The sequence below is a fragment of the Leuresthes tenuis genome, unplaced genomic scaffold (assembly GCF_036924035.1).
Source record: "Leuresthes tenuis unplaced genomic scaffold, fLeuTen1.0.hap1 SCAF_17, whole genome shotgun sequence".
In the NCBI taxonomy this organism is placed as follows: Eukaryota; Metazoa; Chordata; class Actinopteri; order Atheriniformes; family Atherinopsidae; genus Leuresthes; species Leuresthes tenuis.
In genome coordinates, this window is record NW_027325371.1 from 18,060,645 (window position 1) to 18,163,859 (window position 103,215).

At 40.5% G+C, this 103,215-nt stretch overlaps 4 protein-coding genes across 5 annotated transcripts; 1 reads left to right on the forward strand and 3 right to left on the reverse strand.

The window, feature by feature from the left end:
• Positions 1–13,017: 13,017 nt before the first annotated feature.
• On the reverse strand, positions 13,018–32,768 carry nptxra (neuronal pentraxin receptor a). The gene is made up of 5 exons (XM_072369254.1): positions 31,724–32,768; positions 19,298–19,580; positions 18,609–18,841; positions 17,218–17,397; positions 13,018–16,846 (listed from the first exon to the last, which is right to left on the reverse strand). The coding sequence occupies exons 1-5, from the start codon at positions 32,432–32,434 to the stop codon at positions 16,616–16,618; spliced, it is 1,638 nt and encodes a 545-aa protein (XP_072225355.1). The 5' UTR covers positions 32,435–32,768; the 3' UTR covers positions 13,018–16,615.
• Positions 26,912–28,252, reverse strand: LOC140273099 (uncharacterized). The gene has a single exon (XM_072368620.1). It carries the CDS (start codon positions 28,157–28,159, stop codon positions 26,912–26,914), a length of 1,248 nt encoding a protein of 415 aa, XP_072224721.1. The 5' UTR covers positions 28,160–28,252.
• Positions 32,769–36,028: 3,260 nt separating the features above from the next.
• On the forward strand, positions 36,029–51,703 carry baiap2l2a (BAR/IMD domain containing adaptor protein 2 like 2a). Its single transcript, XM_072369585.1, has 14 exons — positions 36,029–36,212; positions 36,599–36,674; positions 38,574–38,660; positions 40,853–40,914; positions 41,030–41,101; positions 41,394–41,474; positions 41,607–41,738; positions 43,840–43,938; positions 45,660–45,729; positions 46,447–46,654; positions 47,295–47,366; positions 48,141–48,342; positions 50,996–51,180; positions 51,603–51,703. The coding sequence occupies exons 1-14, from the start codon at positions 36,159–36,161 to the stop codon at positions 51,679–51,681; spliced, it is 1,479 nt and encodes a 492-aa protein (XP_072225686.1). The 5' UTR covers positions 36,029–36,158; the 3' UTR covers positions 51,682–51,703.
• Positions 51,704–53,005: 1,302 nt separating this feature from the next.
• On the reverse strand, positions 53,006–97,154 carry pvalb6 (parvalbumin 6). Of its 2 annotated transcripts, none has more exons than XM_072369400.1 (5): positions 96,910–97,154; positions 55,831–55,896; positions 54,484–54,616; positions 53,965–54,074; positions 53,006–53,728 (listed from the first exon to the last, which is right to left on the reverse strand). In XM_072369400.1, the coding sequence occupies exons 2-5, from the start codon at positions 55,889–55,891 to the stop codon at positions 53,703–53,705; spliced, it is 330 nt and encodes a 109-aa protein (XP_072225501.1). In that variant the 5' UTR covers positions 55,892–55,896; positions 96,910–97,154; the 3' UTR covers positions 53,006–53,702. The 2 variants fall into 2 exon arrangements, with proteins under 2 accessions (XP_072225501.1, XP_072225502.1); XM_072369401.1 differs by lacking the exon at positions 96,910–97,154 and adding an exon at positions 64,387–64,468.
• Positions 97,155–103,215: the final 6,061 nt, after the last annotated feature.

Sequence of the window (103,215 nt, forward strand, 5' to 3'; positions counted from 1 at the left end):
CTCTTGAACTGCCAGTACCCTGTTGTTACTCAACTGTACGGTTATCTAATCACCTCTCCCAGTTTATACGCCTTGGTTTTCAACGTTTTCTGCCAGTTTTCTTGTTATAGCTTTCCCGTGTTTGTTAGGCTAGCATTTTGTTTTCTCCTGCATAGTTTCTTGTTTATCTTGTGATTAATCCCTTGTATTTCCTGCCTTAAAAATAATTTTTATTTGTTTCCAATGCTTGCCTGCCTTCCTCCTGTTTAGTCCTGTGTTTGGGTCCTCCTTTAGGCAATATGGACCGTGACAGTTTGCAATTCACTTGATTTTTAACCCTTGAGAGGATATAAGAGCCCAGTGAACTTTATTTTTGAAGGCAACGTTCACGCCAAGGTTAGCAAAAACTTGCTTGTGTGTGCCAACCATTTCTCTTCATATCTAAATCCCAGTGTAATGCAGGAGACAGACATAATCAGTGTTCATGGAGAAAGTCACGCACAGGTCAGCTGCTTTACAACAGCCACAAAATTCGCTCCGATCAGTGAAAGCACAGTCCTACACTGAGTAGATTTGCTCTGACAGTGCACTTATCTCAAAACAGGTTGTCAGCAAATCCCATTTAAAAGCCTATTGTGAATTTGTGTTGCGCAGTCAATTTTGTTGTATTCTCTCCCTTTCGTTTTTATTGCCTTCATCACCCTTCATACACCCAAACAATCCCAAACACTTCAAACAGCAAAAACATCCGTCAAAGTTTTTGATTGAGTTTTGTTCCCTTCACAGCGGTTGCGGCTTAATGTAGGTTGCCTGGAAACAACTCGGAAATTGGAAGCTGATTGGAGTGTGCATGTGCTCCATCCAGCAGGCTGGCGACTCTGTAGTGCAAACTCAGGATAATTAGACAAAGTGAATTCAAGATGGCATCTGGCACACTGGAGGGAGAACGAGCAGCAGAGGGCCATTTGGATGATATGGAGAGCTGACTGATAAAAGCTGCGGGGATCTAATCTGGGGATTTGTGTGTTTGTCTGAATACTTGTGGTTATACTTGCCGATGTGCTTGTTCATGTCGTAGAAGTTGTGTGTGTAATAGTGTTTGGTCTGTTGCGCTAGTCACATTTAGTTGGTTTGGATGCACACGTGTTTGGGAATAAAAAGAAAGAGAAAACTAGTTGAGTGGGCTTATGAGCTGCAAAAGATTTTTTAGTGGTGTGTGGAACCCAATTAGAGTGAAGCATTTAATCATGTGTCAGTGGATGTTTTAAGAGCAGAAAGCCTTACAAACAGTACTGTGCAGAAGTTTTTAACCTCCCTTTTCTCTCCTTACATATTAACAGGAGGCTAAAACAAAGTTTTTATATTTCAACTAAATTGAAAGAGAATAATTGGTCTGAGCTCCTTTATTCTCCAGCACAGCCTGATCCCTCTTGGACAAGCTTTGCATCATTTCTTTCAGTAGTCTTCAGGAATAGTTCTCCAGGCTTCTTGAAGGACATCCCAAAGCTCTTATTTGGATGTCGGCTGCCTTTTGTTCCCTTCTCAGTCTGGATGATCCCACACTGCTTCATTAATATTGAGGTCCGGGCTCTGGGGAGGATTCTTCCCTCCATAAGACATGCTGCCACTGATTTTCAGTCCACTTCTTGTGTAATTTGGCATAGCTCAGCCTTTTCTCCCGGTTTCCCTTCCTTAATAATCGCTTCTTGACAGGCACCCTTCATGGAGACAATTTATGATGAGGCTTCAGTGAACAGTAGATGGATCAGCTGAAGGATCAGATGTATCTCTCACTGGTTCTTTACTGGTTCAGTCCAGATAAGAATTTGAATGGTTTATTTGCTAAATTGTCTGTTATGTGTAGACACAACAGTGGTTCATCTTTCTGGTTTCCTCTGGAAATGATCAGGCTCAAGGACTGAAAATTAATATAAAGAGCAAACAGTGTTGTACTCCACCATCTTCCATAGCTCTATCAGGATTAAAGCTTGATTTTATGGGTTTACAGGATTAGAATTAAGTTAGGGTTACAGACATATAACCCAGTGGTTGTCCCCACAAAGATACTAAAGTGTGTGTGTCTGAGTGTGTAAGTCATTTGCGAAAGGATCGATGCCTCGTGTGTTTCTGGGCGTTTGATGTGGTGGAAGGGCTCATCTTCCACCAACTCTCTTCCTTTCTCCCGCCTTCAAAGCTCCTCTCAATATTTCTTCCTCTCACGTGCTCTTTTCGACCTCCAAGTTTTCTCTCTTTTCTGCCCTCTCCCACTCTTTCTCAGCACCATCTCTCCTTCTTTCTTTCTCCTCCTCTCACTGTAAGCTCCGAAGCCCTGCTTCTCTTTGAAAGCACTGACTCCTGTGGCTTTGGCTGCTGCCGCTACACCCCAAGTATGGACAGGCATGAATATTTCATCTTGTGAGCTAAAGAGCGAGGGAGAGGATGTAAAAAAAAAAGGTGGGAGACAAAAGAAAAGGAATGACAGAGGAAGTGATAGAGTGAAACAGGTGATTGCATAATGCACAAATACAGACAAAGAGGATCAAATGAGAAAAAAAATGGGAAACGATGGAAAGAAGACAAAAACAGGGAGGAGGGAGAGGGGATGAGATGGATGTTGGAGGAGAGTGAGACCACAGACAGGAAACTCATGTAGAATACCAACTAGAGATCAAGAAACAGTTTGTTTGATATGTACTCTTTTTCTTGAGACATATTCATTCCACAAAAACCACTTCAATATTACTTCAACTGTAAAAAATCTGGCTCTCTGTGTTCGTACAGAGCAATTCTGATCTGTCTCCTTGTCAGCACTCTCTCTTTCTGCCTCTCTGTTTCTCTTGTCATCCATTTCAAGGTGACAGCTTGCGAGATAATCTAATCTTGCATCTCTCCACATGGGACAATCTGTCTTCAGCTGCAGCTGAACAGCGTGGATCTGTGTTGTCTAAGAATGTTCCTGTTACTGCTTTAAAGAGGGGTTAATGAACGCACAAAATCAATGGAAATCCTTTTCTAAGTCCATTACGGTGAAACAAAACGTTACCTGTTTAATGCAAAAGCGTCCACTTGTGAACATTTGCAGTATGTTCAAATGGTTTCACGAGGCTTGAAAACTGGCAGGTAAAGGTTGTAGCAAGCAGTTTTTATTCCCTTAACACTGCAAAACTTGTCATATTGTGTGTGAATCTTGACTTTGCACAGTGTTATTTGATCGCCTCATGAGAGAGGCTGTTCCTATGGAAAATCCATGTGAAAATATCCTCCGTCTGAGCAAGTTGCTACAGTGACTCTGCTTCCAAGTGTACAGGTTACAGATGGTAGAAAAAAAAAACAACAACTAATGGGCCTATAGTGGTGAAAGCAGCATAAACTACCTGTGACAATGAGATCACCATATCGTGATCAATATTTTTGTAATACATATACAAACTCAAATGTTATATAACGGCTCAGTTTCATGGAAACCTCACATAGAGGCTGAGGCCTTTGATTACTTCAACAGCTTAAGGTACCAGTCTTCTGTTAGAGTCATGCCTTTATTTCAAAATCTAATTGTTGCTGGTTAAACTTGATATATACTTCCGCTATGTTTTATATAAATGCCTTAAATGCCTGCACCTTGTTTCCACGTACCTGTGTGATCGTACCTGAGTCAACCAGAAATCCATTCATTCCTACGGGGATCTCTGTAATTAGGACAAGTCTTTAAAATACAGCTGTTGGGTTTTTTTCCCTCTCTCTTTCTCCAGAATTTGCCTCAAGTGTATTGAAAAATGAATGACTTTTGCTGTGGATTGTATTCAGAGAACTGTGAGCCACAATACCTCCTGCACCCTATCAAATTACAGCCCCGTTTGAATTTAATTGGAAAAAGAAAATTTAGTTTCATGATTCATTTTGTTTGATAGATTTTGTGCATTTATCCACAAGAGCATGGCTTGGCATCCTGCTATTGTTACTGCGGTGTCTCTTTTTTTTTAATGCAAATTATGTTTTTCCAACCTTAACTTTGCAGTTTTTAATAACTAATTCTGCTCAATTAGGCTGCATTGCCTAGCCCTAATGAAGCAAGGAATAAAATAGTTTGTAATTGTTTCCTAATTTAAAAACTAGATTGAATCCCTAAAATATCATTTCAAGTTAAAGTCACTTTGATACGTCAGTGGTTGTATTACAAGTTGAACTTAGCTGTCAGTCTCTTAAGTGTGATGCAGTGACAGTAGGCTTCCCTGTGGAGTGAAAGTCAGTGGACACAAATCAATAGTGACTTTGAAAAAAATCACCATTTCCATACTTTGATGAGCCACCAAATGAACAGCCCTTCGAGGTAAAGTCGGTGACTCTGCTCATCTGATTACAATGAACATTCTTCTGGGAAAAGTTGGTTCCTGGCAATCGTGTGGATGTGACTTTTACGAGTACCACCCGTCACGACATTTTTGCACATCAAACACCCCAGCCATGGCAACAGCCCTTCTCCCTCCATAAGGTGGTCCCTTCTGCTGACAAAAAATCGTGTCTGGCAGTATTCTCCCATTTCTCTTGTCTCTCCTGTTTGTCCCTTCTGCTTGTGTGTTTTTCCTAGTCATGGCTGGCAGGGCTGCTTGTTGCTCTCATTCCACATATCTGCTTCATCAAACCCCAGTTTATCAGTTATGGTCTACTCTCCCAATAGGGTGTTGTCTCCAGATGGTCAGCAGCACCATGCCCTACACCATTGGCCTCCGTCTTTAATTCTTATCACTGCCCCCGCAGCTACACCTGAGAAAGCCTACGAATATCGGATCTGTCGCCACCAGTCAGTTCATACCTGGAAAGACACAATGACACCATGATATGTTTTATGGGGGGAAAAATTAACAACTTACCTGTCATTCACCTACAGCGATCATCTCTCAGTTCTGTCCGTATTCCTGCAGTCTCACAACAAACTTTGAGGCAAAACAATCTGAACTTAATCTTTCTTTTTTAAATGAATCCATTAAAACTAACCTGAGCCTCTGCCAACTACACAACAGCAGGTGGCTTTAATGTTACGGCTGTGCACGGTCCTCTGTCTCCTAACCTGTTGGGGGACTGCTGAGTGGTTATGAAACATTTAACTGAGCTAAATTGAGCCGAACATTGGTTTATGTTTCTATAAGTTTATAATTGACCAGTGCCTGCTGTGTAAATCTTGTTACCACGCAGATCATGAAAGGCCCAAAACAAAGAGAAGCCTGTCTCCAGTCCATCTTTCCTTCCATGGAAACAAAGCAACAGAAAGTTAAAAAGTTGCTCGCTGTTGTCAGCGCTGCATTAATAATTTAGTCTCTATTGATCTGGGGGCGTAGAGGAACAGATGAATATAAGAATGGTCAAACTGAGTTCAGTCTTTGAAACTTCAAAACACTGGATCCACTTGATATTTAGTAATTCATTTATTTCATTCATTTTTTAACTGATTCTTTTGCTGTTATTGCTTTATGGCACCCCGTGTTGATTGCTTTTTAACTCGGGATCCGATAAGTACAACAAAAAAAACCCACAAAGAAAATCATTCAGATAACTGAGTTGTGCTGCAGGTGCAGGACTTTTCTTTAACGCTGCTGCACTGTTCTGTAACAGACCAACCAGCATTAACCCGACGTAATCAGAAACTAACAGTTAACACAGTTTCGATGTCTCAGATTCTTGCAGCTTTATTTTTGCAGGTGCAACATTGCTGCTGTACGGTTTTTCATTTTCTTCCTTGTATAGGGTTTGTTTGTCTGCAGAGCCCTGCAGGTGGAACTGAGAGTATGGCTGTTTCCACAGAGACACAGGAGAGGTTGCCTCTTACAAAGAGAGCCTCAGATGGTCTTTGATAAAGCAATAACTCTTCCTTTGAGGTGGATTGCTTATAGTGAGCGACGTGGGACAGTCACTGCGAGGCACTTTGTGATGGCCTTCAACAGCGGTGCTTGTTTTATTCTTTTTTCTTTTGCTAACGTCTCCAAACCTACCACAATTCATTAAGCCGTCTTTGAAGTTTTGAAAGCAAAAAATGAAAACAAATTAGATTGCATTTTGAATTAAATTGTTGCTGACTTCAGGTATGACCTCACTCAAGTTAAGGTGATTCGAAAATTCTGTTTATATGGCAGCATCTTAATAAAATGACAAATGGTCAGTTTTTGTATCTGTAAAAAGCTAAATCTCATATCTACATCTAACAACCCCACTCAGTGAAGGCAATTAGCATTAGCCAAGGACAGACAGAAACAGTTAGGTCATGTCTTTGCCTTCTTCGGCAAAAATGGGTATACACAATCCTACCCTGCACAACACCACTGGGGAAAGTCCATCTAAAGCCAGGTGAGTTGAAACAAGATGCCGAATGATTAGCTTTAGCATGCTCTGACAGGCAGACCTACATAATCATATTTTACACTTGATTTGATTTATATTACTCGGATGAAAATAACGCCGTAACAACCAAAGTTACGTGGACACATATATGGCAGCTGAGTGAGTTTTTGTTTATTTATGGGCAGCGGGGGATGAAGTACTGGAGGAAGCTCTTTTAGCAAAGTGACAGCAGCGTACAAATACCCACTTCTATGTGTGTATTCACAGAGCTCTTAAATGCCGTTTTATTATTCAGTTGTCTGTCTGAATGTTCAGCTGTGATTTAACAGTCTACCACTTCCTCACTCATCATCTGACACTCATTCACCTTCTTACATTTTTATTATTTGCTCATTTTGACATTTATTGGGAATAAAGTGCTGTGTGCAGAAATTGGGGTGGGTGGGGGGTTATCTAATGGACAAGTAAAGCATCCAGCACTAAGAGCTTCCACTTAAAGATGTCAGATTAAAAGCAAAATAACTTCTCCTTGGAAACACACACTTTGGTCACAGACAAACATTATGTCTGGGTTTCCTTTCGAAAGTGAAGCAAATCTGAAGCAACCTTCTGAAAAGCTGCAGTTTCTGTTCGCTGGATTGAAAGCAGTATATCAAACCAGTCGAAGTGGGCAGTAGTGAAGGCTACTGTGCAAGCGGTTGTAATTCAGCAGGAGAAGTAATTGTCCTAATCAACCTCGACAAGGAAAAAACAACAACTCTGTTGGACTTCCACAAAAGGAAAATGTCAGACACAGTTTCCATATTTCTTCCTTTCCCCCTATTATTCCCTTATTATTCCCCCTAGGCAAAAATCACAGCAAGCGACCATATATAAATGAATAAATGAATACACATAGTGTATATACGGTATATATGTATGTACAAAATAAATAAAAAACTAAATATTTTAATAGCTGAGAAAAAGAACAAAAGCCTCGCAGGGCAGAAAGTCCAATAATTCAAATGGAAGTGCAAACAGAACATGACAAAAAGCTGCAGCAGAGAAACCAGAGGAGCTGGCAACCCACACACACAAAACAAGGACAACGACAAAACAGGTGAGAAGCTATCAAGCAGACACAAGTGTGAAGCAGCAAATACAGAAGACAAACTGCTGAGATACACAAAGAAACAGGCGGTTCTGAGATACATCGAGAAGCAAAGCTCGCTAAGAGACAGAGTTCCGATTAAAAAATAATAGAATCAACCTGCATGTGATTTCTCTTGGCACCAGAGAAAAATAGTGCAGCAGAAAACTGGTGTATTACACAATCACGTGAGTCAGAACTGCTTATTTTTAGCAACCTGGCGTTAACCTGGCTGCATGTCGAAATAAAATGTGAGTCTTGGGGGAAAAAATGACAAAATAATACAAAAAAGAAAAATAAAAAAGAATAAATAACATGTTTTGATTGGCAAACGTAGCTATTTAGGATACATTGTTGTGCAAACCATCTGACACAACAGTATAAATTTTTTACGAGTGGCCTTAGAGGAAACAAAACCAGCAACGAGGGCTGCATCACAGCTGCTTATAAAAAGCCTTCTGCTCGTATATGGAGAAGCGCAGCGATGATAAAGCTGTAGAGAGTGAGTGAGAGAGGGATGGGGGGAGGATATGAATTGGAAAGTGGGCGGCAAAGAACGGAGGAAGAGCTTGTTCCGGTCCAGATGGAGCCTCCATGGGAATCTGGACCGTGTGTGTTTGTGTGTGCGAGAACTAATGATTTTTGTATGCTACCATATGGGGACTGAGTAGGTGGATTTAAGTCTTTCAAGGATTTTGATAGAAAATAGTCGCCGTAATGATTGCAAAATGCAAAAAGGCTTCTGCTTTGTATGAATTCTGTTCACAAATGTTCATAAAATTGTTTTATGACTGCTGGTTTTGGCATTTGAGTATGTTTTATTTCCATTTTAGGCAGTTAAAAACCACAAGGCTTGTTCACAGTATCAAACTTGAAGTGTATGGGCATCATGGTCAATGTGATTCATGATTTTATCACATTATGTATAAAATAAACTGAATTAATTCAGATAAATTCATCTTTACCTGTCTTTAATGTATACTTTGTCTCTCTTTTGGCTAAGTAATTAAATAACATACATTTATGGGGATGCAGAGATGCTGTGTACTGTACTTATGTACTTGAAAAAATTCAACTTGACCTGGACAAAGAAATTATTCATAAGGCCGAACAACTTTCATGAATATGAAAATGTCTGAGATAAAAATCATTTAATTTTTTATGTCATTCTGGTGTTTCCAACTAAACTACAACAGAAAAAAAAAGTACAGTCCCTCAATAAGGAGACAAGAGAAATACAGTTGCGACCCTCTTTTTCCATAAACATTGAATGATGTGTAAAGTTAAATATGAATAGATTTTCATTTGTTAAGCTCCAAATTAAGACAGCGTATGTTTGTTTGAAAATTCTGCGAATGAAATGTGGTTCTCAGAACATTCAAGAACATCGTTCATTTTGGTTACAGGAATGTTCCAGAAAAAAAAAGCTTTTTTAGATGCCAAACGGTTCACCTGGAAAGTTTTCTCATGTAAATGGAGCCTTAGATTTTAGTTGCATGTTTAGGTTCCACATGACGTTTTACAAATGTTGTCCTTGTGTACCTTGCAATCAATCTTTGGAAAACCATGTTACAGTCCAGTTCTGTAAATGTTAGGAATTATCATGTTTCTGTCACAGTCTGCATAATCAGTACTCACTTTAGAGTATTTGATGAATATATTAGCACATTTAGTTAATTCATTAATCTGTGTGTGTGTGTGTGATCTTGTTTAAAAGTGTTTGTGGGGTCCACAAATTGGAAGTCCGCTGTACTTGTGGGGTCCCAAAGGTTTATGAGACCCAGATGGTGGGTTCCACGTGTCACCACAGGATATTTGATGATCAAAACTTGGTTTTATGATCGGGGTTTGATATAGGTTATGGTTAGGTTTGGTGTAAAGATTAGCTTCATGCATTTACCTATGACAGTCAGGGTGAGGGGCTTGGGAATGCATTACATTAACAGTGAATCACAATATAGACAAAAAAAAAAACAAGTGTGTGTGTGTCTGTGTGTGTGATAGCAGTTTCGAGACTTCCGCTCCTTATTGTCCACATTAAGGCCCCTTTATGGCTCAATTCTTTACTGACTGATGTTAAAATACTAACAGAAATTAATTTATGCTACAATTCAACTGTGATAACGAGTACCCAGGCAAATTACCTGTATGCTTAAAAGTGGTTTGAGTAGATCTAATTGAAAATTTGAGGTAATTTGCCAGCCCTCTTGACTTGGGCGTTAAAAAATCTCATGGAACAGCTCAATAAAGAGCATCTATAGAGGCTGAGACTTCTAGAAGTAAGGACAGGAATTACATCAGGCATAGAATACACAGAAGCATTTGTTCCTTGATTTAAAAGCTTTATTGAGCTGTTTTTAACATTTTTTGATTTTTTTTGGACCATAAGAATTATGGTTACAGGTCACATTCAAAGAATTTGTCCAACTGATCAAACAAGAGTTTGCTTTTATTCTTATAATCGTCCAGAACTCTAAGACTTGATTAGGTTGTCACCATATCCATCAGGGCTGGCATCCATCAGAAATCTAATCTAGCACAGCATCACATGATTTTGTGATAAACAGCCACTTCTCAAAGCTCAGTCTTTCTGAACCTAAAATAATGCCTTTATACAGCTGGGAAACAGTAAGAAGAACACACTAACCCTCTAAATTACTGTTAAAGAAGCTTAAACCCACCTTAAATAAAAAAGGGAAGACAAGCATTAACCATGCAGTGATATTGTAACATGGACAAATGGACTTTTTCATTTTTAGCATGAATTAGGTTGCACTGTCTGCTGGCCTGAGTAAGTACAAGACAAACCGTTCGATGGATTAGATTGGATTGTAATCTGTCCAGTCCTTTGGAGCATTTATGGATTAGATAGGAGTTGGTAATCCTCAGGGAATGTGGATGAAATGTGTTGAACACCAAAGATGGTCAGGCTGAAAGTCAGAAAGATTTAAAAGTAGCCGAAGGGTCACAGGTTAAAACCTTGCTGCAGCGTGCACATCAATCCCTGTCAGAGTGCCATGTGCTGCGGGCTCTTAACTTTATGTGCTGCACGGAAATGCCAAGGTGCACGTTTGTAAGTTGGTTGGCCTTGTTTAAGGGATTCAAACAGAAAATAATTACTTGCGAGGAAGAAAAGAACCGCTGTGGGAATTTGTGTTTCCTCCCACATCTGTTCCGTTCGCTGCCTCTGAGAACTGTAGAATGCAGCAGGTAAGAAGTGAACACCAAACAGCTGGCAGAAAGCGGCTAGGGACTGGCTATGACAGACAATTTATTAAAGCTACAATACAGCAGGTGTATGACAACAACAAGGAGGGAATAAGTCTTGCATATTGCATGGTTCAGAGTGTCTGTTTAAAAGCCTATATTAGACTGAGCACCCAGGACACAAACAAGCCTCATCAGACCTAGTGATAGATTCATCCTTTTAATGAAAGCAGCTTTATTGGGAATTCATCTGTGCTGACATACACTTATACGTTACTATTTTTACAAAACGATGCAAAACGATGGTACTTTGGAGCATGTGCAAAGCCCACAAGGCCAAGGTCATTTCAGTTGTCCAGTATGGTGCAATTAGCTCTATGATTCCATGTTTACTTTTGTGTTTGATCATAGGTTGCCCTTATTCAACAGGTTATCTTGTAGGTTGTGTTGATGTCCCACATTTTAAAGTTTTGCTCCACATGAACCTTTTTAACTTTGACCATCAGCCCTTCTAAAAGGTATCTGCATGGTCCTGCTCAGCTGTGTCCAATCCACTAGAATAGTTACCCAGATTAACAGAGTAAAGAGAAGGGAAAAAAAAAAGGCAGATTTGTTCTTATCTATTAGTTGCTCCATCTACAGGTGTGTGATTTGTTGCCTTTTCGGTATCAGTGAAGTGTGAGCTTGTCAAACCCCAACCATGGTTAGTTAATACAGACACAGCAGAGGGGCTCGTTGCGCGACTCGTGCCTTTAAGCAAAAAGGGCAGAAATAAAGACATTTGTTTTTCTTTTCTCTGTTGTTTACCAGTATCTTGACTGCTTACTGCCTGCAGTGTTTGACTTGAGTTCCTCAGCAAATCTGTAAAAATAACAGCAGGCTTAAAAAAGGCTGCATGCTCTGCATGCCTCTCCCTTTTTTTTTCTCCCTTTTGTCATGAAACATGGTGAGTGTGTCTTGGCAGAAGAACATTACTAACTATTAATGAAAGCGCCGGTGACTAACACCATGATGGGCTCTGAACACGATATGACTCGGGTAAGAGGAGATGGGGGAATGAGAGGAGGGTGAGAATGCAGGATGGCAGAGAGGTGGGAGGATGAATGAGAGTTATATGCTAATCGGAGACAATAGCCAATACTGAAAGATTCCATTCAATATGATCCAATAAATGGCATCTACAGATGTATTGTTACATCTGTAACAATACAGCTGTAGATGTACTATGTACGATACTATCTTTACACTCCTTTTACTCACTTTTTGGTCATAAGGATGTATATAGGATGGCAGGATGAGCCATTCCACTAAAAGCCAATACCTCTGCCATGAAGGGATGTATGATGTGTTCAATGTGTATGTATGTGCGATGTGTCGTAGTAACATCCACTTGGTGGCTTGTGTTGCTTCTCCAGGTGAGCGACCACGTAGGGATTGTGCTCACGCACTTTGGATGAGTTTGGTGCGAAGACTGAAAGTGCATTTCAAACAACGGTAGCCAGAACTGAAACATCACAGGGCTTTTTTTTTAAGGTGATAAAAGGTTTTTCATTCCTGGGTCTTTGCGTTTCCTTTTAGTTGTGATGTACAGGCGAGATCAGGCAGATTAAGTCGGTGACACATCTCTCTTTGCTGGAGTTTCAGGGCTGTGGTACCGGGGAGTGCAGTTCAGCTGCACTCACTTAAACTCTGTTTGTTACGCATTTGTTCAAGGCCGTGGGTGTTTTCATTAACTTCTTCTTTTTGTCATGACTGATGCTACTCCATCTTTCCTGAGTTTACCGCAGCTTGATTTAAGAGGGCATGACTGGCTGCAGTTGAATGTTGAGGACCTCCCATGATGCACCTGCCCTCACTCTACTCTTTACTTTCCTTTACATATGACATTATTGTTGTTATCAACAATGTTTCTCTTTCTCAGCAAGTGTCCCTGCCCTGGTTTTACTGATGCTTGTTGTCCCCTTTCCTGTCTTCTCGATCCCGAGCCAGTCGAGGCAGATCCTTCCTGGTTCTAGTTCTACTGGGAGTTTTGTCTTTCTTTTGTTTCCTTTGCAAGGCAACTTTTGTTTTTAATTGGCTTTGTATGAATTGAACTAATTTGCAATTTAATGTTTGGTTTGATTGGATTATGATTGGATTATCTATCTATCTATCTATCTATCTATCTATCTATCTATCTATCTATCTATCTATCTATCTATCTATCTATCTATCTATCTATCTATCTATCTATCTATCTATCTATCTATCTATATAGTTATATCTATATCTAAAATAATTGACGTTAATCTGGCCCACTGAATCATCACCAGACTTCATTTTTAGGACTCACTTGTGAAATTGTAACACACGCCAAGAAAATGATTGCAGTATTTCCTTCTGAAAATTAGAACTTTAATAAAGATCGGACATTTTTACACAGCACATGTGCAGAACGATACAACACCATACAAGACGTGGACATATAATAATTGAACTACCAGCTGCATGAAAACAGACAGATACCAATGCATTCGGTGAAAAAAAAAGGTGTTCAGTAGTTTTCCGTTCCTGTACCCACAAACATAATAATGACACGCTATTATCAAAGAGCCCATAAAAGGTTGAGCTGACACCAAGCATGACGCACAATAACAACGCTGTAGACTCAGTGGCATCATCGAAGACACTATTAGGCTCGACAAGAGGATTTTTGACCTGATTTAGCATCAGTTTTGCAGCACTATGCAGAAGTTTCAAGTAATGTGTCCGCGAACTCAAATTTGTTATTTAACCTTTGTTATTTAAAATCTTAAAACCTTACTATGGAATTCACGGATGCTTAATTAGTTCAAAATGTCTTGCAGTGACAATTTCCCATCGGCAGAATAAAGTGGATGATTTGTTTACATGGGTACAAACACCCCGACAGGCACTTTCCGCCAAGGATAATTTTATGCAACAGAGACACAGCCTTTTAGAAATGAATCATTTGTTTACCAGCAAGTCTGATACAACGGTTAGGAATAATTATGAAAGAGTGGGTTCTGTAGAAGATCAGCAAGGTGTGTTATAACTCAGTCCAACTCCTGCATGAAGTGCATAAAGGTTGAATGAGCTGTCACACCGCTTTTGGGCGTGGTCACATAGTTGTCCTAATGCATGTTTCATACATTTAACACTAAGCTTGAAGATAAACTTTAAAACTAAGCCAAATGTTTGGATTCTTTGAGTAGACATATTTTGAACTTGACATAAATGTGGCAAAAGCTGGTAAAGTTACGAGTTAATGCATCAGAGCAGAGTAATATTCTGCAAGTGGGAGGAGTTTTCTCAGGAGATGGGACTTTTCCACTCATTTTTCATTTGTTCAGTAGTTTCAGACAAAGGAATGAAAGAGACTCTCAGAGACAAACACAAAGACAGCCACCTTGCATGAGGGACTCACCTCTTTTGTGACACAAGACATTAAACGTGTAAGATTACATCATGCAGGGTGAAAACGATGTAACTTTACTCATAGCAAGTGATGCTATCTTTTTTCGCCTTTCCTTTGTCTTTCATCATCTACTCCTGGCTTGCCATCGACTGCTTAATATTCTCACCGCTTTCTGCAGCTGTTTTCATCACCTTACCTTGACTCCAAACTCTAAAGCTGTCACAGCCCTTAATTAATTCCACTCCGACCCTCCTGCATACATGGAGGGATTTCAGTTCAACTCTCTGCCTTTCACATTTCGCCTTCAGCTTTCTGAAGCTGAAAAAGCCGAGAACAACAGATTGAATTCAGTCCAACTTGGCTGTCTCAAGAAAAGAAGCAAACAATGTTATTGTGTGTTTAAAGGGAAAAAAAAAGGAATTGTCTCCTCTGATCCCAACAGTTTAAATGAAAAATTCAACATTTCGGAAATTACTTTACAGAAACCATCATAATCCAATAGCTGCTGTGCTGGTAACTGTGTGACTGTGCTTCTACTGGCTGGCTAAACTTGGATTAAACAAATTTAAAGTACTACTGAACTCATGAAAAACAGTACTGAATAATCTGATGGGCACTGAGATGCATTTCAAATGTTAATTTTGTTGCAATTCAGATTAGCAAAGCAACTCTTCTCCTGCTTTGTCTTAGCCTAGCAACAACTTACTAAGCTAGGTAGTTGTTGTCAGCTACTGATGCGTTCATTTCTATTAAACATGCATTGGAAATGCAAGAAAGAGTTCCCGATATTGTTTTAATAATTTCCTTAAGGATTAGATAATGGCCTGTTAGCTATCTGTACATTATATCTTGTTCGCTAAATAGAGCTACGTCATTGCTAGCATATAGCAATGACGTAGCATATCTTTAGTCTGTAGCTAGCAGAAGATTCAGTTTATGGTGTGTAGTCTCAAGTCTACATTTGATGCTGTCATTTATAATTTTTTACAGCTAATCACTTGTTTCACTCAAAACTTAGAACAAGAATTATCCATTTTACAGGGGCAATCGTTCAACAGCTAGTCAGAACGGGTCAACAGAAGAGCAAATTATTTCCATCTGAACTAGCTTAAGACTCACAAACTCATCAAGGTCCGAGTGATGCTATATAGTGTATTCTGTACGTTCTACTTTTGCAGTAAAAAGGAGGTTTTACTATGCATCATTGCACCCATTTTGGCTGTCTAACATATCCTGCTGCTGATCAGCTGTGTCTTGAAACTGGTCTAACCTCAAAATGCCTACAACGAGACAGTAAAAATGAATGGAAAGCCTAGAGGACCATAAGCACTTAATGTCTTTTAGATCTTTGCAAAAGTAATGCTCAGCAGTACTTGAACCACTGTGAAATCTTTGAGGTTTGCGTATGGCTTCTATGGACCTCCTCTGAGTACCCCATGGCTTAGCTCCCCCGTCACAGCTTCTCCGAGCTGAGTAGTCTTAGTGTTGTCTGCTGCAGGTAAGACACTGGCTGCTCATAAGCCTACCTCACACAGCCCCATTTGAAAAAGATTTAAAAAATCCCTTTTAAGGATTAAATAATGACCTATTAGCTGTACATCACTGTCATTAGCTAACCACCACTTTAGCCCTTTTCACACAGTGGTCATGCCTTACTCATGCAAATAAGAAGCCCTTGTTAGGCTGCCTTTGTTTCTCAAATTTACACAGAAGAAACAGAAGTGGCTCAACACCACCTCATCTAAGTGAGAACATTGTTGTTGATCAGAGCAAAGTGTTCTGCAGTGCAGGCTTGACATTAAACATAGGCCATTTTGTTCTGCCTATGTTGCTGGCTCGGAGATGTGTCAATGGCTGATTAACTTCTGAACCCCCATTTTACCTCAAAATGTGCAATTACACAGGACACGATGCTTAGTGAAGGAGCGTCCGTACTTCCTTGAAATTAACTGTGTGAAAAGGGGTTAAGTCGTTGTTAGCATATTGTTAGCTTTCAGTCTGTGGCTAGCAGACAGAAGTTTACACGTTTGGCTCGTCTTCTAAAATGTACACTTGATGTGTTCTTTAAGTCTTCGAACTGGTTTGGTTGGAGAAAAGAGAAGAAAAATCACACTGTAATCTGGTGCAACTTGAATCTTACAACACTTAATCATAAGGCTCTTTTACTTTGAAGGACACCAAATGCAACTTTTTAATAGGATGCTTTAATCATACTTATGAGTAAATTTAATCTTATCTTTAATCTTCTGTTGCCAGTAAAATGATTTACTCTCCGCTGCATTGGATTCCTGATGTAACGGCGAGTAAATGATTCCGATGGAGACTGCATTGCAAAATTTTCCAGGAGACGTCCTCATTTGCATCAGCTGGATTGTTAGCGGTGTGGTGAAATAATTGCAAAGCCTCTCGGCACATCAAATAAATACATCAACCATTACTCTTTCTGCTTTTACACACCTGTCACCTCATACCTCAGTCATTTGTTTTAAACGTGGTAAATCAGTGTTAAAACTGGGAAGATGGAATCTTCTTTCAGATCTGTCCTCTATCAGTCACTGAGAGCTCCTATTGTGCTTACTACAAGGCTCCCCCGGGTCTTTTGTTGCTCCACCGTATGCTTCAATCCCGTTCTCGGACCAGGGGACCACACTTCCCTGGGTTACTCTGCCGCATCGAGCCGAGGTGGCCACCTGGCTAGATGACAGGACTCTGTCCCAAAGACCCACCTGGGACAGTTCTCCAACCAGTGCCTGGGATGAGTCAAAACCTCCACCCAGGGAGTCCTGGAGAGGAATGAGACAACTGTTAGATGATTGAATTATTCAAAAATAGGCATGTTAACTTCATATGTACACACTCTGCTTTAACTGCTTTTCTGCCAAAGGCAAGATGAATTTTGGTAAGATGTGAGAGTCAGTGAAAGGGGAGCAGGTTGCGAGTGAGCCAACAAAGCAGAGCAACCATATGGAAAGGGTTCTTCTGGCTCTGGATGATGGTTCCCTTGGCAGTCATCCTTGCTGCTTATGACCAACATATACACATTGCACTTTTATTTTAAGGTTTTTTGTGGAGTACACTGCTTGCCTTAATTATCTCTAATCAGTCAAAAAGTTCTTCTTCAGTCATTCTTCTTAAAAGCATGTCTTTTACTCACCTGCTCTTGCCCCAGGACAAGCACACCTCCAGGTCTGATGTGATGTCCGGCAGCCAGTCCTTGGCCCTCCCCCCTTAGCTTTCCCCCTTGGTAGGCCTGCCATGCTCCTCCCTTTTGGGTCCAGCTCACACAAATGTGTTGCCAGCTGCCTCGGGAAAGGTTCAGAGGCAGCTGTGCCACCTAGGAATTTGAGAGCAAAAGCGAAATTAGTCTGAAGCAGTTGTGCGGTTGTCCTGATTTCCACACATTTACAGAAGAAACGTGTCATCAGGGAAACGAGGGGTGAAATTGCATAAGCATGATACAAATGAGATGTAGCTGCATCGCAATATATTTGGGCTGTCTTTGATATCTTCATTTCTCTGAGTCTTCAAGGCCCAAATATCCTCTTCCCTAAAGACATTCTGCTACCTCCAAGTCGTCTATTAACATAATGATTTCACTGAAAGATACCAAAAGCCATAGCACGGCTCGACGTAATCCTGCAATGCCGTCAAGGTGGCACTTTAATCTTTAATTTAAACACATGAACAAGGCTATTTAGCTTGTCTGATAAATTGGTCTTTCCATTTGATGTTTTCTGCTCAATTTCATGCAAATGCGGAGCACTTTTTCCTCTTAGAAATGAGAAGTTCTAAATGAGGTTATAACCTAACACCCTTTCTAACGTACCCTACATAAGAAAGAATGGTGACCATATGATAGAAATAGATGGACATTTACAGTGGGTTTTAAACAGGGTATCACTGCAATTCATAATGATTGTGAATTACTGTTCAGTTTACATACTCTGCAGAAACATTGAGCTGTAATGCCATCAGTGAACAAGTAACAGTAGATTACTGTAATTTATCAGCATAAAACTGTCATCCATCAGATGCTAAAGCGTAATATGAAAATAATAAAGTTTGGTCATATTAATGATGATTTGAAAACCTAAGATTTAGAATCCTCATCACTAGACAAAGCAGTGGGATTCTGATGACTATGTTTCACCATCTGTTATTCTTCAGTTAAATACAGTAATGTAGTGTTGTTGACTGAATTACAATAAAGTGAGCTGTGAAATAGCGTGAAATTCCTGGCATATATCGGCCGCCTGTTATTTTACGCGGACATTCTTTCCAGTTCATATGAAATTAGCACCACAGATTGGGTGAGAACGTGTTTTAGGAAAGTTGAACACAAACACCTGTTTAAGGTTTTCCGTAACAAACCTAAACGTGACATTTTTGACAGGACTTTTCTCAAAAGTTCTGTGAAACAAGCACTCTTTATGATGTGCCTATTGAGAAATATACATTTCAAGTCTACGATTAGGGAGTAATTCAAAGAATGGGACGGTACAGACGATGCAGTGGATGTCCCGCAGCTGCAGGTTCATGCAGTACCTTGTCATTGATGAGCAGCTCAGCGGGAGTGTGCAGACCTTGCAGGAGCACCAGTTCGTTCGGCTGTTCAGGAACGGCGTAGGACAGAGGAGTGCCGATGCCGACCCCCGCGGGCCGCAGCCACAGACAGGCGGTGAAGGCCCGCAGCTTTGGGACAGAGTGTTTCACCAGAGCGAACATGTAGTTTGTCCGTGCTGGGAAGGACAGTCTGTAGCCCTCTGGGAAAGAATGCCCTGCAATACCGTTTGTATGTTTGCATGAATGAGGAGAAAAGTGAGACAAAATGCAAAGTTATGTTAGTTAAGTCATTTACAGTTATTTGGCAAAAGGAGAAAAAAGATCAAATAGATGTTCTGCTTGCATATTTTCATCCTCCTCACAGAAAATCTCGTCTGTTATCTTATATCAAGAAGAGCATGAATCTCACAGTCTTTCTGATGTGTTTTTTTTTTTTTTTCCTTTCAAGCATTATTTATTCATTATACGGAAACCTTGTGGCTTGATTTGATTAAAGGCAAATGAAAATTTAATCTCCAAGGTCATTTTCATGCCAGATTAATTCTCATCATTAGCGACTTACACCATTGTATTATAATCAGCTCCTCAAATCAGCACTTCAACCCTCATTTTGCTCTTCTTTATCTTTACAGCTTGATATACGCATTCAAAAATGTCCACACATACGTTACCTTCCTCCAGGCCCGATATTCGGTGATGTAGTTTACTGATGCCCTGATCGATTTCCTGTCTGTGTTTCTCTGTTTCCAGCCTCAGGGCTTTTCTCTCTTTCTCCAGCAGCTCCACCTTCCTCCCAAGCTCCCCCTCCAAGTCCTCAATCCTCCAGGGTGTGTCAGCATCAGCTCTGTGCCCAGGACCAGCTGACCTTTCTGGGCCCCCAGACAAGTCGCCTTCCCTCGGCACCTCTGAGATGTTGGTGTCTGTCCGGTTGTGGGGAAATGGGCCGATGTCTGACTGCAGAGGAGCGAGACAGTGGACGAAAACTGGATCAGAATTTGGCCGAGACTCTTCAGTCAGCGGCTTTAGGAGTTTTTTTTCCATGTTAACAGCAGAAACTGAGCATGGTATGACACATCATCAATTATCAGCCATAGATTTTGAGAGATTCTGAGTTGAATGTATATGTACAGCAAGGTTCTAGGAGCCTAATAACATGACATTACGCCTCAGGTTAGACAAATAAATGGATTGATTTATGGTTTGACTTTATGGTTTAGTTAATGTCTTTTCGTTAAAGTAATATGTTTTGGGAACTGTATGTTTACCTCCACAGTTAACTGGAGCTACGGTTATTGCTCGACTTGGCCATTTGATTGAACTAATGTACTTTTTCCAGTAAGCAAGCATGGGAGGGTAATAGATTTATTGACTGAAGTGTGTCCAACTCTGCTATGACAAGAAGCGATTTGCCCCCTCTCAGCTTGTCTTTTTCCAATTGACCTACATGCCACAGACCAAAACTCTTGACAAACCCTTTTGCCAAAGGGAAATTTGGACATGAAGCCATGTTGTCATGTTGTCAATGCTGTTGGCTGACGGCTTTGCTTTGCGGTAAGACGTATTGCATCACTTCCTGTTGCTTTGTGTGTGTGCACTGTGACAGTTCTCGCTCCTCTTGAACTACTAATAATCACCTTATTTCTCCCTATAATTTACACATCTTGCATAGTTAACTCTATCCCATACTTGTTATATTCTAACGCTCACTCTTACAGATCTTTAGTTTTTATTTTTCACTTTTTAGCGGTGTGTCTGGTTCTCTAGCTTAGCATGGCTACCAGTTCTCTTCCTCTATCTCCTGCTTTCACCTGCTCCGTGTGTCAGATGTTTAGTTACTCCTCTGCCTCCTTTAGTGGTAATGGTACATGTAACAAATGTAGTCTTTTTGTAGTTTTGGAGGCAAGGTTATCTGAATTGGAAGCTCGGCTCTGCACTGTTGAAAACCACCCGCTAGCGAGCCAGGCCCCTTTAGTCAGTGCGGAGCCACCTAGCGTAGCTAACTCTGTTAGTCGTCCCCGAGCAGATCCCGAGCAGCCGGGACTTAAGAGTGGCTGGGTTGACTGTCAGGAAGAGGAGTCATAGTCCTAAAGTCAAGCCCGTGGTTCACCATCAACCTGTCCACGTTTATAATAGATTTTCTCCACTCAGCGACACACCCGCTGAGGACAAAACCCTGGTACTTGGCAGCTCTATAGTCAGAAACGTGGCATTAGCGACACCAGCGACCATAGTCAAATGCATTCCAGGGGCCAGAGCGGGCGACATAGAATCCTATTTAAAACTGCTGGGTAAGGATAAGCGTAAATACGGTAAAATAGTTATTCACGTCGGCGGTAAGGACACCCGGTTACGCCAATCGGAGGTCACTAAAATTAATGTTGCATCGGTGTGTAATTTTGCCAAAACAATGTCGGACTCCGTAGTTTTCTCTGGACCCCTGCCAAATCTGACCAGTGATGACATGTTTAGCCGCATGTCCTCATTCAATCGCTGGTTGTCTAGATGGTGTCCAGCAAACAACGTGGGCTACATAGATAATTGGCAATCTTTCTGGAGTAAACCTGGTCTGATGAGGAGAGACGGCATCCATCAAACTTTGGAAGGAGCTCTTCTAATTTCTAGAAATATGGACGAATTTATTAGTCATCCAAAAACATGACATCCCAGGGTTGAGACCAGGATGCAGAGTTGTAGTCTTACACACTTCTCTGCGGCTTCCCACCTGATGCTGCCCCCCCCCCCAATCAAAAAACACAAAAGGAGCAAATCCTCTTGTGCAAAAAAAATTTAAAACAAAAACTTTAACTGAACAAAAACATCAAACTATTAAATGTGGTTTGCTGAATATTAGATCTCTCCCTTCGAAGTCTCTGCTAGTGAATGATTTGATCTGTGATCATCATATTGATATATTTTGTCTTACAGAAACCTGGCTGCAGCAGGAGGATCATGTTAGCATTAATGAATCAACTCCCTCTGACTATTTAAATGTTCATGTTCCTAGAACCACAGGCAGAGGAGGAGGAGTGGCAGCTATCTTCAGATCAGGGTTACTAATCAGTCCTAGACCCAAGATTAGTTTTAGCTCTTTTGAATCTCTGATTCTCAGTTTTTCCCACCCAAAGTGGAAATCACAAAAACCTCTTGTGTTTGTTGTTGTGTATCGTCCACCTGGCCCTTATTCTGAGTTTCTGTCTGAGTTTTTATCCCAGTTAGTGCTGAGTACAGATAAAGTCATTGTAGTGGGTGACTTTAATATTCATGTAGATGTTGAAAATGACAGCCTAAATATTAACTTTAATTCTATATTAGACTCTATTGGATTTTCTCAAAGTGTTCACAGACCTACTCACTGCCTTAATCATACCCTTGACCTTGTGCTGACTTATGGCATTGAGAGTGAACAGTTAACAGTGTTCCCTCATAACCCTGTCTTGTCTGACCATTTTTTAATAACTTTTGAATTTACATTACTTGACTACACGGTTTCTGAGAAGAATTCTACATATAGAAGGTGTCTGTCAGAGAATGCTGTAACCAGATTTAAAGAGTTGATTTCATCATCCTTTTCTTCACTGCCATGTGCTGATATGACAGAGGATGGCTACCTAAATTTTACTCCAGTAGAACTTGACTCTCTTGTTGACAGCACTATAGCTTCAATGCGTACAACACTGGACAATGTTGCCCCTCTGAAAAGGAAGGTAATCAGTCAGAAGAGGTTGGCTCCTTGGTATAATTCACAGCTGCGTGCGTTAAAGCAGACTGCAAGAAAGCTGGAGAGACAGTGGCGTTCCTCTAATTTAGAAGAGTCTCAATTAGTCTGGAAAGATAGTTTAATAACGTATAAGAAAGCACTTCGTAAAGCTAGAACTGCTTATTATTCATTATTGATAGAAGAGAATAAGAATAATCCCAGGTTTCTTTTCAGCACTGTTGCCAGGCTGACAAAGAGTCCGAGCTCTGTTGAGCCATGTATTCCTTTAACTCTCAGCAGTGATGATTTCATGAGATTCTTCATCAATAAAATTGTTTCTATCAGAGAGAAGATTAATGGAATCCTTCCCATTATTATCACTGATTTATCATCAAGTAGAGCAGCTTTAGAAGTATCTTTCGAACCTGAATTGTATTTAGACAGCTTCTGTCCAGTTGATCTTTCTGAGCTAACAACAGCAATAGTCTCTTGAATTGAATTGAAATTGGGACCATGTTGATTTAAATCTTTCACCTGACACAGCACGAATAAAGTCTCTTCATTTATCCAAAAATGAATGCATCCTGCCATCCTGTTGTCAGGAATTCTCTGTTGTTACTGTCTTCTTCTTCTTATGAATACTGGCTTATTTCTGCTATTTCTGGGTCAGAGCCTGGAAAGGAACTGGGGAGCACACACTGAGAGCCTTGGAGTTAGTCCAGCCTTAAGGTTTAGTAGGACTTCAGTTGGAGAAAGATATTTACTAGTATTTCAAAAGTCTAGTGTTAGTTGACAATAGTTTGATTCCTTTCTAACATCATGTAAATGTACTGACTGTAAAAGCAAGAAACATTCTATGCAGTTTTCATGTGAAGCTGAGCAAACTAGGAGTCAGCCTCACAACGAACAGACAGATGAGGGAGTCTGATCATCTCAGTGCGTCTCTGTAAATGTTTTCCTCTCAAATTCCACGTTTTTTTTAATCCGTAATATTGCACCTCACAGTTTACCACAGCTTGATTTCTCTGTTGAGCACTGCACTAGCACACCTCTGCCTGAGCACTGCCTGAAAATGGCTCCATATGTACTATTTAGAGTTTTATGTCTGTGTAAGAGAAGAAAACAGAACATTGACAAGGCATGACTTTAAGAGGCTGTGCACTTTAACTCATTTGCTGTTATGGAGAATTGAATGTCTATATCCAGTTCCTAATTACAACAAACTCCCTCCAAATCTAAAGGGATTTCTTTTCTCAATAAGTATAAATCATAACAAAGGCTGCCAAGAGAATTAACCTATTCAGTCAGCAACAAATCGTTAAGTTCCGGTACATAATGATGTACCTGCAAACCACGAGGGAGAGAACATGGGAAATTGATTTCCCACAGATTCTGCAATTCTTCTAAAACCCACCGGTTTCAGTGTATTAACCAAGCTAATTGTTTTTACTGTACACAGTCGAGATATAGAGAAAACACAAAGGAATACTGAAAATAATTACACACACTTTACTCAATGCATATGAGCCACCCAGTGTACACCTTTCTACTTGGGCAGGGATAGAAATCAACCATGGTTAGAGCTAAAAACACTGACACAGTCTTAACATGTAGTTGCTCTCATGACCACCACAGGTCACACTTTAAAATATCATTAAAGGTCTATCTGCCCTCGTGAACAGATAACTCAAGGAAAGACAATCTCCGAAAAACTGCCTATTAAATGCCTTTTTTCAGCATGTTTTTCACCCATCACTCTCTTTTCTCTTATCAGAAAGTCGGGATATATAGTGATCTTAAAATATAACATTTAGGATTAGTGTATTGTCATGTAGTCATTGTCACACGAAATCCACGAAATTACTCGTCCGTATTTGACCCATCCAGGTTTGCACCTGTTGAACACACACATGCACAGGGTCACACAGCCATGGAGACAGAAGCCATATAAGCATATTTGCTTTATAAAAAATTACTTCAAAATAACACATAAGCATCCCCTAAATGTGGATTATACTCCAGCATTACGACTGTTTTGTGTTAAGAAAGAAAGATATTTTGTTGAAAACAGTGATGCATGATGTTCATCAATTGTTTTTATTTCTAAATAGCATCTTAAGCAAATATTGACAATGCCTCAGTTGGACATTTGGAGTGAGAATGTGTCTAAAGGCTATTATTCTCGCTTATGAAAATCTGTATTCTGCACAAGCTCTCTGTTAGATTCCTGTGTGTGAAACACAGTCTCAGACCAGAGTGTGTAATAGATACATTTGTTCACGGCACTAAACGTGGCAGTTTCACCATTAGGGCTCAGAAATAGCATAATTAAAAAAATGGTCACATACCTCTGTCTGTAACAGAGCTACATCTCGCTTTGTGTGACACACGTTCGAAAAATTATTGGAAAATTGCTGCATTTTTGAGGCTCTAAGATGCTACATGCCTGTGTTTTTTCCAATTTTTTAACATGCTTATGTTTCATCTGAACAAGCCTTTGTACAGTCCACAAAGGGCTTTTCTAGTATAACTGACCACTCAAAGCGCTTCAACACTACATGCCACATTCACCCATTCACTCACACTCATTCAACACATCTTAAGTCAATAACTATGTGCGTTATACTCATTCACACACATTCGTACTCTGACGGATGCATTGGTAGGTGTCTTATCATTGTCTTGCACAAGGATGCTTCAACATGTGGCCCGGGGAAGCCAGAGTTGATCCACTGACCTTCCAAATTGGGGGGCGACTGCTCTTCCTCCTGAGCTACAGCTGCCTCAAACCCACAAAGCCTTTGTAAGGGTTTACAAAGGGTCACGTAAAGGGTCACACGGTCACGTAAATTACCTATTGCTGATTAGCTGTGAGATCACCTGTAAATGTACCCTTTGTAAAGGTTTATGGGGTTTTTCTTTGAGTTATGGGAGTTTTTATGTTTCACTGAGCCATTTTCTGGTTATTATATTGTGGTGTTGAGCTGGGACCTTATTCTTTCTGCAGTATGTGTGAGCTGTCAGTCCTGTGTTAGATTCTGGTTTATGTTGTGGTCATTTGTATGATTTGCTGTCATATTTGGTCGCATGCTTCAGTTATGTCTTTAAATGTAGTTTGCTCTCATGGTATTGCATCACGTGAGTTTGTATTTTTTGTGTTTTAGTTTCAAGTGTTTTTATTCTTGGCTCAGTTTAGTTTTTCACCAGGTTTCTGTTGCTAATTAACACAATGAGAGATCATGGATGTTCAGCTCAGGCTTGTGCCCCTTGTCCTCTACACATGAAGAAAAAATAATTGTTTCTTTTTTTTTAAAGACATTTAAATTATATTGACAAAAGGCAGTAAATTTGAAGATTTTGTGCCCATTTTTGCAACTCAGTAACTCAGCCTTTCAATGTTACTTTTGGAACAAAACTCTAAATCTACAATCACATGTTGAAATCACCTTTTTGAAACAATGTTTTTTTTTATTTAATTATTCGTTTTTCTTTCTATCTTTTCCCATCTGAACCTTTTTGTTGTGTATGGTGAAGGCCTGACATGCAGAATGATTGAGAATTGACAAATTCAACAAAACAGATTTATTGTCATGTAAATACACGAAAATACTCCGCTGAATTTAACCCATCCAGGTTGGCACCTGTTGAACACACACATGCCGTGGGTCACAGATGCCATATACACTGGAGCATGGATGCTCAAGGGCACCTCGGCCATGGCAAGGAGGTGGACTGCCACCCCTCGAGCTGTCAGTTCACCAATCTTTTAAGTGGTGAGAATGGGAATCATCTCCACAAACCTTCCGGTTATCGGACAACCCACTCTAACCACTAAGCCACCGCCGCCGTGATACTTGTCGAGCATGTTTTAAACAGATAACGGCCACACTGCTGCAAACCCACATCACAGCTCAGTGTTCAGTTTCTTGTTGAAACGTGGTCGTATTTTCCTCAAGTCCTCAAAAACATCTTCCACATTGTTCCTTAACGTTTTCCATCAAGATCAAGTGAAAATGTTTCGGAGAAAACTACGGGAGATCATTTTCTTCCAACTATTTGAGCAAATGCCACCTCTCTGGGATGGTCTATTAAAGTCATTGGTCATTTTTTGCCTGTGTCTGGAACATATATATCTATATTTTTTAGTTGTTACTGGCTTAAAATGTATATATTCCACATAAAGTGGAATATCGATACAGTGCCCCATTACAACAACATTCGGCAACCAGAGTGAAGCAGTCGACATTTTGATATCGGACAAAGAGACATAAGCAGAAATATGATTCTTAATATTTATTTATGTTTAGAATCATGATTTTTACATTTTTGTATGAAAAATAATTCATAAACAAATATATTAACAAATAGTAATAATATATTACAAAATAATTATATTATTAGAAATATGATTCTTATCATTTGTATACGGTTTAGAATAATTTTGTTTTAAAATATTTATATTTAAATAATTTATATAAAAATACAATAATAAATAAAAATATAAATATTATAAAAATAATTCAATTACTAGTATAAAAATAATGATAATATCAATAAATAATAGAAATAGAAAGTTGTGTATAGTAATCTATACATAATACGGTGTATAAATGGGTGGATTCATATATAACAAAAATGGTGAAGGTTCCTCAGATGAATAAAAGGGAGAATAGGTCCCATGTACATAAAAATCTGAGGAATAATCAACTGCTGGTGAAGTATAGATTCCCAAAGTTAAGGGATCTTCAGGCAGTTGGAGGGACGGTACTGAATATCCGAGGGGTTCAGGGTCATAGAAGGTAGGGTCAGAGGACAGTTGCAGGGATGAATAAGCATCATGTTCACTGTAATCAGGATAGTAAAATGGCTGAGACCATTGAAAATATGTGCATGAAGTGTCGGTGGAGAGATGGAGGGATGTTTGATCTTCATATGCTGCAAATTGGTCTTCTTGAAAAGTGCACATTGGTGGATGAAGAACATCCTCCATTTCCTTTGTCTTTTCCTCAAACTCTCTTTTGTCCTCGTCCAGCTGCTTTATCTCCAGCTCCAGAGCTTTTCTGTCTTTCCGCAGTTGTGTCTTCTCCAGTTCAAAGCTCCTCTTCTCTTCCTCTACTTCTCTTTTTTCCTCCTCCACTTTTGCTCTCTCCTCCTCTAAATCCCTCTTTTCTGCATCCAGATTTTGCTTTTGACATCTCATCTCTCTCTTTAGCTCTTCCAGGGTTTCACTCTCTTTCTTCAACTTTAAGGTGGCCTCTTCTAGTCTTTGCAAAGCCTGCCCGTGTTGTCTTTTATCCTCCTCCATCTTTTTCTTCTCGTCTTTTACTTCCCTCCACACCTCTTCTAAATCTTTCTTCAGTGATGCCAGATCTGCTCTTTCTTTTTCCAGCTCAGCGACGGTCTCTTGCACTCTTCTGGTTTCGTCCAGCATCTCTTTTCTTGCCTTCTGAAACTCAAGCTTAATTTTCATCTGTTCGTCGTCCAGTCTTTTCTGTGTGTCCCACACCTTCCTCTTTTTCACGTCCATCTTGGTCTTTTCTTCCTGGAGGTACTTTCTTTCCTCTTCCACGGTTTTCATGCCATCCCTGAGCATGGAGACTTCCAATACGAGTTGTTTTTCAGTATGGACTTTGTATTCGATGATCTGACTGAGCTGTTTCTTGTCAGCCTTCAGATCCACGATGTGACGCCTCAAACCACCGATGAATTCTCTGAGGTTTTGATTTTGCACCTCTAAGGCTTCATTGGCTCTTTGGGTGTCATTGAGCTTCTTAACAATGTTTTGAACACCCTGGGTAGGGATGTTCACACGTTCCCAGCTGTTTTGCAGTGACATTGCAATAAACAGTTGAGTAAGCTTTGTTAGATTTAAGCTTTTGGTGGAAACCTTTTGCTGCTTGTATTAAAGCAGTTTCCTTTAAGATTTTGTTGAGTGTCTTTTAAGACTTGTTGTTTACTGTCATAGACTGTATTTCTCTGGCTGTAATTCTCCAGTTGATCGTACTTGTCTGCACTTGGCTGAAGTCGATAAATTCTGGTCCTGCTTGGAATTGTAATACCCTGCAATTCTGGAGTGACATCATCAAAGGAACATTCCGTCATCAAGCTCCACCCACAAAGAAGTGCTTTTAAAGTGCCCCGCCCCCCACCTACATGCCCCTCCCACATACAAGACACCAATAATAAACAAATAGTAGTAATAAAAAAATAATAATTGTAATGAACATATATATTAATAGTATAAAGTTATATATAGTAATATTATAATTACTGTTATACCAGTTAGATGGCAGAGGCTGGCCAGAAAGAGGACGGGTCAGAGAGTTATTCATGGCTGACTCCTTACATTAGAGTCATGAACACAGAGCTACTTTTTAATGTTCTTTTACTGTGCGACCCAGTAATCTGCAACTTTGGGATAGCGCAGACTTGTTCCTTTTTATTACTGATTTGCCAGTTGAGTTGTTTCCAGAGCACTAAATCTGATATGGCATGGAGCAGAAACAGCCTGCATGCCACGGTTTCAGTTTTATTTGATCTTCAAAGAGTTCTCTCTCATTTCAAATAGATTTTCATCCCCTTTTTTGCATAGACTCGAAACAACTAGATGTCTTTCTTCTCGTTTCTTTTGCTCCTCGTGCTTGTTCCTCACCTGATTTGTGTTTTCTGTTCTATTAATGCAATCCACACCTGGTTGTGTTCAGTCATTACTCACTTTGCATACACACTCATTGGTTTCTGTTGTTCTCAGCCAGTTCTTTCTTATCTTTCCAGCCCATTATCCTTTGCTTAAACTAAATTCTTTGTTTGTGCCTTCTGCCTTGGACTTACCTGTCGCTCAGTCTTGGATTTTTTTTACACTCACTCTGTTTTTGAATGCTGTATTTTGCCTGTTTCCTGTCTGAGTTTTCCTTCATGATCTGTGATTGACTTTTGCCCCGTTTAAAATGGCTCATGGTGAATAAATGAGGTGTGTATGCATGTGTGTGTTAGCTGTGCATGGACATATGAGTGAACTACTGGTGTGTGACACTATTTCTCCCCATGCACCATTCCCATTTTTCATGTGCAGCTGCAAAGCAAACCACCAGAGCATAGCAATACGCCACTCTCATCAGGTAGATGGGCCGAGGGAAGAAAGTGGGCAGACAGAGCTGGCGGGCGAGGTGAAAGGATGAGATAAACAGAGAATGAGAAAGATGAGGGATGTGTGTGGAGACGGAAACAGAGAGGATTGACGGCATCGGCCACAGACAAATTACTGGGGGAGAGAAGGGAGGCAGACAGAATGACACTTGAATCTGTGCGGAGAGACTCGTGGTACCATGACAGGGTTAAAATAGATGGAGATTTAGAGAAATGTGAAGAAGAGGAGGAAGGGAAAAATTAGCTGAGCTGGTGGCAGACAGAGCAGTGGCAACAGTGTTAGAAAAATGAAATAACAGTGTAAAAAATCATATGAAAGCATGAATACTCTGAGTAATGTTTGATAATAACAATAATTAAGTATTATTTGTAGAGCACTTTTATTTACAATTTTACAAAGTGCCTTATAAGAAGGGATGAGGTGAGTCACAGTCCAATGGATTTTCACAAAAATACAATAATAAAATATGTGATGAATGTATCAAACATTAGCTAAAGGGTTCCTGTAAGAGGAAAACTACAGACTTGGTGTGTCTGACGGTGGGAAAAGAGTTCCATATCTCAAAAAAGTTAGAAGGGCAGTATCTGTGGATGTCGGTGGTAAAGAGGACACATGCCAGGCCCATTAGTCTGAGATGTATTTTGAGACAAGGCCATTTAAGGCTTTGAAGGTGTGCTGTAAGATTTTAGAACAAATATGAAATCTAAGAGCGAACCAGCTGAAGGATGTGATGTGTTTTTGCCTTTTTATCTCAAAGGGGAAGCTGAGCTGACAATAAAGTTGACTTTAACATATAAGGCAGAAAAAGACTGTTGTTCATTTGTTGATTATGCTCAGTGAATATAGCTCCTGGTTTTCAGTTGTGCTTTGTCAGATCCTTTCGACTCCTTCTCTCTCTGCCAAGTATTCAGTCCTAGTTATCCGATCTTTTGTTTGTTAGCTTATGGCTTTCCAGCTTATATTTACATCTCGGACCTCAAAATGCTGACCTTCATGCCCATTAAATACGAACAGTCGAAATGCGACCGCTTCAAGAAATGCTGTGACACAGTGTTTTTCTATGAAGCTATTTCCATGTTCAGTAGCACAAAAAATGAACTTATGTGGACACGAATCAATTAATTAATTGACGTGACTATTTCTGACCACATCCGAGAAGAAAACTGGGAATGTTTGACCCGATCATCACACAACGTGCTGCTGAAGTAGGCCAAGTAGCTCCTGTTCATGGAAACATGGCTGACAGCTGACTTGGATTGCAAAAGGAACAAAACAATGTACGTGAATGAGGTAAAAAAAAAACAACAACATCCTGCTGACTGCTTAGCTTTGATGTTGTGAGATCAGTGAAAACCTTTCGTGTGTAAGCCATCACAGGGGAGTTAACTAATTCCTAAAAAGTGCAAAACTCTGATATCACTTTCCTGTTTGTGGCAGTGGCGATACAGAAAATGGATCAAACAAAAGAAATGACCCCCCAACACACTCATGTCCCACATAAAAGTGAGTGAGGACTACAACGCTGCAGAGGAGCACATTCACTCTGTGCTCTCAACAACAAATATAGGCTCCTCATACATTATGCATGATATTTCTTTAGCCAAAAATGGGGTTGTACATCATCTGATTCTGGTCAAGCAGAGCATGTTTCATACTCTGCTGTACCCCATCCCCCCTCTCTCCTCGCCTCTCTCTCTCTCTCCTCCCCTGTCTCCCTGCCTCATTCCTCAACTTCACTGCATCTCTCTTTGAATTTGACATTTCATTCTCTTTTCCTGGCACCAGGGAACTGGCAACCTTTCCAACGCAATGAGTTCACATATAAACAGAGACATCATCACTGATTGACATTTTAAAATGTGACTTGAATATAGGTGGCGATGACCTTAATCTGAATCACATCAGCCATAAATTGATTGGGAATTGTAAGTAGCCCAAAGAGAGAAGTGAAGATTTTCATTTCTCATTCAGAAATGAAAATCTTTGGCGCTCATAAACTACTCATGTCAAGAAAACCAAACGGTTTTAGGGGAAGGGGACAAATTCACGGATGTTAATTCTAATAAGGTTTTACTACAGCAAAGAAAAAGACCCACTCCTGATGAATCTAATGTTATTTAGGACTCCAAGCTCCTGTTATGTTATAATGGACTAATGAGAATGCTTGAGATTAATAAAACCTGTAATTGTTGCACAGTTGTTTGCAGAGATTAGATTATGTGGTTATTTTCTTTCTTTTTTTCACTCTCTTACCTCCAGTCTCTCGATGCGGTCTTTCAGCTGAGTGATAGCCTGCTCCAGTTCATCCACAACTCTAACGGTGAGCAGATGGACACCTTCGGGCGCCGAATCCGGGCTGTCCCGCACCATGATCCGCTCCAGATTCGTGTCCTCCGCACTTTTGCCTCCTCTCAGCCCTGCAGCGTCCCCGCGTCTGTCCGCGCCGCTGCTTCTGCCGCCCAGTCCTTTCTCACACTCCGATAGTTTCCCCGTCAGCTCTCTGATGGTCCGCTGGTCGGTTAATATTTGATCCTTTTGCTGCAGAACCGTCTGCCGGAGCTCCTCCGCGGTGGTGCGGAGGTAACCCCAATCTTCCCCCGCGTAGAGCGACGGGTCATCCGCTTGCTGTTGAAAGTTTCTCGGGTTGCACTCTCCGGCGGGGATCGGGGTGCAGATGAGTCGACTGACCGTCGGGTCGTGTCCAGTGAGTCCAGTGACCCCATCCAGCCCACTGAGCCCGACGTTGAAAGTAGGCGCCTCTGAATCTGGCGTTTCAGAACCATGGAAAGCGCCCAGAGATCCGACCCGGGCCACAGAGCCCCCCGCAGCGGGGGTCTGCGCCGCCGCGTCCGGATACAGCGAGTGGTTGTCGGTTGAGGGCTGCTGTTGTGCCGCCGCAGCCTTGGAGGATCCGGTGTGGACAGCCGCGATGATGCAGATAACCGCTCCGATGAAGGCCACCATCCCGGCGGCCAAGATAATAACAATGAACTTCAGGGTGGCGGCGGGGGCGATCGATTATTAGAAAAATCTAATAACAGTCTAACACTCTTGATCTAGAAGAAACTAAAAAGCTCCCCAAAGTATCAAATTATTGATCAAAATATTGATCAGCATCTAAATTTGGAGGGGGAGTGGGGGTAGCTCCTCACTTTTCTTGCTCCATGCGCGAGCAATCGATGAAAAAATGAGAGTTCCGCAACATAATTGAGTGATCATTGAGACAACACAAAACATCAGGAGCAGAGGGAAGGCGCCACACGTCCTCCCGCTGTTCAGCGCGCATGTCCGCGTATTCAGGCAAAATCCATCTTATTAATACTGAGTCGGAGTGGGAGGGGTGAGGGCGTAAAAAAAACGCTGTTCAGGACTGCTCCTTCCAGTGTGACATCCAACACATTTTATCCCCCTTCTACTCCACAGGAGCTAACTTGTTTTTATGGAACCTTTGCGCTGTCTTCCGGCACAGCAAAACGCATCAGATTTTATGTTGCTGCAGGTGCTGAGAAGGCATTTTGAAGTAAAACAGGAAGATATTCGTCTTTTTTTTAGACGTTTCTTGTTACTCCTGCTCTCACTGAAAATGCAACTCTGAATCAGACATGTCCTGCATGCATTAAACCCACAGTGCATCAGGAAACGAGCTTCTCCTCCCCTTGATTTAATATTTTCAAGCTGAGCTGCACATAATGAGGTGGTGTAATGTGATGTGTAGATAGCCATAAGTCAGCGTCAAGGCTCCCTGTGGAACAGCTGCAGCAGCAGAAATGAGAACGATAACTCTAAGGTGTGAAAGTGTGTGTGTATACGTGTGTGTCATAAACACCTGGTACTAGACAGAGTAGATATTCCTTTCAGTGGGATGATAGAAAAGAAGGGGATATACCTAATATTTCTATAAAACTGAGACTAAGTGATCTGCCTCTTGTACACGTAACAAGTGGGCTTTGGGCAAAGACCTTTTATAGTTGCAGGGGCCGAAAGCTCTCATTCAGGATGAAAGCGGGAGGAAGGAGGGGACTTCAGACGTGTGCAGCAGAAATAGCTCAAGCTCTCTGGTTGCAAGATGGGAGCAGGACAGTGGCAGCTATACTATGACATAAGAGACTGTTGAAGTCTGATTTTCACTCATTTGTATTTAAATGAAGCCAACAACATATTGCATTTTTTTTTGTTGTTGGCTTCTTGAATTAAATCAAGACTCGGCATTATAAAATGCTCAAATTTTCAGCCAACTGAGTTGTAAAAGCAGGCCTGTGGAGGTAAACCACTATGGAATCTGTTAGTTTACTAGAAGTCTTAAAGCACTCTTCGAATCTAAATTATTTGGTTGTTTTACATCTTTTGTGGCTAAGTCTCTTTTCAGTGACACAATGGTGCTTGTTCTACAATAAACAAAAAACTTTTCAGAATCTTCATTTCATATATCGCTGTTTAAATGATGCGTTCACTGTGTATCCTCTCAAGTGTCTGCTGTTTGATCATTCTTGCAGTTGACCAGAATTGCCGAATAACATCAATTTGTGCTATTATTCATTTAGTAAAAAACTAAGCCAAACAAGCAGTGTGTGAGGGACCTTATAAAAGCAGACATTTTTTGTCAGTTTGCTGTTTGTCCGGAGCACTCAGGTGTGTGTTACCACAATGTCAAGGAGGAAAGACATCAACAGCGATTTAAGAGCGATTAACTGTTGCTGCACATCAGCCTGGGAAGGGTTATGGGTCATAAGGATCCCAAATATATCAGCAAATCTACAGCAGAATAACTGAAAAAGAAAAGAGTCAAGGTGTTGTAATGGTCCAGACCTCAACCTGATATAGTCCTAATATTCCTTCCAGCACTGATCATCTATAATCAGTCTATATCTGATATGAGGAGACAGAAGAATGTACAAAAGTAGAGACAAAACTAATGTGACTCATGTTGTTTTATTCCAGTAATGCCTTCCATTATATTATGATGACATCGGCATGTGCAGATTTCTCTTTTACCAGCAGGGTGTACACTCTGATAAACTGTAAACAATTAACCCAGGAACCGAAGGTTTCTCAGTGCGCTGCTTCCACTTCCTGCCTTAGACTGTCTAAATGAAATAGAAGACAATCAACTCTCACCAATACTCTACAAGGAGTTCATGGGGAGTTCACTTATTCTGATGTGTTAATAAAAGCCAACAGTCTGGCAATAACAAATCAGTCAGAGCTGTAGGATCAGGGCAGCACACAGCAGTGTGTTTTTCTGCCTGGCAACAGGAGGGTTGAGAACACGGTGTTATGCTGGAATATAAAGGCTGAAGGACAGACAGGACTGGATATCTCCTCTGCCTCTCTTCTCAAGTTTTGCTCAAAAGGGCCAAGCAACACTCTTCCTTTGTGTGTGTGAAACAGATGCAAACATTTCCCCTACCTTTTGGGGTTATTCGTTGAAACTGTGCATGTTTAGTTTGTATTTCTCGTGCTTTAGGGCCCATGTGTTGTTGATGGTAACAAAGAGGCATTCGACCCTGCTTATTTTTTGTAGTTCAAACTCGTATTTGGCTAAACCACTCCTTCAGTTTGCTTGTTAGACTTTATGCAAGGTAGATTTTGACATCTAAAAACATGCCACAGAGTTATATTAGACCAGAATCCCTTTAACGTATATATATGTTTCTAGGATCGTCTTTGGAATTTTGCCAAACTGAACAAAACACAACTGTTGGACAACTGCAATTTGTCATTGTCTAGCTGTCCCAAAAAAACATTTTAAAAGCCTCCAGTTGATCCAAAATGCTATATAGATAGTTCTGATGAGAACTAGCAGGAGAGATCATATTTAACTATAATTCCGTCCTTCTTCATTGGCTCTACGTTAAATCCAGAATAGAATTTAAAACCCCTGCTCATATATAAAGCTCTTAAATTGCCAAGTGCCGTTATGTACTCGTTATAAAAGCACGAGTACTTTGCTGACTTGTGGTTCCCAGAGTTTCTAAAAGTAAAATGGGAGGCAGAACCTTCCCTGCCTTTCAACATTAAGACTTTTAAGATAATTTTGGTTTTGGTAAATCCATGAGTAAAGATGATGTTGCATGCTCTCTGACCCACTGTCGTCGTGGAATATCAGGGAAAAAAATCGACCAGAAAACCAGGTCATTCACTATATTCAGGTAGTCAGCTGACCTCATTTTTTTAGGCACATAACAGTGCTAACATTAGACCTGACCAGCTGAAGAACGCTCAAATCATTTGCTTAATTAATTCCAGGAGGTGAGCTTTTCTTTGTTTTTTTTTTTGTTTTTTTAATTACCAGCATTAATATGAGGGTTAGGGTTATATATGCGTGTGTGTGTGTGTGTGTGTGTTGTTTGTTGATTTCTTTTCCCTGCCTGACAACAGATCTCAGTTATAGTCTTGAATAAAACATACATTGCAGGGCGTACACTCTCAAGCACACACTAATATACACACACAGTATGTGTGAGTGTGTTTTATGGTTGAGGTGCGTTTAATTATTTACTCCTGTCTTTCTCAGGCAATAGTGGTGTCGATTACCGCCACACTAGGCTGCTTCCTCGCCTTAACTCCACATCCAGTCCATTATAGTTCCCGCTCATTTCTTTCAGAGGCTGTACGACATTTGCTGGATGGTTTAAGGCCTGTGGACATTCAAGGTTTCGGCGACTGTTGCAGTATTCTACGTGTAAACATGTCGAGAAATGATAGTGATCACCTTCACCGCTCCACCTTGGGGATTTACTCGGTAAGTCGCAAATAGAGTCCGCGGCTGTTCGTGTGAGCCAGAGATTCGAATTAAAGAAACCTGATTTCCTTTCAAGTTGAATTTGAGGAACTGGTGGCAGCTTCTGTAGAACATGAAAATGTTTCGTGTTTACTGAGAAGGCAGCTGAGTTCAACTCTTGTTTAACTTCTACCAAGCCAAACACAAGCTGAATCCACAAAGTCATTTTGAGATTCTGGGTGTGTTTCCTTATCTCAATAACAGCAGAGATTTAAGTCTAAGATCTGTGGAGAAAGTAGATTACACACTACAGACTGGTTTAAAGATGATTCTTGTTGGGTCTGACTACTTTCTAAAGTTCAACAGAATCTTTGAGTAATGTGTTTGTGCTTTTTTTTTTAAAACAGAATTTGACTGATGAGTTCAACCCAAGTCTACAGAAACTGATTTTAATGGGAAACAGCTACGCCCAAGCTTTCAGGGGTAAGTGTGTTTGTATGAAAGAAAGAAACATCTGTTATTTTTAACAGTAGTGGGAAGTTACAACAAGTTATTTCCTCACAACCTCTTAACTATTTTTGAAGTTACAAACAAATAGGTATCTATTTCTATAAACCTGACTCCAAAGTTCACATGCTTTGGGAATATCCTGGTGCCATAATAACCTTTGATTATGGGGCTGTAAACAAGAGGTGGCTATGACTACGCTGCCAGTGGAAAAACAAGGCCCCACAACAATCCTATGTTTGAATTTCATATAGGGATTGAAAACCATCAGTATATTTTTAGCCCCATGGTTTTGAGATTTTATCCACAATCTGTTTGTTAAATTCAGAGCTAGAATTAACCTCCTAATATATAATCATTTTATACGGTAATAATTCACAATTACCACCAATTCCTCTGTAATGTGTTAATGTGACAGACTTCAAAATGCAAAGAAATATATAAATATAAATATATCATACACCAAGACTTTGTTTAATACATGGAACACAGATCAGTAAATGGCACCAACAATGGCCCAGAAGAAAAATATAGATTAGGATGTGTTTATTTGCCACCTGTAGAGGGGCAATAATTTTACCGATGCGTGTGCAGGGTTGAGCCATAACCTTCTTCGTCTTGATGAGCTTATGCCAAAACCCAGAAATGATACACTGGGAGCTTGTTTATTGATTAAGTAAGTTACATACACAGGTGGGAGTGGGAGACAAACAGCTGCTAATGCATTTCAGACACAACTTGTATACAGCGGTGGTTCACAATTAAGCACCAGAAATGCAGTTACGTGTAGCATAAACAAACTGAAGCAGCATAGGTAGCTACACGCCAAATCTGTGGTGATCGCGTTTGGCTGACAAAAGCTTGTAATTAACATATTTCTCCGCATCACTGACACTAACATGAAACTTCATACAAATAATACCTATATGATACAAATCATTATGCACTCATCATTTTTTTTTAATTTGCCTTAGCTACAAGTCCTGACTGCAGCATTCACTCTATAGCCCAATTATCATTAATATTTTTCAAATTAATTCATTTTACCTGAAATTCAATCAAATATGTCAAAACAGAACGACAGTTGGTAAACAACTGTTTATAGGACCACAGTGTTGGAGCTCATATGCTGATATTTCAAGAGTGAGCTACTTTACAAACATATTTACCTACTGTTCAACCTGAACAAGCTCAGTTTCAAATATGGTTTCGAAACATAAATTACTAATAATTTCTCAAGTTACGCATCTCAGACCGAAAAGGAGACCAGCCACTTTACGGTTGAGAAGTCAGAACATGTTATTTGCTCAGCAGGTATTCTCAGCTAGTAAGACCATTTTAATAACAAGCTGCAAACATTAGCGCTAGCTAGCAATAGCACACTCCCTCAGCCCCTGGCTCCAGGCCTCAATGCATGATGGGCTATTGTATTGTACATTACTTTTGCTGTACCACGCAGCAAGTTTGTTATTAGTGAATTATTATTAGTGAATGAAAAGTATCAGGCGATATTTCAAACAACACTGCAAAATGGATGACTCCCTTTTTAGCGCACAACATAGTGAACAGGTTCATAATTCAAACAAAGCTCAGTCAAATCAAAAAGTTTTACTTTAAGACCAAATCCTGTGCTCAGGATACTGAGACAGTACCTGCGAGAACATTTAGCAAAGTGTGACTTGACATGTAGAAATAAAGCAGTGGCAAGTGATAAAAATGAGAACATATTCTGGCTTTATGGTTATTGTTAGTCAAGATGAAGCAAAGATATGGCATGCACACTTCTTCTTTAAAAATAATACGTCAATGCAGAAAAATATCTAAGTCTGTAAAAATTGAAATTTGAATATGAAGATTAATGTCTGTCTGTTTCAGCTCTTGCTGTCACGAGTGGGGATTACTTCAATGCACTTTCAAAGATTGGAGAGAAAGCTTTCTACACCATGTCCTCACAGTCCCTTGGTATGTGTGCACAGCTGGCTTGTGATCATCAAATAGAAATGCATATTGTATTGTTGCGCCTCACCTATTCTATGAGCAGTTTGTCTTTATGGTAATTTATTAAACACCATGTCCTCCCGTATGATTAACACTAAACTTTACCCTTGGGCATCATTTTATTACTCTTTTCACAATTACAGAGAATGTGTAGTAGGTGTGTGTGTCTGTGTGTGTGTGTTTGTCTTTGGGATTAGCATACTCTTTGATGTCAATGTGTGAGGCTGTTGGAGACATATATTCAATAGTAGCTAACAGCCAGCACCTTTAAAAACAATATGCAATAAATATTGAGCTCAGGTCAAGTCAGTCTGATTGGGCGAAACTGTTTCCGACATATGACAACAGTATGGTTCCAAACTCAGCTGTTTGAGTGAGCTTTTACCTGAAGTGAAGATGTTGGCAGATGGGCCTGATGTCAACTGTAAACATGAATAATAGATGGTAACAGGTAGTTGGGCTGCCCTCTGCTCACTTAACCCAACTTCCTTATGACAGAGGTTTGCCAGGTTAAACAGCTGAACTTAAAGGAAATGTAGTGTACAATTATTTGGTTATCACCGAGGATTAAAGGACAAGATTAAACAATATTAAAATTTCCAGATCAGCCTGCACTGATTCAGTATGGGAAAAAAAAAACGACACGTTTATAGCTGTTGTTGTGTTTAAATAAGCACCTTTCCAAAGAGGACTGACATCAGAATTTCTTATGGTTTCATTAGAGGCAATTATGACACTATCCAAACAAACACTACAGGGCAGCCACAGATCAGAAAAACAATATTCATTGGCAAGGAGTTGGATCAAAGGTGTCATAAAGAGGCTTCAATGCAGTAATAAGGAAGGACGAATCATAAAAGAGTAGATTAGCTGTCATGTTAAAAACATTCCTCCCTGTTTGGAGGAAAGAAAGTAGCATCACTAACGATCAACAGTGAGTCACATTGATCAATGGAATCCATCCATCCATTTTCTATACCCGCTTAATCCATCGGTCGGGTGGGGGGGCTGCAGCCTATCCCAGCGGTCATCGGACGAGAGGCAGGGTACACCCTGGACAGGTCGCCACTCCATCACAGGGCCACACAAACGAGACAAACAACCACATACCCGCTCACACTAACTCCTAAGGACAATGTTAGAGACACCAATTAACCTAACATGCATGTTTTTGGACAGAGGGAGGAAGCCAGAGAACCCGGAGAGAAGGATCAATGTAATAAAATATCTAATTTAGCAAACACACAGAGGGTGAAATTAATTAAGGTACAACTGTAAACAGCAAATTATTTAATACAAAATTGTGGCAGTTGAATTTACTGTAAACTGAGTAGTTAACAAACATTTTTTTTTAAATTATGTATGAAAATGAACATGTATGAAGAGATTGTAAAATGTTTCATTCATGCTGTAAAGCCACTGAATAATTTTAACACCACAACATTAGCTTAATTGCTTAAAGCTAGCCATAGCTTGATTAACTTAAAACATACCCTGAAAAGTTCTGGTACAGTCACATGGTCTTTTCACATCTGCAGTATTAGGGTAATCAGTTATCATTTCTGCAGCAAAAACCTTTTAGATAGAAGGAACATTTTGAAGAAGTAATAACTACAAATTAAGTTATGAATAGCTAGCTTGTTGCTAGCTAGATACTGGTATGTTGATTAATAAGGACAAAAGAGTTGCAGAGCTTGTGGCAACTAAACACATCACAGAAATTATACCATTATATACCATTAGTCTTGACACATCTTTATAAAGTTGTCAACAAGCAGTTCAAACAGTTTATTGATTCAAATGTAATGCTAATAAAAGCCTAAACTGGTGTGACTTCAGATCATTCTCCAACAAGGGCCTTTGAGCAGGAAATACAAGAGATATAAAGCTAAGTGTATTAAAGCAATATACAAGAGTCCACAATAATCAGCTGTTATTAATGGAAGAGTCCTGCCTCCATATCTGTGTGCACAAAAGCTAGCAACACAAAAATCTACTTTACAATCATATTAGTCCTACGTGTGCTTGGCAGATTATTACATTGCGTTGAATTTTACTGTGTGGGTGTGTCGAGGTTAGATTGTGCGTTAATCTTGACAACATGGAATAATGAAAACAGGAGTCTGATCATATCAAATTGTGCATTTGTCCTCAAGGTGATGTCCTGATTCAGCTTTCAGAGAGCCAACAAAGACTCACCTTGGAGATGGAGGAAGTGGTTAGTTACATCAACATGGGTCCAGCTATCCACAGCTTTTGACAAGAATAAAACCCACATGTACTGAGTTTTCTTGTCTGTTTACAGCAACATGACTTTGTGTGTTTTGTTTAAGTTTCGCCAGTTCAGTCTGGAGGTTCTACAGCAGATGGAAAACAACATTCGGTTGGACAGAGATTACATATCAGTGAGTGAGAGTCAAGTGGGGCACAACAAGATCACAAATGACGCACAAAATGGCAAGCTGTTTTGTGGTTGAATGATAAGGTTAACAACTACAGAGAACTACATAATTCGTTAAGAATCTACAAACACTGGATTTCGTGACCAAGTTTAGCATTGTTGCAATATAGCTTACTTACATATTTGACAAGAGTCACTTGAGCTGATTAATCCAGTCTACTGGTTTGCTTGTTTTCATCCAAAGTATTGCCTGGATGGTGATGGCTTTACCAGATCTAATATCAATTCTCCTGCAGGGCAGTAGGGTACGGTACGAGAGGGAGATCCATAACCATGCAGCATCTGTGGAGAGACAGTTTAGGGGAGGAAACAGCCAGGTTGGTATTTCATTTTTGTCCTCAACTCATTCTGCACCCTGGAGGTTAAATTCACCAGCATATTTGAATATTTACTGTATGTCCTTATAGACCAAGCTTTACATATGTTCTGTAAATTATGTGTATCCTCAGGATTATAGCGAATATATGGAATTCCTGAGGGAAAGCCATGGTGAAGCTTTGAAGGAGGAAGAGAGACGATACCGTTTCCTGGCTGAGAAACACTGTGGTCTGATAGAGTCCATCGCCCAGCTCATGAATAAGGTTTGCATCTCACTTCAAATAACATTTGAAAATTCGATATCCCATCGCTTACTTTGGTTTATTGACTCCAAGTGCCACATGGATGAGGATTGTCGAACAAGCTGTTACAGCAAATGGATGTCAGACAGACAATGAGCACATTTTATTACTCCCTGTGGGTGTATTCCCCTTTTTTTACAACCAAGGGTCAATCCAGGCGCGGCAGTTTGTACGTTTCAGTAACAGGACTGTTTCACCATTAACAGGTTGCCTGTTTGGACTCTGGACTTATGACACTGCTGCACTTTTGTAATTACAACCTCAATTCCAAAGAAGAGGGATGCAATGTAAAATGGAACTAAAAACAAAATTCAATCATTTGCTGATCTCATGAACTAAAATCTTTATTCACAATAGAACATATAAAACATACCAAAAGTGAGACATTTGTTATTTCATGAAAAATACAAGCTACAACCGAATGTTGTTCTATTCTTTTCTGCTATAGGATTCTAGCTGTGCAACAGTCCTTGATCTTTGTCTTGTTTTCTGTTTCATGACGTGCCAAATGTTTTCACTTGCTGAGAGAGGTCTGGACTCTTCTGCAACTGATCCTTGCTGTTTTATTAGATGCAGTATGCGGTGTAGCACTGTCCTGTAAAAGACATTGTCAACATGGAAGCATATGCTTCTCTAAAACCTGTATATACCTTTCAGCACCGATGGTGCCCTTCCAGATGTGCAAGTTTCCAGTTCCATAGATGCTAATATACCCCCAAACCATCAGAAATGCAGGCTTTTAGAGTGCTGATAAGAAGCCAGATGGCCCGTCTCTTCTTTAGTCCAAAGGGCCACAGTGTCTCAGATATCAACTCGTCAGACCCCAAACCAGTTTTCTATTTAGCCATAGTCCATTTTAGGGAAGCTTTGGCCCAGAGAAGATGGTGGTGTTTCTGGATCCTGTTCAAATATATGGCTTATTCTCAGCATGATAGATTTTTAACCTGCGTTTTTGGATGGCTCCGTGAGCTTTGTTCACTGACAGTGATTTCTGGAACTGTTCCTGGGCCTATACATTGATTTCCATGACAGGCCACGGGCATCCAGGATTGATTTTCATGCCTCAAGATTCTCTGACTTTTGCAATATAATATTCTATAGATGATGGAATATTCAAAGTCTTCGCAATATTACATAGAGAAATAAAACTTCGATGTTACTCCATGATTTATTTATTTTATTTTTTTTGTTACGATGATTGCTGAACCCCCGCCCAGTTTGACTTCAAAGAGACTCCACCTCCCTAAGGTGCTCTTTTTAAACCCTAACATCATGTTAGTAACATGTTACTGACCTGTTGCCAAATAACAGAATGAGTTAAAACATGCTCCTCCAGCTGTATCTTTTTTAGTACCATTCATTTCCCAGTCTTTTATTGGTGTCATTAACTTCAAACGTCTGTCTTTTTAACATTTGTTGTTATTTACACCTTTCACAGTGTCAAAACCTTTTGGGAATTGAGGTGATAAATCCAACTAAGCCCTTACACTCAAACTAAAAGTCACTCTGACAAATGTCAGATAATAAGCCCTTTGAAACTGAATCCGTGGTTTAGCTCTATAGTGACTGTAATGAGTTTTGTTTGTTTAACCTCCTGCACACATAGTTTAGGCTGTAGAAAGACAGAAGGCTCGAGGTGGCCTTTGATCCTTGATAAGCCTGAGCTTTATGAAAAGGCTCATTCCAGTGAATTACACCTCCTCTCGTCTAATGCTGCCCTCGTGTGACGACAGGGCCACAGTACACAGTACAGCTGCTGTTCCTCCTGAATTGTCCCTCTGGAATGTAGGCTAGAATTTGCTCAGTGGAAAAATCTAAATAATCCATGTATAAATGCTCAAAATCAAAGCCAGTTTAACAGGAGTCTAAGTGATATCAAAAGTGAACAAATGACGCTTAAAAGTGGCTTCATCAGTGTTTCTGACAACAAATTTGTAAGAAAGCCTAAAGTAAGTGACTTCCGTTTAATCTATAAAGAGCCCCCTGTTTAGTCTTACAGAGGGCAAAAGTACATGTTGTGCATTCATGTAGTTTTCATGTAGTGTTGTGTTGTGTGTTGCAGACAGGAGGAAGTCTCCAGCAGAGAGTTAATGCCTGGACTAAAGAGATCAATGCCACCCGACAACCTGAGATCAGACAGCCAGCTTCTCTGGGTAACACTGTGGGTTCAAACGTGAGTCAAGTTTAAAATATTCATTTTCTATGCAGGGCAGGAGCCGACTTGCATAGAAATCTTCCAAAACATCATAAATATGCCTTTGGTATGCAGCAAAATCCTGTCTTTGGGGAGCGAACAGATTGAATCTTTTTTTTTTTTTTAAAACTTCTGAGTACAGCTTAATGTATGAACTGAGCACTCGATAGGAAAACCCACGGTGCTGTAACTGGGTGTAATCTGAACTGAGATAAGGAAACCAGTAAATTACTTGAATGATAATTTAGTTACAAGAGTGCCCTCTAGTGGCTGGACTCTGATTTAATTTGCACCTCATGGTTAGAGAGCTTTAAAGGAGGATTTAGTGACTGAAACTGTGATAAGCTCTCTGTATCTGAACCTTCTACCGGTTGTGTCGCCTATACGCTAACAGTACTGTCTTTTGAGAGGATTATTCTACATCTAAAACCATATCATACTGAACATGACAGTTGAAATTGCTGTTTACATAAACAACAAAGGCACCCTGAGATATATCCCACCGCGTGTTCTCCATGTGAGAGGTGACACGCCAATGAACTCCACAGATCCCACATCCCTTCGTAATAACAATCAGAGGATTAACATGGATTCAGTGTTTGCTTTGCTCTGACGTGGGATTTATCCTTGCATATAACAGAGCAGAAGCAACGAGCCACTGTATGGAGATAAATGAGGCACAGTCACCCGTGATATACCTACAGTTATATAGGCCATCGTCATTCAATTTCAAGGTTTTACATGTCAGGATATAATAAAAAATAAAGAAAAAATCATCTGAAATTGAGGTAAATACAACCTCAGATGAACAAGACCCTATTATTATTCATTTAACATCAAACGAAGCCACAATGGACAAGTAGTGTGTGAAAAAGTGAGTAGAGATGATTCAGTGGCTTGTAGAAGCAACATCAGCAGCAATCACAGGAAGTAATGATTTTCTAGATGCTATTAGTCTCTCACGTGGTTGTGGGGGAACTTTGGCCCTCTCTTCTTCACAGTGTTGCTTCAGTTGTCTGAGGTCTGCAGGTGTTCATTCATGCACAGCTCTCTTAAGGCCCCACCACAGTATTTCAGTCAGGTTGAGGTCTGAACTTTGACTGGACCACAGCAACACCTTGCATTCTTATCGTTTTCAGACACCCTGTTGTAGTTTTGCTGCCGTGTTTGGGATCATCGTGCTGTTGATGACCCACTTTCAGCCAAGCTTTAGCTGTCAGACAGATGGCCTCACGTTTGACTCTGGAATACTGTGATATCCAGAGGAGTTCATGGTGGACTCAATGACTGCAGTGTGTCCAGGTCCTGTGGCTGCAGAACAAGCCCAGATCATCAGCCCTCCACCACCGTGCTTGACAGCTGGTATGAGGCGTTTGTGCTGATGTGCTGTGTTTGGTTCAAACATGGAGCTGTGCATTATGACCAAACATCTGCACTTTGGTGTCATCTGTCCAAAGGACATTGTCTCAGAAGTCTTGTTGTTTCTTCAAATGTGACTTCAAATGAGTTCTTTTTAGTGCTCACACCTGCTGATGATCAAGTGCATTTGATAAGGAGCACCTGGCTGCTGTTTGCCTCGTTTTAAAAGACTTCACTTTTCTGTTAGTTAAGCTCAACAATGACAGTCGTGCTTGCTGTGGTTCATGTGAACATTTCCTTGATAACTGTCCGGACCTGTGCATCTGTAGATGAGAATGCGGGAGGAGGAACTCAGAAGGAGCCTTGAGGAGCAGTCTCTTGGCAACGCACCATCGAGGGGTGAGTGGTTCATGCAAACCGATCGCTTCACTGACAGTTTGCCCGAGCAGCAGAAAAACTTTTAAAAGGTGTTTAAGCTCTCCAACTGCATTTTAATTATTTTTATTAGTGTAGTTCTATTTCAAAATCAATATGTTCCAGTCACATTCATTTCTGCCTGTGAGTTATTTGCAGTCCATTACGGCTCTATCAGAGTTCATTTTGCCAGCACTATATCAGAGGGTTTTGCTAATTCTTTCAGCCTTTTATTTCTGATTCCCTCCATCTTGATCATTTTGCAAATCATGTGCTTTGTCACGTCCTCTTTCGTGCTTCTTCTAATCATTTGGCTAGCTTATCTCGAGTAAAAAGTAGACCCAGTAATGGCGTATCGACAACAGACTATAAGCATTCACCACAACGTGAAAAAGTCTGAAAGACGGCTGATTTGTTTACTGCAGAGGCCTAACTGGGGTTCACTGGAGAGAAAACAGCAGCACCTTGTTGTGTATAATCAAAAGAGCCGCGTCCCCTGCTGCTGTAATAGAAAAATTAAGTCTAATTTTTAGCAGCCTGCTCTGACTTGTGCATGCCAGGATTATGATGAATAATAATGAATTATAATTTAATCAGGCTGATTACAAAATAAATAGAAAAAAATTTCCAGCTATTGAATTAATAATCTATCAGCAAACTTGTGCTGGAACAAACTGTTCTCGTTGTTCGTTGTGCTTCCAGCCCCGTCTCCGCAGGGCAGCGTTTACCGCCACTCAGCCGACTCGGGGGGAGGCGGAGGTGGAAGAAGAGCCATGAGGGCCAGGTTGGCGCACCAGCCTGCTGGCTCCAACCCCACCTTACTGCCCTTCACCAAGGGACAGATAATCACTGTGGTGGTCCAACAGCCCAAGAAGGGCTGGCTGTACGGACTAACAGACAACGGTTCACGGTTAGAAAAGCTCAGCTGTCACTATGTGTGTGTCTGGATTAGAGAGCATCCGTCTTTCTGTGGATTGCTCACATTACGGATGCAATGTAATGTGAGCTTTACATATGTTTGTCTCATGAAAAAAGTACACCCTCCTTCAATTCCAACATTTATGTATGAGGAAGTAACGAAAAAATCCCCTGGTCCTGACTATATTCAAATTAGGTTAGTAAAACCTCAGTGTCATTATTTATTTTAAAAAAAAGAACCCAAACTCTGAGGCAGTGTGAAAAACTAAGCACACAACAGCTTCTAGACCCACCAGTAGCAGTTGAAAGTTTAAACGTGATTTTATTATTTTTGTCTGACAGATTAAACTTTTATCATTCACACTGTTTAGAAATGATACTGATGTTTATGTTATGGTCTTAGTCTGAGGTCAGCACACAGTAGATTTGTTTAAATGGGTCTCTGGGTTGTTCTGATTTGATGAAAATCATCTTTTGGCTTGTCCGATGGATTTGTAGAACAACAAGCTCCGTGAAATGACACATTTCATTAACCTTTTTCCCGACCAGGTGTGAGAACTCGTCCTGAACGTGTCTTTTGTGACGTTAACATGAACCCGCTGCTCTCATCCATACCTTTTTGTCTCCGCTGTTTTCAGTAAGGGATGGTTTCCAGCTGCCTTTGTGGAACCGATAGATGACCCTCCGACCTCAGCCAGCTCCCGGTAATCATCCAATCAAATGGATTATCTCAGAATGGCTGACAGGTCCTCCACATCTGGAGTAAAAAACCTTAGAAATGCCATACTTGTGTAGATGAAGAGAGAAATCAAAGGCTAGACTTACTGCCTCATTTTTGTTATAAATGGTACAGAATATGTTGTGCAGTCTCCCAAAGGATGTCCCTATTGTTTTCGGGGCTAATAGTTTTAAAAGAGGGTCAGCATGAAACTCCGACCGGGAATGATAAGATGAGCTACTTAAGGTATTTGGGTGACCCATAGCTCTGAGGGAAAACCACGAAGGGTCTGTTAGACTAAAACTTTCTCACTGTGGACATGAGCACTGCAAAATGTCTACAATAGAATGTAATCAGGTGCATTGATGTCATGGACAGACTGGTGACACATTAAAGAGCAGACCAGAGCCCCACAGTGGCTCTGTTACGCTGTCTGAGGCATTTCGCTGGCATGACTGGAGTTAATGTTTTCCCTTAAAGGAGATGCCAAATTAGGGAGCATCTTTGGAAAGAATTACATTCCATCTCTCCAACAGACTTCCAGAGAGCTTAATTTGTCACCCATGTGAACTTTATATGAAATATAAATGGTTCAAAAGTCAAACTTGCTGAATTTTAATTGCAGTATGTTTCATTTTTGTGATTAAAAGACACAAAATTCGGTATCCTTTAAGCATAAAGGGCCAGTAAGCGAAACAGGGGAAGGATTTTACTTTAACAAGTAAAACAAATGGACTGGATTTTCTTGTGCAATTTTCAGTAGCTCCACTGTCCGAGGCAGCAGCAGCAGCAGCAGCACGAACAGCCTGCTGGACCAGCCGAGACTCAGCAGCTACAGCAAAGATCCACCCGCTCCACCGCCACCTCCGCCTCTACAGTCCTCATCTTCCACTAAACAGACGGAGAAACGGCCAGCAGCACAGCCTGCTGACAACAGGCCGAAGTCTTTTTCAGAGAGCAAGGTATGGCAGTCGGTGACTCACTTAAAGCTCTTTGGTCCTACGCGTTTGCCTAAACTTTGCTTCCTCAGCACGACTCTGAAATATCAGCAACCAAACCAAGCTATTCATATTTTTTTTATAGGATAAAACTGAAAATGTCTGTGGTCAGGCAGGCTCCCTCTGTGGAAGCAAACAGATGTAAGCAAACAGTGGCCTTTTTCTCTTATTCCCCATCTGCTGCCAGCTCCGTCTTGGTTCTATAAGATTCACTAAACAAAAAAAATGCTTAATTCTATACTGTATTTTAGCTGAATAATCCAATTATGTATGTTTATGTAATTCGCATAGTGTAATTATCCTGTTAATCTGCATGAAATTAAATTGTGTCACAACCGCCTGCAGCCCTTTTCATCAAACACGTTGAATTGGTCGAAACTGAAAAGTTTTGAAAATTTGCAGCCCAGAAGTGTTGTCAATGTTAAATTGTGACTTATCTACAGAGCCCCACTGAATATATTACCCATGAATAAATCCATGGATAATTATCTACTCTTCAAAAGTGGTTTTGGTTCATTTTCGGCTTATTTGGTTGCTATTTCTACATGTTCCCCTGACGTCTTTAAACCTGCAGCTGGCTCCAGAGAAGATAAGCCTGAAAGCTAAAAGCTCTGCATCTCATGCTGGTCCTGGAAATACTGTGCCATGGGAGAAATGAGTCGTTGGGTTGATAACATAAGACTAAGCTTGGCTATCAAAGGTTTTGTACAACCATATTTATTAACCCTATTTATTAACTCTGTTAATAAATATGGAATTAATCCATCCGTCCATCCAAAAACCCAGACATCGCTCTCCCCAGCGACACTCTCCAGGTCCTCCTGGGAGATCCTGAGGTGTTCCCAGGTCAGAAGGGATATATAATCCCTCCAATGTGTCCTGGGTCTGCCCAAGGGGCCTCTTCCCAGTAGGACGTGCCCAGAAAACCTCCAAAGGGAGGCGACCAGGAGGCATCTTAACCAGATGTCTGAACCACCTCAGCAGGGGCTCCACTCCCAGCCGAGCTCCTCACCCGATCTCTAAGGCTGAGCCCAGCCACCCTCTGAAGGAAACCCATTTCAGCTGCCTGTATCCACCATCTCGTTCTCTCAGTCACTATCCAGTGATGGAACCAATGAAGGCAATTCCTGTTTAGCAAAGCTCCAAAAGCTTGTGTGCTCATTCGTTCGCTGATGTTTCATAGACGAATAGGGCTGAGTTTCATCTGCACAACAATAGAAATGCCTCTCATGTTTCCTGTGGATATGATTAATTAGATGAATTTTTTTTTTATTAACCAGTCTGAAGATATGTTCAGCTCTTTATTAGATGTTTAAGACAGCTTTTCAGTATGCAATTGGCTAGAAGATCAGAAGCAATGCTGGTAATATTAGAGACAATGGAAATGGAGAAGGATGTGAAATAGTTACATAATAGATACATTCCAGATGTTTTCACATCTGTCCAGCAGGGGCACTGCGGTAAGGTGCTGTTCTCAACGACACCGCACCCCTCTTTCTGGTGGATGCAGGGGGGGAGCTCCAGCTGCTGACGTCAGTGAGGAGTGTGCACGCGTGCGTGTGTGTGTGTGAATAAATTCATTTTTGTGTTTTTTGTAGCTCTAGTCCTTTTTTGTTGTAGTGTTGCTGTTTACTCACATCAAGAAGCGGTTTGAGCAGCGTTCTTTCCTCCGTCAGGAACATGCAGAGTCATTATGGCTGTGACCATCCTGGACTTTGAAATATACTGTACTGTGCAAAAGTCACCATCAACCCCTCATTTCTTTATATATGGCGGGGAAAACGTGAAAATTATGATGACTTTTATCATTGTAAAGAGCTTTAAAGTGTGGTCTGAGCTCCTTTATTCTCCAACCCTCTCAGACAAGCTTTCCCGTCCTTTCTTTAAGTCGTCTTCAGGAATAGTTCTCCAGGCTTCTTGAAGGACATCCCAAAGCTCTTCTTCTGAGCTATGCCAAGTTCTCAGTCTATAGCTCTTTGGGAATCACCTCGCTGGTGGAAAAATATAATCTTATGTCTGTCAAACTGTTATCTTTGACATTTTTTTGTTGATGCAACTAAAGAAATGGGAACACAGCGTCTATAGATAGCATTTAACTATGTTCTCTGTTATGTGTGGAGACAGCACTGGTTTATCCATTGAGTTGAATTACATGAATTGAATTATTCAAAGGTCAGTGTTAAGTGGCTTAACATATTCGTCTCAAAATGGTCAGTTACAAGGACTGGACTGAAACCGACTGAAAAAGCAGATAATGTAAAACTATGAAAGACCTTCAGAAAGTCCATTAGAGTCCATTAAAAGATTAGGAGGAAGTCTGGCTCCTTGGAAGCAGAATTTGTTGAAATGAGGGGCAGATCAAGATATTTGCGCAGTACATTGTATCATAAAATTATCTACTTTGGAGTAAATGAGTTTGAGCAACAAGGTCTTAAATTTCTTTATAAAAAAAAGAATGGTCTCAATCTTTTGACAAATGTTCATTTGAACTTCTTTCTGAGACTTTCTGAGATGTCTCTGCATGGTCTCAGATGTTCTTTCTACCGTTTCCATCTCTACTGCAAACGTGATTTGTGTCAACGGGACACAGAGTAATGTGTGTGTGTGTGTGTGTGAGGGGAGGACTGGGCGAACAGCAGGAGGGGGCGAGGAGGTTGAGGCCTGCCAAGCCTCCATTAGTGCATGTGTCTACATTTTGTCTTTCATACTGGCCATCGCTAACTCAAAGTACTCATCTTCTCTCCTCATCTTCTTTTTCCAGAATTCACAAGCACATGGAGCAGTACCAGATCTCTTCCCAAGGTAAGAGTAACAGAGCTGCATCTTTGCCCTGACTAGACAAAAGCTGTTAAAAAGGAGGACACCGAGGCTCTCCTCCAGAGGAGCTAATGAGATCTCTTTCAGTATATCATGAGCCTATTAAATCTGAAGGGCGGTGATCAAAATGGAACCAAAGCGCTTCACTTCCATTAGAGTTTGAAGTGCATCCTGAACCATTTCAGTGATGGGCCTTTGCAAAGCGTGACTATCCCCCTCACTTCAGGTGGACAGTTGATGTTAGTACAGTTTGAAATGCAGTCCCCGTGTCTTCAGCCATAACCCTCTACTGCTAGCCTCAAAAATGCTCAGGGCATTATCTGGTATTCTTTCTGATACTTTTTCCTCACATGTATTATGCTGTCCCTTCTCTCCCTCCTTCCTTATTTCTTTTATTTCTTTCGTAGGGGCACCAATCCATTTGCTACAGTTAAGCTGAAGCCCACGTCCACCAATGACAGATCGGCCCCGCGTCTACACCGGTGATGACATGTTGAAGCTGAAACAAATGATTGTTCTGATTTAGCCTGGCAGTTCTTGACTTTGAGTAGGTTCATCTTAAACTGAGGTTGTTGTGGATCTTTTTGCTGTAGTGCAGGGAAAAAAAAAAAGTAAAACTTTTTGTAATCCTGCTAAACCAATTAACGGCTTCTTAAACTGTGCTGTGTGATGAGCTCTTTGCTCAGCAATGTTTACAATAGTACGAACCAATCAAAAATATATTTATGTGACATAAAGGGATATTAGTCTTGATCACACTAAGTTCTAAGTCATCATTTCTCACCCGTGATGTTTGATTTTTTGGGGGCATTGGAATGCTTTCTGAACAGCTTTAGGTATGTGGTACACAGTTATTGTTGAGAATCAGTGCTAAGAATGAGTTGATAAGCACCAAAATGCAAGTGTGTGTCATGTGTCGCTCAGGGATGGGTGCTCAATACAATGTGACTGCCGAAATGATCTTTTGTATGTTTTTATATTCCATCTGTACCATTTTTAGTCCCACACCGCTCGTGGTATTAAGAACGTTGCTAAATATCAATTGCATCTCAAATGTTAATGTGACTTCAGGCAGATAATATCTTTTCAGACTAGGATATCAGTTTTGCAGGTGGGACTGGAATGAATTATGCAGTGTATCAGAGGATAATGTCACACCACCTTTATACTGTAACCTGTGTGAAGCTGAAGTGCAAACACGGTGTCCAACATGTATTCCACTGCTTCTGCAGCTCATCGTTTGTCTTTGGGAATAAACACTCAGTTCCTCTGCCGCATGCCAAATAAAGTGATGGCCTGGACACCTCAGATCTGTATTTATTTGCTCAGGCAGTTAAATATCCTAAAAAAAAAAGATAAAGATTCCTCCGGTCCTCCGATGGGCATATTTAGCCTAAATTGAACCTTGGTTTGAATCCAGTTCTGCTAATGGCACTTCTGAGTAAAAAGTCTTTAGCAGCTGAGATAATGTGGCCTCCTTTCCTTTTCCCCTTTTCACAATGCCTGCTATGCACATTTGAGCTGTGAGAGGTTCCTCTGTACTCTGTAAGTCAAAGAGTTTGCTCTCAGTCAACTTCTTTTCAGCTCGGTTGACACGGTTAATGTTAACGAAAACCAATGAAATGTCACTGAGGGGGCAGCGTTGGCCCCCTTATAGACAAAAGCTTTTTAAAGCACACCTCTCGATATGCTTCAGCTGATCTGCTTGATAAGATAAATGGCAGCCAAATAGAAAGAGGGAGAGCAAACAAGCCACATCAGATAAGAGAATCACACCACAGAAAGGAATTAACAGAGGTCCTCACAAGGATTTGTTTTAGTTTTCCCATTTTATTTGATTCGTTCATAGCTTGACGTCTTTCTTCTTTTGGTATTCATTTTTTTATTTATAACAGGTTGTTACCAGAGGAAAAGTGATGGATGGTGTGATAGATGGATGGGATGATGGTGTGATAGAGGACAAAGGGGAGCAGGTGCGGGAGGGGGCACCGAGCCAAAACTGAGATTGACAGAAAGAAGAACAGAAAAAAAAAAAAGGGGGGGGGGGGGGGGGGGGGGAGCAGGAAAGTGAAAGAAAGAACCGGCTAAGAGAAACAAAGACATAAGAAGGACAGTCATTTCAGAAATACAGAGGAGAATAAAATCTTTAAAGATCTACTATATGCTTTAAAAGGTGAGATTTATTCCTGGAGGCATAATCTATATCTATACATGAACACAAACAAGAGCAGTTTGTATAAAAAGAATCAAAAGGGTAAACACTGCTATGGGGGGATTTGGGGGAGGTGAGGGGGCGGCCTAACAGCCTACTTCACTGCAGCATTGCATTTCGTGAAGGCAGCAGTGAGGGAGAGGCGGAGGACAGGAGTGAACGTGGCAGGAATTGGCTTTCGTCTGGTGAGAGGGGAGCTGGGGTGAGGCGGTGAGGCGTAGGTGCTCGCATGGAGGGGGGGGGTCAGAATGTGCCTATGGGTGGGGGGTGATCTTTCACTGTGATAGGCGACTCCTTATTCTTTAACAAGGGCAGCGAATTCTGAAAAAGAGGAGGGAAAAACAAAAGCTGTCAGGATCTGAGTTATTTTCTCACAACATTTCAGTTAGACTGGCCGTAGGGGAATTGGAAGCTCCTTAGTTTTTGTGACACGAGAAGCTAATAAAAGTAATCTGCCTCTGTCACTTCTTGTGTTATTTCTACATTTGTGTTGCTGGGTGTTTATCTGAAGTGGCCTTCGGACATTCCAAGCAGTGGAATTAGATGTTTGTGTTTACCATCGACTCCAATTTTGCCGTCTCCGTCCTTGTCAGCTGCTCTTAAAAATGCTTTGGTTTCTTTGTCTGTCAGGTCTCGGCCATCCTTGGCAAAACCCTTCAGGACAAATCTAGGCGGAGGAAAGAAAGCAAGGAAAATATGCTTTGGTTTTGTATGTGCCATTGTGGGAAATGGGGGTTTTAATAGTCAGGTATCTATTTACCAGCCAAGCAAATCTGAGGCAGTGATTTGAAAAGCCCCAAAAAAGAACTGTAAATCAGACAGGTTTCCATTTACCAGCCAAGCAAATCAACTAGGCTGCTTTGTGTTTGCAAAGGATGAGAATCCTATCTGGGAAGATGCCAGTCAGTCAGCCAAGTTTTCTAAAAAATGATTTTCTTCTCATCTTTCACCCTTTCCATTCACATTTTCTCCATCACATCTTCTTCAAATCCAAAGTGCGTAAAATTCAAGTCATAAACGGCAATGAAAACCCGACTGTTGTGTGTTTTATCTGCGCGTGCATGCGTTTGTCTCACTTGAGCTCCTCTTCCTCGATGTAACCACTGTTGTCGGCGTCCAGCACCGTGAAGACTTTCTTCACATCATCAGTGGACTTGGAGTTCAGACCCACCATCTCAAAGAACTTCTTATAGTCAAAAGAGTCCGCAACTGAACACAAAGACAGATAGAGCCACAATATCAGTACTTTGATCCTAAGCTTTAGCCGTGGATGCTCCTCTGCCGTCTACAGGAACCTGATGAAACTAGACCCCTTAGACAACTGCCATTAAATCCCAACAAGCAATTGTGTGAACGTGTGTGAGTGTGCATGCTCACTGTCAGTCATTAAATGACTAAATATGTCAAGAAGTTGCCTCTAAACTCAAAAGTCGCAGAATGTTTCTTGCTCTTTGTTCATTTGAGTAATTAAGCCCGAAGGCAAAATGCTTCTTTTTTTTTTTTAAATGAGGAACTATTCAAACACTGAGATGGGTAAAAAACAGAGCATTTGTTAGAATGTGACACATCATTATTAGATCATGGAGCTACCTCAGCTTAAGGTGTACGGTACAGCATGTTGGCAACAAAGTGTCCTCAGCAGCTAAACCCCTCATTTTTCTGTCCTTTTCTCTTTTTATTTTCCATTTTAAAAAGGTCAAATGTAAGATTCGTTCCTCCTGGAAGCCAGACAACTGAAATTTCCAACATATAAATGGCCAGAGTTGTGAGAAGGCTGTGAAAGTGAAAAGCAAACCACTACAAACAAAAATGAGGTTGGAAAAAGACAAAAGTGGCCTGGATGGAGGGCAAGTCGTGTCTAAAAGTCCTTCTGTCGACCCTTCAAGTTCAAATCTGATTGGCTCAAAGGAAAGCTGGCAGTGGGAAAATTATGATAAATTAGGCTAGATAGTTTTAGTTCTTCTTTTATCTTTTGTCTTCATTTTCCCACCCTCACGTATCTATTTCGGCGTGTATATGTCCTCATTTATTTACTTATTCTTTTTCATCATTCATCTCTCCTTCTGTAGTTTGATGCCAACTCAAATGACAAAGCTTTTTGAATTTCATTCAGCTCTCATTTGCACCTCTGCGTCTTCGCACTGACAAGAAGCTGTCTGAATAAAGCTCACGGGAGCCACTTTATTCACTTCTGAAAAGACAGATATTTCACATATTAGCTTCACAATAATGGCTCCAAAACTGTAAGATCATTTTGTTTTCGTTGCTGCCGGGGATATGAGAACTGCTTAAATCATTCACATCACCACAAATTGAGGAAACTGCTCTGATGGTCAGTTGTTTTACATTTCATCTTCTGCTGCAAAAAGAGTATTGATGCTCCATGAGAACTTGTGATTTTTATCAGAGGGGCGTGCTTTTACCTGCAAAGGCATCGAGAGCTTTCTTGATGTCATCAGCGTTGAGGATGCTGCTCATTGCCATCTTGGCTGGAGGAGAAGACAAAAAACGAGAGAGGAAGAAGAGAAACAGAGGGGACAAGGTTAAAAACAAGGTTGTAGGAGAGCAGAGAGAGAACTCGGAGACATTCTCGTATTACACTGGTGACACGCTAGAAATGGAGCAGGAAATCAGGGCATGTGAGAGAAGCGATGAGTGAATTAGCGACAGTTATAAAGAAGAAGAGAAAGGAGCTGTAACAAGGTGGTGTTGAGAGCTGAGGGTTCAGCAGGGGTCCTTAAAATGACGATGTCGAAAAATAAAGTGACGAGAAAAGGAAGGACTGATAGACAGTAAGCAGTGTGGTTTCCACACCACTCGTGTGATATGCTTAAGCTCTGTGAGGCACAGGAGTTAGGAGGCCATCTGAGTATTCTGTGTCTAAAACACAGCAGGAGGATTCAGGTTGTCAGCCCACGTCCACAGACACAGTCTCCTCGTACCTCTCTATGAAAGGTGAGCCTGAGACTTAGCAGTGCTTTGGCTTTTTACTGCGTGTGTGTGACTGAAACTGATCGCTGCTTATGAAGTTGTCACCTTCCCCTCTGACTTTGAGTGTTGGCCTTTTTTCATCGGTTCATGTTGCAAACACACGTATGTGATGCTGAGAGGAAGTGACTGGCACATGCAGTGGTTCGGTTTTACCTTGTGGGCAAGCAAATCTTCAAGGATTTAGTGTGGGAGACTCAAGTACTTTAGGTTCCAAAGCGTCGGGTGCACATTGTGAGCTCACAATGGATTATCAACTGACTAATATTTGAGATGTACTGCACATGAGTATTTTTAAAGAGGCTGCTTGCAGACAGTCTGGCCTTATGAAACAACAGGCCCCTTATACTCTGCTCCCCGGGCTCTGCATGTTTAGAGTGTTAGAATTCAGTTAGAATGGTCATAATAATGGTTAGAAATGTTTTATAAGAAGAAATAATACCATTGGCTAAAATGCACAGGGCATATTTTCAGCATGCTTGCTATCTTAACCCCTTCCCATTTCATTCTATCCATGAAATGCTCGATTTCATTCAAAGTTGTTCTCGAATGGCCATGGCCTGAGCCCCAAATTTGACAGCAATTCGACGTAAAGGACAGGCATCAGCTGTGAGCTGTATATTTTTGTGTGAAACAATGTGTGAACCAAACTTTTGAGAAGTGGCCTGGGATCTAAGATTCCTCAGATGTCATACAGAACAACACTGTGGAATAATACCTAATAATACTGTCGAATAATGAAATCTTTCAGCCAAAAACCCGTGACGCTAATACGGAACACAGAGATGAGAAATGTCGCTCAAAAAAAGTCGCCAGGACTACAGAAAAGGTATCGTCTTTGTACCCTCATCCTCCTCACTGTGTTCGTTCTGCGTGGCTCATAATGCTGAGCTGGCCCAGATCATCTGCCCTTCTCAGGATCTGAAATACAGTCTGAGCTCTGTACGTTTCCCTCGGTTGAAAAGTGCACAAGCTACAGTGTCTGCTGCATCATGCCTCCATCAGGAAAAAAAATGGTCTTGTCATTGCCTTTATTTAGCTGCAATCGACAATAATATCCACATTAGGAGTCATGGTTATTTATCTGGATTCCACCCCTTAAATCAATAGAAACACAAAGGCAGAAGAAACAACCACACATATGAATATGTCCACAATTCTAACTATAGATAACAGAAAACCTCGGCTATAGCTCTTGAGATGTTTCAGAATTGAACTACAGATAGATTAGTGAAGTCTGAGCTACCATTTGAAGTAGTTCATAGATCGTTTCCATTGTTGTCACACTTGGCTAAAGTGATGTATGAGCTTCTGGGCAGGCTTGGTGTTATCTACTCCAGTAACACACTGCTGCACACACCAATCAATACTGAACTGTACTTAACTTGTGTGGCCAAGCATCCAATCTTTTATCACAGTGAAAACCCACCCCCCCCTCCTCTGACCTTTAGCACAAAGGTGTCCACGGGAACTAAAAGAAACAAACAATTCATCGTGAAATGAGGAGGATAAGACCGATTTACAGAGACATCGCAGTCAGTGTGCTACTATTCCAGCTGTATGAGGGAAGACGCATTGATTCAATTTAGAGGAAAGCACAGCGATTGTTGTCGCGTTGATGTTTCGTCTCTGGGATTAATCATTGACTACAAGCAGACACACTGAGGCTTTGCAGCAGAATGCCATACAATTTAATTTGAGTCATGTAATCCTGTAAAAAAAAAAAAAAAAAGACCAAGACATTTCTAAAGTACACTTGCAGGCTTTGTTGCAGAGAGATAGATGAGAATATGATGCCACCTGTCATGTTTGGACTGCGATGCTGATGCTGGAGCCAGCACATGTTTAACTCAGCTTGGAATAGAAAGTAATTAAAGAAAAACAAAAAAAAAAAAACAGGTCTTAGGGAGAGGGCTAGCCTGGCAAATGTAAAAATAAATAAATCAAACCACTGCGTTTCAAAGAGAAGGATGTCCTCCCTCACAACTGAGTTTATCGGTCTGAACCCTGTTCTTTTAAACTTTCTTCTGCTCTGTCATTCTCCCCCCAGGTTCACAGCCCACCTGCTCCACATCTCCAGCTCTTCCTAATACCCGACAGGCCTTGATCATTTCACCTCTTCACCCATGATATATTGGACCACCAAATCCTAATTTGTTTTACAGTTTTTGTTGATATCTCCTCACTGAAATAGTTATGTTTCTACATGAATGTGCTCATGGGCTTTTGACCAGTTGGATTCAACTGCCTCACACAGCACAGGTCATGGTGATTTTTCTTTGTGTGGGTGTACATTTCATACAGAAATATTGTGAACATATTGCAGTCTTGGTCCTAAAGTCTTAATTAATATTCAACAGTATTGTCTATATAATTTCTCATGCTTCAAAGGTCACTTGACATTTTATTTTCTCTGGCTTTTTGGGGAAAAAAAAATATATGTATTGTTGTAATATCAAACGGATAGTTTGATATTACAGAGGGAGCAACTGAAGACCCGGTATGTCACTGAGAAGCCAAGAGTTAACACAAAGAAAAATCTGCAAGTAAACAAATCCCTGCAGGTAATAATGTTCTTTGTGTATTTACAAGAGATGAAGTCTAATGACATGAAATTAGAATTTTGCTTTTTGAGGCACCGGAGAGACTTTGCTGCCTTTGGGACTCGGAGAACCTCCTTTTGCTCTTTTACTGGCCTGGATCTAGGATGTTCTTCTGCCCTTGGCAGAAGAGCTGTGATCCCTCTGAATATTGAATCATTTCCATCCATCTTTTTTGGAATCTGGTGCAATTAACTGCCTTGAGTAGTTAAAAAAAAATGCAGAACACCAAGGACTGTAGGAAGGTGCTGATCTCTGGGAGAAGTGTCCCCATGTGACATGAGGGCCAAAAGGACTGGAGAAGTAAAGTGGAACACATATTGATTGATTGAGGTAGAGAGTGTGACACTCTTGCTAATTATTTTCGACAGCTGACTGATTTGTCATCTCAGATTACAAGCTTGTCTCTGTGAGAAAAAACAGGAGGAGCAGTGCTTTCTAGTGGCACAGACATCTGTGATGGCACTGCACAGAAATCCATCTGTATTTACTTCTTCTTTTATTTTGAAAACTCCTCTCCTAGTGTGTCATGTTTTACTTTCTGTGCTCGTGGTTGTTTAAATTTTCATTTTTTTACTCCTTTTATGATTACCTCATTATGATCACCTTTTTCCTGTTCCCCTGTTAGTTCTCTGTGCATTTATAGACCTGACCTGCCCTTTGTAATGGCCACTGTCTGTTTTCCCAGGCCGTTGCCCACCTGTGTTCCCAACATCTGTTCAACATTTTTAAGTGATTTTTTTTTTTTTTCTTTTTGAACCCCCATCTGACTTAAGCAGATGTAATATGAGCGCCAGTCAGCTTTTGGTCTGCACAGCCGGTATAACACATTGTCTAAATTTTGCTTCTGTCTTGCCTTTATCTTTTGTGCTGGTCTTCAAAGCTCATCCCCGAGGTGTGCTATCTACTTCCTGTTTATCTCACAGAGAATCAACATTTGCATCCTGAGGCAAGACGCTGCAGCAAGACAGTGCAATGAGAACACATTTTTTTGTTGGGTGAAAGCAACCGTGTACATGCACAGTTTCATTTTCATGTGGCTGTACATTAAACAGAAGGGACCTGTGAGTCCTTTGAAGTTTGATGTTTCCCTCATGGGAAGTTCCACGATAGGTGTGGGAAACCTAAGCATGCTGCACAGCTTCCAGCTCCCCAGCCTACTGTAACAGCTGCATGAGTGTGTGACTATGTGTGTGTAAGAGGATTTATATAGACTAGACTGAAGGGACAGGAGGCTCAGGGAGGAATATACTTGCATTTCAAGAAACCCGAGCCCCATATGCTCATTTGTGTGTATGTTTGTGAAGGAGCATGTAAAATGCAAGGAGGAATGTGAGTGTGTGTTACAGAGGCACGTGGAGCAAGGAAAGGTTAAGGTGAATGTGAGACATATAATACAGCAGAGGAATATGCCTCTTCAGCTTAATAGCTGTGCAAACTGGAAATAGCACAGGGCATAAATGAGCTTTGATGATACTGTGTTATTTTCTCTTTATGCCACCATTAAACAATGAACATTGTTTTGTGGAATCATTGTTATTATGTGCCTTATTCACTGTTTGGGCTTTATGACATTTGAACCGTCAGCTGAGGCCTTTGTTTTGAATTATTTCTTTTCGTTATGAGTTTTAATAAGTATATTATTGCGCTGTAACCATTAAAAAAAATGTATAACATTCTACAGATACATGGCGGTCAAGGGCCCGATCTCAATTCCTCCCCTTGGCACCCCCTCTGCATTTTTGAAAGGGTGATCTTTTAGTTTTGGGGTTCAAACGCTTGTGGTAAGTCATACATTTGGCACCTAAAGTCCCGGTTGAGAGAACAAATGACCACTACTTCTTGATCTCCAAAAGCAAAGGGCCACCTTATTCCTGCAAAAATGGTAGGGGGAGGGCCAACAAAGTCATACTTGGACACTGACAGTGTGTCTTAAAAATCTCACAGTTTCTGTAGCTGGCTTATTAATGTGGAGAACATTTATAGAATCAAAGAGAGACCCCAGTGATTTTCTCCTTCTGTGAGCGCTTCTCATCTGAATGGTCACTGATCTGCATAATTGATCATTAATTTAAGGTCAATTGCTAAAAAAGAACAATTATCTTTTGAGTGTGCTTTACTGTAGATTCACAGAAGCTGTTGATGGTAATCATTCAAATGAAGAAACAAACTCATGCGTATGCATGCAGCAATGTGCGATCAAGGCTGCACAACAAGGAGTTGAGGAGAATGGTAAGTGCATCGCCTTGGGGATCATCTGGCTGTTATCGCCACTGTCCACTGTTTAATCCGCTGGCATATATATACGACAAGGAAAGAGGCTTGCCAGCAGCATTAGTCTAGTTTTTCTGTGGTGTTTGTGTCCACTATGAGCTCAGAGGAAAGTCTACAGAGAGATGTAAGCAACAAAAAAGTTTTCAGATCTTTTAATGTCTTGACAAAATCTCAAGATCCCATTTATTGTTGAAAGGCCTCATTAATCAAACCTATTATTGACTCTGTCATTCTCAAATTGGAATGTTTTTGTGGACACTTTAATTTCCACTAGATGGAAAACTGAAGTGAGATAACATATGTGAAAGGTGTCAATCACAGTACTGTGAAAAAGTCTTGATCCACATCTCAATTCATTATGTTTTTCTGCTGAGAAGCCCGACTTTCCTTTAATCTATTAGAGTGGTCTGAAGCAATAGTTCCCCAGGCTTTCTGAAGGTCTTTCAGGTATTTCGTCATCAGCTGCTTTTCCTAAATTGCATCTTTTGACATTTTGCTACGAGCAGCCTGTTGCAATGACAAATAATTTGTTCCCAGTTCTTTTGTTGCCTCTTTGAATAATACCAACGCTAACAGAGTTCAACATAAAATTGTATTTTTGCACCAACAAGGTGATTCCTAAAGACTTGTTGGTCATTTCTTGGCATGTTGTGATTTGAGGAAACTGAACAACTGGATGAAAAAAAGGAGCGACAGGCCCTAAAAAACTATCAGCAACAGATGAACTGTATCTGAAGGTGATCTTCTTAGGAAACCAGAAAAAAAAGTCCAGTATTGACCTGACACACACTTAACCCTAGAACACTAACGTTGGGTGTTTTTCATCTATGCGATGCAAACGTCCCAGGAACAGGTGGACCGAAGAACAAATTCCTAGCTGCATCATCTATTTATTTCTTTATGAATCTCATTAACGATTCCCTAATTTTTTAAAGCCTTTTTATAGGGTCCCGCCATTGTACGTTTCTTTTTTTATCTGGAGATAAAAGAAATGTATGTTAGTGTTCTAGGGTTAAGGAAGGGAAACACAGAAAAGACCAGAGTATGCCCAATGACACAAGAACTGATTGAAAGTCTGTGGCCAGGCCAGGAGTGATGAATCCTCCCCTAAGTCTGTAAAAATGTAAAAAACATTTGGATACAATAAAGGATGCTAGAATTTGGCCAACAGAAAAGGCTCCGGTTGAGGTATTGTAGACTGTGTTTAAAGCCCATAAATTAAGGACATTGGATAACTGGTGACATTTGCCTCCATATTGCATGTTGCAAACCAACAGCATTCATTTCAACTGAAGCTCTAAAAGCAACATATGTCATATGTGAATTAACCATCATAAACTGCTAATCTACTTTTTAAAAAAAGTACAGTCCCAGCCTATGAGTTCAAGTATGTGTAGTCATGACCTATGGTTGGGCTGTCCAAGTTGGTTTTTGGGCTAAATCTGGTTGGTCCGTCATAGTCTTAATTTAGTCCAGAAATAGCCTTTGCCATGCTGCAACCCTACAAAAAGTGTTATGATATTTGGCTTGGTAGTTTTTGCATCGTCTTGCAAACAAAACAAGACAAAGACAATGCTCTGCTTTGGCTCTCAAACTAAAAGAGGAATGAACATGTTCAACAGAATTACTTTAATATATTAATTTCATATGATGCTCACCATTTTAGTTTCAATCTGGTGAAGAAAGCAAAATTTCATGAACAAAACACCAGGTGGTGGCAGTACATAATATATCTAAAAGTAAGTCTTGGCAATACAAATACAAGGCTTTGTTATCAAATGCAAGTGAATTCTCATTTTTGGTAGACGTACAAGTTTGTACCTATTGTAATCTATTTGCCTAGGATTCTGAGGACCAAAAATATGTGGTTAGCTATAGCATAATATGCTGTACTTCATGTTAGCCTAATAATGTTTTGCAGTTAGCACTAAAGATTGCATTCATCTGAGACTGATGGGAACATCATACATTTTGCAGGGTGTTGCACATATTGACCATTTGGCCAGATGATCATGTTGGCACTTCATCTTGAGGGGAACAGTAATGTCATGCCCGGTCTGAATTTACGAGCAATCCATCAAAATGCTGTAAAGAATTAAAGCAAAGAAATCAAAGACAGGCAAAATGTGAGAGACCACCAAAGCCACCAGGATTAATCCCCCGCCGAACACGAGTTCCTTTGATACAATTTAGTGGCAGTTCATCTAGTGATTGTTGTGACATTACAATCAGTCCCAACAGCCATTCTGCTAGCATATTTGCATGATGCCGTGGTAAAGCGTTCTCACTTAGTGTTGAGTTGGCACTACTCGGATTCATAATAACCTCTAATAAGAGAAGCATGTGGGCTCAGTTCACATTTACATAAAATATTACCAAACAAATTAAAGATGTAAATTCTATTTAATCTGCTATTAACAACATCAGTGGTAAGAATATTTAAAGGCACTCACATTTCCTTGCAACACTCAAGCAAATCATTCGATTAATGACAAAGTATGTATCCAGCCATGAATATTCATGTTCTACTGTATGAATGCTTGCAACATTTTCTAATTCGCTGGGATCAACCAAGGAAACATTAGTTCATGAATGTACTTCTTAAAAAAAAAGGAACTTCACGTCTTTAACAACATCAGCATTTTTACAAAGTAAAATTACCCTGGAGCAAAGAGGTGAGACTGCATTCAATTTAATTAGGTGTGATTAAAGTTTGTCCTTGAAAATATCACAAGAGGGCAACAAAATTACACTGTGCCTATTAATTTAGTTGCAAACCGTTGTTATCTGAAAGTAATTACCTTGTTGATATACTGTGTCTGTATCTTAATCTAATCTGGTTCCAAAGAGGAACCTTCAAGGGAGGAAAATTTGCAGTTCTTTACACATCACTTTTCTGTTAACTATCACTTTAGTTTCTGACAACACCTCATGCATGTAAATGTCAACCCTGTGTGTGGTAACATTATCATGTTGAATTTCTTCTATGTCAACAATGGTATCTGCTGCAGCTGATGCTATAAAGACAGTTGTCTTGTCCATCTTTCTCTTTTATTTGAACAGCACATTGCTCTCATAAAGCTTCTCTGTCTTTCTTTCTTTTTGTTTTTTTCTTACCTTGTTACTGGTTGTTTGGTGTTGAGGTGGGAGAGGGTCCAGATGGGTACAGCAGGGATGTCCAGTAACAGATCAGAGGCTTTGCTCTTTCCGTTTTATACATGTCCACTCCAACTATTTTAGGATGAAAAATGGACTCCCAGTTGAGCTTGAGGTCAGTGATGTTATGAAGGTGGGGTGGGTCATATCGCTTTCACAACGAGCTTATGTTAATCAAACATTACTATTAATAATCATCAATCTCCACCCCTTGTTCCAGCCAGTTTTCTTTTCTTATACTCACCCTGTCTTGCCCCTCCCCACCTCTGACGCTTCCTCATTGCAGATTTCTCCAGTAGTTTCTTCTCGCACTTGCCCATGGGACCTTGATCTGCCCTCTCATCCCCCTCTTTTCTTCTCTTTGCCTCTCAGACTCTGTTCTCCGAAACTTTTAATTTTCGCTTTTAATTCTCATCCATCGTTTTCTCCTCTATCGCATTCTGCATCAGAGATGAATCGCAACATCTCCATAACCTAGTTTAAATTGTGACAAAGATGACAGTAAATGTTACAATCGGTCCCCTTTTTTAATTACTATTGAGTTTTCTGTCAAGCTTCTCTACCACATGATATATACAACCAAAAGTGGCATGTTTAATATCTAGACTCTATCCTTGGTTCCGATAAAGTCGGCACCGTATGTTTACTGAATAGCTTCAATGTCCCCATTAGGGTTACAGATATGATATTTCGATCAATTACAAATTCATGGCTACATTTTCTGGACCAAAGAATCTTTACGAGTGTATCCAACTGTTAGATTTGGAATATTAACCATACTTTGTTATCCCTACTTAATAAAAAAAAAAAAAAGATATGAGTTCTTGCAAATTTTATAGTTTTCACTAAATCCAACAAAGAACAGAATGAATCAGCAGAAATCTGCCAAAGTTCACCTGGACCCATAGACTATGCGTGGGAAATACACACAGGACATACAAATTTGGTGTCTTTACTTATTAGATTAATTTGAACCCAACAAAGTAATACAGTTATTTGTTATCTGGACAGCTACACATGCCCGTCTTGGGAAACAGCCAGTTAAAAAGTCTCAACCCTCATTTCTCTCTAAATCCAGAGTTTTGTTTGCATTCAAGCCAGACGTAGTACACATCTTCATGGCTGCCTGCCACTGTAAAGGAAAGTTAACTGGCGTGATGAGACCAGTAAACTTCACATGGGACAGACTTTGGACGGTACACCCATTATTTTCAATGCTGAGCTCATTTCACATTTTTCCACACAGCAGCGATGTAGGTTTTATAATTGATTGATGACTGAGTGATTCAGTTACATTTTCTCTCACGAACATCATTAAAAAAGAAAATAAATATTGCTGATAATCGTGAAAAATCATCCTGTATATTTAAAGTTCTTACGACTTACAGGTGTATAGACCTCAATCTTCCACTATGCAGGTCCAGCTGTGACTTTGCAGAGAAAGAACCTGCAATGGGGCACCACTGCAGTTCATCAACCCCAACAATAAAACAGGCACTGGCAGGCTATACATCTCAGTGGGACAGTGCAGCACACCCTGCCCAGGAATTCTCCCAAAGGCTTGCTTATAGATGTGGCGTGATTATAGATCACAGCCGACATCAGCTGCTTTCCCCCCTGGTATTAGTAAAGAGCCACTTGCATTAACCTTTGGGAAACTCTGCCGATTCAATGTCTACCTTCTATATGCTAAGTCATAAACAAGTTTTATTTGGAGAGATGGATTTATGTGTAAAGCATGCAGTGTGAATGTGGACCGTGGGAAATGACGTTAGTGCGTGTGATCATAAATATACTTTAACAACTGCATAATTTCCCCTTTCCTCTCTGTCCAATCATTTTGCTGACATATGTTGACTTTAAATGAGGCTTGTGAATTAGTATCATGACTTGTAAAGCTGCAAAAGAAAATGTTTTAGTGCAAAGTTTGTTGACCCTAGGCTGGGTAAGCCATCAACCTAACCTAAACTAACCACTATCTCCAACAGTATGTATGATTAAATGTACACTGAGCTAAGGTTAGAGGTTGATTCTGCCAGTTTAAATGGACCACTGTCCTTGTCCCACTACATATGGCATGCATGGGAGCGGAATCGAGATATTAACCGGAGTATGTCCGACAATGCATCACTGTGAACCGTGTCAGACTTTCAAGACATTAGGTTAAAATGCATGTAAGTCTAGTCTAAGTCACTACACAGACATGGTCTTTAATTGACTTTAACTGTGTTTGTCAGATGACACTTTGGATATAAAATCAGGATTTTATTAGAGCAGAGAGACAGTCTGGGAGTGCTTTAGGTGACAACAAGTTGACACAAAGTCATAATGGGCTGATTTTAAATCACAATTTTTGATCCCTTAAGCTGTCTGATAAAAGAAACAGTAGCTTCACTGGGAATTTGGCAGTAACCAATTTCTTTTTTTGCTAAAGGATAGAACTTTGTAGTATGAGTGGAGCACTGAGGCCCATTTAAGTCTGGTTGAGTGCATACAAGCAGAACGATTCAAACTCCGACAGTATTGTCTGGGTGTGTTAGTCTGGGTTTGAAAGATAAGATCAGTGCTATTAATTATTGATAGATGCTGTATAATTTTGGTCAGACTAACATGTCAACATTTGTTTTAATTTCTAAAAATTTAAAAAAAAATATTCTAGTCATGTAAACATGCTCAGAATTTCACAGAGGCTCACAATTCAGAAAGCTAACAAGCAGTTAATATATTGCAGGAAAGACAATGAAAAGGCACCAAGAAACCATGAAGCTTAGAAGATTAGATCAATGCAATTAATTGTCTGTGTCAGAGCCACTCTTACATGTGGGATAACTAAAGAAAATACTAATTCCCGACAGAATGGATGCCTTATTATTTGTCACCTAGCTGTATCAAACATTCTTCCTTCTCTTTCTTCTTTCTTTTGTCCTTAGCTAAGCATTCCCCCTTGTATCGCAACACCAGTTAATTAAAAAAATTTAAACCGAGAGCCACAAAGTCCTCCGTCATGGGTGTCAACGGGCCAATATGAGGGAGGGACTGTGAGAAGTAAAAAAAAAAAAGCAAAGCCGTAAAGGAGTGGAGATGCATAACAAAAAAGACAAATGAAGCACTGATTAAAAGAAGAGCCCCGACCAAGCAAAAGTTAAAAGGGATAGAAGAGACCAGTTAAGTTCGAGACTGACAGTGGACCAAAGATGATGTTTAACGGAGTGGAAGTAGAGATAAAAGGGTGAGCAGACTGAAGTGAGGATGAGAAGTTTTGCTTACATTTGCCACATGTGTATAGATTTTATCCTAATATCTGAAGACTGCATTTGGACAGAAAACAGAAGTTGTTTAAATTTCTATCCTTATACATCATAACGCGATCAACTCTTCCCAAGTGAACAGCATCTATATTCAAGTCTCAGTTGTTACACTGCTGCCGGATTGGCTGAGCATCACCCTCCTTTGGCTTGCGTTAACATTTGGGAGTCTCTTATCAAGGTTTGTTTGAGGTAGTTTCAAATGTATATGATATCATGCAACAACTGGACATGAAAGCAGAAAACTGCAACCTTTAAACTTTGTTCAGTTACAACTATTTCCTTCTGGGGCTTTCAAGGCAGTCATGCAAGCCATCAACAGATCTATAGTTAGTCAAGTAAATTAACTCTGCTTATTAGGAAATTCTCGTGAGACTATCCGAGTTAATTTGTTTTTCCGATCATGATCAAAAATGTACCTTATTGTATTAAATTTTAAAACAGGCTAATTGTTTTTTTTTAATTTTCTGTTCATACAGCACCCACAATGATCACCGGACTCCCAAATTTCCCCCAGCAAGGTTTGAGTTAAAACTACAGATTATGCCTCAGCTCAGAACAAAAGAAAATTATTCTTTGGATCTACTAGGAAGATAAAATGAGGCAGATTTCCGTGGAGGAAACGAGAGAATAATGCTGATAAGAAAAGGAGGGAGGCGAATGAGGGAGATTCCTTTGAACCTGAGTCCAGGTAAGCCACCATAATGCAGACACATTGAGAAGCTCTTGGAGCACAAAGGGAGACAGAGATAAAAAGTAAAAGCAAGTATGTGTCTATCCGTCTGGGCTGCTGCCCATGTAAATTTCATTAGTTGAAGTCTACATATGGATTCACTGGATGAGATAAAACTGAGATGTTCTGCAGTAATTAGCTTGTTTATCTTGTCCACTTCTTCAGACTCCAACCAGATCTTTGTGTTTGAAGCTCTTTCCTACTACTCTACAGGCACCACTTCTATTGGCATGCTGGAACTTATCTTTGTGTTTTATTCATGGAAAAAGAACAGACAAAAAAGTTCACGTTTGTTATTTTTTTAGATCAACGTTGCCTTATAACACCAGGCTAAGAACTGATGATGAAAATAAGCATTTTGGCTAGGTTGTTTTAACATTTAGCCTGTTAAAACGTTGATTGATGTACAGACCTAAATCCCAGGAGAGTAGGGAATTAAGATTATAAAAAAAGTTAAAGATGTAATTTGTTCATTTGTTTGAACCTGTAAGTCAAAGGATCAATATCTTTGTTGACCAAAAACATCATATTTGAAATATATACATATGTAATTCTAAAATTTGATGCCAGCACCACTTGGTGAGAAGCTAAAAAAGTTTATAGAAGATACAAGTGACAACATTCTCCAATCAGCAGATTAATTGGTGACGGGTGAGGATGTCAGTGAGCTCGGATAGAAACCGAATCGCCTGATCATGTCGTACACCATTTGTCATAACTTTAACATCACTTTTTATTGCTCCATTCTTCAGTCAAAACGTAAATTTGCCGTCTCCTTCCTTCATAGTTACAGAGCTGTCACTACAGTCAAGACAGACTAACAATTAAGTGTCAAGATTCACGTCTTTAGCAGACAAATATTTTAGAAACACATTTTAATCAAATTAATTTCATCATGAAAATGAATCATATTTTCAGGACATGTCTACAGCTTTTTGCTCGCAAATCCGTTTTTTCATATTGTCTTTTCTTTTTGAGTGAACTCAATGTTCTTCCTATCTTATATTTGTATATATCTACCAGGTTGCTTGGCCTTGATCTTATATTTCAAAGCATGTTGTGTTCTCCTGAAGGGTGTGGATGACATTCAGTGCATGCCGTTCCACTGCCTGCTCTCCAGATAATATTCAGTGAGCCTTTTTTTCCCCCACAGCCAGTGACAAAGAGGTTGAAGAATGCATCCCGGTATGCCTGCCTTTGATATCTATTTGTCCTCGAGAGTCATTCCATTGAAAATCCTGCCCCAAAAGAATTTGTCTGTTAACGCTGACAAAGTCAACTTCACGTAATCCTGAAAATGCTTGAAGTTCCTGCGGATGCCCTTGACAATTGTCTGACTGCAGCATGTCATCATTTTGTATGAACATCTAACCAAGAAATAGTTTAATTTGGCCCGTCAAACGTATTTGGTTGCAGTCCGCAACTTTGCCATTAGATGTCAGTAATTCTTTCACACTACTCCTTGAATGTGTAAGCAAAGGACAAGTGACCATTTTGGCATGCTAAAGAATGCCATTACTGACGTGAGAGAATGAAAGATTTAAACGATTACGGAATTATTGTATTAATTAATTACTATGAAAATCAGCAGATTATTAGAAATTAAGATGGCTGAAAGAACATATAAGTATGTGGAAACACACACACAGGGAGTATTTGTAATTATTCTGTCCCAGCAGTATTTTTAAACCATCTCTTTCACATTGAAATGATACTGAGAGAAAAAAAAAACCAGTGAATAGACTGTGTAAAAAGTGGCAAGGGAAACACAAAAAAAGAAAGAAAGAAAGAAAGAAAGGGGCAAAACAACTGAGAATGATAAGAAAGAAAGATAGAAACGGTGCATGCAGAACAGAGAAATGGCAGAACACGAGATACAGACAGAGAGGGTCGAGTGACATCAGATGTGACAGCAAAAATTAAATTGAGACAGCAGAGGAGTGATTTGCTCTTTAATAAAACATCCAATCTCATATCCTGTTTTCATATATTGTGTGTCTGTGTGCACATGATGCTTGAGAAAAATGATCCACCAAATTAATCATTCTTTTTCCAGCTTAAATATCAAGCCCTTTGGACAAATCCTTCCCACATTCAATATTAGGTTATATCCTGGAAAGATAAAGTGCTTCATACGTCCGGCATGTTTTGACGCAAAGGAACGCTTGCTGCAGGTTCTGTAGATATTGGACAGAACACATGATCCATCAAGAGTGCAAAGATACCAGGAAACTCAGCAGACAGAAAAAAAGTGATGGACATGTCTGTACACGCATAGAGGGATGATGCACTGATATAGCAGAAGAACGCCATGGAGGGTAAAATGAGGAGATACAAAACTGCCCTGCAGAAAAGCAGATTTCCTGCATGTGATTCAGTGAGGAAGCTATAAGTGTTTGGTCTCAGTGACTGTGATCTATCCATCCCTGTGTCAGTCAGTTGATCTGGACTGTCTGGATGATTTGATCTCCCGGATCAGTGTTGAGCTACCTTAGCCACGGGTAGTCAAGGTTTTTTGGAGTTGTCATGTACTGTATCTTAGATTTTTTTTCATAGAACCCGTTGAGTTTGATGGTGATCAAAATATCAATGAAAGAAACCAAATGCCAGCAAACCAAAAAAGACTATGCTAACACTTTGAGGATGTCTGTGCATGGAGCCGTGACCCAGTCATGACTGCAGGGGAGACATGATCGCAGCGGGGGCACAATAGGGCTAAAGGGTTCTTGTATATATATTTTGAACTCAGTTGACAATTTAAACATGTTTCTAGAATTTGTTTGATCACTGGCATTTCTCTGCACCCGCACTGGTCTTGCAGTGGCAGCGGATGAATGTGAGTGGTACATGAGCTTCATTGTTCTCATCAGCATCAGCTTTGAAGGTGAGGCTTACAGGCATATCACCCCTCTTTCCATCGGTGCATGTGTTCCTTTTAGATTGTTACCGTAGATTGGTTGGTTGTAACACTGAATCCCATTATCTTGTAAATCTATGAGCTCAGTATCTATTTTATGTTTGCGGCCTAGTGAGCCAGGTAATAATCACCGGGAAATATGAAGGTCATGTAGTTCTACGGGGTTTCTTAAAGGTGCCTTAAGCAAACCACAGTTTCTGGGATGTCTTTTTACTCTGGTATATATTATACAACATGTCATAAGTGCCAAAAGGTTATTTCGTAAAAATGCAGCAATGATGACTTGATTACCCACAGTCTAGTTACAGGCAGACACGAACATACATCATAAAGACCAAAACAAATCTATAGGTACTGAATGAAACTTGGCATATGCATACTGGTGCATAGTGCACATCCTAAGACTGCCGAGGAAAGCTACAGCGTGTTAAGTGCAGCTCCGAGATGAGAGATGGGGGGATGATTGTGTAATTCACACAGTATCTATGGCCAGCCTTGGCTGGAAGAATGGTGTGAATTCAAGGAACAGGTGTCTGGGAATATTCGAGAGCGACTGCAGAGGCAATATGAGTTCCAGCACCTAGAAATGACAGTGAATATTCCAGAGGGTGGGGGTGGACCGTCACTGTGACCGTCTTAGTCTTCTATGTTTTCCAAGTAGAGAAAACTTCGATAGCTGTCATAGTAATAATGTCACACTGATAAAAGGGTTAAGTGAAGAACAGGAGGTAGGATACATATTGGGTCACAAACTGAAATAGGAAATTAACGTCAAGGAATAGAGGAAGTAAAGCAAAACTCAAAGAGCACCAAAGAACTCTGGAGAGAGATCTATCTATAAGTAGTGGCTTTAGAGAGTTTACTGTGGTATAATTACAAAATAGCAGTAGAGTAAAAAATTACATCTGATTCTTTAAATGAATGTACTGAATATTATACACTTTCTGGCTTGATGCGTGTGAGTACACACAAGGAGGGGCCATTTGGCCCTGGTTGCTACCTCCTTTCCCATCTAAGAGGCACATCAGTCCCCGCTTGCAAAGACACATGTGAAAGAGGCTTTAGATTCACATTACAATTTTTTTTTTCACATAGATCTGTGTAAATTAAGAAATTGGTTGCAATTCTCCATTCATTGCTGTGGGAATCTCCCCACAGCTTTAGCTTTTTAGCACTAATAAGCTAACGGTTGAACACACCGCTGACCAGTTAAACTGATTATCTTGTTTAAAGGCTAATGATTGGTATTCAGTTAAAGGTATGTGTGTATCTAACAACATTTCACTACACTAACTGCACACCTGGCACTCAAACCTTCTTTCTTCACTTAGTTCTCCACTACTTACTTGCTCCAGCTTTTTGTTTCACTGATGGCCCATTTGCACATTCCATTATCATATTGATAATTGTCTGACCACTGTGACTGCCACGAAGTTTCCATCTATGACTGAATAATAGGGGGCATACTCTGTGAATTACAGTCGAGGCATTAATCTCAATTGCTATATTGATTTTTTTTCAAAAAATAGGGCTGATAAAAGGAAATAAGACAATACACTCACCAACACACACACTCAGCATGTATTCTTAACCTCCTGAAACTTCCCCTGCTACCTTCAAAGCTGTAAAGACCTGCAGAATTGCGCCTGTGTGTATAGAAACATTCATATTCACAGTCGACCTACCAGTCTTACTGCTCATATGTCAGTATAAAAACTTCAAAGTGTTTGACCTTGAAGTACAGTGAGTACAAGAAAATGTGTTTGCTAAAGCATGTGCAGAACGGGAGCAGATCACTGGTGTCAGGCAGTCAAAAAAGAGGAAATCTCCAAGGATTATTTCAACACCAAATCATCTAAAGCTCACCTTCTATCACCAGCACACCATTATGTGAATAACAAGCATGAACTGTCTGTCAGAGGCAACTTGGTTTCACTGTGCTGCTAGATGCTGAACATTAGAAAAACATTATAGCCCTAACGAGGCCAGCGTCCTTATTGATAACAGCTCCTGCTTTTTCTGTCATCCTGCATATGCCTGCCTTGATTTGCTCTTCATGGACAACAGACGTTTGAGGGACATTCCTAAGTGACTGGTCCATTAACACACATTATGTTAGCTGGGTAACAGTTTTCTGTGCACAGCCGCATTGCAGTTAAAATCTCGTTGCAGTCAAGGACTCACTTGCGTGGCGTACTCTTAGTAAACGCTGCAAGATTGCAAAGCAGAGAACAGAGGCCATTATTATCATAACATCAGGTTAGGCAGTGCACGTGTCCAGGTGCCTGTAGGGGTATGCTGTGCTGCTTGTCCATATCAATACTGCGATAATCTTATTGATACTGGCCTCTGTAATTTAAAGTAAAACATATACAGAAGATATGCAAATGTGTAAAAGTTTTGAAAGTTTTGAAACATCATGAACAGATTGACATTTTTTCAGGCTTTTTCTGTCGTTTGCTCTTTAATTGTCATGCCATAAGGATGAGAAAACCCAAGGAGAACCGCTACTGAAGCATAACATACACTAAATGTGTTTCAGCTTATTGGCAAAACTTCAGAAACACTTGGCACTGCTACTTTTTAACGTACTGAGCACAGATCTGCATGGACTTCATTAATAAATATTCATTTTGATTGTTCGTAAATTCAATAATGACTCAATAATGAATCAGCACAGTCATAAAACGTAGAACATAGTTCAAATGTAAGCTAAAAATGTATATCTTTATTTATTTAAATTTTTTTTTTTTTTTAACATTTTGACTCCTACTTTGTCGGGAATAATGTCGGGATCGCAGTTACTCAGCATACAGTATCTGATTCAAGATTACTTTGTCTCCATACAGAGTACAGAAAATGTTCAAAGTAGTCCATGATGATAATGTGAAAGGTGGGCTCCAAGCAAACAATGTAATCAGCTCCAGCTGCTGTCAAAGACAAAGCTAGCTGTCATTACTAAGAGAGCGATTTCCTGATACACATAACTGCAGTGATTCATTATGCTTATATTCACTTTTCTATGTAGTTTTAAGAGCTCAATCTTATGCCACATGATCAGAGTTTTAAATTCTGAATATGGAGTGAGCACTGCAAAGTTTGCTAGTTATGAGAATTGCCTGACTTCAGTCCACTCTCTCACTGACCTGGAGCCACAATCTTTTTAGTGGCTGGTTATGCTGGTTACTTTGAGACATTCTGTCTTTATTCTCTCATCTTGCAATGGAATGGTTGGTTGGTCTGACTCCTGAAACGAAGCTACGGCTCCTAACTAACTCATCAGCACCAGACCTTGGAGGTGTCTTTCTTCCTGTAGCTTCAGCAGTTACTTTTACTAAAGCAGTCTTCAAAGTTACAGGGTTGCATTTGACGGGGCTTTGTCAGGCTTGTCTCTGGCATACAAAAATAAATGCATAAAAAGATATATTTTGCTGCATTTAGAGAGCATTTGGTAGAGTTGGCTCACACTTTACACAGCAAAGAGTGACTGGAGGGGGAAATATATGCACACTAACAAGTGAAATGTAATGATCAAACACCAGCAGCCCCATCATCATTAGAGGACTAATAAGTTGCATTTACTTTGATATAAATGGGGAGGACTAAGTGATAAAAACATGTACCAAGATATTTCAACAGATTTCCAATGCACTACAAACACATTCCAGCAAAATAGTTATTTAAACCAACACCTCTCTGGGATGTCTTCAAGGAAAGATGGCAGCAGCTTCACTTTGTTGAACGCTAAAGTTGTGTGTCCCTGTGTTGCAGGTATGGGAGGAGGAGGGGGTAGACACTAGAGAGATACTGTAATTAAGTCCACTTAATGCACTGGCATCTCATGTGCATCGATCCACTCCCTGCTAATGTCCCATGGCTGCGTGACTTGCTACTTATTAAGTGCACACTTTCAACCACAGTATGACGAGGATAAAAGAGGATGCATTTGGTCGGCACGCTGAACCGCTGACTGTCACTGAATGCAGCTACAGTGCCAGCATTTATGGATTAAGGAAGTCAGGAAAATAATGGAAAACGGCAAAGTCTTCTTATCTAATTGTGACGTTAAAACTTCCCACTGTGTTTAATTTTATGCCCGGCAAAAATAGGAAGTGGTTTAATTTGAGCTCTTGGGTTTTAAATGAGTTCTCCCGTAGCCACCTGAAATGCATTTCCTGGAGCATATGGTGCTGCTTGAATTTAGCGCTTCAGATGAGGTGTTACCAAGCTTTTGGCCTTTTCTCGAAATGAATGAAAGATTTAAAAAAAAAAAAAAAAAAGACTTTCTTGTAATTTTACGGAAATACAAGAAATGTTTGATCCAAGAACTCAGAAACAGACCCTCTCGTGTCACCATTTCATAGAATTACCTTGTTATTATGCTAATGTCATGTATGAAGTTAAATCTTAAATGTAATAGCTTTGAAGCGAGCTTTGATGCATACCAAGTAGTCATTGTACCTGATTATGGGAAGTTTAAAGAGTGTCTATGTGGAAAAAAAACAAGCATCCGGCACCTCAGGATTCAATTTAATCTCTAGTATTTTTCTTTTGGTTTCATGCATAGCTTGTTTTGGATCAGCCTCCTTTAAAAGTGACTTTCCTGCTGAATTAACCCTTTTGACCAGTCATCTTTTTACTCATCTTTTTACTCACACACACACATCACTTCTCACTCCCACCTAATGCTTTTTATGGCAGTAAGTCCAAATGCCACACCTCACATACCTTTATTACACATTCATCTCTCCTACCTCTGCGGTATATTTATACTCTTATACAGCAATATTGATCAAATACCCATTTAAAATTGTGATAGCTCAACTCGTGCCACCAAAACTCTGACCTATCAAGGTGTGGATCTCCACAAGAATGCTGAAGCTGTCCTGTGTTGCTGATCCCTCAAGTTAGAAGTTGCGGAGTGGGGCTTTGATGGATTAAACTTGTTTTTCCAGCTCATCACAGATGCTCCTGCTATTCCTGAATCTATACAATTTTTTTTCAGTCTAGCAGGGCACATTATCCTGCTGAAAGAAATGATCGGCGTCTAGAATCACCATGGGAGGGGTATACTGTACATAGTGTGCAGTAATCTTTAGCTAGGTGGTACATGTGAAAGAAACGCACGCATGAATGCCAACACCCAAGAAGTCCTATCAACACATTGATCAGACCATGACACCTCTACCATTTGCTTGCCTTCTTCTCATAGCACATCCTACCACAAGAACCAATAATCATTTCCAACTGCTCCATGGTCCCGTCATGACACTCATTATAGACACTTAGCATTGGAAAGGGGTCAGCATGGCAACTCTGACTGACCAGCAGCTACGCACCCCCATATTCACCAGTTGTCCCTCGTTGGACCGCTTTTATGTAACTACTAACTCACCGTATACATTAACACTCTCCACTTCTTGAAGTGATGGAAATGGCCAGATCCTGACTCATTACAAGATGGTTCTTGGCAAAGTAAATCGGATGTTATGCTTGCCAGTCTTTCCTGCTTCAAACACAGCAACTGCACACGAGGAGAGATGGAAAGGCATTTTCCAAAGATTTTCTGGCATCGTGAAGATTCAACTCACATTCCTTTCCTCTTTTAGTGAGATATCTCCAGTTCTTTTTCCCTTCTCTACTTTTCCCCTTTTACTTTTTGCATATACCGCCATCCTCTGATGGCACAGCCTTGTTTATCACTTCTGAAGTGTGTTGCAAAGTTGCTTGAGGATACATGGAAACATGGCGTATGTGTGATTGTCTAAAAAAAAAAAAAGAAAGAAAGAAAGAAAGAAAGAAAAACATTCAATAACTCCCAGAGTTCCAGAGGATGAATAATGATCAATACTTTGACCTTTGTTGTTACTCCCTGAAGGGTAACTGCTGCACCCAAGGGAGTCAATGCTCAGCACCCCTGCTTCAAAACTTACACACTTCACCACTTCCTGTCACTTTGCAAATTACTTTTGTGTGTGGGTGTGTGTATGCGTGCAAAGATTGTCTTTTCTGTTGTGTAGCTGAACAAAGAGGACTAAAGTGAATACAAAACAGATAAGTTGATAAGTGAAAGAGAAAGCGAATGAGAGAAGAAGGCAAAGTGATTGAGTTTCAGTCAAAGACGAGGGAATGTGTGCAAAGACTTTGGGTGATCTCGTCTGATCCCCCTTATTCCTTTGGCTTTGGTTTATCGTTCATTCATCAGGGGTTTGTCCATCTTGGCAACACTGATAGAAGCTGCCAGGACCCACACATCTCGTCACACACTCTTCTTGTTCTCCTTGTCCCTCCGTTAAATCACATAACACGCACCCACTTAGACATACATGCACTGAGGATTGGGGCGGCGGTTGTTCCTCAGCTCAGTCTGCCAACAAGAGCTCTGGACATGGAATCAGAGGCGACAGGTGAGGCAGGTGAGGAGGGGAATAGGGAAACAAGGAGACAGACAGTGGGAGTAATTAGGAGAGGCGTGCGATGCCGGAGAAAGCGGATGCAGGAAGGAGGTGTTTGAATGAAACAGAGAGCAGAGGGAAGAAAGATTCAGATATAAGAGAAAGATGCAACACATACGCACATGTGGAGGGAAACTGATGAAAGTGTTTGGCAGCTGTGCTGACAGTTTAATGAAACCAACAATGGTCCTCTTGAATTATCGTTCATTCTTTATCTTTGAGCTAGGCCATTAGTTTGACTTCAGTGATAGGAGAGTAAGTCAATCTATCCACCACTCAGTCATCACAAGCGCCTGCTGATAAGGGGATTTTCTGAATTTTGTCAAACTCTAGAGGTTTGTATTTGGTGGCAGCATTCCTATTGGTCATACATTATGTGAGTTTCTGAAAAAGATTGGCTGTGTGAGAGTATGCCTGCTCCTTTTTCATCGCTTTTCCATCTTCTCTGTCCTCCTGCTGGCCCTGATTCTCTGCATTGACCCTCCTTCTCTGATCACCATCGCATCAACTCCTTGGTGGTTATGTCATCCCTTCTGCATCCCTCCTCTGTTGAATAGTAACATCTGGTGCCAAGTCAAACTAAATTATCATTTTTAATATTTGGTCCATTTAAAAAAAAAAAAAAGATAAATCTCTAACTCCCTTGTTGATGAGTGCTGGCAGCTGACAGTCTCGTCAGTATCTATGACGATTTTCTCATTTCTCTCATGCCACTGTTATGCTTTTCTCTCGTTAGACGAGACAAGATTAAATCGGATGGCATGTCTCATCGGGAAAGTGTCTCTTTACATCTCAAATAGCTCCGGGGCTCCTCATATCAAGCAGATGTCACCAAATAGTTAATAACCGAATGAGAAATGTGTTCAAGAAGAAGAGTCACATTTTGGGGGACGTCCAAGAACTTGCCACACTGAACAAAAGTCAGAATATCAAAGATGCAAAGAGCATCAAATTTTGTTAAATTTCTGACATATGCTCACACTTTGATGTCGGTTCCCTTATGCTGAAGTAATTTTCAATAAATGATGCATATACGGACTTATGTACCAGTGACTAAAAGTGTTCCACCCGGCTGCTTAGGTTCAGGCATCAAATCTACTTTCGCAGGCTTACAAAAAAATAATCTATTGATTTAGAAGTGCAACCCTTGCAAAGTGCCAAACATTCCCTTTGAAGAACATTGGTAAAAAAAAAAAAAAAAGACACCATCACCCACTAACATCTGACTTCTGGGTTTGATGGGAAATTGTCTATTTGGCTTTGAGTCCAGCATCAAATGACTCCAATATTAGCAGCATTTTATCGGCTCCAGCTCCAATCAGCATTGATTAGAAAACAACTGCCAGGTGCACGAGTTAATTTACACTGAGGCTGCTGTACTCTCTGCGGCATGAGCAGGGCACAGTTCACTTTTCTTTACAGAAACAAACGTTTATCAATCATAATATCTCACATGAAGGCTCTGGAACTGACAGCAACAACAACCATAGACGGACGGTATCTCGCTCAGTCTATGTGAGCTGTGTGGAGCTAAAGTTTGCTGTCCATCAAAAATAATAAACTAAGCTAATTATATCAGAAAGTATATACCTTGTATATACCTTGCATCTCCCAGAGCACTGAAGCTAAACACCCTGCTATTAGTAATTGGATGGGAATAAGATTACTTGTTTTAGTGGTTAAATCTCCATTTAAAAAACATTGTTAATTTGTAAAAACAGCATTAAGACATGGTTATACAAAGACAAACACTAACATTACCATTACTGGTCTTTTATTGAGGAAGTTTCAATATGTGTGTATAATGGCAAAAAGAGCTCTGACCAGTCAGGACGTAGATGAATAACCACTGAGGGTGTCCAGAATGTCTGTATTACAATCTCCAATGAAACTTATTTTCATTCAAAGACAAACTTTGTCCAAGACCTTCCTGTGATTTCCATGTTACAGAATCATTGCATGGTGTCAGCCTGTCTCTGTCAGCTACACAGTTTGGAAGATGTCTTTAGTGTGAGATTGTGAAGAAAAGACGAGGGGCATGTCTTTGGATCTAACTTTTATCTATTTTATATCAAACTGATGTCTGAGTACCTCCAACGTGTATGTTATGACATAATCTGTTGGGACTGGAGCCCAGTTGGGCAGCAGAGTTAAAAAAATGAAAAACTAAATTGTTATCCACTGAGAACTGCTCTTGATCTCCTTTTTCTGTGAACGCTTAGTTTAAGTTTTGCCTGTTCTTCCCTCTATTCATAGATTTTGATTTATTTCTACTTTTTTTTTTCTTTATCTAATCTCCCTCATTTGTCTGTGTGGCCCCACTCCATCCTCTTGAAGAAACAATGTGTCCCTGCAACCCAATGAAAGCTCTCATCCGTCTCTTTCCGCCTCTCCATCCATCTCCTCCCTCTCATTTAGCCGTCCTTCTCAGAGTCTCCTTCCACTCACTTTCCCTGCTTTGCATCTCCCTCCATTAATCTTACGCTTTCATTTTCTCTCAGCAACACACTTCTATGTACTTGCATCATCTTGGCACATTTTGCAACCCCCCCATCGTCTCATCCCTAAATCCTCGATTCCCCTCTCTTCTTCTATTTCTCCCTCCCTGTACTCCTATCCCTCCACCTCCCTAGATCATTTGGCCACAGCAGACGGGCTCTTAAACTCCAGGTGCGCTGCATTGAATGATGACCGCAGGAGGAGCAGGTTGTGGTTCACACACAAATATGCACACACACACCCACTCTCAGTGAGCAGCCAATAGCCCCATCATTGCACATTTCTGTGCCCAGCATTTCAGCTTTTTTCTTTCTTTTTTTCTTCTTCCAGGCAAACAGCTTTTCATGTTTAGCCAGTCAGCATCCGCTATAATATGTGATGTGGACAATAGTGTCTCTCTTCATGCATATGCGGCAAACACACACAACACAAATGTGTGTACTTAGAATAATATTCTGTTGTGATCATTTTTCATATACATCCACAGACATACAAATATGTGTTTTAGGCTTTGTGTGACAAATATGTGTTCCTTGCCATCTCCCCAACCCGCCGGGTCTTGTGCCAAGCCATTACTCTCCCCACCTCTTCCCTCTTTTCTTCTAATTCCAAATGGATTAATTAAGCTGGCTGGTTAAATAGACAACTGCATCAATACAGCATTATCACAATTTTTACTCTTGGGTCCATGAAGTATTAAAATGGAAAAAATAACTTATTAGGAAAGGCAAAAAAAAGAAAAGCTGCAGCTAGTAGGTTTAATGTCTTAATTCTTCTTCTTTTATGGATAAACATATATGTGTGTCAGAGTTGAGGGACAATTTTATGTAGTAGAATTCTTTTTTTAGGGGAGTTTTTTTTATCTAAAGAGAAAAGAAACACAGATGGCTCCTGTTGGATAGGCAAATAATAGACTCAGGGTGTGCTGCCTTAAGCAGTAGACAAGGTTAAGAAGCCATCTTCTACAGAATTACTCTGGGGGGAAAACCTGAGGCATTTAGACAAAAACGGAAAGAAAAGGCACCGACAACTAGTATCACTTTACATGAAACGTGTAAAATGTATTGAATTAAGAAGATGGTTGATCACAGTCTGTCACTACAAATCAAAGCATGGATCATAATTATTTTTGCGGGTTGAGTTTTCACAACAGAGTTGTGTGGGTACAGACTGCATATAAAAGCTGGAAAGAGCTTTAAAGTAAAAACAATGAGGACACGCAGAAAGTAGTGACATCTATACGTTTAAACGTGCAAACCGGAAACCCCCAGTTTTTGAAAACTTTGTAAAACGTCAAGCTCCTTTTGGGGCACTTCTGAAATGTCTCGTGGCTCATCTGGTGGAAACACAATCTATCTTCTCAGTGTACTCCGGAGACCATTACTCGAATAAAAGCAGTTACTGATATTCTTTTACACTGCTGCCAATGGACTGCCTTCATTGTTACACACATGCATTTTTTCTATGAACCAGCAGGGGGCACATTTTTGTCGCAAAAAAAGAGATCCACTTGTGTATTTCTGTGGAAAAATGATGCTGCATTTTACTTATTTATCACTTTACCCAACATTTTCCAAATTAGTTTATGGTCAAATAATTTTCAGTTCGGTAGGATTTCAATTCAGTAAACTATAAATTGGGTTATTTTACTCTAACCCAATTAGTAAAATAGAGTAGTTTGTGCATGCTCTCAGTCAGATCATCCAAGGCTTAAAAACCATCATCAACAGACAACCTTGTGATGTCACCATGGCTACGCCCATCTTTTTAATACAATTTATGGATCTGCTGATACCTCCATCCACTGGGCTTAAGGAAGGACAAAATCTATGGTACACACCCAAGTGTTTTATCTCTGTGTCTGAGGGAAACGCAATGATACTCGAGCTTGTTTTGCTCGAAACCAACCCTCTAAATGCAACCATCACCAAGAGCAGCAACACCAGACTTTCTATTTGCTTCACCAGTGCTTTTCTGTAAGTCAGATAACCTTGACTCTGGCAGTGAAATCTCTGCTTTTTAACATTCTCCATGTGATTGGTGTCACCATCCTGCAGGCTGCACATCTGTCAGAGTGAACTCCCTCTCCTCTGTCACTTTACCGTTGATGCCTCATTCTTTTCACTGTCTTATTGCCTTTTTTTATTCTTCAGCATTGCAAAACAGAGAGCCAGCAGGCCGGGATGCTACCAAACACACACTCAACGGGAGTAAAAATTCATCCATCCACACATTATGCGTGCCTGCAGTCTCACGGTAAACACACAACAGTTACTTTTTAAACCATCATATATCCTTTTACTCATCTCTGCCCTGGGAGTATCTCAAATCAAATTTTGCTGAATGAAAACGCCACTGGAAGGCTTGATTAGTTTACTGTTGTGTCTTCATTGTGTGTCTCCCCGGGTGAAAATGCTGCAGTCTTTGTCATGCCTGACTGGCTGAGAGCAGTGTGATGTCAGGGCCTACTTTTTTTCTTTGACTGCTTTAAAGTGATCGAGTCCAGTTTGGCTTGCCTTTGTTTCATTAAATCCAATGAGGAGGGTGTTGATTGTGTCACAGGGTTTATATGCGTGTCTTCGTATTGGATGGTGCGGCACTTGGGGCAATGCAACACAAAAAAAAAATGGTTTGAGCCATGAGTAAACGGGGTCACAGAGAGTCAAGATAAGTAAATACTTCTAACCTTTTGCTCGCTCCATTCTCTCTGTCCCATTTTCTATTTAATCTAATGTTGGAGGATTTACACAAATACCAGCTTGGGTAAAGCATTTACATTGTCTACCCTTCCATCTTGTGGACAAAGCGCGAGGTCCTCAGGGGTTAGAAGCAGTAGACTCCTTTTTGATGATTTTAATGAGGGGTGATGGATTCTGAGATCTGACTCATTGCGTACTGCCTGAAAGCGGTCAGGACAACCTTGCTTTGTTAATAAGGCTTACTTAATCAGTGCTACGGCTTGCATATCACAGTTCTCGTCTTTGTTTAGCAAAGGTAGGCTCCTAAAAAGTAGGAGCGCTGTGTGAAATGTAAAATAAAACACATCACAATGATTCTTAAACAGATGAAACCATACATTTACTGAATAGTATGAAAATAACATATCAAATGTTGAAACTGAAACTGTTGTTTTATGTATGCTCCCTTTGAATTTGATTCCAGCAACATATTTCAAAGAAAAAGGGAGAGCGCCATGTTTACCGTTGACTTGCATCAGCTTTTCTTTTAACAACAGCCCTAAAGTGTTTGGGTACAGAGAAGACAACTGTCTTCAGAGTAGAAAATCAATGACAGTAGTTTTGAGAAGGGTTTCTGAGCCCACCCAGTTGTTTCCATTTATTATTTTGTTTGTCTTTAATGCAGAGCTGCCAGAGGGACAGAAAGACCCGGTTATCCAGTCTTTGTTTTTAATCTTGTCAATTGCCCACAGAGAGAATCGTGGACTCTTTAAATGACATCATACACTGCAGATGATAAAGTCTCAAGGGACAGCCTGTGGCACTGGAAAATTAAGCAACTATGGCTTATTTGATGGCAGTTCAATCTCCATAGACCCGCACATTAACATATCCAACCTTAGAGGTTAAAATGGACATGTGGACATGACTATTCTTGGTCTCACATAAGAACAAATAGCTAATTTGTCTCTTTTTAACTACACAAGGGTGAATTCTTATATACAGAAGCACACCTCAAAATGGTGCACTATGACAGAGAAAAGTGCCTCTCTGAATCAGTCACACCTTTGTAGTCCGTCCACGAATGTGTGTGGCTACACACTAAGCTGTAGTCGTGTCACGCCAAGATAAAAAAGCGGTAATCGTTTTGAGGCCAGTGTCTGTAGCGTTAGGCAATGTGTCGCCCTCTAAATTCAATTTGCTAACTCACTGCATAGTCTTGCTGTGTACAAACTTATCTCAGCATGCTTGGAGCGGACATGGCATGACCATTTCTAGTCATTATATTCTTCATCTTGGGTACCTCTAGATTAGATTTGCTCACTTCAAACGTCCAAATAGTTTGCATTTGTTTCAGCACGAAGGAGCCAGAATCATAACCATAATATGAAAGTGAGCAGCAGGACAAATCACCAGGACAAAGATTACAGCAGGACGTCTCTGTTTGGTCAATTTGCCCATTAGCTGCAACTGTACAACATTATAAATGTGGTGCCTTTCAGTTCTTACCGTGTATATATTTTTCTGTAAACTCCTGTGTTAATAGGTGCAGATGTGGGAAGTGTGGGGAAATGTCAGCTGAGGCATAAAACATCTGCTGTCAAGAACTAGAAAGGTAATGATGCTTATACATTCCCCTATTGTTAACCAAGGCTAAATTGCTAATTGGAGTTCTTTGTGTACAATATGTGAAGTGCGAGCGGGTGGAAAATGCAAACTATGGTTGCTTGTGTGAGAAACTTTGTGTTTCTGAGTAGTTGTAGAAGTAGCAAATGGATACTTTCCATTTGCCCAGTGAACAAAAAAATCCATTCATATGCCTTAAAAACACAGACATTTGAAATAGTTTCACTCACCGCTTGAGGTTCAGACTTGTGCCCTTTTACAGTAGGAACAGCCTCGACTTTCAGCTTCAGTCTCCCTGCAAAGCCAGCGTCGTACTGAGCCTAGTTCATAAAACAGTCATCCGTGTAGTGTAGGGAACAAATTAATTCGTTCAATGGGACATTTTCAGTGCCGTGTTGCTGGGCAGGATAAACAAACTGCTAGTCTTTCGGGAACACATAAAACAAACGCTGGAACAAATGCAAGACTATACTTATTTTTTTTAACATGTTTGTTTATGATGGCTCCCTCGTGTATACTGCTTTCATTTGGAGTGCTAGCGCTCGCCCTCTGAAATTAATGTCATGCATAGCTACACAAGATGCAATATGCAGCTGACTGGTCGAGGCAGTGTAGGGGCAAAAGTGACTGGATATTTTTGATCAATCCATTATGAGCTGGAGTGACAACCGTGGACCCAAGCATGTGTCGCATCAACATTTTCAAGGCATAAGACAAATACTGATAAACGCGATAGATTAAAAGAAAAAAACTTTTTGTGCAGTTTTTCAGGCTATCTTTCCCTGTTGTCATTCCCTGTACATAAATCTTCCATTCATTTCCACTTTCCCTCCGTCCCCCTTGTTTATCTCTGTTTCTTCCTCTCGCTATCTTCTCATCTTTTTGTCTGCTGAGCAGCTTCCCTTTGCTATTGTTTCCTCCCTTTTCTTTTAGTGCAACACATTCACCCCCACCTCCCACTCTTTTCGAGCCCACAGCATTATAGGCAACGCAAATAAAGAAAGGAAGACATCATTTGTATTCTGGACCGCGTCTGTGATGTGATTCGAAAAGAGGAGCGGAAGGGGGGTTGTTAAAGTCACAGTTTGAAGACTGGTTAAATACATTGGACAAGAAGGCGAGTGTTAAGGGGCATTCAACATAGTCAACAGCTTTGTTTCCTCTTAAGGAGAGGATTTGACCTTCATCAGCAATGAAGTGCATAAATAGGCCTAACAGCACCACCCTGCAGCACAATCTACTTAATATCATTAAAATGATTTTAATTTCTGCAGCTAATTGAAATTAGACATTAAACCTTGTTCTTGCATCTTGAGAATTATTCAACCGTGCCAATTTGTGCATCATTACCCAAGTGGTTTCTACTTTGACACATGACTTGTCTGCATTGCGCTCGAGCTTGCTGGTGGGTTTTAGGATCGTCTAAATATAGACCCACAGTTTATCTTCACAGTTGGATAACGATGCCGTAAGTGGAATGGGAGAGTAAGCGGGATCCATTCATGGCCTCTCAAGTGCTCATCAGTACTCTTCTTTGAGCACTGGTGGCATAGTGTGTGAAGATTCAAATATTCAAATATGTAGTTGCTTGAGTGAGCAGTGCTCGTCCGCTCCCATGGGTGTGCACATGGATGCCAATTTGTGCCAGTATGTGTATTTTGCCTTGCATCTGTACCCCTGGCAGCGATGCTTGGTCAGCATTTAACACCCTCTTGTCACTCACAGCATCTCCTGCAGTGCTGTGACAGGGAAAGAGATGGGCGGGGGTTAGGGTTTGGGCTTTGTTGACCTTGCAGCAGAACGCACCAAACAGTTCAAGTAATACTAGCTCAGACACACTCTGGCAGAAGCTTCTCTGCTGCTTGCAAACTCCATCCTCATACTTGTTATCAGCACTTGCCTCAGGCCAGTTCACAGGGCCCTAGCTTCTCACAAAGCTGGAGAAAGTGAGCAGAATGGAAAACACAATCAATAGGGGGGTGGGGGGGGTGCTTGCATGAAGAAAAAAGTTCAGTCATTCATGTTGCCACGAAAGACAGAGACAGCGTAACTCAGTTCTTGCCGCAGGGTTAGAATCGAATAGAGACGCATACACTGAGTACCGCAGACTTCTGGACTTCTTTGTACAGAATTACATGTAGCAATGTAAAGCTGAAGTGCATTACACAACTATACAGCGCTGGTATACGGAGGCTTTCACAGAAGAGCCTAGATAAATGCAGAAATACTTCAGGGTTTGTTTTGTTTTTCTGCTCAGATGAGGGACTCCAGAACAGCATAGTTTGTCATCTGCAACTCAAACCCCAAAAATGAATAGTTCAAGCAGACGCAAGATTGTGAATTTTTCTAAAGGGTCGCTTTGCTTCAGACAACTTTCAAACCCTCTTGTCAAATATCGTCTGGAATAATATCGTTCCATATTATTTTCAATAAAAATGGTCTCATCAAAGCATCGTTGCCATTCAGCCCTGCCCCACTTAACCATGATACATGCAGCACAGGCCAGAGACTGGTCTTACCAGACTGAATGAGACACTAAGGTGAATTAGTCACCAATTAAACACAAGCTCTGGAAACTGTCTATCAGTACCAGTAAACAGAGTATAGTAGGCTACACAGTATAACTCGAAGTAAATGCACATGTACCAATTATCACTACATTTAAACATTTTGTAAATATTAGCACCATATTAGTAATTGTACTTGGAGACCTACATCTTTATTTAAAAAAAATAATAAAATCACTACACCGCGTGCCTTCTGCATGTCAAACAGTGTTTACTGTGTCACTACACTTTCTCATACACAGAACGTCTGCAGAGCAATACCACCTGTGGTGTGTTTCAAAACGGCCCTAATTAGAAAACCATGTGGCAACATGGACCACGGCACCCAGACACAGTCTGAAACTGCCTGATGCAGAAGTAATGAGGTGAAAAAAATCCACAATATTTGCATTTACTCAAACTGCGAAGAAATTTTCTATAGAGTAGCTTCCTCTGAGTAGCTTGTACCTTTTAGCGCAACCACGAGGATTCTCCAAACTGAGCGCACTCTGACTTCTATGTAAGCAGGTAAGACTCCAGCTATTTCTGGAGACTACATACAAGCCCACCTAAAAAAAAAAATATATATATATATCCCTTCAAGCATCGACTCCTGGGACTCCAGATGTGTACTTGACTTGTGTCGTACTGTATTGGCTCATCTTACAATAATGATAGCAAAAAGTAAAGAGTGGCTTCTTCTGCCTGATATTTATCTTTTTTTCATCGTATTTATCTATTCTTATAGTATAAAAAACTATGTTGTTAATTTAGGGTTTGAATGGAAGTCAGCAGCAGCAAAGCAGGCAAAACAGAGATGGTGGAAGGGAAGAAAGAGGATAGATGATGGGATAACAGTTGTGGATTAAATTAAATGCACAGTCAGGGAATAGAAAATGAAGGTCAAATGAAAGGGAAGTACAGTCAGACGATGAAGTGAGAACAAGAAGCCCTCCTCACCATCAGCATCCTAGTCTTTCTTCCTTAGGGGCAGGATGTAGCCTGGAATATGACATTCAAAGCAGCATTGATGGATCATGTTAACTACAAATTCCGTTTCATGAGGCCTTGTCATTCACGTCATGGATTGATGATGCACTTTGAACTGTTCTTTGCTCCACATTGGAACACATTTGAGGCTTTTTGGGATAAAGCATTTGCTGAGCTGATAGAGTGCTGTGCTTTTATGGAAACTTTCCTTCTCCCACATGCTCGCCTCAGTTCTACTAGGAGTTTCCCCCGCTTTGAATAATCCTACTTTGAACACAATAAATGCACAATAGGAACAAACATTTAGGGAATTTAGATCCAAATATTTCAGTTCCAAGTATTTTACAGTTTGATTTCATCACTTGAATAACAAGGGGGTTTTCTTACCTCCCTTTTTTTTTTTACCAACAAAGAACAGAAGCACCACAAAAAGCTGTTTGTATTGTTCAGTTTGAGTTTCTCCTTAAAATGTTAGTATAGTAATTTACAGCATGTTTTGAAATTTTGTTTGTTGAAACACAAAAAGTGTAACAGCCATGCTTTGGGTATTATTAACCCTTTAAGACTGGAGGCAGTATATTGGAGCAACATTTGTGTGCTTTAACTTTATAATTTTGATAATAAATTGTGATGGACTGGCAACCTGTCCAGGGCGTACCCTGCCTCTTGCCCATTTATAGCTGAGATAGGCTCCAGTGTATGTTTTAGGATGAGGCTACATTGTGATGACTCATCAGTATCCTCTGAGTATGTGTGATGTCCGCTGGCCATCAGCAAAGTCCACTTCCTAATGGGGTCATCTAATTTCTGCTAACTAAGATGACAATGGCCAAAATGTTCAATTCGAGGTTTTGAAACAGAAGTCCTTAAAGTGTGATGTCATCGTTGCTACATCTATCTTTTATGTAGAGTCTCTGGTGGTTCATCCTTGAGAAAAAGTAATCTTGTAGCCAGTTAGCAGAAAATACAATGATAAATAATTCAATTATTTTGTCAACTGCATAAAAAGCTAAAGCTTTGAGTGAAGATCTACTGTAGATTATGTGCATCTAAATCAGCTCCACTGTGATTTATCAGTTATTCTTTGAATCCACAGAAGTATTTTAGATTTGTTCACTGTTGCTAATGTACAACCAACTGAAAGGCATACTACATTAAAAATGAATGAAAGATTGGTATTTGTGTAGTTACCGTAAATTTGTGGGCCAACTAAATGCTTAACCTGTGAACACTATTCACAGCTTAATCTATATCTATATATACCACGATTCGGCTCCCCGAAGATGGAAGCTTTAAGTGACTTTGTCAAAATAGGCCACATCATCATCCTATTAATTTTCTCTCTCTGAAAAAAAAAAGAGAGAAAAAGAAAAAAGACAGAGCTAAAATAAAAAGAGACCTCTCAATCCCTTTTTCTGGCTCTCTGTCCCATCTGACCATGGGTTTGTTAATGATCTCATTTAAGGGGTCATGGGTTTCCTAATTGCAAATGGGCGGACTCCTGTTGCTGTGGACTGACCTGTGTGACGGTCTAAAGTTAGCAATGACTTTTTGTCCTCACTAAAAATACTCAAACTTCTGTCACTCGCTGTGTCCACAAACACACCCTAACCCTTTAAATTGCTCAAATAACCTTTGGACCTCCCTTGATGGAGTGCTTTCCATTTAGAACATTTCGTACAAATGTGAGTTAATGCATCAAGGTAGGTGGGCTTATATGGATTTAATTACTCCAACACATACAGTATGTACTGTAATCAGAGAGGATGGAGAGGAGGAATAACACGCTACAGTGATAAAACAAAGAGGAAGACAACCTTTTAATCAAGTATTTGGTGTCTATTGCAGGGCGACGTCACACCTGAGGCCCTTTCGTACTGTGCAGCATCTTCACATGACCTAACAAAGTCCAGCTGAGCTCTGTCCATCAGAACCCTGCCGCAATCCCATCAATAATACAGATATAAGCCAAACTGCAACATCTGATGCTTAAATAGGTTCTATTCACTTCATGCTCTTCATTCCTCATTAGTGGCTGGATTCCAGAGCCGGTGCCACCAGCACAAACACAGAAAACAGCAACATGCAGTACACATGCACATGATGTTGAGTTAATGTCCGCAGGCACATACACAGAATAGTAAATCCCAAACAGGCAGCGCCAGGCACGTTTTACACTGATCGGCCTGAGTATCAGTTAGGCCATCAAGCTCTGTCCAGCTGCCGGCTACATAGCCAAACATCTGTCCTTGACCTTGGAAACAAAAACTAACCAGGGAGAACTCTAGGGAGCCAGTATTCCTTTCACAGCCTTCTGTCAGGGTCCATGATGATAACGGGGGCATTTGTTAATGTTTTCTGTGTAATTGTGATTGGATGGTTGGGGAAGGTATGCCACATTGGCATACATATGCGTGCACCTGTTTATTCCTGTTTGCATTAGTTTGCAGCATCAGTGCAGGGTCACTGTAGCATAAAGTTCTGTGTATACTCTATGTGCTCGCATATGAAGGAAATGCACTGGTGGTTTTTAATCTCCCGTTCGTTTTCTTTTCCTAAACCTGGCACTCCATGAAGAGCATGCGACTTCCTCCTCTTCATCTAGCTTTATCAAAATCTGTCTTTTAATTATTTCAGCCAATAGGGGGGTTCATTTTGCTTTTCCTGAAATCAGCGCAAATTCAAATTCTCTCAGAGCAACATCAGTTCTCTGGTGAGGAATGATGGTGTTTTAATTATGCCGACAACTTCTTAAGTTGCACAGGCACTGTGGTGATGAGGCGGCCATATACTCAGCAACCACAGCTCATCCTGAAAATTAGGTATCAGCTCACAAGAAGTGAGAGAACATGAAGAGTGAAATGCATGTTAGTCCATACAGAGAAAGCACTGTACCTCCCTTTTAGCGTTCTCAACTGACTGACCATTTCCTGACATCTCTCACCTTCGGTTACAAGCCTACGCAAACAGCTCCTCCTATATCTTACCCTATCCAGTCCTCCCACCAGCAATGTTCTGTTCTACTTGCACACATTCTCAGTCATATCACTGCACACGCCCCACTACACAGCAAAGGGAGGCGGGAAAATAGAGTACCAGAGGGCAACTGGCAAAGTATGATAAAGGATAGCCTCCCCCAACAATACACACAAAGTTACTGTATGCACTCAAGTGCGCCTATGTGCAGTCATCATTGCAACCATCAGTGGCATTCCTTCCACGATGTCTTCTTGTGCATGAAGCCAGAATGCAGGTCTACACAATGACGTGCAGAACAGGCGGTCTCAATGGTGTGTCTTCTGTTACCCCTGAATGGTGGCGTCACTGCATAACTCTCTAGATGCCCAGTACTTTGATTTTGAATACCACAATGTAACCTCAAGATGGGGCAGGAAGCATCTGGCAGACTGGATTGAGAAGCGCTTCACTGATGTATTTTTCTTTTGCCCATTCTATGATTCCACTCTCAATCATGTTGAAGGACAAGTTGCCAATGAAAGCATCAGTCAACACAATAATAGCTGAATGTTCTGGTCAGCGACCATTTGAGAGCTTGACGTCTTGGATTGGAGACGAGCCATTTACTTTCACTCTGCATTCTGGCTGACCTTTTTCTCGCACAATGCTCGCGACATCCACTCCCTTGGCTGCCCAGACCAGGCGACTGGACACCTGGTCCCTGCAGAAAAACCGAGGCGTTGTAGCTTATCATCATTCAAATAGGTTGTCGGATCATTTGTGTCCCGTAGCAATCTTTGACGTTTTCTACATAAGTACCCTTTCAGTCAATATTAAAACTAAAATGCACCATGAGAAAAGTAGCTATTGCGTCTCTAACCTATTTACACAAAACAGCAGCAACTCCATACCACACCATTCGCATCAAATTCAAACATTAACTGGTAGATGGATTGCCATAAGATTAGTTCAGTGTTTTCATGCTCACGGTAGTTATCTCCAGACAGTTTGCTGGTGTCATAAGAAGATTGCTTTTATTTATTTTTTTCATTTTAGTGGATTGCAATTTGGAACAAACATTCAAGTTCCTCTTCTAATTAATTCTTGACATTTTGGTGATTCCTCAACAGCTAGTCATCTTCAGTTTGTTAGATACTTGACTCATGGTTAAGCCAAACTGACGGTCCCACAGGCATTAAGGCCGGCTTGCGCTGATCATCAAAATCTTATCATGCATTCTAAAATGAGATGGTAAAGTATTACCTTTAAAGAGCACTTTACTTATCTTTTTGACCACTCAAAGCACTTCACACTACAAACCACGTTTAGTCACTTCTTTATCTGCACAATATTGGCCTGTGAAGAGGTCTTCTCTGTCATACACACACTCACACTGTGACAAAAGCATCAGGGCCAACATGGGGTTCCGTGTCTTGCACTAGGACACTGCCCAGTGAGTCCTAATAAGTGTGAGTAATGGATGTTCCACCTTCATGCGACAATTATCATAAGAATCATGTCTTCATTCAGTTCAGCAGTGCTCGCAGCCATCGGTGTGCTCTGATCTTGAACCAAACACAACATGGACCTACAAAAGTAGATGCTGTGTTGTGGAAAACGGTGTCAAAGTGTAAGGGGAACACACGGGATCACACAGAACCCATTTCCTTTTCTTTTTTTTCATTTCAAATCAGACCTTAAACCAACATTTTGCTGCTCCTGTCATTAATCTTGTACTGGCAACATGTATGTACACACACATACACACACAAACAGGCTCATGACTTTTAATGCACTCCCCCATGCTGTGCACCTGTCCCACTCCCACCGACACAGATGAAATTTATGCTGTGGTGCCACAGCTCCATGCACGCTTTTTTCTGTCACCGTTTTCATACATGAATTGCTGAGACTGCAAATGTGCCCAACATTGGCTCTGGAGTACTTGTGGAGTATTTCCAGCTAGCTCAGTCTTTATATCTTCAGCACTATACTGGTTCTAGTTCTATATAATATCCCAGGTATTTCAAGAGACTCTTCCAGAGCTCTTTCCATTTTCCTCTGTGGATGTCCACCACAGTTGTTGTTGTTGTTCTTGTTTGATTTTTGTTTGTTTTTTTCCTTCTCAAGGCTTATTTCCAGTTAAGACAACTGCTTCTACTGAGTTGAAAACCACAGGCAGCATAGCCTATACCACCACCCTCTGGTGACACTATGCAGACAAGTTTACTTTGAACCAGTCACTGGAATGTGTGTAATGCACATTTCTCTGTTGCAGCTTTTCAAAAGATCTCTTCATATTTGCTCAGCTAATGAATGGGAACCCAGATAGTGATTCCAAAAAGCATGTATAAGTACATTCTAGTAAACGGGTTGCTTGATTGAGCTCTAGTCCAACTAACTCTAAACTGCATTTAACACCACAACCTTATTCAAGATTAAAAGGGGGTAATTTCGATGCAATTACTCAGACCACTTCCTTCAGCATTGCGACTGTAAATGTGACCTTGGGCACACTAAAGAACTGATATATGCCCCACCGGGGAAACAGTACATTTGGCAGAGATGTAAACTCTGATCATGAGTGGTTACGATCACATCACCCATGATGCATGCTTGCCTTTGTCCTCCCTGCTCTCCTTCTCACACAAAGACATATATATAAGCACTGCCTCTATCCTTTTAACTCTGATTTTCTCTCTCACACACACACACACCCCACAGCCACATGCTGAGGTCGCCTCCCACAGGAACATTATTTCACATCTGAGTATTTCACACTCCACAGAGCTTCATTCCTGTTAAATCACTGGATTCCCATGAAATCGGGAGAAGATATTCCCCATGTATCAGGCCTGACTTTTATATCTAATGGGAAAGTGGTGATGGAGTTTACTGAGGTCTGTGATGTGCAGGTTTAAGAGAGTTGTGGCCCATGAGAGGTAGGACAAAATAAGATGGTTACTGTAAATCCTCATGTATTCCAATAGTATCCATTTTTTTTAAAGAACTAGACAAAGGAGAGACAAAGTTGTCCCAAGTAGTTAGTTTGAAGTACATTCACATCAGGTATTAGAATGTGTCTCCAGAGACTTGATTGATTCACATATCAATGGAATGAAACTGTCACATAGAACATAGAAGGTACACCCAAATTGTCAGTTTTGGAGAGGCAAGATTCCTCAAGCTGGTAATTTAACACTTTTGGCAGACATTGCCATGGTAACATGGAAAATGTAGGCAAATCTTTTTTGCAGTAAAAATATATTTTTTGTGTCTCATCGTCTAGCTGAATGGTGCTGCGGTGGTTCGCATTGATCTACTTGCACACAGTTCGTCTTTCTGTTTGGAGTTCGAATGTTCTCCCCGTGTATGTGTGGACTCTCTCAGGGTACTCCAACTTCCGCCGTCCGAACACACTTTTTTGGGGTGTTTTTAAATTGACTCTAAGAGTGAGTGTGAGTGAGCATGGTTGTTTGTCTCAATGGTCGCTGTCATGGCCCCGCGATGGACTGCTGACACGTCCAGGGTGCACAACTGGGATAAGCTCCAGCCAACCTCCCCCCTCCCCAGTGACCCTAAATTGTTTTCCTCACTTTAACCAAGTTCTGTAATTGCCTCATGAAGTAGTGGGCTACAGTCGTAGAGCAAAGGAAGTAAAAAAATGGACAAGGTTGGACTCATACACAAATCCCATGTTTCGGAATCAGGTGTCAGTCCCCCTCTACCCCTTTGAACTTCTTAATTCGTCTGTATAACCCGGCACTATAGAATGACATTTTCGTTTAGCATTGGTGCAGCCTGTGCGTCACTTACCAGTGCAGAAGGATGAGTGACAATGTGCAACTCCACAGTAGCTCTCTAAGAAAAGTACCACGCCATTCCAAATACACTCTTCTATGGACTTCTGTCCGTAGAATAAGGTTCGTCTCAGGCTCTCATTTGCCTCTTTACAGTCACTACCTTGAATCATGTGCACGTAGTTTTATATTCTTGTCATCTTTTCAGATTTTTTTTCTTTACGTCCGACTGTCCGTTGCAATAATAGGAAGCATGCCTCATTACCAAGCCACTAAATTTGCACTAATTCCTACCTCAAATCTGAACACAGACAAGTGCACGAGGTTACCCAGCGTTGCTTTGATATGTTAATTAGTTTGTCTCAGAGAAAATCATTTTCTGTCACCACTGATCTAACTAAGTTCTAGGTGTTTGCTCCAAATGTATTCAGACCTCCATGAAAAGCAGTGAATTGTCCAGATTGCCTCAAGTGCAGTACCTGGAACTGCATGGTGAAAACCAACTGCCCTAATTTCAGCATCCTTTTATTGGACTTCCCAGCCAGTCGACAATACTTTTCAAATTTTCATTAATCAGTCCTAAGGTTTTGGGGTGATTTGTACTGATTTAATTACAAGAAACATCTCTGAAGCGATATCAGCTCATTACATATTTTATTGATAAAGCTTTTTTCACTGCCCTGCCTGTTAGTTTATTTGCTTCAGGCTCAACATGACCTTCATTGTCCTGATTTTCCTACTGATTTTGGTGACTCTCTCTTCTATCTTCTGTTAGTGTTTCAGTAAAAAATGTTTTTGCAACAATACATATAAGTCAACCTAGATGACTCTGGTTTGCCTTCTGGGCCTAAATGTGGTAAAACCTTTTACTCATGCAGTTAATGTATTATAAGATGACAAATGTCACTTTCTAATTGGCCAGCGCTGGGGAGACAGGAGAGCATTGCTGTTTGGACAGTTGTTAATCTAGGAGGGTTGGCAGTGGCGGTGAGAAGGATAACAATCTGGAACAGCATTGTGAATGACGCAATGAGAGAGAAAGAGTTCAGGTCTGGTGTAAAACCACCCCTCACGCCCGAGCCTGCGACCACATCTGTCTGTCACCGTGCTGTAACGTTATGGTACGCATTGGTTCCACAAATATGCCTTTTTAATATGGACAGTACATCTCTCACCATCACTGCAGCAGTGTGTGGTATAGACTGTGGTATTATAGAGGACGTTAATGTACAAGAGCACACCCTGCAGTTTCATTCAAGCCTTCACTCTAAAGCATCACCCGCACAGGAACGTAATGTGTTTTCTCCCCCCTCCTCCCTCTCACTCGCTCCATATCTTCCTCTGTTTCTTTCTGACACACACACACACACACACACACACACAGTGAAGAACACATCGACACACAGTGCTCAGGGAACCAATCACCATTGCCTGTTTTCAGGTCCTGTTTGTGAATGGGATTCTTACGGGAGAGGAGGAGGAGGAGGAGGCAGGCACCGTTGCATTTGTAGACATGTAGATGCTACACAGAGAAATATCAGCTACTAATTTTCTTTTTTTTTTTCATTCCACCACCTTGAAACGTTTTGTGTTTGCTGCTCTGCAGATCTTTTTTTTTTTAATCATTTACAGTTTTCCTTCTCTTTTCATCTTCTTTGAACTCTCTGTCACTTTCTGTCCTTTCAGATGCTGCAGAAGAATTGTGACTGCTGCACTAAAACAGTCTTTATTCCACTGCTTTTCCCTCACTTTTCCCCTGACATCATCCACTGTTCACTGCCTCTTTTGCATTTTCTCCTCTATCCCATCATGTCACTTTCCCCTCCACTGCAGAACAGCTGGCTTACTCCACGTCTTTTTTGTCCGTCATTCCATCTTTCTCTTCCATTTCTTTCCTTCTCACCGGCACAACTCCTAAAGCAGCTTCCAGTACAGGTAAAGTGAATGACCACCAACAGTACACAAAGAGGCACTTACCTTCTGTGACAAGGTCTTTGTCTGGAGTGCTTCTGAATCCTCTCTTGAATGAAGAGCGGCGAGGCAGCGAGCTTCTGGCAGCTGAAGAGAAGTGGAGGACAGAGAGAAAGAGATAGAAAGGGAGAAGAAGAGAGATAACAGAGAGTGAGAGGTATAGAGAGAGGAAAGTGGACTAGAGCAGGCGGGCTCAACGATCCAAGAAGAGGAGGAGGAGGAGGGGAGGAGGGTGCTCCGGCTAGCTGGAGGTGAGATGAAGGGGAGAAAGAGAGGTAGGGAGAGATAAAGAGAGAGGGAGGGAGTTTGCAAGGGTGCACTGGATTGGGATAGGAGGGGATTGTGTGATGTTTGAGGGGAGGAGGGATAGCGAGGAATGGAGAGAGAAGTTAGTTAAAAAAAGGAGGGACAGGAATGGAGGCAGAGAGGAAAAAAGAAGAAAATGGGTTTAGTGGTAACGAGGAGGGAGGATAAAAGAGTGAGAAGCTTACAAGGGAGTTCATAGCCTAGCAATGGAGTTTGAGGGGGGAAAGCAGACTAGAGGTAAAAGAAAAAGAGAGGAGCGTCACAAAGACAGCTGGAGGACAAAGTGACAGAGAACATGCCAAAAAACATCCAGAGGAAAATGAAAAACTGAAGAAAAAAAAAGATGAGTAGAAGCACAAAATTGCAGAAATTTTAAGCTTTAAGGGGCCCAGGAAATACAAGTACAACTTATGTCAAGCCGTCCCTGGAGACGATCAATTCCAGAGAGCAGAAAATGTCCTTCTTTCCATTAAATCACACTGTAATCCAATCTTGTGTTAGTGTGTTGCAGTACTGATACTGCAATTAACTCTGGGGCAATAACTTAGCAAGCCGAGCCAGCCAATGGAGGTCTGTTGGGGGAAAGGAGACAGGAAAAGAAAGGAGAGAGATTTTTCCAATGCGTTAGTGACAAAAATGGAATCAGAGAAGATAGTATCCATGAAAAAAAATGTGGTGTGATAATGGTACAGGGCATTAGACAGGACTGGAGAGTAAAGGAGGACAAGCAGTTTAGCCTCTGGCTAAATGCACTCCAGGATGAAGGGAAGGGATGTACAGGACAGAAGAAAGGATGAATGGAACATGGTGATATTATGAAAATCCACTGAGCTGTCATGTGCCTTTCAGAAAGTTTATGAAGTGTGATGGCAACGTTCTAGAGCATCACGCAACACTTTACTGCCATGGATGAGGGATTATGACACAGATTTATTAGGTATTTTTGGTTGTTTTACTATTGTTTTTAATTATTCTTGCTATGTGTCGTCTCTTTGTTATCATTTGTGTCTTTTTCAGATCATTTTGCTGTTAGGTTCCATGTCTTTCAGGTTGTCTCTTTGTAGTTGTTTGTTTTTTGTCAAGTTGTGGTCATTTGAACACTTTTTGACCATCTGCACTGTCAGAACCATCCATCAGCTTGGTGAGATGGTTCTGATTCTGTCAACAGGGTTAGCTGTGGTGTGGCTTGGCGTGAAGGAGATTGGACCCGGATGCACATATTTTAAAGGAAAACTTTATTTATTTCGAAACACAGACAAAAGGTGCTGAGCCAGAAAACCAAACACATGGAACTATGACTATGAAATACTTGGAAACCAAACAAAACCCAACTGTGACTATGGCTAATAGATATGAGAACAAATTTGCATGTGAGGATCTGGCAAAGTGCAAGGGGAGGCCTGGAAACTAAATACTGAAGGGAGGTGATTGGTGATGGAGTGCAGCTGAGGGGGAAAGCACAGGTGACTTGAGTGAACTGATGATCAAAAGTGACTGAGGGGAAACATGGCAAAAAACTATTGACTAAATATAAACCTAAAACATGAAAACAAAAACTATAATCATGACAGATAAAAAAATCAAGAAACAAAAACACAACAAAACCCAAAGACGTGACAGAACCAGCACATTTTTTAATTTGTCCATCATGAAATGTTGAATAACTATCCTTGAATATGTGTGTGTACCTTACAGCTAATGTTTTAGCTTAACAGGCAAATAAATGTCACTAACTTTATTTGTAATTCAAACAGACAGAGAAGGTTTGGAAAGATATGCGACTGTCAAGTCCCATCTCAGTAGGATATGCAGGCTAAATATATATATATATATGCAAGTCTTTTTTGTATTCTATTTTAGAGCTCCAGGTCAGCTGCAGTACTTTTGGGATTCATTTATATCAAGGTGAGCATGCATGCCAGTGCAGAGCTTAATCCCCAAGGTTCTTGTGTCCCTTTCACAAAAAAAAAGGCATTACTCAGCTGTTACAACAGATGACTGATAGTGCAAGTCCATTTTTGTAACAAATCAACCATACAGAGCATCAAAAGACTACATCTGCTTAAAGTCCCCCCCATGTATGCATTACGAAGGAAGTTGGGCCAGTGAAACCAAAAGTGTTTAATCTGTGTGTGAATGGATTGTTATAAATGAAATGGACTGTAAGAGACACAGTGCAGGCACAGTTCCAGCTCTGAAGGATCTTCAGTCACAAGCTCAGTTTCTGTTGACTGGACTACTACAGATTTAACGTCCAAAGGAAGACTCTTGCTGTACCGGCACCGTAAGAATGCTGTGCATTCATAGGAGTCAGAAAAAGAGGAAATACACTTATTATTGTTGTTATTAGTATCATTGGATTTGTAGGCTCTTCTTAATATCACTTGGATGAAAAAAGGAGGATACTGAGGTAGTGACATTGTCACTGAAGCATTTTTAAGTTATGGGTTTTTGAGTGCTAACATAATTTCATGAGCCAATGTTGACATTGGAGCAAACCTCAAGGGGATTTCTACTCTTGCTTTCATTTTCACTGCTCTCAAGTGATATGAATAAGCAAGGAACACAACTCTGCGGTGGCATAATAAAAGGAACTGTGTATAACAGTGTGCCACATGTTAGGAAGAGAAGTCACAAAATGCATGAGAAGGGATAAAGAACCCAAAATATGTCCTGTTCAGCAGTGGAAGACTCAGATTAAACCACAACTGCTTTATAATTACTTTAATGCGCTCTTATTGGACGAGCACACCTCTCTTAATTAGAATCCGGTGACTGATGGTGCATTTTACTGACTCTTGTCTTCCCTAAACACACCCGGCGCACTCAGTGTTGATCTAATTAATTCACATTACATTCTCATTAGCCTTAAAGAGTACTTTGTTTTACAGTAACAGATTGTGCAATGTGAGAGGAGCGCTATTAGTCAGCAGCAACAGATTGTTCTAATCATTTGGACCATAATGTGAATCTAATGAATTATTTCAATGTTACTGTGGCCTGTTTGGGACTTGGTAATCATATTTCCTGCTTTCAGTCATACTGCTCACAGTACGCTGTATTAAGTTCAGAACATTGGACGACATCTGATTTAAACTGCCCTACGTGTGTTTAAAATAGCCAAAATAATGGTTCTGTCTTTGAAAAATCAAACTAAAGCAAGCAACTACCACACCCTGGGACAGCAGCTGAAGGGCCGCAGTTCCTCAGAAAAAATGGATTTTGTCGGCTGACTGAAATTTACACACCATCAGGTGGCAGCATTGCACATCTTGTAGCAGTGCAACATTGTTCTGGGGAAGCCTACATTCTGGCATTCACATGGATGTTACTTTGATTCTCACCACCTACCAGACCAGTCGTTTAAAGGTAGTGATTCGGCATGTTAACATGATGTTAGAAGGAAAATCGAACTGTTGTTGTCAGAGTCAGAGTAAAACCGGAAATTAGAATAAATAAGTTAGTCAGAAAAAGTCACATTTGCTGACACACACATATAATGCAGTTGGCCGTCGAGATGCATGTATATGTTTAATGGGACTCAAACTGGCCAAAGGGGTCAATGCATGCTCCACAATCCCACTCTGGGCTTTGATCTGGAAGTTAACAAAAAAACAAAAAAGAGAATAAACTCAATGACTTTCAATTGAATATAGAAATTACCATATTGCAATACAAGTCCAATTACATGTGGCAAACTTCTTAAGGAATATAAGGAAATGGCCTCATCCAGTCTCTTAAAAACAGTGCACAAACGTACACTTCAGTATATCTATATCTCAGGGCTAACTGTCCCTTTTTCAGAGCAACAACAACACTTTTTCAGTTAGTGGTGCAAAGGAAATAAAGGTTCTCCGCTGGCTCGATCATGTGTACCATGTAAATGATGTAAAATTATAGTGCAACCGCTTACAACCTTAACTTCAAAGTCACTGCATCTCAAAACTGTCAAGTTAAACTGTTCATGTGAATATTGGAACTAAGGCCCCTCGTACCTTTCTTGCCTTTATTGTTCAAAGGTAGTATATAGATGGTTTTACTATGATGTGCACAGTGTGTTTTAAACTGTCAATAAGATCAAAATAGTACTTTTACATATACGTGTTTGACCTGTTAAGCAATCTGAGTCGTTTCAGTCTCATGAGGTGCTGCCAAAGGCAAAGGAGACAAGTAACCGAGGATATTTGCTGAGGAATGAAGCCTAAACTATACAGGCAATTTTATAAAAATAAAAATAAAAAGTCCTATATTTAATCTACTTAATTTCAGGGGAACGTACTGTACTTATTGGTATGCGACTGAGTTTCGTACTTAAATGCAAGCATAGCCATTTTCTTCACGTCCAAATCTATACATGTAAGTACTCAAGTGAATAAGGGTAATGGCAGAAATAAGAACTGCCCTGTGTTGTGGCAGCCTGTCACAATAAGAAACATTCTGTGTGCAACATTCAGCATCACCTTTTTCAGAAGGACATGTGACTTGTCTGTTGTTCTGCAGCAGTCAGTAATTAGTTAGTTTTCCTTACCATCACCTATTTTATAGCAGTGTTAGTTTGCAAGGTGACCAAACGTGATGCGACAACAGTTCCATGGGAATCTGCTCATTTTTACATCCTCTGATTTGTGTGCAGGCCGAGTCCGTTGAATGCAAAATGTTGAGCAGTGGTTGTTTGCAAACTGAAGTGGTAACAACTGACTTTGAAATGAATGGCTAGAACAGTTTCTATACGCCCATCATTTGTTAGTTATATTCGGTAACCCGTGTGACACATTCAACATGGCCTGATCCACTATCAGCTGTGTCCACACAGGTCTCGTTTTCATGCTGGTGAAATCTTTCGCTATCATTTTGGAGTCTGACGGTGCTCATTGTCACACTTTTCTATTTCTCAAAAACAAAAAGTCACTGGTTTGAGAGTTCCTCATTTTTTTCTTCTCTGCTATTTTTGTCTTCCCAACTTGCTGGGACTCCTGCCAAACTCACTGTGAAGTGCTGAAATGGACAGTTCTGCATCAACGGTTTGCTGCGATCATTTGTTTTTAGCATTTAAATGATAAAGGGAAACAACCCCAAAACCAGGACAGAATGAGCTGTTTGCCAAAAAATGAGGCAAACAGAGACATTTCACTGGCTTGAGTACCTGGTCCCTCAAATCATACGCGATGCATTTGTGTTCTTTAGATAAGGGCTTTGTTGTGTGGAGAAAACAAGACAGAAAGTGTCAAAAACAAAGGACAGACTGATGAAATGAGGAATTGGTCATGCTGTGGCTTTACTCATCATCAACTTTGCTCAGAGGTGTGAAAGACATTTGCTGACAGGAAGTCAGACGGATAAAACTGAAACAAGTTGAAGGTCAGATGAACATTACGAGCAACAAGCAAAGCAAAAATAGTGACATGAAACTGACACAAACTGGCCTTTCAGTTAAGACGTCCACGATTCAACTTTATGACAACTGATGATGGTGACTTGCACTATGTGGTATACCGTATAACTTGTCATTTGATGATTTTATCTATTCTTATATCTGTCAACTCTGCTGCTGTTTTGACCAGAATGCTGTTTTATTTCTGTCTTTTGCAAATAAAAGGAACAATTTGTATTCATTGCTAACTGTTTGATGATGCTGGGCGCTGGAAAAGGCCCCATTTCATTTAGAGAAGACAGTCAAAGTTTTAGTGAAAGAAGATCTGAAACAGCTGTGTTAGAGGAATTGGTACAGCGCAGAGAGCAATGAAGGCTCAATATCTGTCCTTGAATATTTCCGTGCATGTGACACATTTTACCTCCCCTCTTCTTTAATGTTTTGCTTGAGATTAATGTGTTTCGGGGGCGCGAGTCTAGTTGTGAGCAAAGATAGCAATTGTGCAACCAAAAGTGTCTGTCTGTGAAAGATCTGACTCAATTCTTGAGTGGACTAGAAAGAGTCCGGACCGAATGACTGCGGGCTTCATGACAGGAAACCTGAAGGGTTTTTTTCTTGTTATTGTTTAATTTTTT

Excerpts from the sequence above, each read along its gene's own strand:
- baiap2l2a (XM_072369585.1), top strand. The coding sequence starts at position 36,159 with ATGTCGAGAAATGATAGTGATCACCTTCACCGCTCCACCTTGGGGATT. Across the intron at positions 36,213-36,598 it reads CCACCTTGGGGATTTACTCG|AATTTGACTGATGAGTTCAA; the intron begins GTAAGTCGCAAA and ends TTTTTAAAACAG. Across the intron at positions 41,739-43,839 it reads TCGCCCAGCTCATGAATAAG|ACAGGAGGAAGTCTCCAGCA; the intron begins GTTTGCATCTCA and ends TGTGTGTTGCAG.
- nptxra (XM_072369254.1), bottom strand. The coding sequence starts at position 32,434 with ATGGTGGCCTTCATCGGAGCGGTTATCTGCATCATCGCGGCTGTCCAC. Across the intron at positions 19,581-31,723 it reads ACCGCATCGAGAGACTGGAG|TCAGACATCGGCCCATTTCC; the intron begins GTAAGAGAGTGA and ends GCTCCTCTGCAG. Across the intron at positions 17,398-18,608 it reads AGCTGCTCATCAATGACAAG|GTGGCACAGCTGCCTCTGAA; the intron begins GTACTGCATGAA and ends TCAAATTCCTAG.
- pvalb6 (XM_072369400.1), bottom strand. The coding sequence starts at position 55,891 with ATGGCAATGAGCAGCATCCTCAACGCTGATGACATCAAGAAAGCTCTC. Across the intron at positions 54,075-54,483 it reads ATCGAGGAAGAGGAGCTCAA|ATTTGTCCTGAAGGGTTTTG; the intron begins GTGAGACAAACG and ends TCCTCCGCCTAG. Across the intron at positions 53,729-53,964 it reads CGGCAAAATTGGAGTCGATG|AATTCGCTGCCCTTGTTAAA; the intron begins GTAAACACAAAC and ends CCTCTTTTTCAG.
- LOC140273099 (XM_072368620.1), bottom strand. The coding sequence starts at position 28,159 with ATGTCACTGCAAAACAGCTGGGAACGTGTGAACATCCCTACCCAGGGT.